Below are 144179 nucleotides of genomic sequence, written 5' to 3' on the forward strand. Positions count from 1 at the left end.
ATCCGATGATCCGATGAGATTCGAGGTGTTGACTTGAAATCACTGTATGTAGAACAGATACTCGAGGACTGAGCTATTCGTCGGTATCTGGATCCACTAGTTCGAACGTACCAGACCTGCTGATTTGAGGCATAGAACGGTTCAAGGAGGCAGGGCCTGTGAACCATGTAGTGTCCTTAAGATGACTTGGTGCAACGGATCTAGTCACATGATCTGTAGGATTGTGGTGAGTAGGTACGTAGTGCCACTGATTAGGCCAGGTGGATCGGCTTATCCTTAGTACCCGGTTGCTGACATAGATATATAAGCATTGCGTTTCATTGCAGATATATCCCAGTACCACCTTGCTATCAGTGTAGAACTCTGCATCTTTGATCTCTAGATTCATCCCATCTGAGATGAGCTCGGCTAACTCTACTGCGAGGAGAGCAACAGAGTTCGAATCTGGGTATCGTGTGTTCATGGAGTGGTGCCAGTTTAGTACGGCTCATCACAAATCCGATATGGCATTGTTCATTCTCGTCTATGGTTTTGGGGTACGCTACTGCTGCGATCGCTTGACTGATGCATGACAGAAGATACAAAGCTTTTGTGTTTTGACTTCTGTGGATGGCACAGGAGCATACGGTCGTTTCATACGAAGGTCAGTCAAGGCTTCGAGAGACTTCCTCCACTCTGCCCACAGGTCAGCCTTTTCTGCCGGAAGTGGATCGTCCCAATCAGATGTGTCTTGGGTGAAGTCCCTTAGCATCATTTTTCCTTGGATGGTTACTCCAAAGATGGGCAAGTACCAACACTCCTCTGAGTGCAGAAGTGCAGGTGCGATCTCTGCGTGGTTCCCCATGAAAGTAATGTTCCTTCGTCTCAGGTGACTTCTGAAACTTGTGTATGAGGGAGATGAATCAGTTGTAGACCAGTTCCCCTGTTGTTGGGTAGGCATTTTCTCTGAGGTCGAAATGGTAATGGTGCGACCAAACTGTTTGACTTGTCCTTGACAATTTGACTATCCATGATGTCCAAGAACATCCTGTCTTCTATAGACATCGCTACATTGTCATCTTCCTTAGTCCTGTGGAAGACTGTACATCCTATGTGGTCTTGTTCACCTTCACAGGCATGGTCTTCATTGGTAAGAACTGAGAAAGGGCAAGGTAGGGAAGTGCTGTTTGGTAATTCCTTTACCAGTAGACTATTGTGACATGACTGGAAGAGAGACGGACGTCCATTTTCAAGCATGCTGGTAAGCATACTGTTGACTGAGGCCGGCTTGTGTGCTCCTCCTAGACAGACGTCTCCTATAATGACCCATCCAAGGTCGAACCTCTGTGCGTATGGAGCATTCCGGGAGCCGTTGATATATTCTCTAGTCTTGTGGGCTCGTAGTATATCTCTTACCAGGAGTAAAGCTATTGGGGCTTCTGGGTCCAACTCGGGTATCAGGTGGACTATACCCTTCAGGTCGGGGTGATGTGCTGCCACATCCATTGATGGTATCTCCGACCTGTTGTCGGGAATCTGGTTGCACTCCAGGATGGTTGGTAGTGATAGGCAGGTCTGGCCATCTATGGACTCCACCTTGTATCCAGTTGCTTTCCTCCCCGCCGTCTCAACGGTACCTGAACACGTCCTCAAGGAGTAGGGAGAACCGGGGCCTACAATGCAGAAGTTGTCAAAGAAGATGGACTAGGCTAGAGACCTGTTACTTTGGTCATCCAGGATTGCATATATCTTGAACGCTTTGTCCCTGCGGCCTGCTGGACAAGGCAGATTTTTTAACAGGATCTTCCTCCTGTGAGTCCCTTACAGATCTCCGTACATTGAGAGGTGACCACGGGGGTGTCTTCTTCAGTGTTATTTTGATTCCCATCATGCTTCTCTGCTTGCGACAATGCTCATGGAGTTGGTCCAAGGTGTAAGGCTGTGTTGTGATCCATTCTGCTGCATTCTGCACATTTCACGCTAGCTTTACAGTTCCTGGCGAGATGAGATGTTGTGGCACAGCACTTGAAACAGATGTTGTTTTCCTTGAGGAAACCTTTGTGATCCTCCAGAGACTTCTCCCTGAAGACTCTGCATTTCAGTAGAGGATGTGGTTACCTGTATAGAGGACACTGCTTACTGACATCTTGAGATTTTTTCTCTTCTGGAGGGTGCTTACTTGTATTGTGAGGAGGACCTGTGTAAACAATATTAGTTTTGTGGACTGCCACAGGTGTCTTACTGGGTTTGACACTGGGGGCAGTGGAACATGACAGAGTGAAGTCAAAACTAGGGTCATTTCTGATCCAAGCTTGTTGGTGACAAATTCCACAAATACAGTAAAAGGAGGGAATGGTAAGTTATGAGTTTGCTTATACCGTGAACCATGTGTAACCATCTTTCTTGCAAGTTGTAAGGGAGTTTCTGTACTATCGGATTGACACCCCTAGCAGTGTCTAAGAATGCCAATCCAGGCAAGTGACCTTCCTTCTGGGCAACCTGTAACTCAATTCTCTAAGCTTCTGATAACCTTTAGGCCCTATCTTAGGGAAATCATCAATTCTTTTGTATAAAGCATTCTCTATGACTTCTATGGACCCATAGCATTCATCAAGTCTTTCCCACACTTTACGTAGACCTATGTGTGGATACTTTATATTAATGTCTCTTAGTCTTTTGGCATGCTCGACTGACTCACTTCCAAGCCACTTTACCAGGAGACCTACCGTATTTTTCGCTTTGTAAGACGCACTTTATTTTCCCCAAATTTGGGGGGGAAATGGGGGTGCATCTTACAAAGGATATACCGTTACAGGCTGGGATGAGGGGTGTCCGCCGCCGCAGTTGTCCGCCACCGCGGTTGTCCGCCACCGCCCGCCACTGTGGTTGTCCGCTGCCGCCCGCCACCGCTGCCGCAGTTGTCCGCTTCTGCCCAGGGTGATGCTGGAGGCTCCGGTGCTGCGGGGGGCTCTGGCGACATTTTGTGAAAGGCCAGAGCCCCCCGGCAGTTCGTCCATGCTTTCCTGTGTGATGGACTCTGGGAAAATGGCCGCCGGAATCTCGGGAGTTGAGATTTCAGCCTCTGAGATCTATCTCTCGAGATCTTGGTCCCAAGATCTCCATCTGCACATGCGCCGCCTCCCAGCAGCCATTTTCCCAAAGTCCACCGCACAGGAAAGCATGGACGAACTGCCGGGGGCTCTGGCCTTTCACAAAATGTCGGCAGAGCCCCCCCCCCCGCAGCACTGGAGACACTCCCGGAGCACTGGAGACACCCCTGCACCACTGGAGACACCCCTGCAGCACAGGAGCACCCCTGCAGCACAGGAGCCCCCCTGCAGCACAGGAGCCCCCCCACAGCACCAGAGACACCCCCCCCCCCCCAGCACCGGAGACACCCCGGCAGCACCGGAGACCCCCTGCAGCACAGGAGTCCCCCTGCAGCACAGGAGCCCCCCTGCAGACCCCCTCATCCCAGCCTGCAGCAATGTTCCACACCTGCCTCCAGCAACGACCCTGGGACCCTGATCCACCACAGCCACAACCCCTGGCAAGCAATAAGATGCATGGATTATAAGAAGCCCCACAAATTTATTAAAAATAAGTTTTTTTTTCCTATTTTTCTTCTCAAAATTTGGGGTGCGTCTTATAATCCGGTGCGTCTTATAATCCGGAGTGTCTTACAAAGCGAGAAATACGGTAATTCCTCACTACTAGAATGGTCCAGTCCCTGAATGGCGTTCTGGAACGAGGCACGCCATGATCTATAGTTTTCGGCTTTATCATTGAACTTTACAAGTCCTTTAGTAACAAGTTCTTGGCGGGCAAAGAACTTTAATAAATAACATATCCATTTGTGAAAGATATCACAAAGGAAAAACGAAGTGAAGAGAAGGGGATAGTGATAAAAAATATTATATTTTATTAACAATGGTTAAAACAGTACACCAATGTACATATGACGGTGGGGTAAAAAAAGGCGGGGGGGGGGGATTTTGCCACCAGACAAAAATAGGGGGAGACGAACCTGCTACATACCACCAGGGGTCTTAATGTGATGCATTAAAACCCAAAATATCACATGTGGTGTGATTTTTATGGTGACACAATTATATGTACAAGGCAGCACAGGAAGGCACACAATACTAATATAAATGTCCCCTGGAAATAAATCAGAGTATTGCCAATATAAAAGAGTATCCTGTAAAGAGATATTTACTGACACGGCGAGTCTATGTATATATCCAGCGGTGCAAAAAAAATATATTGCTAACAAACTGGAAAGTGACTCCCCAGAACGGTCAGAGAAGGGAAGATTCCTAACAAGAGTGAAGGAAAGACTCATTCAAAATGGCAAGATAGGTAAATTACCTGAGGTGTAGATGTAAATGCAAAGGTGCCTAACGCAGATGGTGGAGAGCAGGTGCGGATCCCCGGCGCCCGACAAGCGCTGTTTCGCCGTAGCTTCTTCCAGTGGGGGCGAGGACAAGTTAGGAAGGTATTGAGGGTGTTTAAATAGAGGACGCGGTGTGATGCCGGTTCCGGGGGTGTCACAGGAAGCCTCGTGGCTGCGCGCGCTGAAGCGCCGTCCCACCTTCCTAAGGGGACTTCCGGGATTGCGCACCATGACACGCAGTGGAACGCACTGCGGTCACGTGGGTCAGCGCCTCCCGGAAGTCAGAGGTAGGATACGGACACTGCGCGTGTGCAGTATAACCTCTGGACAGACGGAACACGGCACAAAAGAACAGAGATGGAACAGAGATGGAGCAGGCTCACTGGGGTAAATGGGAAAGGATAAATACGTCAGCGATCACTAAATAGAAATACGGGGAGTGGGAAAGGGGGGAAAAATAAAACCTCCGCATGAGGTGGGCACCACAAAAAAAGGGGGAAAATATAATACATAGGTGAGGGGAATGGTGAAATAAATAAGGTAACGTGAAGTCAATACAAATAATGGGGACAATATGATAATATAGGAACACGGTGGCACTATATGATGATGAGAGATAAAAAAATGATAATAATAATTCAATAGATATGTAAATGTAAGTGACGAAATATCTATATAATTATTAGAGAGTAATTAATGTATTGTAAAATAATAATATAAGGGTGAGTGGCCTAATGGAAAAATGGGGGTATCCTTCATATTCAATAATGAATAATTAATAATATATGAAAGAGGGAGTGACGGGGTAAATAAAGGATAAATGTGTAATTGATGCCTCAACGGGAGAATGTACCGTGCTGTGCTAGGATGGCGATAAATGAAGGGTGTGTGATGAATGCATAATGTGGGGAATGTGATAGCCGTGTCAGCAGGATTAGAAGAGATTGTTCCCAATGGATGAAGAGTATTAATATTGATAAGTGAACTAGAACATGTGAGAAGGTAAAAAATGAATATAAACATATGAGTATAGCACCAGACAGTGCTAGGGTGCTAATACCTATCATAATCTTTTGCCAATGTCAATAAAGGTTAATAAGGGACTCAAAGGGAGACCCCCAGGGGAAACAAACAATACATATGTACTCTTACTAAAATAACATATGAAAAGTAACCATATAGTTCGTGAAAGTTCATGGATAAAGATGTGATCTTCCAACTGTTCCCGTATTATTACAGGACATACAGTGCGCCGAAGAACCAAACAACGCCTGCCGGGAATCCAGAATGACCACGAGGAAGGAAGATGGAAGCAAGGGACACGACAACCGGAAACTGCATCACACGGGTAAGTGAATCTAAAAGTAAATACAATAATTATTATATGTACAAAAGGTGAATTAAGAGCAGGAAATAAATATGGGAGTTAAAAACACAAGAAAAAAACACCTTTAAAACTGGTCCCAAAAATTCTTTAACCCCTTTACCCCCAAGGGTGGTTTGCACATTATGGACCGGGCCAATTTTTACAATTCTGACCACTGTCCCTTTATGAGGTTATAACTCTGGAACGCTTCAACGGATCCCGGTGATTCTGACAATGTTTTCTCGTGACATATTGTACTTCATGATAGTGGTAAAAAATTTTTGACATTACTTGCGTTTATTTGTGAAAAAAACGGAAACATGGCGAAAATTTTGAAAATTTCGCAATTTTCCAACTTTGAATTTTTATGCAATTAAATCACAGAGATATGTCACACAAAATACTTAATAAGTAACATTTCCCACATGTCTACTTTACATCAGCACAATTTTGGAACCAAAATTTTTTTGGGGTAGGGAGTTATAAAGGTGAAAATTTGACCAGCAATTTCTCATTTTTACAACACCATTTTATTTTAGGGACCACATCTCATTTGAAGTCATTTTGAGGGGTCTATATGATAGAAAATACCCAAGTGTGACACCATTCTAAAAGCTGCACCCCTCAAGGTTCTCAAAACCACATTCAAGAAGTTTATTAACCCTTCAGGTGTTTCACAGGAATATTTGGAATGTTTAAATGAAAATGAACATTTAACTTTTTTTCACAAAAATTTACTTCAGCTCCAATTTGTTTTATTTTACCAAGGGTAACAGGAGAAAATGGACCACAAACCTTGTTGTACAATTTGTCCTGAGTACGCCGATACCCCATAAGTGGAGGTAAACCACTGTTTGGGCGCATGACAGAGCTTGGAAGCGAAGGAGCGCCATTTGACTTTTTAATGCAAAATTGACTGGAATTGAGATGGGACGCCATGTTGCGTTTGGAGAGCCACTGATGTGCCTAAACATTGAAACTCCCCACAAGTGACACCATTTTGGAAAGTAGACCCCCTAAGGAACTTATCTAGAGGTGTGGTGAGCACTTTGACCCACCAAGAGCTTCACAGAAGTTTATAATGCAGAACCGTAAAAATAAAAAATAATTTTTGTGAAAAAAAAAAATGATCTTTTCGCCCCAATTTTTTATTTTTCCAATGGTAAGAGAAGAAATTGGAACCAAAAAGTTGTTGTACAATTTGTCCTGAGTACGCTGATACCCCATATGTGGGGGTAAACCACTGTTTGGGCGCATGGGAGAGCTCGGAAGGGAAGGAGCACCGTTTGACTTTTCAATGCAAAATTCACAGGAATTGAGATGAGACGCCATGTTGCGTTTGCAGAGCCACTGATGTGCCTAAACATTGAAACCCCCCACAAGTGACACCATTGTGGAAAGTAGACCCCCTAAGGAACTTATCTAGATGTGTGGTGAGCACTTTGACCCACCAAGAGCTTCACAGAAGTTTATAATGCAGAGCCGTAAAAATAAAACAAAAATTTTTTCCCACAAATATTATTTTTTAGCCCCCAGTTTTGTATTTTCTCGAGGGTAACAGGAGAAATTGGACCCCAAAATTTGTTGTCCAATTTGTCCTGAGTGCGCTGATGCCCCATATGTGGGGAGGAACCACCATTTGGGCGCATGGGAGGGCTCGGAAGGGAAGGAGCGCCATTTGGAATGCAGACTTAGATGGAATGGTCTGCAGGCGTCACATTGCGTTTGCAGAGCCCCTAATGTACCTAAACAGTAGAAACCCCCCACAAGTGACCCCATATTGGAAACTAGACCCCCCCACGAACTTATCTAGATGTGTTGTGAGAACTTTGAGCCCCCAAGTGTTTCACTACAGTTTATAACGCAGAGCCATGAAAATTAAAAAATCTTTTTTTTCCCACAAAACTTATTTTTTAGCCCCCAGTTTTGTATTTTCCCAAGGGTAACAGGAGAAATTGGACCCCAAAAGTTGTTGTCCAATTTGTCCTGAGTACGCTGATACCCCATATGTTGGGGTAAACTCCTGTTTGGGCACACGGGAGAGCTCGGAAGGGAAGGAGCACTGTTTTACTTTTTCAACGCAGAATTGGCTGGAATTGAGATCGGACGCCATGTCGCGTTTGGAGAGCCCCTGATGTGTCTAAACAGTGGAAACACCCAATTATAACTGAAACCATAATCCAAACACACCCCTAACCCTAATCCCAACCCTATTCCCAACCGCAAATGGTAGCCTTAACCCTAACTGTAGCCTTAACCCTAACTGTAGCCTTAACCCTAACTGTAGCCTGGAAATAAATACATTTTTTAAATTTTTTTTAATTTTTTTTAATTTTCCCTAACTAAGGGGGTAATGAAGGGGGGTTTGATTTACTTTTATAGCGGGTTTTTTAGCGGATTTTTATGATTGGCAGCCGTCACTCACTGAAAGACGCTTTTTATTGCAAAAAATATTTTTTGCGTTACCACATTTTGAGAGCTATAATTTTTCCATATTTGAATCCACAGTCATGTGAGGTCTTGTTTTTTGCGGGACGAGTTGACGTTTTTATTGGTAACACTTTCGGGCACATGACATTTTTTGATCGCTTTTTATTCCGATTTTTGTGAGGCAGAATTAGCAAAAACCAGCTATTCATGAATTTCTTTTGGGGGAGGCGTTTATACCGTTCCGCGTTTGGTAAAATTGATAAAGTAGTTTTATTCTTCGGGTCAGTACGATTACAGAGATACCTCATTTATATCTTTTTTTAATGTTTTGGCGCTTTTATACAATAAAAACTTTTATAGAAAAAATAATTAATTTTGCATCGCTTTATTCTGAGGACTATAACTTTTTTATTTTTTTGCTGATGTTGCTGTATGGCGGCTTGTTTTTTTGAGGGACAAGATGACGCTTTCAGTGGTACCATGGTTATTTATATCTGTCTTTTTGATCGCGTGTTATTCCACTTTTTGTTCGGCGGTATGATAATAAAGCATTGTTTTTTGCCTCGTTTTTTTTTTTTTTCTTACGGTGTTTACTGAAGGGGTTAACTAGTGGGCCAGTTTTATAGGTCGGGTCGTTACGGACGCGGCGATACTAAATATGTGTACTTTTATTGTTTTGTTTTATTTAGATAAAGAAATGTATTTATGGGAATAATTTTTTTTTTTTTTTTCATTATTTAGGATTTTTTTTTTTTTTTTACACACTTGTAAAAAATTTTTTTTACTTTGTCCCACTCTGACAGATCACCGATCTGTCAAACAGCGCTGCAGCGTTACCAAGTGCCTGCTCTGAGCAGGCACTTGGTAAGCCACCTCCCTCCCTGCAGGACCCGGATCCGCGGCCATCTTGGATCCGGGACTTGCTGCAGGGAGGAGGTAAGAGACCCCTGGAGCAACGCGATCACATCGCGTTGCTGCGGGGGTCTCAGGGAAGCCCGCAGGGAGCCCCCTCCCTGCGCGATGCTTCCCTGCACCGCCGGCACATCGCGATCATGTTTGATCGCGGTGTGACGGGGGTTAATGTGCCGGGGGCGGTCCGTGACCGCTCCTGGCACATAGTGCCGGATGTCAGCTGCAATAAGCAGCTGACACTCGGCCGCGCTCCCCCCGTGAGCGCGGCCGATCGCATATGACGTACTATTCCGTCCTTGGGAAGTAAAGCCCACCCCACATGGACGGAATAGTACGTCTAATGGCAGAAAGGGGTTAAAGGGAGTAGTTACAAGAATGAATTAAAGCCAAAGCTTTCGTTGAGGCCACGTGGGGTGATTGTACCTGTTAAGGAATGGCGGAATGCACCAAGTATAGATGATATGAAACTAGGTGCGTTCGCAGTCTGAGGTCCACCGTGCAGGTAAAAACCCTGCTGCTAGTACGACGGACTATATGACGGTACTATAAGTATACACGCACGGGTTAACTTCACCCTGCGTGAAGGAAGCGATCCTGTTGAGTCACAGGACCGCGGTACCGCACATAGAGCGCGAGCAAGAAGTCAGCGAACACAACCCCAACACAGGATTGAAGTCCGATTAGACCACTTGCTGGCACAACACCGCAACTGGGTGTGTAAGGAAACTATTAAAAATAGTATATAAAGGCACGAGAGTGCATGCAGTGCCGCACTGACGGACGCCACTAACCACCCAGGCTTGGGTAAGGAAAGCGCAGAGGAAGCGCACGGCGCCGTACAGGCGGTCACAGCAACTAGACGCTGTTATGTGTGTAACGTGCTGTTGGATAAGTCGGGCGCTAGATAGCAAACATACACCTTCCGCGAACAGACATCCAATAGGGAGGGTATTTTAAAGAGCGACTTTCACTCACAACACACACACATTATCAAGACAATACTAGCGCATGGCTGTGCGGTCATGCGCAGTTTATATAGTTGCAGCACAGGAAGCTGGTACCGAAGTTTTGCCCTTTCAGGACCTTCCTGGAGGACCAATGGAATGTGATGCAGTACCTGAGCATGTGACCCTTGATCTCCAACGGGAGATCTTGCCCTGGGCATGCTCAGTGTGTGAAAATAACGACTTAGTCCCAGAGAAGCCTGCTCGCCGCAGATCAGTGCAGGGTACAACAGGAGAGCCAGAAAAGGCAGTAGTAACCCTCTGCACAGAATCAGTCCCAGCAAGACGCTGGGAGCAACGCCTCCGCTGAGCAGACCCCACTGCGGCCGATGCAGAATGGGAGACCGCAGCAGACACGGATCGAGATTCCTCCTGTGCAGCAGAGGAAACTCGACTCCTAACAGTACCAAGTCGATAGATCCATTTACTCTCGAGTTGTGCCAGGGACTTGGCCAAATCACCTCCACGTGCCCCCAAGTTAACCTGATCAATGGCCTTGAAAAGGAGTCCTTTGGGATTACAGTTTGATTTTAAAATGGAGTGGCAATGTCTTTAATAGTGAAAGGTCATGGATTGTTTCAGCTTTTTCGATGTCTCTAATGTGTTCACGTACTCTAAGTTTTACTTCACGGGTGGTCATGCCAATATAGATTAAGCCACAGGGGCATGTCGCATGGTATATAACTCCCTGTGAGGAGATTGTAAGATGTTTGCAAATATCTAAATTCTTAGTTCCCTCCGCATTAGTAAAGCCAAAGGCTTTTTTCATGTTAAGGCATGCTTTGCACATCCCGCAGGGGAAAAACCCTTGTTGTAATGGTTTTTTGATTGGTTCTGGTTTGGGGTCGTAATGGCTGTGCACCAATAGGTCCCGTAAATTCCTACTTCTTCTTGCTACCATTGATGGGCCAGATAGAAGAATCTTTTTTGTAGGATGGGATCAGTCATCAAGATATTCCAATGCTTTTTAAAGATTAGTTTAATTTCGTTCCACCAATTGTTGTACGTGGTGATAAATCTTACTTGGTCACGGTTTTCTTTTAGCTTATGCTGGTTAGAGTATAGAAGCCTGTCTCTGGAGGTATTTTTGGCCCTTCTATAGCGTTTGCGAATGTTTCTTTTGCTGTACCCTTGGTGTAAAAACCTATTGGTGAGGTCGGCGGCCTGTTTCTCGAAATCTGTATCCTCAGAACAGATACGCCTTGCCCTTAAGAATTGTCCCACGGGTATTCCCTTGATGATTGTTGGTAAGTGGGAAGAGGTAGCATGGAGGAGGGAGTTGGTCGCTGTAGGTTTCCTGTAGAGGTCAGTACAGACCATACCATTAGATACCTCAATTTTTATGTCTAGGAATTCCAAGTCTAATCCCGATTTGTAATTTAAAAAAATATTACGGTTGTTGTTATTCAATTTAGACATTAATTTGTGCAAATCCTGAGATGTTCCCTCCCAAATGAACCATACATGGTCGATGTATCTCATCCACCCTTGGACTTTCTGTATTTCTGGAGTTGTCACCCTGGAAAATTTCCCGCTCCCAAGCCCCCAGAAAAAGGTTGGCATATGAGGGGGCACATGAGGCCCCCATAGCGGTGCATTGGGTCTGCAAATAAGTGTGTTTGTTAAACGTAAAGATGTTGTGCGTTAAAACGAATTCCAAAAGGGTCAGGATTAAGGGGATTATAGTTTTGTCTAGGTCACTGCTCTGAAGATACCACTCAACTGCTTCAAGGCCGTCCGTATGCATAATGGAAGTGTATAGGGCCTCACATCGGCAGTAACCATCAGCATGTTGTTATCCAGAGACAGGTTGTTAAGTCTCTGGAGAGCCAATGTGGGGTCCTGAATGTACGATGGTAGGGATGGTACCAGTGGTTTGAGGAAAAAATCGACAAAGTCCGAAATCACTTCACATAGGCCTCCATTCCAGGAAATGATAGGCCTTCCAGGGGGATCAGAGGGATCCTTATGCAATTTGGGAATAAGATATAGGGTTGGAAGCTTGGGATGTAATTTTTGAATGGTTTCAACCATTTTTTTGGTAACAATCCCTTGTTCAAAGGCTTTTTCAATAATTATGAGCTCTGCCTGGTATTTCTGAAGGGGGTTATATGTCAATTTTTGGTAACAATGTGGTGCGTTGAGCAATTTGTCAGCTTGTTTTTCGTACATACTTACTGGCCATATCACTAAGTTACCCCCTTTATCAGCAGGTTTAAAAACCACGTCCTGTAAGGACTGTAGATGGACCAGGGCCTGTTTTTCTTCTTTATTCAGATTTTAAGACCAGACTGGTTTTTCAGATAGAGCTTCAATTTCAGCCGTAAGGACTCTCGTGAATACATCGATGGCTGGACAGATGTTGATAGGAGGGAATTTTCTGGATTTATTTAATAAATTATGAGTGAATTGGCTTACCTGGGCAGATGCATTCTCCTCTAAGAGCTCTTCAAGGTTTCTTAGCATTTCCCTTTCTTCCACTGTGGAAAGGTTATCATGGGCATCATTTTTTAAATGGAATTTTTTGAGAATGAGTTTCCTGGAGAACAGGTGTAAATCTCTGACAGCCGTGAAGGTATCCAACCGACACGTAGGTGAAAAAGTCAGGCCTCTCTCCAGGAGTCTCACCTCAGCCATAGATAATTGGTGTTTGGACAGATTAATTACCTTCAATTGGTCTCCTTGGGTCCGGAGGGCCTTAGCTCTTGTGAAGATATCGGGTAATCGTTTGTTGGTTCTGGAGGTTTCACCTGCCACATTTTCCCCATCACTCTGTGAGGTATTTATATCAGAGGTGGATATAGCCGAACTTGCCGAGGGACTCCTATGGTGGCTCGGCCTAGTTGTTTTTTTATCATTTCGTTTGTTCCTGCCGGGATGGTTGGCTTTTTTATTTTGGCACCGGTATATTTTGTCTGTATCATAGTCATTTAGGTCCCTCTGAAAATTTTCGGATTTTATTTTGGCAGACTTCTTTTTCCCATCTATCTACGTCTTTATTAATTTCAGTCATGATCTGATCAAAATTCTCCACTGGGAGGTCCTTCATTAAGCGTTGTTCACAATCTTCAATTTCAGAGTCAAGGCACGTTAAAGACATAGTATTTTTGTCAATAATGATCTGGATAAACTCCAGAGAGCATGTGGTGGCTGTAGAGAGCCATCGCTTAGTAAGCACATCATCTTCCAGCTCGAAGGATGGATACAATTGGACTCTCAATCCCCTGGGGATGATTTGTTTGTCCATATAGTTTTCCAAGGCTGACCGATTCCACCACGTCCGTGTTTTTTTTGTATAAGGCACTCCTATATTGTTTGATCAGGTCCTTGTTAACAGTAACTACATCCTCATTTGTCTTGGTGGCCCCCTGTCTAAATAAATCGGATGCCTTAGCTTGCCAGGTTTTTTCCCTGGCTTTAAAGTCCATTCTGTGGAGAAGAAAGCGGACAATCTGTCTATGAAATACAGAGACAATTATGATTCCCATAGTCCAAACTCAGACAGGCTGAAGTCACTTCAAACATTCAATAAATAACATATCCATTTGTGAAAAATATCACAAAGGAAAAACGAAGTGAAGAGAAGGGGATGGTGATTAAAAAAGTATTATATCTTATTAACAATGGTTAAAACAGTACACCAATGTACATACGACGGTGGGGTAAAAAAAGACGGGGGGGGGGGGGTTTTGGATTTTGCCACCAGATAAAAATAGGGGGAGACGAACCTGCTACATACCACCAGGGGTCTTAATGTGATGCATTAAAACCCAAAATATCACATGTGATGTGATTTTTATGGTGACACAATTATATGTACAAGGCAGCACAGGAAGGCACACAATACTAATATAAATGTCCCCTGGAAATAAATCAGAGTATTGCCAATATAAAAGAGTATCCTGTAAAGAGATATTTACCGACACGGCGAGTCTATGTATATATCCAGCGGTGCAAAAAATATATATTGCTAACAAACTGGAAAGTGACTCCCCAGAACGGTCAGAGAAGGGAAGATTCCTAACAAGAGTGAAGGAAAGACTCATTCAAAATGGCAAGATAGGTAAATTACCTGAGGTGTAGATGTAAATGCTAAGGTGCCTAACGCAGATGGTGGAGAGCAGGTGCAAAGTCCATGGTGGCTTGGTCAGTGCTGGTACGAGTCAGTGTGTTAGTCATGTCTAGTGTGTGGTGTACGACTATACCTGTGTGACTCTCCTGGCTTCGGATAGTCTGCATTTAGGAAATGTTATTTTCTAAATATTTTGTACAGCATGACTAAGGCCTCTTTCACACTTCCATCTGCTGGCGGGCGTCGTAATGCGTTGCTGTGACGTATCGACGGATGTCGTGCAAATAGTGAAAAACGTGTGTAACGCATCCAGTGTTTTGACGGATGCGTTACACACGTTGTTGCGTGATTTTCAATGGAGAAATTTCCGGGACGAGAGAGAGAGAGAGACTGACTTTTCCCTGGGTTGGAATATGCTTCCAGGCATGCTCAGAAGTAAAAACTGCATCCGTCACAGGATTCCTACGTTTCACAGTGTGCACAGGATCCAGGGTCCATAGGCTCCCATTCTGTGGAACGACGTATGCTACAGGAGGCGTCGGGGAACGTTTTTCCGCTGCACACACAAAACGTTTCATGGAATATTTTTTGGGAAAAGACGGGCCGTCAAATTCTGCAGGATCCAGTGCACGAAGGACGAAACGTGTGGCCATCCGTCACGATACGTCGCTAATACAAGTCTATGAGAAAATGCAGGATCCTGCAAATTTTTTTGCAGGATCCTGTTTTCTCAAAAAACGATATATCTCAACGGGACTACAAAGACGGAAGTGTGAAAGAGGCCTAACTGGTTTAAGGATAGAAAGATTGAAAGTTTAAACATTGCACTTTTTTCCCACTTTGGGCCAAAATTCTGATATTTTCACAAATAAATGCAAAACATATAGACCTAAATTTACCACTAGCAGTCTTTGAATCAGTTGGATCAGTTGAAGTTTTCCAGAGTTATTACCACATAAAGTGACACTGGTCAGATTATAAAAATTTCGTCTGATCATTAAGGTAAAATTGGCTCAGTCACTAAGGGGTTCATTTAAATATATGTGACTAACAATTTTTCACGCTATTGCACGCATAATTACATTTACCATTTCTTTCTACCCTGGCAGGAGTAGATCAATGCAATAAATACTTGGCACTCAGGAGATGATAGAAAGTGAACAATTCGTTTATTGGGTGCATCCACAGTTTAAACGTTTTCGGTCTATTAAACAGACCTTCATCAGAAAATAGGTGCTGGATTACTGAAATATATATGTAAAAAGTACAAAGACATAATGTTAAGCACGGTAACATGAAGCACAGTCTTTACACAAGCAGAACACATTATAATGGAGATGAATAATCACATCATAGGAACAAAGATACACAACGACTGTGGCGGACCGGACGAATCCGACCTGGTGTCCCGTGGGTCGTGAGCTTCGTTACACAAGATGCTGTGGACTGTGAACGTGTATAGGAGAAGAATAAGATTAGATGATGACCTCAAGTCCCATTAAAGAAACAACCAAGTGGGCTATGAATCTAGCCACCCCACTGAAAAACTGGAGGATACTGTAAATAACGTGACTGCCCAATATGCGGGATCTGAGAGGTGCCTATAACATAGAAACAAAGGTTAAGAGCGCATAACAAGAACAAGTGAAACCACATAAGCATGCCACATAGCAGGGATCATCTAGGATAACTAGATGTGAAGCCCGGGTGGGCATGCTACATATAGAGACTAGTCCAGATGTGACCACCAGAAATCTAAACGACCAAGAAACCCACCTACAGGCCGAGAATACTGCCCGTAACTATGGGAAAACAGATAAGGCGAAGAAAAAATAAGCAAGGGGAAAAGGAAGACAAACGGAGCCAAATGTAAACCCCCCTAAAAGATACCTGGAAGCCACGAGTAGAGTGGGCCCACAGGGGTGCCACTTATAGGGCAAGTCCAGGAGAACTGGGCGCCTGAATAAAAAAGTAGAAACTAGGTGAGACCCATGAAGAGGGGCCTGGGGTAGAAGAGTACATGCTAGAACTGCGGTGGTTACCTAGGAGAGACTGGAGCTGCAGGAGTAGAGCGCTATAAGGAGGCGAGACACTCGCAAGGGAAGTAGCGCTGGAGAGACATAAAGCAGAGACAACGTCTAGAATGGCAAGAGGGATTAGGATGAGAACGTCGCAGGAGAAGGGGCGATACTCTACCTGAGGACTCCAGAGAGACAGGCACCGGACCGCTGTGGTAGTGTCACTCCTGTGGAATGCTGACCAGCGGCGGCACTTCCGGGTTTAAGTGCCCGCCGCCATACGGTCAGCTGACATGTCGCGTCACCCGGTCACCTGACCGCCGTGATCGCGCATGCGTGGAGAAGGCTAGGCGAGGACTAGGGGGGAGGACCGAGGGGAGGCGGCGCCTACGTAGTAGAGAGAAGGGTTGGCCGACGGGCCAGAAGGCCGTGTTCGGCCAAAAGAGATCGCGCATGCGTAAAGGGAGGGACAGGGATGTTTGCACAGGGAGAAGAGGCCAACGGAGCCTGTACCTCCGAGAGGGAATAAAGTGGCGGATACCGGCTAGGCTATCTGGTCGTTAAAAAGTATAAGGGAAGTATAAGCTGACAGCAGCACCACGATGTGGAGTCAGAAAGAGAGACATAAAGGTTTATTAGAAGGTGGTCACATTGGAACGTTATGTAGAGAAGAGACTAACACTCTACATAGGGATAATGTTGTGAATACTGTACCATGTGAGGGAAGGACGGTGCTCAACACGTGGGGTGTGACTAGCGATTCTGAAATGAAAGGGACAAAAGACAGTTAAAAACAGGACATGATAAAAGGTCAGTATGCAATGCAAACATAATAAAACCGTACACAGTATTTTACAAAAAAGCTGATACATCATAGTCCCTGTTCAATCCCCTAGGTTCTAGGGTTTGTAGCGTATATATCCAATATGCCTCCCTCTTCTGAAGCATTTTGGTGCGGTTTTGACCCCTTCTGGGGATATCAACCTGTTCAAGAACCTGGAACCGGAGTTGGGCGATATTGTGATTTTTTTTCAGAAAAATGGAAAGGAAGGGGGAGGTGTGCCTTATTGCATCGGATCGTGGACTTATGTTGGGCCACCCTATCCCTTACCGCTTGCGTGGTTTCCCCTATATAGGCCAAGCCACAAGGGCATTTGATAATATAGACCACAAAAGTCGATTCGCAGGTATAGAAGCCCTTGATGGGAATGGCCTTACCAGTTTGTGGGTGAAAGACCGACGGGCCCTTTTGCACATTGCTGCACTGTAAGCAGTTAAGGCAGGGGAATGTGCCCCGTTTCTGAGTGTGGAGAAAAACCTGTTTAGGAAGCAGAGTGCTCGGGCCAATATCGGCCTTTACTAATCTATCCTTGAGATTCCTAGCACGCTTAAAGCATGACAAAAAGGGCAATCTGAACTCTGCAATGTTGGGGTAGCTTTTTGACAGAATATTCCAGTGCCTACGTATGGTCGACTGTACTAGGCCAGAGAAGGGATGGAAAGTGGTGACAAATGGGATTCTTTTAGAGATATCTCTAGTTTTACTACTAGACATGTTGCGTTTAGCCTCTGACAGTATCCCCTTGGGGTATCCCCTATCGGTGAATTTGTGTTCCATCTCGATGAGTCTGGTTTGTTTAAGATTTTCATCAGAGACTATCCTGTCGACCCTATGGAATTGCGATTTAGGGATAGAGTTCTTAATGGAAGGTGGGTGGCAGCTGGTGAAGAGCAGGAGGCCATTGCGATCTGTCGGTTTTGTGTATAAGTCGATAGCCAAATGATCCCCCCTTTTTTCCTTGTAGACCAGAGTGTCCAAGAAGCTAATCCTGTGTGTGTCATGTTGTATCGAGAATTTTAATTCAGGCCAGATACCATTGATATGTTGATCAAAGGACAGGAGCGACTCAATTGGGCCATCCCAGATACAGAATATATCGTCGATATATCTCCGCCATACTCTACAGTGACTCATAAAAAGAGGGTGATCATATACAAAATCCTGTTCAAAAATAGCCATATATGCTACAGCGTAAGGAGGCGCTACATTGGCGCCCATTGCGGTGCCTTGTTGTTGGGCATAGAAGGTGTCCTGGAACAAGAAATAATTCTCTTTGAGTACCAGACCCAAAAGATCGGCACATAGGTGACGGATTTTAATATCTATTTTATTGTCATGTAAGAGTCTGTCGGAAGCTGCTAAACCTTTCTCGTGGACTATTGATGTATAGAGGCTGTTGACATCCCAGGTTATCAGGAGGGAAGAGGGGGATATGGGGCCCAAAGATTTAATCTTTCACCCACAAACTGGTAAGGCCATTCCCATCAAGGGCTTCTATACCTGCGAATCGACTTTTGTGGTCTATATTATCAAATGCCCTTGTGGCTTGGCCTATATAGGGGAAACCACGCAAGCGGTAAGGGATAGGGTGGCCCAACATAAGTCCACGATCCGATGCAATAAGGCACACCTCCCCCTTCCTTTCCATTTTTCTGAAAAAAATCACAATATCGCCCAACTCCGGTTCCAGGTTCTTGAACAGGTTGATATCCCCAGAAGGGGTCAAAACCGCACCAAAATGCTTCAGAAGAGGGAGGCATATTGGATATATACGCTACAAACCCTAGAACCTAGGGGATTGAACAGGGACTATGATGTATCAGCTTTTTTGTAAAATACTGTGTACGGTTTTATTATGTTTGCATTGCATACTGACCTTTTATCATGTCCTGTTTTTAACTGTCTTTTGTCCCTTCATTTCAGAATCGCTAGTCACACCCCACGTGTTGAGCACTGTCCTTCCCTCACATGGTACAGTATTCACAACATTATCCCTATGTAGAGTGTTAGTCTCTTCTCTACATAACGTTCCAATGTGACCACCTTCTAATAAACCTTTATGTCTCTCTTTCTGACTCCACATCGTGGTGCTGCTGTCAGCTTATACTTCCCTTATACTTTTTAACGACCAGATGGCCTAGCTGGTATCCGCCACTTTATTCCCTCTCGGAGGTACAGGCTCCGTTGGCCTCTTCTCCCTGTGCAAACATCCCTGTCCCTCCCTTTATGCATGCGCGATCTCTTTTGGCCGAACACGGCCTTCTGGCCCGTCGGCCAACCCTTCTCTCTACTACGTAGGCGCCGCCTCCCCTCGGCCCTCCCCCCTAGTCCTCGCCTAGCCTTCTCCACGCATGCGCGATCACGGCGGTCAGGTGACCGGGTGACGCGACATGTCAGCTGACCGTATGGCGGCGGGCACTTAAACCCGGAAGTGCCGCCGCTGGTCAGCATTCCACAGGAGTGACGCTACCACAGCGGTCCGGTGCCTGTCTCTCTGGAGTCCTCAGGTAGAGTATCGCCCCTTCTCCTGCGACGTTCTCATCCTAATCCCTCTTGCCATTCTAGACGTTGTCTCTGCTTTATGTCTCTCCAGCGCTACTTCCCTTGCGAGTGTCTCGCCTCCTTATAGCGCTCTACTCCTGCAGCTCCAGTCTCTCCTAGGTAACCACCGCAGTTCTAGCATGTACTCTTCTACCCCAGGCCCCTCTTCATGGGTCTCACCTAGTTTTTTCTTTTTTATTCAGGCGCCCAGTTCTCCTGGACTTGCCCTATAAGTGGCACCCCTGTGGGCCCACTCTACTCGTGGCTTCCAGGTATCTTTTAGGGGGGTTTACATTTGGCTCCGTTTGTCTTCCTTTTTCCCTTGCTTATTTTTTCTTCGCCTTATCTGTTTTCCCATAGTTACGGGCAGTATTCTCGGCCTGTAGGTGGGTTTCTTGGTCGTTTAGATTTCTGGTGGTCACATCTGGACTAGTCTCTATATGTAGCATGCCCACCCGGGCTTCACATCTAGTTATCCTAGATGATCCCTGCTATGTGGCATGCTTATGTGGTTTCACTTGTTCTTGTTATGCGCTCTTAACCTTTGTTTCTATGTTATAGGCACCTCTCAGATCCCGCATATTGGGCAGTCACGTTATTTACAGTATCCTCCAGTTTTTCAGTGGGGTGGCTAGATTCATAGCCCACTTGGTTGTTTCTTTAATGGGACTTGAGGTCATCATCTAATCTTATTCTTCTCCTATACACGTTCACAGTCCACAGCATCTTGTGTAACGAAGCTCACGACCCACGGGACACCAGGTCGGATTCGTCCGGTCCGCCACAGTCGTTGTGTATCTTTGTTCCTATGATGTGATTATTCATCTCCATTATAATGTGTTCTGCTTGTGTAAAGACTGTGCATCATGTTACCGTGCTTAACATTATGTCTTTGTACTTTTTACATATATATTTCAGTAATCCAGCACCTATTTTCTGATGAAGGTCTGTTTAATAGACCGAAAACGTTTAAACTGTGGATGCACCCAATAAACGAATTGTTCACTTTCTATCATCTCCTGAGTGCCAAGTATTTATTGCATTGATTTGACGGGTTGGAAACCCAACTTGTGCACCTCCTAGAAGCCAAGAGTGCCGTGCCCTATATTATTACTGGCAGGAGTAGATGTTAGAGGAGGGAATGATATCAATAAGGGACATTCAGTAGAATGCCCAGGACAGCAGGGTCGAGACCAAAATCCAGGACCTCCCTGCTGTACCCAGGATGATTGGTACCTGTAGATTTATTTTTTGTTCATTCCGCTATAGTTGTAGCTGAAACAACTTTTTCATTTTTTACATACCGTATATACTCGAGTATAAGCCGAGATTTTCAGCCCAAATTTTTGGGCTGAAAGTGCCCCTCTCGGCTTATACTCGAGTCATGGTCGGCGGCAGGGTCGGTGGGTGAGGGGGAGAGAGGACTGTCACATACTCACCTGCTCCTGGCGCTGTCCCCTGCCTGTCCCATGGTCTTTGGGTGCCGCAGCTCTTCCTCTGTTCAGCGGTCACGTGGTACTGCTCATTAAAGTAATGAATATTGACTCCACTCCCATAGGGGTGGAGCTGCATATTCATTCCTGTAATAAGTGGTACCAGTGACCGCTGACAGAGAAAGAAGCTGCAGTGCCCGGAGACCATCTGTCCAGGAGAAGGAGCCAGGGACCACGCCGGAGCAGGTGAGTGTTTCATATTTACCTGTCTGCGTTCCACCCGCCGGGCGCCGCTCCGTCTTCCCGTCCTCTTACTGTGACTGTTCAGGTCAGAGGGCGCGATGACGTATTAGTATGCGCGCCGCCCTCTGCCTGAACAGTCACTGCGGAGAGACGGGACGCTGAGGAGCAGCCGACAGCGATGAGAGGTGAGTATGTCATTTTTACATAGAGCATTATATAGAGTATAGAGCCTTATATGTGGCACAGCTTTATATGGAGCATCTATGGGGCCATAATGAACTGTATGCAGCATTATATGTGGCACAGATTTATATGGAGCATCTATGGGGCAATAATGAACAGTATGGAGCATTATATGGGGCGTATTTGTATATGGAGCATCTTATGGGGCCATAAAGAACTGCATGGAGCATTATATGGGGCATATTTTAATATGGAGCATCTTATGGGGCCATAATGAACTGTATGGAGCATTATATGGGGCTCCTGATTCAACATGGATATTCAAAAACACTTAACCTACTGATGTCTCAATTAATTTTACTCTTATTGGTATCTATTTTTATTTTTGGCATTTACCGGTAGCTGCTGCATTTTCCACCCTAGGCTTATACTCGAGTCAATAAGTTTTCCCAGTTTTTTGTTACAAAATTAAGGGGGTCGACTTATACTCGGGTCGGCTTATACTCGAGTATATACGGTAAGCTTCACTATGTGAAATCTTGCTTTTTTGCAAGACGAGCAGTAGTTATTTTTTAATTGCCATTTTGACAAACACATCAATAAGGCCTGTCAGGGAGAAGACGGGAGAGATCACGTAGATCCCACCACTGCCACCAATTTGTCTGGAATAACAGCAGGAGGAATTGCGCAGATCCCACAGCTGACACCAATTTGTCAGGGAGAACACCGGAGAGATCACGCAGTTCCACAGCTGTCGCTGATTTGTCAGGGGATGCAACTCTGCAGCCTTCAATCATCAAGACAATTATGAAATTGACTGACAAATGATAGTCAAGACCGTTGCCGTTTCCCCTACTAAGTCAGTTATTGGGCAACTCACAGTGAACGTACACCATGGTTCCAAAGTTTAGGGTCACCCAGACAATTTTGTGTTTTCCATGAAAACTCATACTTTTATTAATCAAATGAGTTGCCAAATGAATTGAAAATCTACTCCAGACATTGACAAGGTTCGAATAAAAGATTTTTATTTGAAATAATAATTTTCTCCTTCAAACTTTGCTTTCGTCAAAGAATGTTCCCTTTGCAGCAATTACAGCATTGCAGACCTTTGGCATTCTAGCAGTTAATTTGCTGAGGTAATCTGGAGAAATTTCACCCCATGCTTCCAGTAACCCCTCCCACAAGTTGGTTTGGCTTGATGGGCACCTTTTGGGTACCATACGGTCAAGTTGCTCCCACAACAGCTCAATGGGGTTGAGATCTGGTGACTGCGCTGGCCACTCCATTACAGATAGAATACCAGCTGCCTGCTTCTTCCCCAAATAGTTCTTGCATAATTTGGAGGTGTGCTTTGAGTTATTGTCCTGTTGTAGGATGAAATTGGCTCCAATCAAGCGCTGTCCACAGGGTATGGCATGGCGCTGCAAAATGGAGTGATAGCCTTCCTTATTCAAAATCCCTTTTCATATTGTACAAATCTCCCATTTTACCAGCACCAAAGCAAAACCAGACCATCACATTACCTCCACCATGCTTGACAGATGGCGTCAGACACTCTTCCAGCATCTTTTCAGTTGTTCTACGTCTCACAAATGTTCTTCTGTGCGATCCAAACACCTCAAACTTGGATTCGTCTGTCCACAACACTTTCTTCCAATCTTACTCTGTCCAATGTCTGTGTTCTTTTTCCCATATTAATCTTTTCCTTTTATTAGCCAGTCTCAGATATGACTATTTCTTTGCCACTCTGCCCTGAAGGCCAGCATACCGGAGTCGCCTATTCAGTGTAGATGTTGACACTGGCGTTTTGCGTGTACTATTTAATGAAGGTGCTAGGCTTGAGCGAAACGGATAGGACAAATTCAAAAGTCGCCGACTTTTGTCAAAGTCGGGTTTCATGAAACCCGATCCTAGTGTGCGATCGGCCATGCGGTTGGCGATCTTCGCGCCAAAGTTGCGTTTCGTATGACGCGTTTGGCGCCATTTTTTCAGCCAATGAAGGAGCGTGGGCAGAGTGATGACATAGGTCTTAGGGGCGTGGACGCCTATCGCCATCTTGTCGCTTGTGCGCTGTAGCGATTTGCAATGTGTAACACCAGCTTTTCTGTTCAGGGACAGAAGAGAGAGAGAGAGAGAGAGAAAAAAAAAAGATAGATTTCCCATTGACTTTGCATTGGGTTTGATGTTTCGGTCGATCCCCGACTTTTCGCCATAATTGGCCAATTTCACTCGACTCGACTTTTGAGATAGTCGGGTTTCGCGAAACCCGACTCGACCCTAAAAAAGTAAAAGTCGCTCAACCCTAGAAGGTGCCAGTTGAGGACCTGTGAGGCATCGATTTATCAAACTACAGACTCTAACGTATTTGTCTTGTTGCTCAGTTGTGCAGCGGGGCCTCCCACTTCTCTTTCTACTCTGGTTAGAGCCTGTTTGTGCTGTCCTCTGAAGGGAGTAGTACACACCATTGTAGGAAATCTTCAGTTTCTTTGCAATTTCTCGCATGGAATAGCCTTCATTTCTAAGAACAAGAATAGACTGTCGAGTTTCACATGAAAGTTCTTTTTTCTGGCCATTTTAATGCAACCAACAAACGTAATGCTCCAGTTTCTCAACTAGCTCAATGGAAGGTCAGGTTTATAGGTCCTCTAATCAGCCAAACTGTTTTCAGCTGTGCTAACATACTTGCACAAGGGTTTTCAAGGATATTCTAACCATCCATTAGCCTTCTTACACAGTTAGCAAACACAAAGTATCATAAAAACACTGGAGCGATGGTTGTTGGAAATCGCCTCTATACACCTATGAAGACATTGCATTACAAACCTAATGTTTGCAGCTAGAATAGTAATTTATCACATTAACAATGTATAGAGTGTATTTCTGAATCATTTAATGTTAGCTTCATTGGAAAAAACTGTGCTTTTCTTTCACAAACAAGGAAATTTCTAAGTGACCCTAAACTTTGGAACAGTAGAGTACGGTATATAAACCTCTGATTAAAAATATATGGAATATACAAATATAACAGTACAGTCACTGTCAACTCCATAATAACAAAAGAAACTTCCAGCTGCCACCACCAATAATTTATATAGGTCAATTGAACACCGACTAAAGGCAGCTTATGGCTTCAGCAGTGCGATTTACAGAGCCAGAGGAACTAAGCTATTGAATTTTGTATAATCATTCTGGAAAGGTAGGCAGTGTTCATAAAATTATACAAAAATGATACAAAATGGGAACAAAACAGTATAGTATATACAGTACAGACTAAAAGTTTGGACACACCTTCTCATTTAAAGATTTTTCTGTATTTTCATAACTATGAAAATTGTAAATTCACACTGAAGGCATCAAAACTATGAATTAACACATGTGGAATTATATACTTAATAAAAAAGTGTGAAACAACTGAAATTATGTCTTATATTCTAGGTTCTTCAAAGTAGCCAACTTTTGCTTTGATGACTGCTTTGCACACTCTTAGCATTCTCTTGATGAGCTTCAAGAGGTAGTCACCGGGAATGGTTTTCACTTCACAGGTGTGCCCTGTTAAGTTTAATAAGTGGGATTTCTTGAGACAGAAGGTAGGGGTGAGGCGGCGGCTCTGGTGGTGGTGAGGCGGCAGCTCTGGCGGTGGTGAGGCGGCGGCTCTGGCGGTGGTGAGGCGGCAGCTCTGGCGGTGGTGAGGCGGCGGCTCTGGCGGTGGTGAGGCGGCGGCTCTGGCGGTGGTGAGGCGGCGGCTCTGGCGGTGGTGAGGCGGCGTCTCGGTTATTGTTGGCTGTAGGCTTTCCTGAAGAGATGGGTTTTCAGGTTCCGTCTGAAGGATCCGAGAGTGGTGGATAATCGGACGTGTTGAGGCATGGAATTCCAGAGGATGGGGGAAATAGGTCTGTTTAGCAGAGGTGAGGGCTGATTTGAAGTCAAGTGTAGCTTGTTTAAAAGCAGTGAAGTCGTCTGGCAGGCGTGTTTTCTTCCAACGCCGCTCCGCGACCCTGGATGCTTGTCGAAGTTTTTTTGCGAGATTGTTATGCCAGGGTTGCCTATTAGTTTGTCGCACTTCGCCATGCGTGAGAGGGGTGACTGAGTCTATGGCTGATGTGAGGGTGGAGTTATAGAAAGCGGTGGCACTGTCCGTGTCGTGGAGTGAAGATATGGAGGACAGGGGTAGGAGAGAGTCTGAGAGTCTGTGAATGTCTAGGTTTGCAAGGATTCTGCGAGGATGTGGTAATGGTTGGACCTGGGGGGGAAGGTGAGGAGGACAAGGATGAGAAGGTGAGTAGATGGTGGTCAGATAGGGGGAAGGAAGAGGTTGTGAGATTAGTTAAGGAACAGTGGCGGGTGAAGATGAGGTCTAGTGTATGTCCGTCTGTGTGGGTGGCTGTGGAGGACCACTAGGTGAGTCCAAAGGATGAAGTAAGGGCCAGTAGTTTGGAGGCTGCTGGCTGGTGGGTGTCAGTATGGATATTAAAGTCACCCATGATGATGGTGGGGATGTCGGCAGAGAGAAAGTGAAGGAGCCAGGTGGAGAATTGGTCGATGAAGGCAGTGGCTGAGCCCGGTGGTCGGTATATGACAGCCATTTGGAGATTGGAGGGAGAGGAGATACGGACAGAGTGAACCTCGAAAGAAGGGAGGATAAGGGAGGGTGGGGGTTGGATAGGGTTGAAGGAGCAGTTTTTAGAAAGGATACCCACTCCTCCACCATGTCTGTTGCCAGAGCAAGGAGTGTGGGTAAATTGGAGGCCACCATAACTCAGTGCTGCAGGCGAGGCCGTGTCAGGGGGCGTCAGCCAGGTCTCGGTGAGGGCCAGGAGGGAAAGGTTGTGGGAAGTGAAGAGATCATGGACCATGTGGAGCTTGTTGCAGACAGAGCGGGCATTCCAAAGTGCCCCAGAGATGGGAAGCAGGGTGGTGGGGTTCAGTGGCACAGGTTTTAAGTGTGACAGGTTGCGATAGTTTCTCATAGTGTGAGAAGGATAGGATGAGGATTAGTAATGTATGAGGCGTGGGGGCAGGATTGTGGGATGTGTCGCCAGCAGTGAGACTAAGCAGAGAAAGGGAAGCAGGTGGTGAAGGAGAGTGATGATTAGTGGAGCAAAACGGTGGTGAAAATGTCAGCATGGATAAAGAGCAGGGGAGGAAAAGAAAGGCAAGTAAATTTAAAAGATAGTGATTAGTCTTACCGCCTGGCCGATTTCTGGACTTTCTGCTATATTTCTGATGACACTTAAAAGATGTCACTTCAAATGATGTCACATCTGACCGAGGCCATATCTGACCAGTACCATGCAACTTATACCATTTGAAGAGTCCATGAAATGAAGCCAGGTGAGAGGAACAGGGAGGAGAAAGGCGGTGGCGGACAGTTCACAGCAGGGAGTAATTCACAGATTGCAGTTAATAGTACAATTGATTATCATCAAGGTTGGTGAAGTATAGGATAAGATGGGAAAGAAAGAGCTAGTTGTGAGGAACATGTGCATATCAATATGCATTCAGCAAGCATGAAGTATGATACATGGAATTAACCCCTTTCTGACATCGGACGTACTATCCCGTCGAGGTGGGGTGGGCCCCTATGACCACCGACGGGATAGTACGTCCAGCGCGATCGGCGGCGCTCACGGGGGGAGCGCGGCCGGGTGTCAGCTGCCTATCGCAGCAGACATCCGGCACTATGTGCCAGGAGCGGTCACGGACCGCCCCCGGCACATTAACCCCCGGCACACTGCGATCAAACATGATTGCTATGTGCCGGCGGTGCAGGGAAGCATCGCGCAGGGAGGGGGCTCCCTGCGGGCTTCCCTGAGCCCCCCGCAGCAACGCGATGTGATCGCGTTGCTGCGAGGGTCTGCATACCTCTCTCCCTGCTCCAGGCCCGGATCCAAGATGGCCGTGGCATCCAGGTCCTGCAGGGAGGGAGGTGGCTTCACAGAGCCTGCTCAGAGCAGGCACTGTGAAGCCTGCAGCACTGTAAGTCAGATCGGTGATCTGACAGAGTGCTGTGCAAACTGTCAGATCACCGATCTGTGATGTCCCCACCTGGGACAAAGTAAAAAAGTAAAAAAAATTTTTTCCAAACGTGTAAAAAAAAAATAAAAAAATTCCTAAATAATGAAAAAGAAAAAAAAATATTATTCCCATAAATACATTTCTTTATCTAAATTAAAAAAAACAATAAAAGTACATATATTTAGTATCGCCGCGTCCGTAACGGCCCGACCTATAAAACTGGCCCACTAGTTAACCCCTTCAGTAAACACCGTAAGGAAAAAAAAAAAAAAGAGGCAAAAAAAAAACGCTTTATTATCATACCGCCGAACAAAAAGTGGAATAACACACGATCAAAAAGACAGATATAAATAACCATGATACCGCTGAAAACGACATCTTGTCCCGCAAAAAATGAGCCATTATACAGCATCATCAGCAAAAAAATAAAAAAGTTATAGTCCTGAGAATAAAGCGATGCAAAAATAATTATTTTTTTCTATAAAATAGTTTTTATCGTATAAAAGCGCCAAAACATAAAAAATGATATAAATGAGGTGTCGCTGTAATCGTACTGACCCGAAGAATAAAACTGCTTTATCAATTTTACCAAACGCGGAACGGTATAAACGCCTCCCCCAAAAGAAATTCAAGAACAGCTGGTTTTTGGTCATTCTGCCTCACAAAAATCGGAATAAAAAGCGATCAAAAAATGTCACGCGCCCGAAAATGTTACCAATAAAAACGTCAACTCGTCCTGCAAAAAACAAGACCTCACTTGACTCTGTGGACCAAAATATGGAAAAATTATAGCTCTCAAAATGTGGTAACGCAAAAAATATTTTTTGCAATAAAAAGCGTCTTTCAGTGTGTGACGGCTGCCAATCATAAAAATCCGCTAAAAAACCCGCTATAAAAGTAAATCAAACCCCCCTTCATCACCCCCTTAGTTAGGGAAAAATTAAAAAATGTATTTATTTCCATTTTCCCATTAGGGTTAGGGCTAGGGTTAGGGTTAGGGTTAGGGCTAGGGTTAGGGCTAGCGTTAGGGTTAAGGCTAGGGTTGGGGCTAGGGTTAGGGCTAGGGTTAGGGCTAGGGTTAGGGCTAGGGCTACAGTTTGGGTTGGGGCTAAAGTTACAGTTAGGGTTTAGATTACATTTACAGTTGGGAATAGGGTTGGGATTAGGGTTAGGGGTGTGTCAGGGTTAGAGGTGTGGTTAGGGTTACTGTTGGGATTAAGGTTAGGGGTGTGTTTGGATTAGGGTTTCAGTTATAATTGGTGGGTTTCCACTGTTTAGGCACATCAGGGGCTCTCCAAACACGACATGGCGTCCGATCTCAATTCCAGCCAATTCTGCATTGAAAAAGTAAAACAGTGCTTCTTCCCTTCCGAGCTCTCCCATGCGCCCAAACAGGGGTTTACCCCAACATATGGGGTATCAGCGTACTCAGGACAAATAGGACAACAACTTTTGGTGTCCAATTTCTTCTCTTACCCTTGGGAAAATAAAAAATTGGGGGCAAAAAGATAATTTTTGTGAAAAAATATGATTTTTTATTTTTACGGTTCTACATTATAAACTTCTGTGAAGCACTTGGTGGGTCAAAGTGCTCACCACACCTCTAGATAAGTTCCTTAAGGGGTCTACTTTCCAAAATGGTGTCACTTGTGGGGGGTTTCAATGTTTAGGCACATCAGAGGCTCTCCAAACGAAACATGGCGTCCTATCTCAATTCCAGTCAATTTTGCATTGAAAAGTCAAATGGCGCTCCTTCGCTTCCGAGCTCTGCCATGCGCCCAAACAGTGGTTTACCCCCACATGTGGAGTATCGGCGTACTCAGGACAAATTGTACAACAATGTTTGGGGTTCATTTTCTCCTGTTACCCTTGGTAAAATAAAACAAATTGGCGCTGAATTAAATTTTTTGTGAAAAAAAGTTAAATGTTCATTTTTATTTAAACATTCAAAAAATTCCTGTGAAGCACCAAAGGGTTAATAAACTTCTTGAATATGGTTTTGAACACCTTGAGGGGTGTAGTTTTTAGAATGGTGTCACACTTGGGTATTTTCTATCATATAGACCCCTCAAAATGACTTCAAATGAGATGTGGTCCCTAAAAAAAAATGGTGCTGTAGAAATGAGAAATTGCTGGTCAACTTCTAACCCTTATAACTCCCTAACAAAAAAAAATTTTGGTTCCAAAATTGTGCTGATGTAAAGTAGACATGTGGGAAAGGTTACTTATTAAGTATTTTGTGTGACATATCTCTGTGATTTAATTGCATAAAAATTCAAATTTGGAAAATTGCGAAATTTTCATAATTTTCGCCAAATTTCCATTTTTTCACAAATAAACGCAGGTACTATCAAATAATTTTTACCATTGTCATGAAGTACAATATGTCACGAGAAAACAATGTCAGAATCACTGGGTTCCGTTGAAGCGTTCCAGAGTTATAACCTCATAAAGGGACAGTGGTCAGAATTGTAAAAATTGGCCCGGTCATTAACGTGCAAACCACCCTTGGATAAAGGGGTTAAAGTCAGGGAAAAAGCAGCAACATACCAGCAGTTAAAAGAGGGATAGAAGCACATGGGATTCAAGGGGTGCAGTGGCTAGTTCAGATTAGGAGACAGTTCGCACATACAGTACAGACCAAAAGTTTGGACACACCTCATTTAAAGATTTTTCTGTATTTTCATGACTATGAAAATTGAAAATTCACACTGAAGGCATCAAAACTATGAATTAACACATGTGGAATAATATACTTAACAAAAAAGTGTGAAACAACTGAAATTATGTCTTTTTTTCTAGGTTCTTCAAAGTAGCCACCTTTTGCTTTGATGACTGCTTGGCACACTCTTGGCATTTTCTTGATGAGCTTCAAGAGGTAGTCACCAGGAATGGTTTTCACTTCACAGGTGTGCCCTGTCAGGTTTAATAAGTGGGATTTCTTGCTTTATAAATGGAGTTGGGACCATCACTTGTGGTGAGCAGAAGTCTGGTGGATACACAGCTGATAGTCCTTCTGAATAGACTGTTAGAATTTGTATTATGGCAAGAAAAAAGCAGCTAAGTAAAGAAAAACAAGTGGCCATCATTACTTTAAGAAATGAAGGTCAGTCAGTCCAAAAATTGGGAAAACTTTGAAAATGTCCCCAAGTGCAGTTGCAAAAACCATCAAGCGCTACAAAGAACCTGGCTCACATGAGGACCGCCCCAGGAAAGGAAGACCAAGAGTCACCTCTGCTTCTGAGAATAAGTTCATCCGATTCACCAGCCTCAGAAATTGCAGGTTAACAGCAGCTCAGATTAGAGACCAGGTCAATGCCACACAGAGTTCTAGCAGCAGACACATCTCTACAACAACTGTTAAGGGAACACTTTGTGCAGCAGGCCTTAATGGTAAAATAGCAGTGGTTTCCTAGCTGCTAAGGACAGGCAACAAGCAGAAGAGACTTTTTTTGGGCTAAAGAACACAAGGAATGGACGATAGACCAGTGGAAATCTGTGTATTGGTCTGATGAGTCCAAATTTGATATTTTTAGTTCCAACCACCGTATATTTGTGCAACGCAGAAAAGGTGAAGAGATGGACTCTACATGCCTGGTTCCCACTGTGAAGCATGGAGGAGGAGGTGTGATGGTGTGGGGGGGCTTTGCTGGTGACACTGTTGGGGATTTATTCAAAATTGAAGGCATACTGAACCAGCATGGCTACCACAGCATCTTGCAGCGGCATGCTATTCCATCCGGTTTACGTTTAGTTGGACCATCATTTATTTTTCAACAGAACAATGACCCCAAACACACCTCTAGGCTGTGTAAGGGCTATTTGACCAAGAAGGAGAGTGATGGGGTGCTATGCCAGATGACCTGATGGTTTGGGGTGAGCTGGACCGCAGAGTGAAGGCAAAAGGGCCAACAAGTGCTGGGCATCTCTGGGAACTCCTTCAAGATTGTTGGAGGACCATTTCTGGTGACTACCTCTTGAAGCTCATCAAGAGAATGCCAAGAGTGTGCAAAGCAGTCATCAAAGCAAAAGGTAGCTACTTTGAAGAACCTAGAATATAAGACATATTTTCAGTTGTTTCACACTTTTTTGTTAAGTATATAATTCCACATGTGTTAATTCATAGTTTTGATGCCTTCAGTGTGAATTTACAATTTTCATAGTTATGAAAATACAGAAAAATCTTTAAATGAGAAGGTATGTCCAAACTTTTAGTCTGTACTGTACCTGAGAATGAAAGGAGATGGATCAGGGCATGACAGCATGAAGAATAATATACCATGGGTTATCTTTCTGCTATTTTTCCGATGACACTTAAAAGATGTCACTTCAAATGATGTCACATGTGACCGAGGCTATATCTGACCAGTACCATGCAACTTATACAGGAATATGTCGGTTATTTGCTGATAATATGATTAATATGCTTAACTATATTTTTAAAAGTGCATTAAAAATGAAATTCTTGTAATTATTTTTCATTATTTTTTAGCAATTTTATAGGAAGAAAAAAAACTTTGACTTTCATTTCACTGTAAAGCTACTGTACATAGAAATGTATTTGGTATATGGAGGTGTAGCTGTGTGTATCAGTAGAATCTGCCTGTAGAAGATGGGCCTATAAACTACACATTCAAGTACAGAAAACTGTGCTGTATTTGTCATTGCAGCCTGTGGCTCTTATTAAGTCTTGCTGCTTCCTCTAATGGTGCAGGTTGGGTGTATGAATTCCAGGAAGACCAGACTTCAAGAAAAGAGAATAATGAGTTAATTAAATGAATGCAAATACATGTGTACAGAGCACAGAGAAGCCGGGTCCTCCCCCTAAGGATAACCTATTTATCAGTAACAGATGAATCTGACAGGTGACAAGACATCACAAACTTCTCTATAAGGCAGCAGACCAGACATCGCAGACTTCACTGCACGGCAGGAGACGATACACCGCACAGTGAGTAAAAGTAATGACACAGCCCTGGGCAACAAAGACAGCTCCCCTAAATTGAGACTGTCCTACTGGTGTTGAGCGCACTCCATACAGCTTAGTGTTATACAGCTTGCAACTGAGAGTGATTGCTGTGATCAGAGTTAACTCTGCTCACAACAGCTTAATCTTAGACGCCGCTGTATCGTGCCCCAATATTGTTATGTAGGTGGCTTTCAATTATATCAGAGCTGTTCGCTGCCTCTCTATGTTTGCATTATATTAATGTCTGCCATTGCCGATAATGCACATAAGCATGACACAGTAGATAATAGAAATGATTCCTATCTGCACAGTGCCGTATGCATGTTCTGCATTGAGGTTATAGTTAAGAGTTAAAGGGGTTATCCAGGACTTTTTTTTTCTATGGGGCTGAGAACTTATCGGTAGTTGCGGGAACTGACTATACAGCTGTGTGATGGTCTCTCCCAGCTCACAGCGGTCGCAGAACGTTTTGTGCCTTATAATTATATGGGCTCACATCCCCTCCACCCCATCTCATTCCACTGGGCTATGCTGCCCTCATGCTTCCATCTGCAACATGTGTGACTGTAAGTCCCAGGCTTTCCTCAGAACGATCATTATGATCTGTATCTGAGCGGCTGCTGTGTATAGGAATCAGACCGCGCTGTGATATAGGATTGCTGTTACGGAAAACTAAATGTTATTGTTGCTGCGCAATAATGACATCCCACCCTGTGTCCACTCCTGAGGGTCCCATTATATAGTGGGTGCCCAATTGCTGGCCTTTGTTTTATTGTTTGTGGACACAGGAGAATGATTCATTGGGGATGCCCATGAACTAAGAGATTGTAGAGAAAAGATGCAGACCATTTTTAGACTGTGCCCAGATATTTATCCAGATACATACAGCTCTGGCAAAAATTAACATATCACTGCAAAATGTCTGATTTTTCTCTTTATAGGTATATTTTTCAGTAAAATGTAAATTGTTCTTTTATTCTATAAACTTCTGACTAGGGTTGAGCGACCTTGACTTTTTTAGAGTCGAGTCGGGTTTCGCGAAACCCGACTATCTCAAAAGTCGAGTCGAGTGGAATCGGCCGATTATCACGAAAAGTCGGGGATCGACCGAAACACGAAACCCAATGCAAGTCAATGGGGGAGCATAGTCTGCAGTGAGTGGAGGCCAGGAAAACACCTACAGTGCCCATTTAAATGGCAAAAAACATACATTCTTGTTACTGAAGCTTGTCAATCTAAATTTACCTTATAATAATAGTAAGGCATTGGTAATTGGGGGTCATTTGGCTAAAGTTGTGGGGGGTAGGGCTGGTTCAAGTATTTAGTGGGCCAAGGAAATCTGGACCACGTCACGGCAGTGGAGCAGGGAGAGGTAAGTATTTCAACTTTGCAAGTGCTGTGATCCTGAGCAAGCAGGGGGGGCCCACTCGTTGGCACTGGCACAGGGCCCCTCAAAGTACGGCGGTGTGTTTGCACGGCGGGGGCGCCTCCCACCGGCAGCGACACTTTGCGTACTATGAGGGGCCCTGTGCCAGTGACGTCACCAACGAGTATTCCTCCCCCCACCTGATGAAGGAACCTGCACCTTCATCTGCACCTTCCTCTTTGTCCCCATGTAAGGTGGTATGGTATGCAGGAAGGGGAACCTGACTTTCAGCAGGGTCACAATCTTGCAGTGTAGCGTGCACGGGGAATGTTGCGTTATGGGTCAATGTACCAGCAGACTCATCTATCACTGGCTGGGCAATGGGCAGGATGAGGAGGAAACACAGATATAGGCCCAAAGAATAAAGTGGGCTAAATGCAGTTCAAAATTGGTAACAGGACTAACCAGGGGGCATTGCTTTGTTCAGTGGAGGACAACTGTAATGAGAGGGTGACACAGAGAGTAGGCCCAAATCAGTAAGTAGTCTAAATGCAGTTCAAAATTGGCAACCGTAGTAAACAGGCGGCACAGCTTTGTTCACTGGAGGAGAACAGCAAGAAGCGGCAGACACCGATAGAAGGCCCCAACCCAACTAGTAGGCCCACTGCAGTTTTAAAATTCCGATAGGCTGAAAGCCAGATAATTGTAGGTCATTTTTTGTAAAGAGGACAGCTGTATTGAGTGGCGCAGCCAGATACTACAAGTAGGCCTTACACCACAAAGTTGGCTCGACGCAGGTTTAAAAAAGGTTACATGGGTACACGGTCTGCATTGGTGTGCTCAGTGGAGGACAATTGGAAGGAGGGACCGCAGAAAGACTTAGTAGGCGTAAAATAACAAAATAGGCTCTATGCAGCTTCGATTATGTGGCAACCTGGAGAACACCTTGGAGCGGCAGACACCGTCTCTACGACCCAGACCCAACTTGTAGGCCTAATGAAGTGTTGTTTCAACAACTACTTAACACGAGCATAAATAAAACACTAAGGTGGAACAATATGAGGTCACTAACATCATAGTTTAACCCAAATAGGGTATATTTAATCCAGAGAAAAATGGGACCAGAAGAAGGACCATAGCGGACCACTGCACTCAAATAGACATAAACCAACAGAGAAAAAGAAGAACCAGCATATAGTCCGGGTATAAGTGTAGAAAGAGCTTTATTAATAATAATACCAGGTTAAAAAACGACAGGGGGAAATAATCCCCGTGCTATACTCAGCACGCACCTACACGAACAGGGGACATGTGCCTACAATACAAATACATCCACATTGAAACCGAGACAGATGTCACAGAACAATCAGAAGATTGTGCAGGCGAATAAAGTGTAACTACATAGATTGGACACACAGGTCCAAATCTATATATATAATTGCCTAAGGGTTTTTCCGTCTGTCTTTCTGTCTGTCTGTCCTGGAAACCCCGCCTCACTGATTGGTCGAGGCCGCCAGACCTCGATCAATCAGCAATGGGCACAGCGACGATGTCATAAAGGACGTAGAAATCTCACGTTTCTGATTCAGCGACGGGCACAGTATCGACGTAGATGTCATAATGGTTGCCATGGCGACGAATATTCTAGAATACCCGATGCATGAGAATCGGGCCACAATCTAGTAAGTATATAAGGGGTGAGGTGCCAGTCTACGCAGTGATTGTCTTCCACACTGACCGGTATGTATATCAGCGATACCTATTGTGTATGTGTTTTTATATATACTTATTTGGACCTGTGTGTCCAATCTATGTAGTTACACTTTATTCACCTGCACAATCTTCTGATTGTTCTGTGACATCTGTCTCGGTTTCAATGTGGATGTATTTGTATTGTAGGCACCTGTCCCCTGTTCGTGTAGGTGCGTGCTGAGTATAGCACGGGGATTATTTCCCCCTGTCGTTTTTTAACCTGGTATTATTATTAATAAAGCTCTTTCTACACTTATACCCGGACTATATGCTGCTTCTTCTTTTTCTCTGTTGGTTTATGTCTTAACACGAGCATGAAGATTGAAGCTATGGAGAGGCAACCTGGAGAACACCTTGAAGCGGCAGACACCGTTAGTAGGCCCTACCGAAGTAGTAGCCCCAATGCAGTTTTCAAATTCCTATAGGCTGAAAACCAGACTATTGACGCTCAGCTTTTTTCAGAGGAGGACAGCTGTATTGAGTGGCGCAGACAGACACAGGTAGTAGGCCTTAAACACAAAATTTGTCTCAATGCAGTTTAAAAAAGGTTACAGGGGTACACAGGCAGCATTGGTCTGTTAAGTGGAGGATAATTTCAATTATGGACCGCAGACAGACTTAGTACGCCTACAATTAAAAAAAGGATGCTCTATGCAATTTAAAATAGGTTCCAGGGGTACACGGACAGCATTGGTCTGGTCAGTGGAGGACTATTGGAAGGAGGGACCGCAGACAGGCTTAGTAGGCCTAACATAACAAAAGTGGGCTGTAGGCACTTTAAAATAGCTTCCAGGGGTACACGGGCAGCAGTGGTGTGGTCAGTGGAGGACTAGTGGAAGGAGGGACCGCAGACAGGCTTAGTAGGCCGAACATAACAAAAGTAGGCTGTAGGCACTTTAAAATAGGTTCCAGGGGTACACAGGCAGCAGTGGTCTGGTCAGTGGAGGACTATGGGAAGGAGGGACCGCAGACAGGCTTAGTAGGCCTAACATAACAAAAGTAGGCTGTAGGCACTTTAAAATAGGTTCCAGGGATACACGGGCAGCAGTGGTCTGGTCAGTGAAGGACAATTTCTATAATGGACCGCAGACAGGCTTAGTAGGCCTAACATAACAAAAGTAGGCTGTAGGCACTTTAAAATAGGTTCCAGGGGTACACGGGCAGCAGTGGTCTGGTCAGTGGAGGACTAGTGGAAGGAGGGACCGCAGACAGGCTTAGTAGGCCTAACATATGTCTTGTACCTTCGACCACTGCACACCTGTCAACTCCATGTCTGCCATCCTACTGCCTGCCCGTGTATGTGTATCCTCCCACAAAAACATAACAGCACGCCTCTGTTTGCACAGTCTCTAAAGCATGTGCAGTGTTGAGTTCCACCTTGTTGCAACGTCAATGATTAGGTGATGCTGGGGAAGGTTCAAAGACCGCTGATAGGTCTGCATACGGCTGGAGTGTACGGGCGAACGGCGGATATGCGAGCAAAGTCCGCGCACTTTGAGGAGCAGGTCGGATAACCCCGGATAACTTTTCAGGAAGCACTGCACCACCAGGTTTAAGGTGTGAGCCAGGCAAGGAATGTGTTTCAGTTGGGAAAGGGAGATGGCAGCCATGAAATTCCTTCCGTTATCACTCACTACCTTGCCTGCCTCAAGATCTACAGTGCCCAGCCACGACTGCGTTTCTTTCTGCAAGAACTCGGACAGAACTTCCGCGGTGTCTGTTGTCGCCCAAACACTTCATAGCCAATACAGCCTGCTGACGCTTGCCAGTAGCTGCTCCATAATGGGACACCTGGTGTGCAACAGTGGCAGCTGCGGATGGAGTGGTTGTGCGACTGCGGTCTGTGGACGAGATCTCGCTTCTGCAGGAGTACGAGGAGGAGGAGGGGGTGCAAACGGCTACAGCCAACTGTTTCCTAGACCGTGGGCTAGGCAGAACTGTCCCAAAATTGCTGTCCCCTGTGGACCCTGCATCCACCACGTTCACCCAGTGTGCCGTGATGGACACGTAACGTCCCTGGCCATACCTACTGGTCCATGCATCTGTTGTCAGGTGCACCTTTGTACTCACAGATTGCCTGAGTGCATGGACGAAGCGCTCTTTAACATGCTGGTGGAGGGCTGGGATGGCTTTTCTGGAAAAAAAGTGTCGACTGGGTAGCTCGTAGCGTAGTACTGCGTAGTCCATCAGGGCTTTGAAAGCTTCGCTTTCAACTAACCGGTAGGGCATCATCTCTAACGAGATTAGTCTAGCTATGTGGGCGTTCAAACCCTGTATACGCGGATGCGAGGCTAAGTACTTCCTTTTTCTAACGACAGTCTCATGTAGGGTGAGCTGGACTGGAGAGCTGGAGATCGTGGAACTAGCGGGGGTGCCGGTGGACATGGCAGACTGAGAGATGGTTGGAGATGGTATTCTTGCCGGTGCCCTACATGCAGTGTTTCCAACTACGAAACTGGTGATTCCCTGACTGCTTTGGCCTGGCAACAAAACCTGCACAGATACTGCAGGTGGTGCGGAAAATGGTGGCCTTACAGTGACGGAAGGGATGTAGCGTTGCTGACTAGCTTCATTGGCCGAGGGTGCTACAACCTTAAGGGACGTTTGGTAGTTAGTCCAGGCTTGCAAATGCATGGTGGTTAAATGTCTATGCATGCAACTTGTATTGAGACTTTTCAGATTCTGACCTCTGCTTAAGGTAGTTGAACATATTTGACAGATGACTTTGCTCTGATCAATTGGATGTTGTTTAAAAAAAATGCCAGACTGCACTCTTTCTAGCATCGGATACCTTTTCAGGCATTGCAGACTGAGCTTTAACCGGATGGCCACGCTGTCCTCCAACAGGTTTTGGCTTTGCCATGCGTTTTGGGCCAGATATGGGCCCGGCAGATGGAACCTGTTGCGATGTTGATGCCTGCTGCGGCCCCTCCTCCTCTGCTTCAGAACTACTGCCGCCTGCACCCTGTTCCCCCAATGGCTGCCAATCGGGGTCAACAACTGGGTCATCTATGACCTCCTCTTCTATCTCGTGTGCAACTTCGTCTGAGTCACCGTGTAAGCTGGTGGTATAGCGTTTGTGACGGGGCACCATAGTCTCATCAGGGTCTGATTCTGGATCAGTACACTGCGAGGGCAATGTTGTGGTCTGAGTCAAAGGAACAGCATAGTAGTCTGGCTGTGGCTGTGCATCTGTGCACTCCATGTCCGATTCAACTTGTAATGGGCATGGCCTGTTAACTGTTTCACTTTCTAACCCAGGAATGGTATGTGTAAAGAGCTCCATGGAGTAACCCATTGTGTCGCCTGATGCATCCTTCTGTTGTTGTTTTGGCTGAAGAGGACAAGGAAGCGACTTGTCCCTGACCGTGAACATCCACTAACGACGCGCTGCTTTTACATTTACCAGTTTCAGAAGAGGAGGCAAAAGAGCTAGAGGCTGAGTCAGCAAGGAAAGCCAAAACTTGCTCTTGCTGCTCCGGCTTTAAAAGCGGTTTTCCTACTCCCAGAAAAGGGAGCGTTCGAGGCCTTGTGTAGCCAGACGACGAACCTGGCTCCACAGCTCGAGACTTAGGTGCTATATTGTTTTTCCCACGACCACCTGATGCTCCACCACCACTACCATCATTACCAGCTGGCAATGAACGCCCACGGCCACGACCTTTTCCACCAGACTTCCTCATTGTTTTAAAAACGCAAACAAAGTAACGGTATTTGTTACTGTTAAACAACTTACAAGGTGAACTCAAACTTCTGTAGGATTTAGATATCCCTTTATAGGTGGGTGAGACTGCAAGGAAAATCAGGCACAATGTTACAGACTCGGTTTTCTGTGGCACAAAATGAGAGAGATGCCACACACGCAGGACTGTCACTCAAGCACAAATGCCAATATTAATCTCCTACTATTTATTTTTTTTTCAGGGAGAATTTAAAAACCAAAATAAAAAAAACCAGGCACTAGGCTTTCTGTGGCCCACAATTTGAGAGAGATGGCACACAGCACTGGCACAGAAGCACAAAGGCCAATATTAATCTCTCACTATTTTTTTTTTTTTTTTTTTCAGGGAGAATTTAAAAACCAAAATTAAAAAAAACCAGGCACTAGGCTTTCTGTGGCCCACAATTTGAGAGAGATGGCACACAGGACTGGCACAGAAGCACAAAGGCCAATATTAATCTCCAAACAGCAAAAGCACAAAAAGAGGATTCAGAGATCCTCCAAAAATTAGAAAAAACAGCAAAAACACGGCAGAGGTTCTTACCTGCCTAGGCCTCCAAACAAATGCACTAACAGGATGCAGTGGACCCATGTGGTAAAATAGAAACACAGGTGCAGCATAACCGATGACGCAGCCACTCACCAGCTACCAAACTAATGGAGGGGGTGGCTGCTTGGCACATTGCCGCACATAAAAACTTGTATGTGGCGCTGTTCACACAATGGAGATGCACAGCATCCAGGCAAGCCTAGTAGTGACACCCTTCTATTAGATCAGGCGGGCCTGCCCAGCGCTATCCAAATGCACCCCATGTGCACAGACACCACAGTTTACAAGCAGAAAATGAGCCCAACTGCACCCCAAAAATGCAAAAAACACATAAAAAAATATTATGTGAGGTATTGGTTTATATTCTGGCCAAAATACGCAAGCTCATAACCCACGTCAAGGGTCCTCACGCTTATGAGTCCTATCTCTAAACAGCAAAAGCACAAAAAGAGGATTCAGAGATCCTCCAAAAATTAGAAAAACAGCAAAAACACGGCAGAGGTTCTTACCTCACATAATAATTTTTTATGTGTTTTTTTTTGCATTTTTTTTTTTGCAGACACGGAAGGTAAGTATGTAGTGTTTGATTTTTTTATGTTTACGCTGGTAACCAGGGTAAACATCGGGTTACTAAGCGCGGCCCTGCGCTTAGTAACCCGATGTTTACCCTGGTTACCAGGGGACTTCGGGATCGTTGGTCGCTGGAGAGCGGTCTGTGTGACAGCTCTCCAGCGACCACACAGCGACGGTGCAGCGATCGACATTGTTGTCGTATCGCTGCAGCGTCGTTTCAGTGTGACGGTACCCTTAGTGTACAGTATATTATAGCTTGATAGGATAAAGATTAGGGTGGTGAATGGATTAGTGGTGTGCCTCTCCTTGCCCTGCTTCATTTGAAATTGTCTGTCTGCAACCACCACAAAGGGTAGCTATCATAAATGATGTATAGCTATAGAAAAGGACTGGCTAAGGTATTAAAATGAGCAGCTAGTCGGCCTCTTTCACATATAACACTGATCACGTACTGACACAAACAGCTATTTCTTGTGCAGGAAGTGGAGCTACTGGGACCCAGGACATACGCCAATATCTTCAGATCAGAGGACTCACATTGGAGGCCAACTCTAACCCAACAGCCAGCTTGATACAGTCATACAGCCCTTTGAAAAGATTATTTTTCTGGCTGCTGTAGAAGCACATGGCATCATTGCTATGTAGTGTGACATGTTGTGGGTTGATAATAGGGTTGCTCTGTTGTTAAAGGGAAGTTACCGCGTTTGTAGATCATTAATTAATCAATGTAATGTAGCATAACATGCTGTTATAACCCAGATTTGAATGCATGTAAAACAGATTTTGTGTGATATATGAGTAGAAAGAAGGAACTGGGGGCTGACATCTTGGTTTTGCAGCAGTAGCAGGGCACTATCAGTGTCAGATTACGGCACCCCATGGACATAGGGGATAATAGACGGCTCGGACCCTATCTGTAACATTGCAGCAGCATTAGCAGTGAGCTGGGCACGCCTCTGTAGGCTGCACAACTCACTGCTGTAGGTGTGACTAGCTGCCATTTTATTATAGTCCAGTGCTATCTGTTGAGCTCCACTTGCTCTCTATCGCAGGACAGTAGTGATGTGACGTTCATGAACGAGCCGACTCAAAGAGCCGGCTCTTCACTGTGAACGATATGAGCCGAGCCGGCACCTATCAGTGAGCCGCTTGTTATCTAGTGGCTCTCTGCTCTCCTCCCTTCCCTCAGCCTGGTGGTGGAGGGGGAGGAGAGGAGCCAGGAGAGACTGTGTGCTGGAGGGGGAGAGAGGAAAGCTGCTGCTGACAGTCCTGTAGGAGAGGAGTCGGCAGCAGCACAGTGTTATCTCATTCACCCGGCCAATACAGAAGCAGGATGTAAATGAAGGCAGAACATGTGACCACAGAGCAGCCAGTCACAGCTCAAGTTTCACTTGTCCTCATGCACTGTCTTCTTACATCTTTGGCTACTTTCACACTAGCGTTAACTGCAATCCATCACAATGCGTCATTTTGCAGAAAAAACGCATCCTGCAAAAGTGTTCGCAGGATGCGTTTTTTCTCCATTGACTAACATTACGCGACGGATTGCAACCGTCGCGCGACGGTTGCGCCATGTTGTGGCGGACAGTCGGCCGCAAAAAACGTTCCATGTAATGTTTTTTGCAGCCGACGGATCGTCTTTCCGACCGCGCATGCGCGGCCAGAACTCCGCCCCCACCTCCCCGCACCTCACAATGGGGCAGCGGATGCGCTGAAAAGCAGCATCCGCTGCATCCGTTGTGCAGCAGAGACAATGCTAGCGTCGGTAACCTCGGCCCGACGCACTGCGACGGGTCGAGCCCGACGCTAGTGTGAAAGAAGCCTTTATTGGCATCCTGCCCTGTGTTCAGTAGCAACATCAGTCCCTTCAGAGAGAATTTTCTCCAAAACGGGGCACACAACCACAGAGAGAAGAAACCGGATCAGCCCGTCCAAACTGAGGCACTTAGTGTTTCTTAATGCCAATTTGTCCTAATGACCTTCTAAAAATGTTTCACTGTTAAGTTATACTGCTGTTTTGCACATTTTTTGCATTTGTTTGATGTTCTTATAATGAAAAATAATATAAACAATATTAATCTGTTAACTAGAAGGTTTTGTGTCATTATTTTGGTGAGATTACTGAAGAGCCGATTCAAGAGCCGAAAGAGCCGGCTCTTCTTGCTGAGCCGAGCCGAAAGAGCCGATTCCCAAAAAAAACCCCGAAGTCCCATCACTACAGGACAGAAGCACTGACTGCTCCTCTGTACTCCAGGCACTGCACGTTCTGGGCACATCTTCTGCTCTCACACTCTGCCCTGTGTGCTTCCCTCTGCTCTGTCTCCGCCTCCCCACTTGCACACAGTCCCAGTGATCTCAGGTAAACTGCACTCTCCTCCTGTGTCGCTCTCCCTCTCTGTGCGGTGTGGGGGGGTCTCTGTGCAGCGTGGGGGGGTCCCTGTGCGGCATGGGGGGGTCTCTGTGTGGTGTGGGGGGTCCCTGTGGCGTGGGGGGTCTCTGCGGCGTGGGGGGGGGGGTCTCTGTGCAGCGTGGGGGATCTCTGCAGCGTGGGGGGGTCTCTGTGTGGCGTCGGGGGTCTCTGTGCAGCGTGGGGGGTCTCTGTGCGGCGTGGGGGATCTGTGCGGTGTGCGGGGGGTCTCTGTGGCGTGGGGGGGTCTCTGTGGCGTGGGGGTTCTCTGTGCGGCGTGGGGGGGTCTCTGTGCGGCGTGTGGGGGTCTCTGTGCGGCGTGGGGGGTCTCTGTGCGCCTTTTTTTCCGCCGGATCCGTTTTTTCCACAAGTTCCTTTTTTTTTCTGCCAGATCTGTTTTTTCCCGCCAGATCCGTTTTTTTCCACAAGTTCCTTTTTTTTTTCTGCCAGATCAGTTTTTTTTTCGCCGGATCCGTTATTTTCTCATTGAGTTGTATTGGCGCCGGATGGCCACACGTTTCATCCGTTTTTTGCAGGATCCGTCAAAACAGCTGTTTCCGCCGGACGGAAAACACGTACAGAGGAACGGTTGAATCGCGATTTCACCCGCCGCTATTGTGGGCACATGTCAGTCATGTTTTTTTTTATTGACAGATCGGGCGATTCTGAACGTGGCGATACTAAATATGTGTAGGTTTGATTTTTTTTTTATTGTTTTATTTTTGATGGGGCAAAAGGGGGGTGATTTAAACTTTTTTTTTTTTTTTTTTCATATTTTTAAAAACATTTTTTTTACATTTGCCATGCTTCAATAGCCTCCATGGGAAACTAGAAGCTGGCACAACTCGATCGGCTCAGCTACATAGCAGCGATCATCAGATTGCTGCTCCGTAGCTGAATTACAGGCTTGCTATGAGTGCCGACCACAGGGTGGCACTCACAGCAGGCCGGCATCAGTAACTATAAAGGTCTCAAGGACCTCTATGGTTACCATCCTGACGCATCGCCAACCTCTGATCATGTGACGGGGGTGGACGATGCACTCATTTCTGGCCGCGCGGCTGGAAGCGGTAGTTAAATGCCGCTGTCAGCATTTGACAGCGGCATTTAACAGGTTAATAGCGGCGGGTGAATTGCAATTTCACCTGCCGCTATTGCGCGCACATGTCAGCTGTACAAAACAGCCGACATGTCGTGACTTTGATGTGGGCTCAGCGTCGGAGCCCACATCAAAGCAGGAGACACGACATGCGCAGAACATGTTGCGTTTTTTACTGCGATGCGTTTTTTCCCCAGAAAAAAACGCAACATATGCACAAAAATTGCGGAATGCATTATAAATGATGGGACGCATATGTATGCATTTTTAAATTGTTTTTATCGCATTTTTATAGTGAACAAACGCAAAAAAATGTGAAAAATCCTGAACGTGTGCACACAGCCTCAATGTGTATCTCCCCATCACACTCCTTATGTGTCTCACTCATCATACTTCACGTCTTTCTCTCCCATCAGTCACTCTTAGGCCGGGGACACACACAACGTATAAAAAAACGGTCCGTTTTTGACAGACGAGAATTGCACAAATGTTACCAAAACAGTGATCCGTGTGCAGTGCTAGGATGCGATTTTCTCGCATCCAATGATCCGTTTGGCGTCCGTGTGACATCCGTATGGTGAGATTTTCTCACACACTTGCAAAATGAGCAAATAATGGCTGAGCCTTTCCTGTCACCTGCCCAATGCCTGAGAATTTCTCGCAAATCACACTGATGGTCCGTGTGCTGTGCTATTTTTTTCTCACCCCCATAGACTTTCATTGGCGATTCTCGGCCGAGATACGCTGACAATCGCAGCATGCTGCGATTTCACTCGGATCCTGAATACGGCCGAGAAAATATCGGATGATGGGAGCTGCCCCATAGATTAACATTGGGACAAGCGCTATGCGATTTTTTTTTTTTTTTTTATCGCATTGCACTCGTCCGTATGGCGGTCTAGTGTGACCCCGGCCTTAGCCATACAATGCATCTCTCCCCTCCCTCCATAATGCCTGGCTATTCACTGCAGAGCTGGAGCTCCTTCTTATCTTCTTGAGGGATGAGTCCCAGACAGCTCCTAATGCTGCTCCATGCACACCACATGTCTTCACTCTTCTTGGGTCCAGATTCTGCTGAGCCCACTGTGTTCTGCTCCTCTGTAAACACGCTGTGCCTCTGATGCAGTAACTGCTGGTGATGGCAGATCACAGGGCAGTCACACACAAAATGGCGCTGCCCTGTGATGCTGCTCTTCATTCTTACTGTTGGGGCAGTAACTGCTGACATCACCATTTCCCTCCCCTTTTGGGTGGTCTAATATCCCTGGGGCAGAGCTGCTAAATCTTAATATAGCTGCTTGAGGTCTAAAACGGAAAATGCTCCCCCTAGTGGTAAATATGTATATTTGTAACATAGTTAGTAAGGCCGAAAAAAGACATTTGTCCATCCAGTTCAGCCTATATTCCATCATAATAAATCCCCAGATCTACGTCCTTCTACAGAACCTAATAATTGTATGATACAATATTGTTCTGCTCCAGGAAGACATCCAGGCCTCTCTTGAACCCCTCGACTGAGTTCGCCATCATAGTAACATAGTTAATTATATTTGTAGAAAAATATATAATATTTTTCATATAGAAATGTTTGCAAACAGTGCAAACATTGCATTAATACATTTTAATTACTATTTTAAGCTTAATTTCACAAAAAAACAAAATACAACAAAACTGGTGGCACCTTCCTTTTAAGGCTCCTATTATGTACAGTATGTATAGTATGGCAGGTTGTGCAGTTTCCGGGACACCTAATGCTGGTGCCACCCCGTGGTGCAGGCGTAAATCTTAGAGGACTCCTGTACATGGTGCAGTCTTCTCGTGACAACTTTATTTTTACAATAGTTTTTTTTATTCCACGTCAACAACCCTTTTTTATTGTTTTCTGCTAAATTGCACACAAAGGATCCCTCCCCCTAAGTTTCCCTTTGTTTTACACACCTTAATAAGCATAATACATTGGGTGCCAGTGAAAAGATTGAATGGCCATCTGTACTTTTATTTGGGGAGAACGCCACTTGGTTTTTGGTTGACAGTATGAAGTGTTGCACGTGAAAACTCGATGAGAATAAATTCTTGCCTTAAAGTCTGTAATTTTAATTTTGTCTTCTTGATACTTGTCTCCCATTTAAGACTCCTTGATCTTCAGATATGGTTGGCTTAACAGTCTCTCCTGAGATCTCCTTGGTGGATGAACCAGTCAAGATCCAAGCTTGGGGCCTTCCTCCCGACCAGGTAATCACTCTAGCAGCATGGCTGAAGGATGAGAAAGGGCAAATATTTCACTCCAGGGCTTTCTACAAGACAGACATGGAAGGGAAGGTGGATTTGGAGAAAACTCCGGCCACTGGTGGAGACTTCCATGGAGTGTGTCCTATGGGCTTATTCTGGGCTCTTAAACCAAAAATCCCATTTATAAAACTGAACAAACGTGATGTTGTGGGAAGTCCTTTCTTGGTTCATATCGACCTATATTCCTCGTTGGAGTTCAATGTTCCTGATGATTGTCCTGCTGCCACCAAGGTCATTGAAAGATGGTACGCCGCTCCCGGAGTCCAGAGAATATCAATAAGAGAAGGACGGATACGAGGAGCACTTTTTCTGCCACCTGGTAAGTAATAATGTGCAAATACACATACCAGTCAGTATATAAATAATTCTTAGAAAGGAGATGCATGATTACTACATGATGTACTAGTAACCAGTGTACAATATAACATGCACTATATAGGACTTATTTAAGTGGTTGGATCGCGAGACAATACATTTGTCCGGGGCTTACAGCAACACATTTGGGCCACATACAGGAATAAAAATTACATATCTTGAAAGGGCTGCCCAAGCCCTACTTCCAGATGCTGCAGTATTAGAAAACTGCATACAAATGACCTGATAGATTCCGTTTAAAGTGACGGAGCCAAATTTTTAAAATCTGACCAGTGTCACTTTATGTGGCAATATCTCTGGAACGCTTCAACAAATCCCAGTGACTTTGAGATTGTTTTTTTCGTGACACATTATACTATATGATGATGATAAATTTAGGTCGATATGTTTTGTGTTTATTTATAAAAAAAAATATCAGAAATTTGTGAAAAAAATGTAAAAAAAATTAGCAATTTTCAAACTTTGAATATCCCTTTAATCCAGATAGTCATGCTAGAGTAAAACATTAATAAATAACATTTCCCACATGTCGGCTTTACATCAGCATCATTTGTAAAATGTTCTTTTATTCTGTTAGCATTTTAGGAGGTTTAAAAATGTAGCATTCATTTTTTACTTTTTCAAGGAAGTTTACAAAATGTATTTTTTAGGGACCTATCCAGGTTTGAAGTGCCTTTTAAGAGTCCCATATATTGGGAAACCCCCAAAGTGATACCATTTTAAAAACAGCACCCCCCTGACATATTGAAAACTGCAGTCAGGTAGTTTATTAACCCTTCAGGTGCTTTTCAGGAATTAATGCAAAGTGGCATGATAGGAATGAAAATGTGTATTTTTGCCACCTAAATGCCGCTAACTTCTGAACAGATTACTACAGCCGTCAGGACCACACAATCATGATCTGAGGGCACCAATTGGGAAAAAGAGAAACCCCCCACACTCTGTTAACCATTTATATGATGTAGTCACTATTGACAGCAGCATCTAAGGGGTTAAACAGATATGGACGGTGCCAACACTGATCGTGGCTGATGCAAGAAGTTGTCTGCTATAGAATACAGAAGGCAGCTGCTGGATTGTCACCTGTATGGGGAGGCTATTCTTATATCTCAGGTCAGTTAAAAGACATATTGGCGGTTAATAAGGGGTTAAGTGAATACGGCTTGCTCCAGTTGGCCAGGAAAAAAATGGGAGGCAGCCGTACACCAGTTCTCGAGATTGCATGGGAACACAGACCCTGTTGAACGTACACTGGTGGCATAGCCTCTTGATATGTAGATACTTTAAAACATGGGAAACATCATTTAAATGAATGATGATGATGATGCTGTGACTTTTCAAGCCAAGAAGTTCCACAAAGACCTGTAGTGCCCATCTCCAACGTCTTCACCTCCTGGTTAAGAGATCACAAGCTTCTCGAATCTTCACCTCCATGCATGACCTCCTACTCTGCACAACCTGACCAGAATTTCACTGCCCGTATAGGAAAAGTGCTGCTCTGCCCAATCTTCTCTCAAGCTTTACCCCTCTCTTCTGTCTCTTCTGACATGTTTTCTGTTAAATGAAGGGTCCCAGCAGGGAGTATCTCTATACAGTATGGAAGCAGCAGCATTTCCAACTCCCTTCTTCCACTATGTAGTGAGAGTGATCACCTGAAAATCCTGCTAATGTATTAAGCACACCACTGCCTGTCACCTCTGTGGATTACAACAAAAATAAACCTCCAAGCATGTGTAAGTCGTGTACCGGTGGGTGTTCTTTAGGATACAGCGGAGTCAGGGGCGAGAAAAAACAACTCATACACAATCCGCTCTCTGTAACTATTTTACTTACTTATGAGGGTAATTTCACCAGACAGACAATTATATAGTAGATTAAGGGTCACTTCCATCTGTCTGTCCTGGAAATCCTGCGTCGCCGACTGGTCGCGGCCGCCCGGCCGCGACCAATCAGTAACGAGCACAGTCCGGCCGAGAATTAGTCCCTCCCTACTCACAAGCCATCACAGCCCGCTCCATACTCCCCTCCAGTCAGCGCTCACACAGGGTTAATGGCAGCGTTAACGGACCGCGTTATGCCGTGGTGTAGTGCAGTCCGTTAATGCTGCTATTAACCCTGTGTGACCAACTTTTTACTATTGATGCTGCCTATGCAGCATCAATAGTAAAAAGATCTAATGTTAAAAATAATTAAAAAAAATAAAAAATGGTTATATACTCACTGTCCCTTGGCCCCCTGGATCCAGAACAGGCCTTTCCCGCTCCTCATGATGCTCCGGTGACCACTCCGTGCATTGCGATCTCGCGAGACCGCTACGTCATCATCTCGCGAGACCGCTACGTCATCATCTCGCGAGACCGCAATGCACTCTTGGGACCGGAGCATCGCGAGGAGCATCGGTAAACGCCTCGGCTGGATCCGGGGGCCGAAGGAAGGTGAGTATATAACTATTTTTTATTTTAATTCTTTTTTTTAACAGGGATATGGTGCCCACATTGCTATATACTACGTGGGCTGTGCAATATATTCCGTGGGCTGTGCAATATATTCCGTGGGCTGTGCAATATAATACGTGGGCTGTGCAATATACTACGTGGCTGTGCTATATACTATGTGGCTGTGCTATATACTATGTGGGCTGTGTTAAACACTAAATGGGCTGTGTTATACACTACGTGGGCTGTGTTATACACTATGTGGGCTGTGTTATATACTACGTGGCTGTGCTATATACTACGTGGCCGGCCGCAAACAATCAGACAGGCGCAGTCCGGTCGTGAATTGCCGCGGGATTTGAACCACGCTTCGCTAATTGGTCGCACACGGCCGGCCGAATCCTGTGTATTCAATGTATTATTCGAAAATCTGCAGAAATAAACTACATACATATTCTAGAATACCTGATGCATTAGAATCGGGCTACCATCTAGTAGAAAACATTTAAAAAATACATTATACAGACATTTAGCCAGAAGCATGAAACCCCTGTGCTATACAGCATGGCACTCAAACAATCTGTATCTACTTTATTTTCTAAATATCTACTTACTAACGTGCCGATCTAAATTGGTAGACCGTTACCTGTTTACACCCTTGTGACTGGATCAATTATATGGGTGTAATGTATGGGCTCGCCTGCGATTCAGCACAGGAGTTTACAATCTTACAATCATTCACTTCTATTCCCCAATCAAATATCCCTCTCCCATCCCTATGTGACCTCAGTGAACTCAGAAGAATAGTCCGTTCACAATTATATTAAAAACTAGATAAGTGGCCCGATTCTAACGCATCGGGTATTCTAGAATATGCATGTCCACGTAGTATATTGCCCAGCTACGTAGTATATTGCCCAGCTACGTAGTATATTGCCCAGCCACGTAGTATATTGCCCAGCCACGTAGTATATTGCCCAGCCACGTAGTATATTGCCCAGTCACGTAGTATATTGCACAGCAACGTAGTATACAGCACAGAGCCACGTAGTATACAGCACAGACACGTAGTATATTGCCCAGTCACGTAGTATATTGCCCAGTCACGTAGTATATTGCCCAGCGACGTAGTATACAGCACAGAGCCACGTAGAATATTGCCCAGTCACGTAGTATATAACAGTGAACACGTAATATCTAGCACAGCCCACGGAGTATATCACACAGCCCACATAGCATATAACACTGCCTATGTAGTATACAGCACAGAGCCACGCAGTATCTAACACAGCCCACGTAGTATACAGCAGTGTGGGCACCATATCCCTGTTAAAAAAATAATTAAAATAAAAAATAGTTATATACTCACCCCGGAATCCACCGAAGCACCGGCGATAGGCGCGCGGCTACCACCATCTTCCGTTCCCAGGATGCATTGCGAAATTACCCAGATTACTTAGCGGTCTCGCGAGACGGCTAAGTCTTCTGGGTAATTTCGCAATGCATCGCTGGGAATGGAAGATGGCGGCAGGCGCGAGCGGCTCGGCGGACTACGGAGGGCGAGTATAGCAGGTTTTTTGTTTTTTTATTACTTTTAACATTACATTTTTTTACTATTGATGCCGCATAGGCAGCATTAATAGTAAAAAGTTGGGGACACACAGGGTTAATAGCAGCGAAAACGGAGTGCGTTACCGCCGGCGTTACCCCTGTGTGAGCGGTGACCGGAGGGGAGTATGCTGGCCCTGAGCAGTGATTGCGGGGAGTAAGGAGCAGCCATTTTCTTCCGGACTGTGCCTGGCGCTGATTGGTCGTGGCTGTTTTTCCTCGACCAATCAGCGACTTGGATTTCCATGACAGACAGAGGCCGCGACCAATGAATATCCGTGACAGACAGACAGACGGAAGTGACCCTTCGACAATTATATAGTAGATATCCCAAAATTAACCATCTGTATCAGCGAATTAGCCGTGAACAAAGTCCACAGAAGTAGAACACCTGCCCCATATTATAATGTTCCACAGAATCTGTATGTCCTGAAACAAAAGGAAGTTCAAGTTTGGTGTAGAATCCGTTGCATGCTGTGTTGGCATCTAGGTGTAGGTTAGGATTCTCGGTTGTGAAATAAACAGGAAACGTGGCAACAATTCTGAAAGTTCTGGATGCTGATTTTGGCAATAAACGTGGCCTGAACAGCCAGTATGACTAACAATCTAACAACAGGCTCTATCTCAGCCTAAATGTCATGATCCAGGCCATGGTTCCTGTCTTGTTTTTCTCTCCCGTCTGGTCGTGCGGGGGCTAACCTACTCTGCCTTGTTTTGGGTTCTGTGGGGCTATTTCAGTCTGCTGTGGCGTGCAGACCAATGTCGATGATAAGTCATGCTCCCAGGCAAGAGCAACTGACCCCTTGATACCGTGTTTTGTCCTCTGCCTGTTTACCCTGCTCCTGTGACTTCCTTTTCCCGCCACCCCGCTTGTCTTTGTGTTCGCTCCCTGTGCTTGGACCTCTTGGTATGATACCCAGCTTGTCTTCTGACCTGTTTGACTGTCTCACGTCTCGTTTATTTCTGCTCCCATCTGGCTCCGACTTCTGGCTTGTATTTGACCATGTGTATTGCTGTGACCTCTGGTACTTTTTTTCCTGACTGTTTCTGACTCGGCTCGTCTGACCACTCTCTCGGCACTTGGTGGCTCCTGTGCTGCTTCTCAGTGGTGCTACGCTGTGTGTGCAACCTCTCTTCCCTCACCAGCATCCCCTGGTGGAGGTTGCACTATACTGCGCTGCAACAGCATTACACTACAGTCTTTTTTTTTCATCAGAATGTAGTGTGGTGCATGCACGATTACTTACTGTGACTGAGCAGTGGGCTTTACTGACCTGGGTCTACTCCAAACAATTGGTGTATACGGATGGATGTGATGTCCCTCCAACAGGTGAGTTGTACCGTTGATGCTTGTGGTTTAACTCCTCAGCAGTGTCCAACACCTCTCGCACTAGATCCTGGCCTTTTTCATCCCTTTTCTGGCAGAAATCTCCTCACATGTGGACAGGTTATGGTCATTGATAAGTTCTGCTCCAATCTGACGCTGCTCTGGTTTCTGTGAGGTGCTTCCATGAGAGGATGTTGTTGGATTCCTCTCCAGCACATCCTCTCCCTGTTCTCATTAACCGCAGACTGCCCTTAAGATGGTCGCACTTCCTGTTCCTGTGTTTCACATCAGTCACATTGTAGTCCCACCTCTGACATTTTATAAGCATATCACAGTCTTTCAGTAATGCTTAGGCAACAGCAACATCTTTTGACCAAACAACATTACTGCAGAAACGCAAATCTATTTACAACAGGTACAGTGTTACGGAAACAGGAACACATGGGCTACTTGCACAGTGAACAAGTCTGTAGGATCATGTTCACACACCACCAAGAAACCTGAAGACACAAAAGAGAATAGTAAAACCAAAAACACTCAGTTTGAAAAAAATGTTGCAGTAATCCGCAAGTGCTAGTAAAAGATGTAAAAAACAGGGTATTTGGTTGATACGTTTTTTGCAAAAAATGTATACTAAGCTGCTCTACCAATCTTCACGGTATACCCTTATCAGAGCAGTCCTAACTAATGTATGCAATCCCTATCTGATGTATTTAAAAACCTGATCATCTGTATATAACCTGTGTGAACAGGGTTCAGAGAGGAAAAATCCATGTGTGCATACAGGGTAGAACAGCTTTTGTGCAGATAGCCCAAGAGGAGTGGTGGGACTCCCCAGTCTTGTAGACACAAGAGAACAATTATGGAAACAGGAACACATGGGCTACTTGCACAGTGAACAAGTCTGTAGGATCATGTTCACACACCACCAAGAAACCTGAAGACACAAAAGAGAATAGTAAAACCAAAAACACTCAGTTTGTTTGAAAAAAATGTTGCAGTAATCCGCAAGTGCTAGTAAAAGATGTAAAAAACAGGGCATTTGGTTGATACGTTTTTAAATACATCATATAGGGATTGCATACATTAGTTACGACTGCTCTGATAAGGGTATACCGTGAAGTTTGGTAGAGCAGCTTAGTATACATTTTTTGCAAAAAACGTATCAACCAAATACCCTGTTTTTTACATCTTTTACTAGCACTTGCGGATTACTGCAACATTTTTTTCAAACTGAGTGTTTTTGGTTTTACTATTCTCTTTTGTGTCTTCAGGTACAGTGTTACATTGTGTGTACCTGTATCTACACCAATCATACTGCTCTGGTGAGCTGACACACATGCACCCCACCTAATACATTTTTGAATAGGTAAAAAAGTGAAACTCCTTTTTTCTGGGCTTCAGTATTGTAGAATCCATTTTTTCCATTTTGTCTTCTCTCTAGGTGAAGGACCCTTTGTTGGAATTATTGACATGTTTGGAGGTGTTGGTGGCCTACTAGAGTTTCGCAGTAGCCTCCTGGCCAGCCGTGGGTTCGCCACTCTTGCACTGGCTTATTTTTATTATGATGATTTACCTTTGTTCCTCGGTGAAGTGGATTTAAAATATTTTGAAGAAGCCGCTCAGTTTCTATGTAATCATCCAAAAGTAAGTTAGAATTTTTTATAGAAACATGTCAGTGAGTCTTACGTTTTATGGATTCCTTCAAAGACTTGACATGTCATTAAAGGGTTGTTTCCATAATATCACTTGTACAGTAGATCAGCGGCTTACAATCCTAAATACAAAATCCTAAATACAATTAATTACTAAAAAAAAGCCCACCGATCCAGATATCACTGATTGAAAACCTGCATTTCAGAGGCTTTTGTACTCTTGGTTGTCTATGGATAAGTCCTGCAGTTCATCAATGAAATGTTGCACATGCTCAGTATACACCTGCTATTCTTCTATAGTAGATAGACTTTTCTTAATTTCCAGTGACATGCCACGTGTGCGATTACACCATCCTCCGCACTGCAAACCTGTTGCTGTCGAAGGGAGTGCAGCTATCCTTCTCTCTGGATGAACACTAGTTGTGTGATAGATACAGCAGAGCAGAAGTACCAGACACTGGATGCCTCCTACCAAAACTACAAATGAAATGCAGCGGGGCCATTATGTATAGAAGGGGTGTAAAACTCATTTTCACCAAGAGCCACATAAGAATTATAGCTAGCCTTCATAAAGCAACTGGAACACTGGTGGCTGTGGACCAATTGTGCCATGGGCTGGAATTACCTTGGAGAAGCATGACTTAGTGGCTACCTGGTCTTCAATAGCTCCTCTGATGGTGAGGATAGGCTTAGACCGCAGGATAGCCACCAAGTGTTACTGCGGGGCAGTGTCCAGACCTGCAGTAGCTGACCCATGTGTTAGAGCAGGTATGCGAGGTACAGAGGAATGAGACAAAAGCGTAGTCAGACAATCGGGGGTCAGGGCAGGCAGCACAAGTTCAGGATAGAAAGCTGAGGTCAGGAGCGGGGAGAGCAAACAGTACGAGAACACAAGCCTGGTCAGTAATGGGAGAAATAAGCAATAGAACACCTTGACAGGAACTAGACGCAAACAGCATACTGGACCCTAAGCCCTGGCAAAGGTGTGGAAGGAAGCAGTGCCTGATATAGAACCTGCTGGATGGTGATTAGCTGGAGAATCCAAACCCTGCAGGACACAGCGGAGTTAAATTCTGCAGATTCTGGCTGTTGCCCTCCTATAGCCATTTGAAATCAGAATACAGATGCAGCAGTGCTGAGGAGTGCTGCAAGAGACAAACTCAGCAAGTCAGGCTGACATGACGAGAAGCAGCACCATGACCATGGGGAGTAAGGTGGCGCTGAGGAGGCATGTTAATTACGGCTATTACAGTCACTTGTAATTGTAAGTGCTCATACAGATGTCTGTGCCACTTGGTACGAGCACAAACTGCAATGCATGGACTGGCCAGGGACTAGTAAAGAGCTGCCCCTGGATAATAGGCAAAGAGAATTGTTTTTTGGCAGCTGGGCTAAGAGCGCTTTCATTGGGTAGCGGGGTTAAGAGAGCTGTCTTTGGGTACTAGGGCTAAAAGTGCTGTCCCTGGGTAGTATGGCTATGAAAGCTGCCCCTGAGTAGTAGGTCTACATGCGCTGCCCCTGGGTAGTAGGGCTGGCAGACCTGCCCCTGGGTAGTAGGGCTGGCAGACCTGCCCCTGGGTAGTAGGGCTGGCAGACCTGCCCCTGGGTAGTAGGGATAGCAGACCTGCCCCTGGGTAGTAGGGCTGGCAGACCTGCCCCTGGGTAGTAGGGATAGCAGACCTGCCCCTGGGTAGTAGGGCTAAGAGAGCTGTCCCTATGTAGGATCCTGCTATTCATGTTCTGAAACTTCTGAATCAGGTGTATCTTCATGTCTCTCCAGAAGTGAAGGGAACGGTATTTCTGGCCCATGAGGAACAGGGCGGATCGTGAGATCCGTTTACATAATTTCCTTTTTATTTTTAAGGTTGAATCCCTCCATGTTGCTTGTACAAAAGTAGCAGTCATCACTATGATTTTGCAGATCCCTTCAGATCATAGGCACATCAAAACAAAAGCTCTCCTTCCCTTTAGACCACTGTCGTACTTGTACACAAACAGATCACACTGTATGTGGAGCCCGTGACTTGTCCTGATCATCTAGTTTTACACCAAAGTCCGCATAATACACTTTTCTGTTTCACGTTGTTAGAAACAGAAGCTTAATCCACCACAAGGACAAAATACCGAGAGGAGTCTTGGTAAGCGCACCACCACACTCTTATGAACTCTGTCTAAAAGAAAATCTGCCTTTGCTCCCCATAGAAACCAATCACAGCACAGCTTTCAGTTCTTATACTGATGAGGTAAAATGAAAGCTGTGCTCTAACTGGTTGCTGTGGACATCACCACACTGTTATGAATTGTGACACAAAAAATCTGCCTATAGTGCCCGTAACAACCAATCACAGCGCAGCTTTCATTTGTTATACTACTGAGGTAACATAAAAGGTAAGCTATGATTGGATGTTATAGACACCACCACTCTCTTTGGATGCTGGGTAGTGATGAGTGAGCATTAAAATGCTCGAGTGTTCGTTGCTCGGGTCAAGCAGATTGGAATACTCGGGTACTCGACCCGAGCAAAGAGCCCAATGTAAGTTTATGGGAAAACCAAGTATTTTTACAGCAATCCCCCCCGGGAAAAACATTTGAAAATGATGGAAACACTGCTCAAATGACACGGGAACATCATGAGGATCGCCCCTGGAAGCATTCCTGACTCCTAGGTCATAGCTGTAAACAATGATGTCAGAGTTTCACGCCATTTTTACAGGTGCACCAAAAAGCATACAAAAACGTAACCAAAATGGATTTTGCTGGGAAATATTATTATTATTATTATTATTATTATTATTATTTACTTATTTATATAGCACCATTAATTCCATGGTGCTGTACATGAGAAGGGGTTACATCAAAATACAATTATCACTTACACACATTCATTCCAGGCTAATGACTTGTATATAAGGCAAAATAATTTACCCCAGACCCAAGTGTTCCTCCACCACTTGGGCTATGTTCACACGCAGCGTTTTTCAACTTTAACATTCCTTTCAACCAATACAAAATGCATTCACTGGGAAATGTCATTGTAACATTTAAAAACCCTAGCTGGGCATGTGGTGTGTGACACATAAGGAGGCACATCTTGTTTCATTTCTGAAAGGGGGACTCTTAAAGTCACACAGCCTATTTTTAGAGGGGCATCAGGCGGCATTAATATTCTTAAAGGGCCATTATTAAACAGTGGGTCTCCTATGCTGTTATTGCCTATGAAGTGAGTGGATGGGCTGCCAACAATAACAATGCACCCCAATACCCCTTTCACGAGAGGTACAGGAGGGCTTCCTGAAAAAATGTTGCATTGAATTCAAGGCCTGCCTTGCTATCGAGTCACATGCACCCCAATAAGCCTTTGAACCCAGGTACTGGATGGCCACAGGAAAATCCACTTCACATTCTTCAGTTGGTCCTGCCATACTGTTTCCTTATGCACTGAATGCAAGGGCCTCCTTGACCCAAATTTGCACGCACCCCAATCCCCCCTCGGAAGAAACAGAGGAGGGCCTCATAACAAACTGTCCCATTACAAAGAAGAGGGTATCCTAGACTCGTAATGCCAATACACGAAGTGCATGGGCTGACAAACACATGAAATCGTGAACCCTGGAGATCTAGTGGTGGAAAATGATGAGAGGTGGAGGAAGGCCTCAATAAAAACTAGGCCCAATTTAAAGGAGCGGGTCTCCTAGACTTCTAATGCCCATACACTTTGTGTATGGGCTGAAAAACATTTCCCCATGGGGGTTACATTTTTTTAAAATATACTATAACATGGGCTTCATAGACACTCTTGCCAAAAAATTGACTGTAGCGGCACAGAAGACGTTAAGCTTGGTGATCTAGTGATGGAGAATGAGGAGACATTGCTGAAGACCTCATTAAAAACTAGGCCCAATGTAAAGGAGTGTGTCTCCTAGACTTGTAATGCCCATGCATGCAGTGCATGGGCTGACAAACATTTTCCCAAGGGGGATACATTTTTTAAAAATATACTATGGGCATTATAGACACCCTTGCCAAAAAATGGACTGCCTGTAGTGACACAGGAGATGTTACGCCTGGTGATCTAGTGGTGGAGAATGAGGAGACATAAAGATATATCCTAATGAAATCAAACAAATAAATAAAAAATGTGAATCCACCGATGAAAGTAAATAACAAAAGGGAGGGGCGAACACAGGTTCATAGATTTGTAGCCAGAATGTGTCCAACGAGATATGTTTGTCCCTAGCAACAGCTCAGAGACAGGGCTATAAAAAAAAAAATAATATAAGTCTTTGAATAATTTTATATTGTAGAGGTATACACTACCTCATTAGAGGACTGTACAGAGATAGGGTAAATGGAAAATATAAGAATAAATGGGAATAATAGACGTACATCCTTTATTTATGACATGACGTTTCCAATTAGTAATGGGCATCATAAAAACACCCTTGCACAAAAAAAAGTGTGACTTTGGCATCACGGAATCCGTTCACCCTGGTTTTCTACTCGTTTTTGATGATGAGGATGAGGATAAGGAGGGGGATAACAACAAACAGCAAATCTGGAAGCGTTTACCCATGTGTGGTTGTGAAGAGGTGCATGAGAATACACCTCCCCAAAAAAGAGAATGTATTAGAGGTTATGTTTCGCTGCTTTCACTTGGTAGTGTACAGAAGTCTTGCCCAATCCAGCCCTTGTTCATTTTTATAAGAGTCAGCCTGTCAGCATCTTTAGTTGACAGGCAGATGCGCTTATCTGTTATAATTCCACCAGCGGCACTAAAAACCCGCTCTGACAGAACGCTAGCAGCAGGGCAGGCCAGGACCTCCAAGGCATAGAGAGCCAGTTCATGCCACGTGTCCAGCTTGGATACACAATAATTAAAAGGCACAGAGGAATCCTAGACAATGTTTGTACGATCTGCAAGGTACTCCCTCAGCATCTTCCCAAACATTGCACTTCTTGTGACAGCACACCTTGTCTGTGCAGGCACAATGGAAGGATCTGAGAAAATTGTCCCAGAACTTTGCCATTGTTCCCCTGCCTGAGCTGGATTGTACTTCTGTCTCTCTTACTTGGACTCCTTGGTTGTACAACAAACTCTGACGTTTGCTGCCAGTGTTCTCACATGGGAATTTTCTAATTAAATCCACTACAAGGGCCCTCTGGTACTGCAACATTTTAGTACACCTCTCTGCCTCTGGCAGAAGAGATTGAAAGTTCTCCTTGTAGCATGGGTCTAGAAGTCTCACCAACCAGCAATGAGTGTCATGAAAAAATGTTATAATGCGAAGGTCATGTGAAACGCAGCGCAACATAAAGTCAGCCATGCATGCCAGACTGTTAACAGGCAAGACTTTCATGTCCTCACCAATAGGACGACTGACCATCCTGTCCTCGTCCTCCTCATTATCCTCCTCCTCCCTGTCCTCAGGTTATCCCCGCTGAACAGACGGTATAAAAGCTGTGCTTGTAGCGCATGAAAGTAGCTCCTGTTCTTCCTCCTCCTTCTGATTGCCTACCAATCCACATTGGGAAGACATGAGGCTGAGCTGAGTGTAATCCCCCTGTATGGTTCCTTGATTCATGTCCTCGTGCTCTGCCTGCAATGCATCCTCTTTAATTGTGAGCAGAGGGGTTTTCAGAATGCTGAGAAGCGGGATGGTGGTGCTAATTATGGCGTTATCGCCGCTTACCATCTTGGTGCAGTCCTCAAAGTTTTGGAGGATGGTACATATGTCTGACATCCATGTCCACTCCTGAGGTCTTATGTGTGCAGTCTGAACTGAATATCGATGGCCTTGTTGATGTTGGTGGTCAACAACTGCCTCTTCTGCTCACAAATCCTTTCCAACATATGCAGAGCAGAGTTCTAGCGCGTGAGGACATCACACACCAGTCGGTGAGCCGGAAGCTGCAAATGCTGCTGAAGCACGGCAAGAACGGCTGAAGCTGTAGCTAACTTTCTAAAATGGACAGACAGATGGCGTACTTTCACTAGCAGATCCGGCAGCTCCGGGTAGCTTTTCAGAAAGCGTTGAACCACGAGGTTAAGCACATGGGCCAAGCAAGGTACATGTGTGAGCTCACCTTGCCTCAGAGCTGCCACCACGTTCCGGCCATTGTCACACACGACCATGCCTGGCTCTAGCTTCAGCGGTGTCATCCAAATATCTGACTGCTCTTTCAGCGCTGTACACAACTTTTCTGCATTGTGCGGTTTGTCACCTATGCAAATTAGCTTCATCACAGCCTGTTGCCACTTGGCTGAGGGAGTGCTGCAGTGCTTCCAGCTTCTAACTGATGTGTTGATTTCAGAGATGGAGGCTGAAGAGGAGGAGGAGGTGCAGGAGCTGTACACTGTGGGGGCAATCCTGATTGACGTTGGGCCTGCAATCCTCGGTGTGGGGAGGATGTGTTCCATCCCAAGGTTCGACTGGGTCCTGGCTTCCACTATGTTACTTACTTACTTACTTACTAACTATGTTACTATGTTAACCCAGTGTGCCGTCAGTGAGATGTATCGTCTCTGGCCACAAGCACTTGTCCAAGTGTCTGTGGTTAGGTGGACTTTCTCAGTAACAGCATTGTTGAGAGCACATTGGGAGAAATAGTGGCAACTGGGGACCGAGTACCTTGGGATGGCCACCACCATCAGGTTGCGGAAAGCTTCCGTCTCAACGAGCATAAAATGCAACATTTCAAGTGCAAGCAGAAGAGAAATGTTAGAATTTAGGACTGTGGCCTGTGGGGCGTTGGCTGGGTATTTCCACTTGTGTTTCAATGACTGGGGTATAGACAACTGAAGGCAATGCTGGGACAAGGACGTGGATGGGCTTGATGATGGTGCTGCTTGACTGTGGGCAACAACAGGTGCAGGGCTAGAGGCATCTTCACATGCACGGTGGACTGTGGATTGGCTTGTACACAAAACAGTGGAAGAAGCAGTAGTGTCACCTGCAGACAGTGTTCATGGAGCCTGGAGTTCGGCCTACAAAGTCGGGTGCTTTGCTGCCATGTGCCTGATCATGCTGGTGGTGGTCGGGCTGGTAGTTTTGCCACCCCTGGTGATGTGGGCATGGCAGGTGCTGCAAATGGCCTGTTTGGGGTTATCGGCAGAGTCTTTACAAGTAACCAGACTCGGGAAGATCTAACAGTTAGAATAGCAACTTCCCTCATGTTGGTGATACGGGGAACGGATGCACGCCTTCTATCTGTGGCCACCACACTGCTTCTTCCTGCCTGTTGAGGTGATATGCCTCATTCCCCATGTGTGCTGCTGTCCTCGCTCTGCATGTCCTCCTGCCTGGTTGGGTCAGTCACTATGTCATCCACCACCTCGTCTTCCACATCCGCACCCTGCTCCTCCTGACTTTCTGGAAATTGTCTCATCATCGTCCACCTCTTGTGACACTTTCTCACCATCGCCTTTGTGTGACCATGGCTGGTCAAAGTGGGTCGCCCCCCAAGGGCAGTGGGGTACTCGGTACCAGGTCCTGCGTTTCACAGGGGGATGTCATGGTGGCTGACCCAGTCCGTGGCCCTGCAACGTTCGTCTAAAAGGGAAAGGTCTTTAAGGGGATAAAGTTTATGTTTGTGACGCCACCTGCAGCATTTGGTCAGGGTGACCGACGCTGCTTTAAGGGGTCCTCTGGGGTGATGTTATGGCCGCTAGATGGTATACCTTCCCACAGTTGAAGTATATCCCCCAGGGCTTCCCAGTATGTAGATGGTAGAATAGTGAGAGGTGCAGAGAAGAATGAGGACACAGGTTTGCAGTCTCTTTACTTTTTTTTACTGTTGGTTTCAGCAGCCACAGTCCAGGGCACCAGATCACAGGGCAGGTAGAGTCGGGCCGTTTGGAGGCAAGTCCAGAGTCCCCTTATCCAGGTGGAAATCAATATCCTTCCCTTGTGCTGTAGTGGTGTAGTTCCTTACTCCTCTCCTTCCTTTCCCTTTGTCTCTCTGACAGGAACTGAACTCCTTTTCCCTCCAGATCAGGATGTTTTATAGGGGAGTTCACCTTAAACAGGCTTAGAGCTCCCCCTTCTGGTCTGGAGTGTGAACATGTTGCATGCATTGTGTTACCTGATAAAGAGATCTCCTTCATTGCCTCCAAACGTAATATCTCTCTCCCCGTGAGGAAAGCGACATTACTGTGACGACCAGGACCCTGGGGCACCACAAAAGCTTTGGGCATCTCTGCATGCGATCTCATCTGGCCCCACTTCAAGTTGACCGGCTGAGAATCCAGAATCTTGAAAGAGAAAACTGAACAGCTCTTCGGAGTGTCCAAGTGTGCGATCAGTTATCTCAGGGCACTCGGCATTGTGGGAGGAAGGAGGATCAGGGTGAGGAATATCCAGGCCACACTCACGGCTACTGAGACTTGACCATGTGGAAGACATGGTGGTGGTGGTGGTGGTTAGTAAGTGACTGGAAGCATTATCCGCTATCCAACCAACAACCGTTTCACACTGCTCTGGCTTCAATAGTAGTATGTAGATAGACACAATAAATCAACCAAAGGATTATTCTTCACTGGCATTGAAAAGGTCCATCAAAATCCAAGAGGGGGGACTTTATCAGTAAGATGTCTAGAGCGGAAACGCAGTGGATTTTTACCCTAGACAGCGTGGCCCCAGGTGGTTTGAATCAGGAATTAGAACTATTTGCTTTCCAGTAGTATTTTAACTGGTTATTTAACATTATATTTAAACACACTATGCGTGGGGGGGTTTGTAGTGGCCAACTAGTTTAGCACTGTTTTTATATTTGACGCACAATATGTATATTAGGCTTGATTCTTTTATCATGAGCCCTATTCAACTAGGCGGGTAGGGGTTTATAATAGCAATCGGACCCCAGCGGTGACAGGGTGAACACAGGATCCAACCAACCCCAACCCCCCAGTTTCCCTCCCCTTTTTTCCAGGGGACGAAGCATTTCCGTGCGAAACGCACATCGGGTGTGGTGGGTCCCCAGGAGTGCTCCTTGGTAACTATACCTTAATATTGGTTCTCTCATACACTTGTATTTTTATACTGCCTCTATTTTTGTGCTTAACTGTACATGGTCACACAGTTGTCAGACATAGTACTTTTGTGAGTTTATATATATGCACTGTTTGGAGTTACTACCAGGGTTACCCACCTTGTGTTACCAATAATAAATAGCAAGAAACTCTTGCTTTTTGGCTAGTACATATATATTTTATTATTATTTATATTAATCTTTTCCTCATGTCCATCCTGACATACAACAGCCAATAGAGGGTGATATAGACATTGGTTGGAATGTTCGGGGATAATAGGATGGGTGGGACGCAGATACGGCTGCATATAGGACAGGGGGGTCAGGGATAACGGTAACCCTGACGAAGAAGAGCTTAGCCTCTTCGAAACGCGTTGGTTAGTCTTCCTTCCCCCTCTTTTTGAGCCGTTCGGTGATCCATACTGATAGTGATGTCACTAGTAGGAGGAGCCTACCAGCCATCTTTTTTCATTCCTCGTGGTTCCCAGGAAGCGCTACCGGCCGGAGCGCCCCTGGTCCCATAGTGCGCTCGACTATCCGGCACAGCCAGTGCCGCAACCCCGGACAACCACACCAATAAACCCCCAGGAGAACGCTGCACATGGTGCTTCATCGCTTAACATAGAAAGGACCGCAACCCCGATACCTGCAGTTAGGGTTGAGCGAAATGGGTCGGCCATTTTCAGAAGTCGCCGACTTTTGGCAAAGTCGGGTTTCATGACACCCGACCCGACCCCTGTGTGGGGTCGGCCATGAGGTCGGCGATCTTCTGAATCTGGTATCGGAATTCCGATCCCGAGTTCCGATATGTTTGCAATATCGGAAATCGGTATTGGAATCCATATTTAAGTGTAAAATAAAGAATTAAAATAAAAAATATTGCTATACTCACCCTCGGACGCGCCCTGGTACTAACCGGCAACCTTCCTTCCTTTATATATACTCACCCTCGGACGCGCCCTGCTTCTTTCCGGCAGCCTTCCTTCCTAAGAATCAGCGCTTGAAGGACCTTCGGTGACGTCGCGGCTTGTGATTGGTCGCGCGAGCGGTCACATGGGCGGTCGCGCGACCAATCACAAGCCGCGACGTCATCTAAGGCCCTTCACGTGCTGATTCTAAGGAAGGAAGGCTGCTGGTTAGTACCAGGGCGCGTCCGAGGGTGAGTGTAGCAATATTTTTTATTTTAATTCTTTATTTTACACTTAAATATGGATCCCAGGGCCTGAAGGAGAGTTTCCTCTCCTTCAGACCCTGGGAACCATTGGAAACCCAATGCACTGCATTGGGTTTCGTGTTTCGGCCGACCCCGACTTTTTTATAGGATTGGCCGATTTCACTCGACCCGACTTTTGAAAAAGTCGGGTTTCGTGAAACCCGACCCGATCCTATAAAATTAAGTCACTCAACCCTACCTGCAGTCTGTAGTCAGCACGCAGCAGCACTTCATACACCTAGGTAAGCTTATTGCCTCAGTTCTCTTTGGCGACAGGATTGCAAGGTTATGTTGTGGGCAGGTCGCCAAGTGATTGTATTGCTACTGCTGTTCTCCTTGGTGGAATAGTATTGTTGTTTTTGCCTGGGGCACCTTATCTTTGGATTACTCTGTTACTATTATTGTTTCTCCTCAAGCGTGGTTTCTACCCCATTTAAAAAATTTTTGGCTTTCTGGTGAATGTAAAAAAAAAGTAGAACAAGGCTAGCACACAGAATTATGCTACGTTTGACTGCGAAAATACGATTTTTCAAACACAGATACACCAGGACTCAGCCTGACAGACTGTATAAATTGTTTTTTGGGGAATTTAAGTAAAAAACAAAAAAGTAGAACAAGGCTAGCACACAGAATTATGCTACGCATGCCTGCGGAAATACAATTTTTCAAACACAGAAACACCAGGACTCAGCCTGACAGACTATAAATTATTTTTTGTTTTTTGGTGAATTTAAGAAAAATAGCACAGGGTCAAAACACCCAAGATTTTCTCTTCTTCAAATGGCTAACAGCACAGAGAAAAAAATTATAAAAAATAACTTTTATTATTATATTTAAAAACTACCTTCAAAAAACTGTGTCCAAGTGCAAAACTCACAAACACTTAACTACACGTGTCCAAACGGACCAAACAACATAGGGATCCAAATATTAATTACAAAAAGACCCTATATGATATAACGGAGACCAGTTCCAATTTCGATCCACATTGAGATTGGATATCAAATCCTATGCATTTATAGACTATGAAAAATGTAATTGAGATCTCAGTGTCATGTACGACATTTGATTCACAAAAATCACAGTCTCTATGTGGACTAGCTTGTTTGGGTGGGTCCACAGATACCCATACTATTTTGCAAAGCAAGTAAGTTGGAAAGATCTCACCCGTCAGCAGATCTGGTGCCGACCATTCGTTCTTCCCCTCCGAGTAACCGCTCTGCAAGCTTACAAGGGCAGTCCACAGCTGACCCTTTTATCAAAATCCCAGGGACGTACAGGGATGTTTAGGGCTATTGATAAAAGGGTCAGCTGTGGACTGCCCTTGTAAGGGCGGGAGCAATTTGGGGTCAGTGCCGCAATAGCCTCTACAGGGCATAATAGGGCAAGACTACCCCATCTCTCCCAGCTTGCAGAGCGGTTACTCGGAGGGGAAGAACGAATGGTCGGCACCAGAGCTGCTGATGGGTGAGATCTTTCCAACTTACTTGCATTGCAAAATAGTATGGGTATCTGTGGACCCACCCAAACAAGCTAGTCCACATAGAGACTGTGATTTTTGTGAATCAAATGTCGTACATGACACTGAGATCTCAATTACATTTTTCATAGTCTATAAATGCATAGGATTTGATATCCAATCTCAATGTGGATCGAAATTGGAACTGGTCTCTGTTATATCATATAGGGTCTTTTTGTAATTAATATTTGGATCCCTATGTTGTTTGGTCCGTTTGACACGTGTAGTTAAGTTTTTGTGAGTTTTGCACTTGGACACAGTTTTTAGAAGGTAGTTTTTAAATATAAGTTATTTTTTATAATGAATTTAAGAAGAAAAAAGTTGAACAAGGCTAGCACACAGAATTATGCTACATATGCCTGCGGAAATTCGATTTTTCAAACGCAGGAACACTAGGCCTCAGCCTGACAACAGACTCTATTATTTTTTTTTTTGCTGTTTGGTGAATTAAAAAAAAAAAAAGAGAGAACAAGGCTAGCACACAGAACTTTGCTACTTATGCCTGCAAAACTATGATTTTTAAAGAGATACACCAGGCCTCAGTCTGACATAACAGACTGTATGCAATTTTTTTGTTTTTTTGGTGAATTTTTGAAAAAAAGAAAACTGCAGCTATGTATATAGTAAATAAGCAGCAGGAGACAGTTACGGAGCTTTGGGAGGTATGCAGTGGCAGCTATATACTCACATACAGTGCCTGCAGACCTTGCACTGATGTGGATATGTGCACATAGACTCCCCTGCCTACCTAGCGCTGAAATCTCAGGACCCCCGAATTAGCCCTAAAAAGGACTGTTGGTTTCTCAGGAGTTGTGGACTGAACAGTTGCAGACCTACATTAACTATTACAAGGACGATTCTGACCCTATCTCAGCAGCAGCTCTCCAAGCGGCGAGCAGGGCAGCGCTGGGTCTCTTATAAACCTGATGATGCTGTGCGGCCAGCCAATCACTGTAATACCACAACAAAGATGGCTGCAGCATTACAGCGAATGGCTGACAATCCCTGAGCATAGTGATACTCGGGGGAGTACCGAATAGTGGCGCGCACGTTCACTCATCACTAATGCTGGGTTAAGAAAAATTTCTCTTCCCAGAGCAGCCAATCACAGCACAGCCTCCATTAATTTCTAACAATCTAATGACCCTAAAATCATCCAACAAAGGTCATGCAAAGGGTTCAAGTATGGTGCAAGGAAAAGCTTATGGAGTCAGTGTATGTGAAAAAATTGTACGCGATGGAATTTTTTCATTTATTTTGCTGAGATCCGCAATCAAAAGTATATAAAAATCGCATCTTACTTTTCAAACAATTTTGCCCCTGCAGACCTGTTATCCAAAGGTATTATGGCTACTTTATATGGGTTTTAAGACTATAAGAAAAACAAAATTAAATTCTTGGATAACCCCTTTTAAAATTTTCTCTGAATGGTTGTATTAAAAAATACAGTGATCACAAAGTATTTCCTTCTGTGATCTCCAGCTGTGATCTGTGAGGTAAACCTGACCCTTAGGCCATGTTCACACGATCCTTTTTTTCATGCGGAATTGCCGCGATTTTCCCGCTGCGGGTCCGCAGCTGTTTTCCATGCAGGGTACATTACATTGTACCTTATGGAAAACAGGAACTGCTGTGCCCACAATGCGGAAAATAAAAAAAAAAGCCGCGCTGAATAGCTGCGGGAAAAAAGAAGTACCATGTCACTTCTTTTTTTCGGAGCCGCAGCGGTTCTGCACCCATTGACCTCCATTGTGAGGTCAAACCTGCAGTAAAACCTGCAGATGAAAAAAATATCTGCGGATTTTACTGCGGTTTGTGGTGCAGAACCGCTGCAGCAGGAAGTGCGGGGAAGCGAGCGGAAGTGCGTGGGCGGAGTGTGGCTGCCCCCCCGTGCTCCGATCCCGCCCCCCCGTGCTCCAATCCCACCGCCCTGTGCTCCGATGCCCCCCCCAGTGCTCCAATGCCCCCCCGTGCCCTAATCTCCCCCCTTATACATACCCGGCGTCCCGGTGTCCGTCCGGCTGTCTTCTCCCTGGGCGCCGCCATCTTGCAAAATGGCGGGCGCATGCGCAGTGCGCCCGCCGAATCGGCCGACAGATTCGTTCCAAAGTGCATTTTGATCACTGAGATATAACCTATCTCAGTGATCAAAATAAAAAAATAGTAAATGACACCCCCCCCCCCCTTTGTCACCCCCATAGGTAGGGACAGTAAAAAAATTAAGAATTATTTTTTTTTTTTCCCACTAAGGTTAGAATAGGGTTAGGGGTAGGGTATTTTCAGCCATTTTAACCCTAAAAAACTTCATAGAAAACACACAGACTCTGCATAGAAAACTGCATAAAAAAGGATCAAAAAACGCATCAAAAAAGGTCAAAAAAAGGACCTGCGTTTTCTGCCAAGAGCTGCAGTTTTTTAAAAAACAGTCCTGAAAAAAAAAGATGGAAATCAGGAACGTGTGAACATACCCTAAGTGTTGAATTTATCTTCAGCGCCACCACAGGAAGAAATTTTGCATTTCACTACACCTATCAACAGCAATAGGGCTTGTGTGTGAAATGCAGGACAGGACTGTTGCATAGTTTGGTCGGAGAAGAAACTTGTAAGAGTAGATTATATGGGGTAATTCAAGTTTTACCTACACATAACATGAGGTACATGCATCAGCTTCTTAATACAGCATAACAAGAATTCTGAAGGATCATTTACCAGAGAGAAAGTGAAACCAAAGTACAAGTGTACATTCAACTAAGCATACAGTATAACAGTAACAGCATCGCCATCTACTGTCAGAGAAGTGTAAACTCCTCTTGCACACAAATAAGTCTGTATCTGTTACATATCTGCCAACGAGGACTGCACCTCCATTCTCCTCCACTCTTTACTCTAGCCAAAAGATGAGTATTTTAAGCAAAGGACCCATCCCTCAAAATTTCTCAAATTGAACAATTGAACAACCCCTTTAAATTCTAGTGTTGAAGGAGTTGTCCTGTTGAGATTACTAGGACACATGGACATCATATATGGGGACCTCTGTCTAGCGTTCGCTGTCATAGTCCAGGTTGGCCAGCGTATTACCTGGTCAACCATTTATTTGAATGGTCGGCTAAACCTCATATTACTGCCGTAAAGCAGTGGCAGTATTAATGACCAGAAAACCGATAAAAGATTGAATTTGCTCCATTAACTGTTCACAATATTATTAACCTATAGATTTATGAATCAATGTGACAATACATTTTTACTTTTTAGGTGTCAGGTGATGGAGTTGGAGTGGTCGGTATATGTAAAGGAGCTGAGATAGCTTTGGCTATGGCGTCCTTCCTGCCTCAGGTCGCTGCTACAGTATGCATCAGTGGAACCAATGCCGTGAATGGCAACAATCTAGTTTATGGTGATCACTTTATAAAACCCATACCCTACAAAATGGAAAAACTTCTGAGCACAGACTTTTGGTCTTACAATTTTACCAATGTAGTAGACGATCCAAGAAAACCAGAATTCCAGGACTCTGTAATTCCCCTGGAGAAAGCCAGAGGCCCCATTCTCTTTTTGGTGGGAAACAAAGACGAGCATTTGGATGGTTTGTTGTTTGCTACAGAAGCAAAATCCCGTGCGGAAAAATATGGCAAGAAGGATGTGTATGTGCAGTGTTATCCAGGAGCAGGACATCTTCTAGAGCCTCCGGGTTCCCCTTTATGTCCCTTATCAAAGGGTCATTACTTTCCGCTTGCTTTGACTTGGGGTGGAGAACTTCAGCCACATTGTAGAGCACAAGAAACTAGTTGGAAAGAGATGCAAGAATTTCTCCAAAAAAATATTAGGTGCTCTCGAAGGAATAAATTATGAACTCTTCTATTTGTTGGGTGATCTATATACCATCCCACATCCTATGCATAAACCTGAAAATAACGACTATTGCAGCTTCCATTATCTGGATGGGTTGGCCACATGTAAATGTCTATATGTAAAGGGAATCAGTCAGCTGATTCATGCTGCATAAACCAAAGGTTGCATGTTTCAGAACCTGGCTGAACAAATGCAGCCAAGTATGCTTTTTTTTCTGCAACGCTCAATAAAACATCATTTAAATATCCGGGACCACAGGAGAGATGTCACTAGTCTAGTGCTGCCCATGGCTGGCTTCTCTCTGCACCACTCCATGTGATTAACACAGGTCTCTCCTTATGTGTACATTGGGAGAGACCTGTTAATTCAGTCAAGCAGTTCGAGGAGAACCTGGCCAGGGTGGTGCTGGACTGGTTTAGTCTCTGCCTATGATTACCGTGAAATGCTAAAAACATTCCTGGCTTTCATTCCTGCTAATTGTGATTTGGACAGCATGTATCAGCTGACAGTTTCCCTTTATGGATATGGAAATTATATAATTATTTGGACATATCGCTGTCATACAGGAGAGGGTCCTCCACCCAAGACCATGGAGATATGATAACAACAAGCATCGGCTCTCGATCTGTTGGTTTCAGCCATCCATTTATTACATAAAAAGCCATTTATCTGAATGCCCACCATGTACTACAGCAGTGATTGCTCGATTTGCTTCTTTGTCAGGTGTCTCCGGAGTGTAATCCATAATAATTAGCCAATTGTTGTGCAAGTTTCCATATTAAAATGATTTTCTGTGATGAGACATCTTCAACCTCTGGAGGTTCTGAAGCACAATGCAAGTTTTGAAATAAAATTCCCACCTATCAGGGTCTTCTTTTTGTGGCCTCCTCATTAACCATGCTCCAGGTGTGACTTTTCTAAAGATGTATAACTTGACTGAAACTTTGTAATTTGACTTTTATCAACTCAATGTTCTATTATATTCCTTCTTTAAAGTAAATTGCATATAAAGCTTACATAAAAACTTTTATTGTCCAGCTGCAATTTATTACATTATACATTTATTAAAGGGGTTGTTCACTTCTTATTTGCTCTGTTGGGTGCTTTGAAGGTTAAAGAGAACACGTCTTCTTACTTAGATGCCACAATCAAAGCAGAGTCCCTGTTCAAAGAATATCTTTCACTCTCGTTGGCTATTAGATACTCATTGGGACAACACTATCAGGATCCTGTCAGCTCCGGCGAACTGCCACGGCTGAGCACGGTGACTCACCCACCCTGCGGGAGAACCCGGGGTCAGATGCCACAGGGAAAGCTCAGGCAGATGGGACCTGAGTAGCATGATGAGAGGGGACGCTGAGGATAGCAGGAAGCAGAAGGACCTGCAATTATTGACCTCAGGGGGCGGGGCTTAGCATCCTGCTGCTGGAGATGAGTGCAGGATGTCATACACGGAGAGGGCGGCGCGGTACAGGAGGGGCGAGCAGAGAATAGTCAGAAAGGAGGCAAGGAGTAATACACGGAGATAGCAGCGCAGTACAGGAGGGACAGGCAGAATTCTTAACGGGGACAGAACCAGATCAATACCAGACAAGCATAAAGTAGCACAAGGCACAGGCACAACAGGGTCACACACACTCGTCCAAGGGTCAAGGTATAAGCGATGAGGAATAACCCAATAATGAGGCTATAAGAAGCCTCCCAAAATCCCAGAGTGAGGCGTTCCTGATTAACCTCTGAACCTAATCGCATAAACTAAGCAGATCATGACAGTACCCCCCTCTCAACGGGGGACCTCCGGACCTCCAGGTTACCAAGGATACCGGGCATGGAATGCATGATTCAGACGGTCAGCGTGTACCGATCTGGCTGGTACCCATGACCGATCTTCCGGACCATACCCCCTCCAATGTACCAAATACTGCATAGACCCCTGAACCCACCTGGGATCCGCCACCTGGAATCCACTATATGTTGTACCTCAAACTCCATATGTCCCTCAACCAAGACTGGAAGAGAAGCAGCTTCAGTATCCTCCCTCACCGCCCCCAAGGGTTTAAGTAAAGACCTATGAAAAACATTATGAAGTTTAAAGGAGGGAGGAAGATGGAGGTGATAGGTTACCAGGTTCACTACTTCGATGACCACATAGGGGCCAATAAATTTAGGCTCCAGTTTGGCGGAAGGCAACTGAAGATTTATATTTCGTGTGGACAGCCACACCTTATCCCCACAAAGCAGCTTCTGAGCAGAGTCCCTTTTCCTATCCGCAAAATGTTTATATTTCTAGTAACAAGAAAAAAATCGAAACCGTGCTTGAGGGAATGAAAGCTCTAGAACAAGTGTGCACAAATAACATGTACATATAATGGGGATCACCCTTTAGAAATCCAGTGGGAGAATCCCCAAGCAATAAATACCTGAAAAGGGGGGGGGAATAGATGATAGACTAAAGAGCCCACGTTGGGTTAACGGTAAAGTACCTGTTGCAACCTGTGAATAATACAAGATTTTAATCAAAGTAACGTAGCTGGTAGTGTGCAAGGCCCGCAATGTATAAATGCAGACCTAGTGTGCAGGTTCCTGCAGGCTGCACAAGCGTGACTGTAAGACAAAGTAACGTGCCTGTAGCCGATACCGTGCCTGTTGCACACTGTGAACCATACCAGATAATTGCCAAGCAACGTAACTGGTGGTGTACGGGGCCCACAGTGGAAAAGGCTGACCCGGTATGTGGGCTCCTGCAGGCTGCAAAGACAGAGTCAATAAAGTGTCCCCATAAAACAGTATATGGCGTGTGTGCACGAAATAGCTAATACATAGGCACAGACTCACCAGGAGGCAGGTGTGGCGCCAGCACAGATGGATTTGCTCGTCCGGTGCTGCGGAGGGGCGTCCGGCGTGTGGGTACCGGATGGGAGCGCGGGCAGGTAAGAATAGAACGGCCGCAGCTGTGTACTGCGGCCGTTAAAGGCCTCCAAAAGACACTTGCCACTGCTTCCCATGATGCGGCCATACCAGGGTGTGCACTCAACTTCGACTCATGGAACGCCCACAGGAGTTTGTTGTGCAAATGCTGCAGGACAAACAATTTGTCCACAGGTTTGGAGCTTGGAGCCAAAAATTGAACCCCCACAATCTCTCGCTCCAATTCCAACGACACCTCGTCAACCACAAGACTGGGTTGAAGAATGAGGGATGGCGGATCGGGGGCAGATAACGGCTCTTTACTACACGATAAGGCATCAGCCTTTATGTTCTTGGACCCTGGCCGAAAGGTAATGGAAAACTGAAATCGGGAAAAAAAATGTGACCAGCGACCTTGCCTGGGAGTGTTTTAGCAGATTTGATGTACTCTAAATTTTCATGGTCAGTGATAACCGTAAAAAGGTGAGCCGTTTTGAGGACTGGCAGAACGCACCGAGTTAATATGGATGTTATAATTGGTGCGTTCGCAGCCTGGGGTCCACCATGCAGGAGACAACTTGCTGCTAGAAAATGACGGCACTATATGGCGGTATAAGTGAACTCCGTTACTTCACTGAGTCACACAGACAGAAAGAACACACTGTGCCCTGTTAGCGTTACAGGGGAACACAGCTAACTGCTGAGCTGATAGCAGTCAGTGGTCACGCACACAGAGAAGAACACAAAAAAAACCCAGGAAGTGCCGGTATTCTAGGGGCTTATTTCAGCCGGGTCCCTGAATACAATCATACAGGCGCGACCACAATTAGCAAGCTCATAACATAAAGTGATACTAGCGCATGGCTGTGCGGCCATGCAAACCCTTTATAGTTGCAGCAGCTTCAGGACCTTCCTAGAGGACCAATGGAAGATGTTACAATACCAGAGCAACTTCAGGAGCTTCCTAGAGGACCAATGGGAGCTGCAGCAGTACCTGAGCATGTGACCCCTGAACTCCAATGAGAGGTCTTACCTTGGGCATGCTCAGAAGGGAAAAAGCAGGACTTAGTCCCAGAGACGTCTGCTTGCCGCTGACTAGTACTGGCGACAATGGCTGAGCCTGGGAAAGCCACAGAAACTATCCGCACAGTATCAGGCTGAGCCAGACGCTGGGACCGATGTCTGCTGAGCAGGCTCCACTGTGGCTGGAGAGGAATGGGAGACCGCAGAGGAGATGGCTTGAGATTCCCCCTGTGCAGAGGCGGGAACTCGACCCCTAACATTACCCTCCTCTCCTAAGGCCCCCCTCCTTGGGCCTTGCTATGCTCGAAGGCAGCAATGAGCAGCGGAAATTTAACATTCTCAACAGGCTCCCAGGACCTGTCCTCTGGGCCATAACCCTTCCAGTCCACTAAATAAAACTTTTTCTCACGTACCACCTTGCACCCCAAGATAGCGCTCACCTCGTAATCATCTGAAGACGAACCCGATGTCCCGGCAGATGACTGGGAAAACCGGGACATGTGTACGGGTTTTAAGAGGGACACATGAAAGGTGTCGGTGATACCTAGGCGTGGAGGAAGAGCCAGATGGTAGACCACAGGGTTAACCAGCTCGGCGACCTTTAAAGGTCCCAAGTAGCGAGGACCAAACTTAGTTAACTCAACTCACAGCCTGATGTTACGGGCAGAGAGCCACACTAAGTCGCCGGGAGCAAAGGTCGGAGTGGGGCGCCGATGTGCATAGGCGGAGGACCTCATGCTCTCCTTGGAGGCCCGAATGGCATCCTGAATGCGGTCCCAAATGCCCCGTGCCTCCACAGCCCAGTCTGCCATCTTGGAGTTGGTGGAAGACATGGGCATAGGCACAGGAACCCGCGGATGCTGACCATAATTAAAAAGGAATGGAGTCTGACCAATGGATTCGGCTACGGAGTAATTAAGCGCAAACTCCGCCCACAGTAGCAAGGATGTCCAGTCATCCTGCCCAGCAGAAACAAAATGTCGCTAAATTGTGACCAAGGTCTAATTGGTCCTGTCTACCAATCCATTAGTCTCGGGATGATATGCTGAAGAGAGATTTAACTCAATGCTGAGTAAACGACAAAGCTCTCTCCAGAACTGAGATGCAAACTGGGGACCCCGGTCACTGACAACTTTGTCCGGCATACCGTGTAGGCGGAAAACGTGTCTTATAAACAATGCTGCCAAGGCCCGTGCAGAAGGTAACCATGGAAGCAGCACCAGGTGCACCATTTTAGAAAAATGGTCGGTGATTACCCAAATGATGGTGCAACCACGAGACTTGGGTAAACCCACCACAAGGTCCATCCTGACCATCTCCCAGGGGCTGTCAGCCACCAGCAGGGGATAGAGTAGCCCAGACGGCCATTGTCGAGATTTATTTTTGGCGCAGGAGACACACGCCCGAACATAGTCTCTGACGTCATGAGCCATATGCGGCCACGAGTACGTCCACGACAACAGCTCAGATGTCCTCTTGGTCCCAAAATGTCCACCCACCCTGAATGAATGAGCCCAAGAGAGAACCTCCAGTAGCAAATTAGTAGGTGCAAACGTCTTGCCCGGAGGCACCGATTCTAGCGAAAAAGGAGCCACGGTTCTCAGGCTCTCAGAAGGAACTGAGCTGAGGCTCCTCTTCCTCCTCCACAGAAGACACAATGGAGCGAGAGAGAGCGTCAGCACGAATGTTCTTCTCCCCTGAGAGATAATGGAGGGTAAAATGGAACCGGTAGAAGACTAAGGACCATCTGGCTTGGCGAGAATTTAGCCGCTGAGCTGTTTGTAGGTACACCAAATTTTTGTGGTCGGTGAAGACTTGGAAGGGAAAGCGAGCCCCTTTCAGAAGGTGTCTCCACTCAGAGAAAGCCAACTTCATAGCTAGCAACTCCCTGTCCCCAATGGAATAATTCCTCTCTGTTGGTGTGAAGGTCTTGGAAAAGAAGAAGCAGGGATACTTCCGACCTTGAGCATCCTTTTGGAAAAGGACTGCCCAGCACCAACAGATGAGGCATCCACCTCCATTATGAATGGCTTATCTACATCGGGGCGATGTAGGATGGGAGCGCTAGCAAAATGAAATTTTATAAAGAGGAAGGCCTTGTAGACTTCCTCCAACCACAACTTGGGATTTGCTCCCTTCTTGGTGAGGGCAACCAAGGGAGCTACCAAAGTCGAGAAATGCGGAATGAACTGACGGTAATAATTAATGAACCCCATAAAACGCTGCACCGCTTTGAGAGAATGAGGTTCCTGCCAGTCCATCCCAGCCTGTAGTTTGGCAGGATCCATAGCCAATCTCTGGGCTGAGATGATATAGCCAAGGAAAGGCAAGGACTCCTGCTCAAACAGACATTTCTCCAACTTGGCATAAAGAGAATTTGCCTGTAAGAGGTCGAAGACCTTGCAAACCTCTCTCCGGTGGGAGTCAATATCTGGAGAGTAGATGAGTATATCATCCAGATAGACTACGACTGAGGTGGAGATCATATCCCAGAAGATGTCATTCACAAAGTCTTGCAAAGCGGCTGGGGCATTACAGAGCACAAAGGGCATCACCAGATATTCATAATGCCCATCCCTGGTATTAAAAGCCTTCTTCCATTCGTTCCCCTCACGGATGCGAATCAGGTTATTATCACCCCGCATGTCTAATTTGGCAAGTACCCTTGTGTTGTGAATTCTGTGGCTGAGTTCACTTCTGTGGTCACAAGTGGTATTGCAGTCTCTGGGCTTCCTCCCTCAGGTGTTTTGGTGAGCTCGTTGGCTGCCTTGCTATTTAGCTCCACCTGAGTCTGTCTTCCTTGCTCCTTGTCAATGTTCCAGTGTTGGATCTGAGCTACTGCATCTTTCCTTGGGCCTGCTGCTCTGCTAGATAAGTGCTTCTAGTTTGTTTTCTGTTTTTTCTGTCCAGCTTGCTATTAACTTTTGCTGGAAGCTCTGAGAAGCAGAGGGGTGCACCGCCGTGCTGTTAGTTCGGCACGGTGGGTCTTTTTGCCCCTTTGCGTGGTTTTCGTTTTAGGGTTTTTTGTAGACTGCATAGTTCTCTTTGCTATCCTCGCTCTGTCTAGAATATCGGGCCTCACTTTGCTGAATCTATTTCATTCCTACGTTTGTCTTTTCATCTTGCTAACAGTCATTATATGTGGGGGGCTGCCTATTCCTTTGGGGTATTTCTCTGAGGTAAGTCAGGCTTGTATTTCTATCTTCAGGCTAGTCAGCTCCTCAGGCAGTGCCGAGTTGCATAGGTAGTGATAGGCGCAATCCACTGCTGCTTATAGTTGTGTGAGGATAGATCAGGTACTGCAGTCTACAGAGATTCCACGTCTCAGAGCTCGTCCTATTGTTTTTGGTTATTGCCAGATCTCTGTATGTGCGCTGATTACTGCACGCTGTGTTGCCTGATTGCCAGCCATAACACCCTTGCTCCCCATAGCCTATCGAAGAGCTCAGATATCAGGAGCAACAGGCACTTATTCTTACAGGTGATGGCATTAAGACCCCTGTAATCTATGCATGGATGTAGTTCTCCATTCTTCTTCTGTACGAAGAAGAACCCCGCCCCTGCAGGTGACACTGACTTCCTAATGAACCCCCTTGCCAAATTCTCCTGGAAGTATTGGGACATAGCCTCCATCTCCGGGAGAGAGAGAGAGGGGGGATAGACCCGTCCCTGAGGAGGTTCAGCTCCAGGCATGAGGTCAATAGGACAGTCATATGGGCGGTGAGGTAGAAGGGACTCTGCAGCCTTCTTGGAGAACACGTCTGCATAGGACCAATAGCACTTGGGTAGGGAAGTAAGATCTGCGGTTATCTCTGTAGTGGAAACCTGAACTGACTCCCTCACACATCTACCCTTACAAGATTCACTCCAACCCAAAATTCTCCATGAGGACCACTCTATAAGAGGAGAGTGAAAACGTAACCAGGGCATCCCAAGAAGAATCTCATCCATCCCCTTGGGAAGGACAAGCAGGGAGATAATCTCCTGATGGGAATGAGATATAGATAATAAGAAAGGGGAGTGTTGACCCATTTACCACTCGAATAGTCAATGGCCTGGCGAGCATCACCAGGGGTATGGCGCGGCCGTTGAGCGAAGGCAGAGGACATAAAATTCCCCTCCGCCCCAGAGTCCACACAAAGATCAACTGTGAGAGTGGAAGAGCCTAAAGTGATTGTCCCTTTGAAGGACAACTTGGAGGAAATGCCGCTGTGTCTAGTGAACCTTTGGCATAATGTCCTAACTGTTAGCAAATATTACACGGGTACTCGAGCGGCCCGGTGCTTAGGTCTCACTCGAGAAACCTCCATGGCCTCATGGGCGTCGGACGCCTGAACAGGAGATTCCAGAGAGCTGGTGAAGGTAGGAGCCAACTGGAACCTCTGCCTACACTGGGTCCACTCTAACCTCCGCTCGATAAAACGGAGGTCGATGCAGGTAGCGACAGTAATGAGCTCCTCCAGTGTCGCAGGAATCTCCCTGATGGCCAAGGTGTCCTTCACATGGTCTGTCAGTCCTTTCCAGAACACCGGAATAAGGACTTTATCCAGACACTCCAGCTCTGATGCCAGAGTCCGGAATTGGACGGCGAACTGGCTGATCATTGACGAATAGTGTTGAGCATTCCGATACCGCAAGTATCGGGTATCGGCCGATATTTGCGGTATCGGAATTCCGATACCTATTTCCGATATTTCCCGCATATCGGATACCGGAATCGGAAGTTCCCAGAAATCAAACTGCACGCAGCTGCCAATGAGGAATGAATGGAAGTGTGGGCACATCCTGTTTAGCATGGTGGGCATGTAACTACTGGCAAGGCTGTGATTGGCTGCTGAAATGATGTCATGATGCACTATAAAAGACGCTTGCCGCCATTTTGCGCTCACTCTGCTGTGATTTCAGTTAGGGACAGGACGCAGTGTTCTAACTGAGGGCCAGTTGAGACAGCGAATTGCTTCATTGTGCTTTTCCCAGCCTAATTTAGTAACCGCTGTGTTCACTGTTCACCTTGCTCTTGCCTTGCAGCACTGTTTTAACAGCGTTCTGCAAGGTCTCTCGTGTGTGTGTGTGTGTGTGTGTGTGTGTGTGTGTGTGTGTGTGTGTGTGTGTGCAGCTCACTCTGTAGTCTGTGTGCAGCCATAGCCGGTTGTATTCAGCTCAGGGGGGGTTCACACTGCCTCATACAGTTCTATCCATTGTCCATTTTTGCTCATTGTGCAGCCTGCTGCACATTTTTTCTCAAATTTCCTATTAGTGGCTTTCCACCCGTCTCCAGCTAAATTGTGGAAAAACACTACATAGGATAACCTAGAGGAGTGTTTTTGGGCCTTGCAGCGCCGTTTACGGCTTTCTGCACGGTCTCCGTGTGAGTGAAACTCGCTCTGTAGCCCGATCTGCCCCCCAAAAAAGTAAAGTTCACCAAACACCACTTAAGACTTGTGTAGGCCACATTTTATCATTAATAAAGTCTAGTCCACACTTTAGAAAATTAGTGTTTCTTACACCTGTTAGGAGGAGCATTTCAGGAATAAGCACACTAAGGCCTTAATACTTTTCTGCTTATCTTTATCTGTGAACCAAGATGAAGAGGGCAGGGAGTAAGGCACGTGGGCGTGGGCGCGGAGCAGGGAGAGGAGCAGGGAGAGGACGTGGTGATTCTGTGCCTGCTGCGGGCACCGGTGACTCATCATCACCCAGTTTCAGCAGGGAACAGTCCTTTATGCGCAGCTTTGTCGGAGAGCGCCGTGCACCGCTGCTGCGTGAAGATCAAATTGAAGCCGTTGTCGGATGGATGGCAGCTAACGCATCGGCATCGACTTCAATTAGTGCCACATCCTCTCAGGCACAAACCACTGGAGACCAGCCATCTGTCTCTTCACCACCTGCCAAATTGGCCAGGCAGTCAGAGAGCCCAGGACAGGAGCCGTCTCTACTTCTGTTCTCTGAATCTCTTGGCTTGGAAACAGGGGGCCAGCCAAGCAGCATTGGAGAAATGGAAGAAGAGGCAGCGTGCAGTGATGCCCAACAGCTTTGTCTCTCTGACTCTGAAGAGGCGAGTGGGCCAGTGCCTCCGGTGACCACAGCACAGTACGCATCTGATGATGAAACTCAGGTGCCGCTTTTTGGTGTGTACTGTGCTGCCGAGACTACCCAGGAGGAGCAGTTGGTGGCAGAGGGTAGTGGAGATGATGAGGTCCTTGACCCATCGTGGCGTGAGGAAGAGGAAGGTGGTGGGAGCAGCTGTGAGGAAGAGATTCCCCGAACGGGCCAAAGAGGGAGAGGGAGGGGGAAGACTGCGGAGCCTGTAGCCTCCACTTTGGCACCCGTTAGGAGCCTGTCTCTTCCAAAAGCCAAAAAGGGCGCTCCCAAGACTTGCAGTGCCTGGTCCTTTTTTGACACAGTTGCAGATGACATTTGTTTTGTCAAATGCAAGCTGTGTCATCAGAAAGTCAAAACAGGGAAAAGTGTCAGCAACCTCAATACCACAAATATGTGGAAACGTGCGGACCAGGCACGCGGTGGAGTTACAAAAACACACTGAAGACCTAGGCCAACCAACAGCGGCAGCTACCACCTCTTCAGCTCATGTTGCCTCTTCCTCCAGCTCACACACAGCTGGTTCGGCTTCCTCCCAGGATCGCCATGGAAGAACCTCTGGCACTGTTGTCCAGAGACCTAGTGTAATTCCACCCACAGCACCACGTTCCCAGTCATCCTCACACTCCCAGCCCAGTCTACAGCCATCGGTATTACAGGCATGGGAGAAAAGGCGGGCATTCTCGGCAAATCACCCCCGAGCACAGGCTCTGAATGCAGGCATTGCCAAACTTCTGTCGCTGGAAATGCTCTCATTCAGGCTGGTGGAGACTGACAGCTTCCGTGACTTGATGGCATTGACAGTCCCACAGTACAAGGTGCCCAGCCGCTTTTACTTCAGCAGGCAAGCCATCCCTGCCCTGCACAAGCATGTGGAGGGACACATAAAACACGCGCTACTGACCGCCGTCAGTAGCAAGGTCCACCTCACCACCGATGCGTGGACCAGTCAACATGGACAGGGGCGATACCTTTCCCTCACTGCCCATTGGGTTAATGTTGTTGAGCCAGGAACAGATCGTGCGAGTGGTGCAGGACGTGTCCTGCCCACTCCAAGGATTGCAGGAATCCAGTCTGTACGCATTGACTCCTCCTCATACACAAGTTCCTCAGAATCATCGCTGCAGGAGCCGTCACAGTCCACCTCCACATGGACCCGTGAACGTTTACCTGTTACGACCGACATGAGCACAGCCATGGCGAAACGTCAACAGGCCGTCTTGAAATTAGTTTCTTTGGGGAATCGAAGCCACACAGCGCAGGAGCTCTGGAATGCCATCAAGCAGGAGAGCGATGTGTGGTTTGTGCCAGCGAATCTCCAGCCAGGCATGGTAGTGTGTGACAATGGCCGAAATCTGGTGGCAGCTTTGGCCCTTGGCAACCTCACTCACATCCCATGTCTGGCACATGTGCTCAATTTGGTTGTGCAGAGTTTTCTGAGGGACTATCCGGATCTTGATGCACTGCTGCACAAGGCCCGCCTAGAGTGTGCTCACTTGCGGCGTTCCAGCTTGGCAAGATCCCGCATTGCTGCTCTGCAGCGCCGATTCCGCCTTCCGGAACATCGCATCATATGTGACCTACCTACCAGGTGGAATTCCACGTTACATATGTTGGAGCGGTTGTGTGAGCAACAGCAAGCAGTAATGGAGTACCAGCTGCATCAGGCGCAAAGAAGTCGCAGTCAGCGCCGATCAGACTTCACAACCACAGAGTGGGCCACTATGAAGGACGTCAGCATGACTGTCCCCCTTATCTGCCTGCTTCAACAAACACTGCAAGCATTAAGGGATGATGTTGCGGAAGAGGTGGAGGATGAGGAGTCACCTTTTCCATCAGCTTCTGGACAGTCAGTGCCACATGGTTCCTCACAAAGGGGTAGGCAGGGGACACTTTGTAAGGAGGATGAGGAGGAGTCAATGGAGGAGGATGAGCTCCGTCCAGAGGAGGGAGTTACACAATTGTCCAGTGGTCAGTGTGTACAGCGAGGGTGGGGTGATGAAGAGCGGGCAGAGATCATGTCTCAAGCAGGGGACAGCATTTCTGGGCCAGTTGGCAGTCTGCAGCACAAGCTTGATTTCATGCTGCAGTGCCTGAGAAACGACCGCCGCATCGACCACATTCTCAACATGCCTGATTATTGGGTGTTCACCCTCCTCGATCCTCGCTACCGGGACAACGTCCAAAACCTCATCCCAGCGTTGACCCGGGAGCGTAAAATGTGGGAGTACCACGACACACTGGTGAATTCCATCATCTTCTCCAGTCCAACTGAGAGGAGTGCTGCTAGTGCTTTACAAAGCAGCTCAGTGCGTCGAGGCAGTGGAGGAGGCTCTGCACAAAGAGGGAGCAGATGCAGTGCCTCTGCCCAAGGCAAGACCAGTATGGCACAACTGTGGCAAACTTTTGTGTGCCCGCCCCAAATGTCTACACCATCACCGGCGGCTCCAGTCAGCAGGAGGCAACGGTTCCGTCAGATGGTGACAGACTACATGTCTTGCCCACTTACTGTACTCCCAGACGGCTCTTCCCCTTTCAAGTTTTGGGTCTCTAAGCTGGATACATGGCCAGAGCTCAGCCAGTATGCATTGGAGGTGCTGGCTTGCCCTGCGGCTAGTGTCTTATCGGAACGTGTCTTTAGTGCCGCAGGTGGTGTACTAACAGACCGTCGCATGCGACTATCCTCCGATAACGTTGACCGGCTTACTTTTCTGAAAATGAACCAGGCCTGGATCTCGCAGGAATTTGCCACTCATCTGCCTGATTAAGTAAATGGGTGTCATCCAGGTCTCCTGATGTGTTCATCTTTCTACCACCTGAACTGCAATTCCTGGGCTCCAACACCGCCAGTTGCGGCTCAGAAGTGCAGGCTGCACAGTCAAAACATATGACCCAGTGTTATTGGGTTTCAGTAACGTTAGCTGATCCCCAGCTGCGTAGCCGGCAATGTGTCCTGCGACCACCACGCTGGCACAACAACCTAAATGTAAGGGAACCTGTCCCCCTCCCCCGGCGTTTGTTACTGAAAGAGCCATCTTGTGCAGCAGTAATGCTGCACAAGGAAAAGGTAGCTCTTTTAGTTTAGCTCCTTGCACACGCAGAACTTAACACTTATAAAATGTGTTCACTGATACCACTATACCGTCCCGGAGGTGGGACTTTCCTTCGTAATGTGACGCAGCACATCCGTCATTCCTACCCCCTTGGTGCCGTGCGCTGCCTCCTCAGCGTTGTTTTAAGCTGTCACGGACCCTGCGATGTTCTTTTATCCCTTGGCCATGCCCAATTTGCGCTGCCTGTCTTCTGACATAATTTGGTGTCAGGCTGGCTGCGCCTGTGCGGCCGCGCTGCCCGAGATCCCGCCTCGCAGTGTCTTCTGATTTAATCACACTGCGGGCCTGGGGTCCATGGGCATGCGCAGTGCATATCTTCCCCTCAGGCTCTCGCTCATCTCCCTCCGCCTTCTTCAGACTGTGCGCCGTCAGCTGATCCCTATTAGCATGCCATGGCAGTGACGTCGCACAGTCTGAAGAAGAGGGAAGGAGGGGAGTGAGAGGCGAGGATATGCACTGCGCATGCCCATGGATCCAAGGCCCGCAGTGGGATTACATTAGACGACACTGCGAGGTGGGATCTCGGGCAGCGTGGACGCACAGGCACTGACAGCCTGACACCTAAATGATGACAGAAGACGGGCACCGCTAAGTGTGCATGGCCAAGGGATAACATAACAGCGCAGGCTCCGTGACAGCTTAAAACAACGCTGATGAGGTGGCGCACGGCACCAAGGGGATAGGAATGACAGTTGTGCTGCATCCCATTACGAAGGAAATTCCCACCTCCGGGACGATTTTACGGTATCAGGGGACACATTTTATAAGTGTTTACTTCTGTGTTTGCAAGGAGCATAATTAAAAGAGCAACCTTTTCCTTTTGCATCCTTAGTGCTGCACAAGTTGGCTCTTTCAGCTACAAACGCCTTGGGGGGGGGGGGGGGAGTTAAAGGTTCCCTTTCAACTTGCTCCAATCAGGCTTCGGCCTACACTCTGTTCCTCTGCTACTCGTGCTGTCCCTGGGCTCTAACACCACCCGTTGGTGCCTGGAAGAGCTGTCCGCACAGTCAACAGTCGCTCCTCTGTTATTGGGGTTCAGTAACGTCAGCTGATCCCCAGCTGTGTGTGCGGCAATACCTCCAATCTGCTCCTCCTGCTGTCCCTGGGCTCTAACACTGCCAGTTGGTGCCTGGAAGCGCTGTCTGCACAGTCAACAGTCGCTCCTCTGTTATTGGGGTTCAGTAACGTCAGCTGATCCCCAGCTGTGTGTGCGGCAATACCTCCAATCTGCTCCTCCTGCTGTCCCTGGGCTCTAACACCGCCAGTTGGTGCCTGGAAGTGCTGTCTGCACAGTCAACAGTCGCTCCTCTGTTATTGGGGTTCAGTAACGTCAGCTGATCCCCAGCTGTGTGTGCGGCAATACATCCAATCTGCTCCTCCTGCTGTCCCTGGGCTCTAACACCGCCAGTTGGTGCCTGGAAGTGCTGTCTGCACAGTCAACAGTCGCTCCTCTGTTATTGGGTTTCAATAACGTCAGCTGATCCCCAGCTGTGTATCTGGCAACGTGTCATGCGACCGCCACGCTGGCACAACTACAATGTAAGGGAACCTGTCCCCCTTCCCCCTAGGCGTTTGTTACTGAAAGAGCCACCTTGTGCAGCACTAATACTGCACAAGGAAAAGGTGGCTCTTTAAATTATGCTCCTTGGAAACGCTGAACTACACACTCATGTAATGTGTCCCCTCACACCGTCAAACCGTCCCGGAGGTGGGACTTTCCTTTGTAATGTGACGCAGCACAGCTGTCATTCCTACCCACTTGGCTCCGTGCGCCGCTTCCTTAGCGTTGTTTGATTCTGTCACGGACCCTGCACTGTTATGTTATCCCTTGGCCATGCACAGTTTGCGCTGCCCGCCCTCTGACATCATTTGTTGTCGGCCTGGCTGCGCCTGTGCGTCCACGCTGCCCGAAATCCCACCTCGCAGTGTCGTCTAATGTGATCCCACAGTGGGCCTGGGATCCATGGCCATGCGCAGTGCATATACTAGCCTCTCACTCCCCTTCTTCCCGCTTCTTCAGACTAGGTGGCGTCAGCTGATCCCTAATAGCTTGTCAGAAGACGAAATGATGTCAGAAGACGGGCACAGCTAAGTGTGCATGGCCAAGGGATAACATTACAACGCGGGCTCCGTGACAGAATCAAACAACGTTGAGGAGGTGGCGCACGGCACCAAGGGGGTTGGAATGACGGCTGTGCTGTGTCACATTACAAAGGAAAGTCCCACCTCCGGGACGGTTTAACGGTGTGAGGGGACACATTATATGAGTGTGTAGTTCAGCGTTTGCAAGGAGCATAATTTAAAGAGCCACCTTTTTCCATTTGCAGTATTACTGCTGTACAAGATGAATCTTTCAGCAACAAATGCCTGGGGGGGGGGTGTTAAAGGTTCCCTTTCAACTTGCTCCAGTGCAGGCTTCGGCCTACACTCTGCTCCTACTGTAGACCCTGGGCTCTAACACCGCCAGTTGTTGCCCGGAAGTGCTAGCTGCACAGAGAAAAACACCCACCAATGTGTCAGTGGGGTTCAGCAATGCCAGCTGTTCCTCTGCTGTGTAGCCGGCAACGTGTCCAGCACAAGCCACGCTGGCACAATAACAGACATTTTCCTGCCTCCAGTGCAGGCTTCGGCCTACACTTTGCTCCTTTTTGATTCCCTGGGTTTTAACACTGTCAGTTGTCACCTGGAAGTGTTGTCTACACAGAAAAAACACTCGCTGATGTGTCAGTGGGGTTCCGCAACGCCAGCTGTTCCCCTGCTGTGTAGCCGGCAACGTGTCCTGCAAACGCCACGCAGACACAACAGACCTAAAGCTGCCACTAGTGCAGGCTTCGGCCTACACTCTGCTCCTCTCCTCCTCCTGCTGCACCTGGGCTCTAACACCGCCAGTTGGTGCCCGGAAGTGCTAGCTGCACAGAGAAAAACCCGCCAATGTGTCAGTGGGGTTCAGCAACGCCAGCTGTTCCCCTGCTGTGTAGCCGGCAACGTGTCCTGCAAACGCCATGCAGGCACCTGAACTGAAATTAAAGGGAACCTGCCCCCCCCCAGGTGTTTCTATGTATAACAGCCACCTTGTACAGCAGTAATGCTGCATTTGTACAAGGTGGCTCACTTTTTCTCCTTGCCCACGTGGAACGCAACAATTACAAAATGTGTCTCATTACAGACCATTACATTGTCCCTGAGGTGTGACTTTCCTTTTTAATGACACGCAGCACCCCCCATGGTAGCGCTGCCCGTCTTCTGACATCATTGGTTGGCTGGCTGTGCCTGTGCGTCCGCCCTGCCCGACACAACGACCCTCGTTGTCTGATATATTTTGACTGCGAGGGTGTGATTGATGGGCATGTGCAGTGCATATATTCGCCTATCTTCACTCATCTCCTTCCGCCTTCTTCAGACTGTGCGGCCTCATGGCTGCAGCATGCGATAAGGGATCAGCTGAGGCCGCCCAGTCTGAAGCAGGTGTAAGGACATATTTACTGCGCAAGGCCACGAATCCCAGCCCTGCAGTGTGACTTTATGAAAAGACACTGCGGGTCTGGGATTCATGGCCATCGCTACCCGCACCGGCCGACATGAAATGAGGTGAGAAGACAGGCAGCGCCCACAGCGCATGGCCAAGGGATAACACAAGAGCGCAGACTCCTGTGCAGCAAATAACAACGCTCAGGAGGCTGCGCCCAGCACCAAGGCGTTATTTTGGACACCTGTGCTGTGTCTCCTTGAAAAGACAAGTCACGCCTCCACTACAGTTTGACTGTATAATGGGCTAAATTGTGTACGTGTTTCATTCAGCGTGTGCAAGGAGCAAAGTTGATAGAGCAACCTTTTACTTGTGCTGTATTAATGCTGCACAAGGTGTGGCTCTTGTACTTTGTAACACCTGAGGTTAAAGGTTACCTTTGAAATTGGTTCAATTAGGCTTCGGCCCACACTATCCTCCTCCTGCTGCCCCTGGGCTCTAACACCGCCAGTTGGTGCCCGGAAGTGCTAGCTGCACAGAGAAAAACACCCGCCAATGTGTCAGTGGAGTTCAGCAATGCCAGCTGTTCCCTGCTGTGTAGCCGGCAACGTGTCCAGCACAAGCCACGCTGGCACAACAGACCAAAAGCTGCCACCAGTGCAGGCTTCGGCCTACACTCTGATCCTCTTTGATTCCCTGGGTTTCAACACTGTCAGTTGTCACCTGGTTGTGTTGTCTACACAGAAAAAACACTCGCTGATGTGTCAGTGGGGTTCCGCAACGTCAGCTGTTCCCCTGCTGTGTAGTCGGCAATGTGTCCTGCACAAGCCACGCTGGCACAACACACCTAAAGCTGCCACCAGTACAGGCATCGGCCTACACTCTGCTCCTCTCCTCCTCCTGCTGACCCTGGGCTCTAACACCGCCAGTTGTTGCCCGGAAGTGCTAGATGCACAGAGAAAAACACCTGCCAAAGTGTCAGTGGGGTTCAGCAACGCCAGCTGTTCCCCTGCTGTGTAGCCGGCAACATGTCCTGCAAATGCCACGCAGGCACCTGAACTGAAATTAAAGGGAACCTGCCCCCCCCAGGTGTTTCTATGTAGAACAGCCACCTTGTACAGCAGTAATGCTGCATTTGTACAAGGTGGCTCACTTTTCCTCCTTGCCCATGTGGAACTCAACACGTACAAAATGTGTCTCATTAGAGACCATTACACTGTCCCTGAGGTGTGACTTTCCTTTTTAATGACACGCAGCACCCCACTTGGTAGCGCTGCCCGTCTTCTGACATCATTGGTTGGCTGGCTGTGCCTGTGCGTCCGCCCTGCCCGACACAACGACCCTCGTTGTCTGATATATTTTGACTGCGAGGGTGTGATTGATGGGCATGTGCAGTGCATATGTTCGCCTGTCTTCACTCATCTCCTTCCGCCTTCTTCTGACTGTGCGGCCTCATGGCCGCGGCATGCGATAAGGGATCAGCTGAGGCCGCCCAGTCTGAAGCAGGTGTAAGGACATGAGTGAGCGGCGAACATATTTACTGCGCAAGGCCACGAATCCCAGCCCTGCAGTGTGACTTTATGAAAAGACACTGCGGGTCTGGGATTCCTGGCCATCGCTAACCGCAGCGGCCGACATGAAATGAGGTGAGAAGACAGGCAGCGCTCACAGCGCATAGCCAAGGGAAAACACAATAGCGCTGACTCCTGTACAGCAAATAACAATGCCTAATAGTCTGCGCCCAGCACCTAGGTGTAAATTTTGACACCTGTGCTGCGTCTCCTTAAAAAGGCAAGTCACGCCTCCACTACAGTTTGACTGTATAATGGGCTAAATTGTGTACGTGTTTCATTCAGCGTGTGCAAGGAGCAAAGTTTATAGAGCAACCTTTTACTTGTGCAGCATTAATGTTGCACAAGGTGTGGCTCTTGTGCTTTGTAACACCTGAGGGGGGGGGGGTTAAAGGTTACCTTTGAAATTGGTTCAATTAGGCTTCAGCCTACACTATCCTCCCCCTGCTGACCCTGGGCTCCAACACCGCCAGTTGGTGCCCGGAAGTGCTGGCTGCACAGAGAAAAACACCTGCCATTGTGTCAGTGGGGTTCAGCAACGCCAGCTGTTCCCCTGCTGTGTAGCCGGCAACGTGTCCTGCAAATGCAACGCAGACACAAAACTGCCTCCAGTGCAGGCTTTGGCCTACACTCTGCTCCCCCTGCTTATCCTTTGCTCCAACACCGCTAGTTGTGGCTCTAGGAAGACAATCTTGAAAAGGTCCAAATCCGGGTTCCAGTACCGTCAGCTGGTTCCGGGCAGAGCCTTTGGCTTAGGTGCCTCCTTCTGGGTATCCGAGTTCCGCCAACGTCAGGCGGTCCTTGGTAGTGCTTTTAAGCACGGGTACCTACAGCTTAGTAACCGTGTTCCAGCACCGTCAGCTGGTCCTCAGTGCCATTGGTTCTTGCACACTTGGGCAACGCATCCGGGTTCCAGTACCGTCAGCTGGTTCTCGGCAGTGTCTTTGTCACGGGTACTCCCTCGTGCCCAGCCTGGGTCCAGCACCGTCAGCTGGTTCCGGGTAGTGTCAAGGTCACTTAGACGCCAATACGTTGTCCCGTCGAGTTGCGGTCGGGTTAGCCAACTCCATGGTGCCTCCAGTTTAGGAGCTTCCTATGTGGGCTGCGGGAATTGGCAATCAAGGCTGGTTCTGTAGTGCCCGTAGGCCAAGCTCCCCCTGTAGGACTGTTGGTGTTCGGTAACTGCGGCAGCCTCGCGGCCTAGCTGTTCTCTCCTCTCCTGTGAACCTTCTGGTCCACATCCTGGTTCCAGCACCGTCAGCTGGTTCCGGGCAGAGCCTATGGCTTAGGTGCCTCCTTCTGGGTATCCGAGTTCCGCCAACGCCACGCGGTCCTTGGTAGTGCTTTTAAGCGCGGGTACCTACAGCTTTGTAACCATGTTCCAGCACCGTCAGCTGGTCCTCGGTGCCATTGGCTCTTGCACACTTGGGCAACGCATCCGGGTTCCAGTACCGTCAGCTGGTTCTCGGCAGTGTCTTTGTCACGGGTACTCCCTCGTGCCCAGCCTGGGTCCAGCACCATCAGCTGGTTCCGGGTAGTGTCAAGGTCACTTAGACGCCAATACGTTGTCCCGTCGTGTTGCGGTCGGGTTAGCCAACTCCATGGTGCCTCCAGTTTAGGAGCTTCCTATGTGGGCTGCGGGAATTGGCAATCAAGGCTGGTTCTGTAGTGCCAGTAGGCCAAGCTCCCCTTGTAGGACTGTTGGGGTTCGGTAACTGCGGCAGCCTCGCGGCCTAGCTGTTCTCTCCTCTCCTGTGGACCTTCTGGTCCACTTCCTGGTTCCAGCACCGTCAGCTGGTTCTGGGCAGAGCCTTTGGCTTAGGTGCCTCCTTCTGGGTATCCAAGTTCCGCCAACGCCAGGCGGTCCTTGGTAGTGCTTTTAAGCGCGGGTACCTACAGCTTTGTAACCGTGTTCCAGCACCGTCAGCTGGTCCTCGGTGCCATTGGCTCTTGCACACTTGGGAAACACATCCGGGTTCCAGTACCGTCAGCTGGTTCTCGGCATTGTCTTTGTCACGGGTACTCCCTCGTGCCCAGCCTGGGTCCAGCACCGTCAGCTGGTTCCGGGTAGTGTCAAGGTCACTTAGACGCCAATACGTTGTCCCGTCGTGTTGCGGTCGGGTTAGCCAACTCCATGGTGCCTCCAGTTTAGGAGCTTCCTATGTGGGCTGCGGGAATTGGCAATCAAGGCTGGTTCTGTAGTGCCAGTAGGCCAAGCTCCCCCTGTAGGACTGTTGGTGTTCGGTAACTGCGGCAGTCTCGCGGCCTAGCTGTTCTCTCCTCTCCTGTGGACCTTCTGGTCCACATCCTGGTTCCAGCACCGTCAGCTGGTTCCGGGCAGAGCCTTTGGCTTAGGTGCCTCCTTCCGGGTATCCGAGTTCCGCCAACGCCAGGCGGTCCTTGGTAGTGCTTTTAAGCACGGGTACCTCCTGCTTTGTAACCGTGTTCCAGCACCGTCAGCTGGTCCTCGGTCGTGCCATTGGCTCTTGCACAGTTGGCCAACGCATCCGGGTTCCAGTACCGTCAGCTGGTTCTCGGCAGTGTCTTTTGCTCTTGTACCTTCTGCTCCTCATCCTGGTTCCAGTAACGTCAGCTGGTTCCGGGCAGAGCCTTTGGCTTAGGTGACTCCTTCTGGGTATCCAAGTTCCACCAGCGTCAGGTGGTCCTTGGTAGTGCTTTCAGGCACAGGCACCTCCTGCTTAGTAATGTCAGCTGGTCCTCGGTAGTTCCATTGACTCTTGGACCTTCGGCTACACATCCGGGTTCCAGTACCGTCAGCTGGTTCTCGGCAGTGTCTTTTGCTCTTGTACCTTCTGCTCCCCATCCTGGTTCCAGTAACGTCAGCTGGTTCCGGGCAGAGCCTTTGGCTTAGGTGACTCCTTCTGGGTATCCAAGTTCCGCCAACGTCAGGCGGTCCTTGGTAGTGCTTTTTAGCACGGGTACCTCCTGCTTAGTAACCGGGTTCCAGTAACGTCAGCTGGTCCTCGGTAGTTCCATTGGCTCTTGGACCTTCGGGTAGCCATCCGAGTTCCAGTTCCATCAGCTGGTTCTCGGCATTTTCTCAGCCTTCTTGTACCTTCTGCTACATTTCCGAGTTCAAGACCCTAAAGACGACGACCCAGAAGACCACCTCTAAGATGACGACGACACCAGAGACGACAACCACTGAGATGACGACGACCCTGGAGACGACGACCCTGAAGACCACCCCGATGACGAGGACGACGACGACGACGGCGGAGATGACGACCCTGGAGACGACGACCCTGGAGACGACGACATGGAAGACCGAGAAGCAGAAGAACAAGAGGCTGCAGAACAAAGAGCAGAAGAACATTAAAGGGACACTGTCACCTGAATTTGGTGAATGTAATAAAAAAAAATAGGTAGAAGATGAAGAAGATGAATAAGGTGAAGAAGAAGTTGATGTCAAAGATGCTGATGATGATGAAGATGAAAGTGTGGGAAAAGTAAAAAAAAAAGGCGAAGGGCGTGGAATACTGAAACATCAATATCTGACAAAATAAAAAAAATCTTAACATAGTCAATATCTTTGTAACTCCGAACGTCTTAAAAAAAAATTAAAATTCCTGCTATTCTATTTGATTGGGCTAAACCTCTATGCCTTTAATGTCTCCGCCACCTCCTCAAATACATCCTGCATTATTCTTAGTTGTTTTCCTTCATGTAGAATGAACCTACAACGAAAGAAAGGGTTTATTTTAATTCCGATATTTTGGTCCCATTGACTTGCATTGGGATCGGGTATCGGTATCGGCGATATCCGATATTTTTTGAATATCGGCCGATCCAATCCGATACCGATACTTTCCGATATCGGAAGGTATCGCTCAACACTATTGACGAACCCTGTGTAATTGCCAACAGTTGGAGCGCCGTATCGTGGGTGACGCGAGGTCCTAAAAAGACCTGTTTCAAAGTGTCAAGAAACAAGAAGCACTCTGCACCACACGATCATCACGCTCCTACAGCAGCGCAGCCCATTCCAACGCCCTGCCCAACAAAAGGGATATGATAAATCCCACCTTAGCCCGTTCCGTAAGAAAACGGGCAGCCAGAAGCTCAAGATGTATGGTGCACTGGCTCAGGAATCCTCGATGGAACAGGTACAATGCAAATGACCCACAGAGGAGTGGTGGACTCCCCAGTCTTGTAGAAACAAGAGAACAATTATACAACCAAAAACACATGGGCTACTTGCACAGTGAACAAGTCTGTAGAAACCTGTTCACACCACCAAAGAACTTGAAGACACAAAAGCGCCCAGAGAGGTGAAAAAATACTCTGTTGTAAAAAAAGTCACAGTAAATAAGCAAGTGCTAGTCAAAAAATGAAAAAATACAGGGTATTTAGTTAATACGTTTTTTTGCAAAAAAAGTATGTTAAGCTGCTCCACCAATCACCAAGGTATACCCATAATAGAGCAGTCCTGTCTAATGTATATAATCCCTATCTGATGTATTTAAAAACATGATCATCTGTAAAGTACCTGTATGAACAGGGTTCAGAGAGAAACTATCCATGCAGAGCTTGCAAGATGGAACAGCTATAATGCAAATGACCCACAGAGGAGTGGTACTCGAACGGCCCGGTACTTAGGTCCCACTCGAGAAACCTCCATGGCCTTATGGGCGTCGGACGCCTGAATAGGAGATTCCAGAGAGCTGGTGAAGGTAGGAGCCAACTGGAACCTCTGCCTACACTGGGTCCGCTCTAACCTCCACTCGTTAAAACGGAGGTCGATGCGGGTAGCGACAGTAATGAGCTCCTCCAGTGTCGCAGGAATCTCCCTGATGGCCAAGGCGTCCTTCACATGGTCTGTCAGTCCTTTCCAGAACACCGGAATAAGGACTTTATCCAGACACTCCAGCTCTGATGCCAGAGTCCTGAATTGGACGGCGAACTGGCTGATCATTGACGAACCCTGTGTAATTGCCAACAGTTGGAGCGCCGTATCGTGGGTGACGCGAGGTCCTAAAAAGACCTGTTTCAAAGTGTCCAGAAACAAGAAGCACTCTGCACCACACGATCATCATGCTCCCACAGCGGCGTAGCCCATTCCAACGCCCTGCCCGACAAAAGGGATATGATAAATCCCACCTTAGCACGTTCCGTAAGAAAACGTGCAGCCAGAAGCTCAAGATGTATGGTGCACTGGCTCAGGAATCCTCGATATAGCTTACTGTCACCAGAAAACTTGTCCAGTAGCGGGAGATGGGATAAAGTCGGAGCAGGGGTGGCAGAGGACAAATTGGCTGCAGCTACACTAGCAGCCTGAACAGAGACTGCGGTAACATCCACAGCTGAGGTTGTGCGCTCAAGAGCCGCCAACCTACCCTCCAGCTGCTGGATGTACTGCTGTAGAAGCTGATCGTCCGCCATTTTCTAGCCAGACCCTGGCGCTAGTATTATGTGAGGACTGGCGGAATGCACCGAGTTAATATGGATGTTATAATTGTTGCATTCGCAGCCTGGGGTCCACCGTGCAGGAGACAACCTGCTGCTAGAAAATGATGGCACTATATGGCGGAATAAGTGAACTCAGTTACATCACTGAGTCACACAGAAAAGAACATGCTGTGCCCTGTTAGCCTTACAGGGGAACTCAGCTAACTGCTGAGCTGATGGCAGTCAGTGGTCACGCACACAGAGAAGCACACAAAAACTCCTCACCGGAGGTGCCGATATTCTAGGGGCTTATTTCAGCCGGGTCCCTGAATACAAGCATAAAAACTCCTCATCGGAGGTAACGGTATTCTAGGGGCTTATTTCAGCCGGGTCCCTGAATACAATCATAAAGGCGCGACCACAATTAGCAAGCTCATAACATCAAGTGATACTAGCGCATGGACGTGCGGCCATGCAAACCTTTTATAGCTGCAGCAGCTTCAGGACCTTCCTAGAGGACCAATGGAAGATGCTACAATACCAGAACAACGTCAGGACCTTCCTAGAGGACCAATGGGAGCTGCAGTAGTACCTGAGAATGTGAACCCTGACCTCCAATGAGAGGTCTTACCTTGGGCATGCTCAGAAGGGAAAAAGCAGGACTTAGTCCCAGAGACGTCTGCTCGCCGCTGACCAGTACTGTCTACAATGGCTGAGCCTGGGAAAGCAGCATAAACCATCCACACAGTATCAGGCTGAGCCAGATGCTGGGACTGACGTCTCTGCTGAGCAGGCTCCACTGTGGCTGGAGAGGAATGGGAGACTGCAGAGGAGATGGCTCGAGATTCCTCCTGTGCAGAGGCGGGAACTTGACCCCTAACAGCCCCCACCCTCCAAAAAGTGCCTCCATTCCTTGAACGCCAATTTAATATCCAGAAGCTCTCTGTTGCCTACGTCATAATTTTTCTCCGCCTGAGAAAATTTATTTGAAAAATAGACACAGGCCCTGAGATTAGTCAGAGAAGCTGGTCCTTGTGACCAAACTGCCCCCACCCCCTCCTTGGAAGTATCCACCTCGACCACAAATGGTTTGGAAGGATCCAGTTGGACCAGGATAGGAGATGAAAAACAGTTTTTTAGCATTAGAAAGAATTGTTTAGCTAACGAGGGCCAGTTTCTGACATCTGTCCCTTTACAAGTGAGGTCCGTGAGAGGCTTAGTCACCTGTGAAAAACCTTTAATAAACTTGCGATAATAATTTGCGAGTCCCAAGAAGCGCTGGGGTCCCCTAAAGTCCCGGAGCTGGACCCACTCCACAATAGCTTGCACTTTCTTGGGATCCATGCGAAACCCCTGAGATGAAATTATCAGAGCTAGAAATGACAATTCCTGAACAAAAAATGAACATTTCTCGATTTTGACGAACAATTGTTTTTCTCTTTGCCTCTGAAGCACTTTTTTAATATGCATCAAATGGGAAACTCTGTCAACAGAATATATCAGGATATCATCTAGGTATTTCACTACAAAATGGCTGATGAGATTCGAAATTACTACATTGATAACATTTTGAAACACTGCGGGTGCGTTGGTGAGCCCAAATGGCATTACTAGATTCTCAAATAACCCCTCAGACATAAGGAAAGCCGTTTTCCACTCATCCTCTTCTCGTATTCTTATTAAATTGTAACCCCCTCTCAGATCCAGTTTAGAAAACCACTTGGAGCCAGAGAGTTGATTATAGAGATGAGGAATCAACGGTAGGGAATATGTCTTCCTGACAGTAATTTTATTTAGTTCTCGAAAGTCGAGGCAGGGACGTAGGCCGCCATTTTTTTTCTTAACAACGAAAAACCCCGCTGCTACCGGGGAAATTGAGGGTCGTTTGTGTAGTCCAGTCAAAATATGGTTTGAGCCAGAACAAATTCCAAGAAAGCGGTTTTTTTTATTACTATTATATGTGGGGAACAACATATTAAAAGTTTTCCAAAAATTGATCACCACAAAGGTCCTAACTATGACGTCATAAGACGATGACAGCCATTGCACTAAAAATAACGAATATTTCCCTACTTCAAAGCAGCCCCCCGAAGAAGCCTACGCGAAACGCGCGTAGGGGCTGGCGCTGCCATCTATACACCACGACTAACATGGGTGAGGTCCAGTCCTATATACTGCTGTAGGTTACACTGTTCATAGGGATTGTCTATGTACTTTTACATACAGAAGGACTTGGTTAGTGAACTTGTGACCTCTGGTCGTATACTCCGGGTGTGTAATTTGGTGCCTGTTACCTATGTCCGTTAATCACAATATTACCCAATTATGATTACGAGTTTTCTATATGTCATTTGACTATTTTATTGTTATGAGTACAAATAAATGATGGATTTTATACACCTTTAAATGGCAGTTTGGTGACTCCTTCTCTGATTATATATACCTAGTTCAAAGCTGTAGCTTTAGGTTACAGAAGAGTTTGCATTTTGTATTCTATATATTTTCATATAACAATTTTTATACAAAGTTTTATACTAACTACATGGACAGGCGAGGTCATGACGTCATCAATGACGTCATGACATATATGTACATTTCTAGAAATTATAGAATTAATACACAGTGCATTTTAAGATAAGTGTGAATAAGCGTGTCAGGTCAATAGTCACTATTTTCATCATCAGACACTGCTTCCTCACTCATATTGTCACAATGCCCTTTTTGACATGGTCCGCATACCCGTGAACAGGTAAGTCCGTGTCTTTTGCAAGTGCACCGAAGTGTACTACAACCACGAGAACAATTGCAGTGAATTATTTTCAGAAGTGTTTCTGGCGTGGGTGAAGTATCCATCATCACTGGAACTAGACTGTTGTTCTGCAATTCCCATCCCCATTCAGTAGTGTCCATGGCCTCACCATTGTCCATTCAAAGCATCACTTGGAGGTAACTCTGAAGGGCATGATACTTCGTTGCAGAGGAGGTCGGTGGCAGTCGTTCAGGTGTAACTAAGATTTTGGCTGAACCAACTTTTTTCAGAGAGTAGAATACCACATTGCAGACAGATTGTCTCCAGGTTGCCCCCGAAAAATGCCACCATCGCTTTACACCCAGCGTCTTCAATCTCAGCTCTGTTTTTGTTAGGTGTGGAAAAGATTTTAGCACAGCTATTTAAGATCAAGTCTCCCTTCAAAACCTTGTGTAGACTGAGTTTTTTTCCAATTCCAAAAACCGCGGAAGTTGTATCGCAACCCGTGAATGCATGAAGGAACAGAAGACTGTTGCAGACATGGTTTCCCAAGAATTTTTTCATAACCTTATTGCCGTTTACTGTTGCAGGAGTCCTTTATCCGAGTAGAAATAAAACTTGTTGCCATCGCTGGTTGACGCGTGATGAAGTAACAACACCAAAAGATCTGTATCTTCGCCAATGAGACTAGTACTTTTGTTGGATGACATTGACACTGCTGCCTTAACAATCTCCACCTCTGCATCCCCCTCTGATTGTATTACGTGGCAACCTCTGTCATTCATGCGCTGTGAAACGAGATTGATAAGAGACAAATTTTGTTTCTTCAGCAATGTTCAGTTTGTTACTTGTTCATTTTTTGCGCCGTCGCTGTTGGGTAATGTCCTTAGTGTTTGGTCCTCTAATGTAACCATCAAATACTATCGTAGCCTTACCATAGTGCTTTAGTGTGAAAGATGCATAGTCTTCAGCAATTGAACAATATGTCTTTCCTTCTGACCACTTCAGTCGATGGAGAAGAGAATCTCCATCCAGAACATAATGTTCCACTTCTGGTACATCCTTAAGTACTGCGTCATCTGAACTCTGTTCTTTTATAGCAGCCATCAGTTATGCTTTGTTTGGTTTGCGGAACAGATGTTTTGCCTCAAAGAGGGATGGTGGGTATGGTGAAAGTTCATAGGCCATCCCCTCATCAAAGGAAAGATCAGCAGTTTGAGACACCACAAGAAACCTTTGGAACAAAAGAGCGGGGTCTATTGTTTTGTCCTTAGCAACGTCAATAGCCTCACTGGATGCCAGGGTCTTGGCTTTCATTGACCGCTTGAACTTAACTGAAAAGAGTGATTGACCCTCCATTGTTGCCACTATTTCTCTGCCAATGGTGAACAGGTTATGGACATTTACATCCTTATTTGCATTGACAACGGTGATAATGTTGCGAAGAGACACTTCATCAGAGAAAGGTGAAAAGGTCTTGAGTTTAATTGCAATTTTCTCCAGGTCTTCACAATCTTTTCTCGTCCTTCACGTTCTTGCCTCCTTGCGTTGTTCACTGGTGACAAAGCTCTGGCAAGTGAAACCCTGCAATTTTCTCCATGTCTTCACAATCTTTTCTCGTCCTTCACGTTCTTGCCTCCTTGCGTTGTTCACTGGTGACAAAGCTCTGGCAAGTGAAACCCTGCATTGCATCACTGTAGGAAGAGGACACTGGCACAGACAGAGTCCACAAGGCCCTCTGATGTTCGGACATTCCACATCCTTTGATGAGTCCTCCTGCAGTTTTTAGGGAGCGCATCAGAGCTTGCTCGATGACTAGGTCACAACCCAGGCTTGCCCAGTACTGATCAGTCCGCCTTACAACATGCAAGCCATTCATAAATCTATGGAAGACTGATGGCTAGTGTTGAGCGATACCTTCCAATATCCAGAAGTATCAGTATCGGATTGGATCGGCCGATATTCAAAAAATATCGGATATCGCCGATATCCGATACCAATGCAAGTCAATGGGACAAAAATATCGGAATTAAAATAAACCCTTTCCTTCCTTGTAGTTTAATTCTACATGAAGGAAAACAACTAAGAATAATGTAGGATGTATTGGCATAGAGGTTTAGGCCAATCAAATGGAATAGCAAGAATTAATATTTTTTTAAGACGTTCGGAGCTACAAAGATATTGACTATGTTAAGATTTTTTATATTTTGTCAGATATTTATGTTTCACTACTTCCATGCTCTTCACCTTCTTTTTTACTTCTCCCACACTTTCTTCTTCATCATCCTCAGCAGCAGCATCTTTTTCATCAACTTCTCCTTCACCTTATTCATCTTCTTCTTCTTCACCTTCTACTTATTATTCTTTTTTTTTACATTCTCCATATTCTTTTTATTCAACTATTATTCTTCTTCATATTCAACTTCTTCATCTTCTTCATATTCTTCTTCTTCATCATATCTTATTTGTGACAGGCCTTCCTGTAGTTGTTATCTATAAAAGTTTGAAGATTACACCTTCCGCTCTGCCTGTCACAAAAGATTTACAACAGGATTTGTCCGCGTTCAGTTTGGCCTGCAGCAGCAGGTTTTATCCAGGGGCACCACGAGGAGGAATGGGCTCACCCCCATACACTGCTTAGTCTTCTTCTGCTTATAAATTAGATAATATCTTTTGCTCTGATTTTTAGTCTTATGCTTAATGTTCTTCTGCTTTTTGTTCTGCAGCTTCTTGTTCTTCTGCTTCTCGGTCTTCAGGGTCGTCGTCTCCAGGGTCGTCTTCTCTGGGGTCGTCGTCTTCTTTGGGGTGGTTTTCAGGGTCGTCGTCTCCAGGGTCGTCGTCTCAGGGGTCGTCGTCTCCGGGGTTGTCGTCGTCTTTGGGGTGGTCTTCAGGGTTGTTGTCTTTATGGTCTTGAACTTGGAAATGTAGCAGAAAGTACAAGAAGGCTGAGGAACTGCCAAGAACCAGCTGACGGTACTGGAACCCAGATAACTACCCGAAGGTACAAGAGCCAATGGAACTACCGAGGACCAGCTGACGGTACTGGAACCCGGTTACTAAGCAGGAGGTACCCGTGCCAGAAAGCACTACCAAGGACCACCAGACGTTGGTGGAACTCGGATACCCAGAAGTAGGCACCTAAACCAAAAGCTCTGCCTGGAACCAGCTGACGGTACTGGAACCAGGATGGGGAGCAGAAGGTACAAGAGCAAAAGACACTGCCGAGAACAAGCTGACGGTACTGGAACCCGGATGGGTAGCTAAAGGTACAAGAGCCAATGTAACTACCAAGGACCAGCTGATGGTACTGGAACCCGGTTACTAAGCAGGATGTACCCGTGCCAAAAAGCACTACCAATGACCACCAGTCGTTGGTGGAACTCAGATACCCAGAAGGAGGCACCTAAGCCAAAGGTTCTGCCTGGACCAGCTGATGGTACTGGAACCAGGGGGACCTATTCAAGATTGTCTTCCTAAGAACCAGCTAATGGTACTGGAACTCAGATAAGCAGCAGAAGGTCCACAGGAAAAAAAAATTGCCAGGCCACGAGCCAGCCGGAGTTACCGAAAACCTACAGTCCAACCGGGGGGAGCTTGCCCTATTGGCACTACGGAACCAGCCTTGATTGTCAGTTCCTGCAGCCTACATAGGAAGCACCTAAACTGCAGGCACCATAGAGTCGGCTATCCCGACCGCAACACGACAGGACAACGTATTGGAAGTGACCTTGACACTACCCAGAAACAGCTGGCGTGCTGGAACCAGGCTGGCAGGAGGGAGTACCCGTGCCAAAGACACTTCTGAGCAGCAACTGGTGGTGTTGGAGCCCAGGGATTACATGAGAAACAGAGTGTAGGCTGAGGCCTAATTGGAGCAAGTTGAAAGAGAAACACGAAATTTTTTCATATTTCTAGTGCAGTAATGCAGTTCAAATTTCGTGTTTTCAAGTTTGCATGTTTTAGCGCTGCAGTGTGCTGCCTTATTTACTTAGCTATATACGAGTTGGCGACTCTAGGTTCAGCACCTGTTCACACTGAGTCTATGTTTGGATGTGCAGGTCAGGTTTTTGAAATGTATTCTCTAGCCTTCTGATCATGCACTCCACCTCCTAGCTTCAGGTGTTTTAATTACAGCAGTTCCAATACCCCTCCACAGAGAGAGAGAATTTTAGTCCCAGAAGAGATTTCACATGCACCCATTCAGATGGAGACGTTTATTCTCGGCGAGGTAGGCAAGCGTAGGACCTGGTATAGGAGAGATGCCGTAAAGAGGCTACCAGGTACACATAAAATTGGCCATTTTTATGCGCTAAAAGCTCTCATTTTTCATATTTCTAGTGCAGTAATGCAGTTCAAATTTTGTGTTTTCAAGTTTGCATGTTTTAGCGCTGCAGTGTGCTGCCTTATTTACTTAGCTATATACGAGTTGGCGACTCTAGGTTCAGCACCTGTTCACACTGAGTCTATGTTTGGATGTGCAGGTCAGGTTTTTGAAAAATATTTCCTTCTAAATGAGACGCAGCACAGCCATTGTTCATGCCCCCTTGGCGCAGCCTCCTCAGCATTATTTGAATCTGTCCCGGAGCCTGCGCTGTTATTTTCAACCTTGGGCATGCGCAGTTAGTGCTGCCCGTCTTCTGACATCATTTGGCGTCAGGCTGACTGCGTTTGTACGGCCGCCCAGCCCGAAATCCCGCTCTGCAGTGCCTTCTGATTTATTCACACTGCAGGGCTGGGATTCATGGGCATGCGCAGTGCATATCTTCGCCTCTCACTCATCTCCTTCTGCCTTCTTCAGACTATGCCACGTCAGCTGATCCCTAATTGCATGCCACGGCCGTGACACGACACAGTCTGAAGAAGGTGGAAGGAGATTAGTGAGAGGTGAAGATATGCACTGCGCATGCCCATGAATCCCAGCCCCGCAGTGTGAATAAATCAGAAGACACTGGGGAGCTGGGATTCATGGCCTTGCGCAGTGCATATCTTCACCTCTCACTCATCTCCTTCTGCTTCTCCAGACTGTGCTGCGTCAGCTGATCCCTAATCGCATGCCACGGCCGTGACATGGCACAGTCTGAAGAAGGCGGAAGGAGATGAGTGAGAGGCGAAGATATGCACTGCGCATGTCCATGAATCCCAGCCCCGCAGTGTGAATAAATCAGTAGACACTGTGGGGCTGGGATTCATGGCCTTGCGCAGTGCATATTTTCGCCTCTCACTCATCTCCTTCCGTCTTCTTCAGACTGTGCGGCGTCAGCTGATCCCTAATCACATGCCACGGCCGTGACGCGGCACAGTCAGAAGAAGGCGGAAGGAGATGAGGGAGAGGCGAAGATATGCACTGCGCATGCCCATGAATCCCAGCCCCGCGGTGTGAAAAAATCAGAAGACACTGTGGGGCGGTGTCAGATGTCAGAAGACGGGCAGCACTAACTGCGCATGCCTAAGGTTGAAAATAACAGCACAGGCTCCGGGACAGATTCAAACAACGCTGAGAAGGCTGCGCCCGGCGCCAAGGGGGTATGAATGACGGCTGTGCTGCGTCTCATTATGAAGGAAAGTCCCACCTCCGGGATGGTTTCACGGTATGAGGGAGCAAATTTTATAAGTGTTTAGTTCAGCGTGTGCAAGGAGAATAACTAAAAGAGCCACCTTGTCCAAATACAGCATTAGTGCTGCACAAGGTGGCACTTTCAGTTACAAATGCCTGGGGGGGACAGGTTCCCTTTAATTTCTGTAGTAGTGTGAGTGTGGAGGGAGCAGGAGAAATTGCCGTATACACAGCTGGGGATCAGCTGACGTCACTGAACCCCAATAACAGAGGAGCAACTGTTGACTGTGCAGACAGTACTTCCGGGCAGCAACTGGCGGTGTTGGAGCCCAGGGTCAATGCAAGAAACTAAGTGAAGAACTTGCTGCACATACAGTAGGGGAACAGCTGGCATTACTGAACCCCAATAACAGAGGAGCAAGTGTTGACTGTGCAGACAGCACTTCCGGGCAGCAACTGGTAGTGTTGTAACCCAGGGTCAATGCAAGAAACCGACTGGAGAACTTGCCGCACACACAGCAGGGGAGCAGCTGGCGTTACTGAACCCCAATAACACAGGAGCGAGTGTTTTTCTCTGTGCAGATGGCACTTCTGAGCAGCAACTGGCGGTGTTGGAGCCCAGGGTCAATCAGGGTGTAGGCCGAGGCCTAATTGGAGCGAGTTTAATATCTGAAGTAGTGTGAGTGTGGCGATAGCAAGAGCAATTGCCGGATACACAGCAGGGGAGCAGCTGATATTACTGAACCCCACTAACACAGGAGCGAGATAGACTCTGACGGCTCCTGCAGTGCTGATTCAGATGAACTGGAGTATGAGGAGGAGGCAATGTGTACAGACTGGATTCCTGCCATCCTTGGAGTTGGCAGCGCCACTCGCAATATCTCTACCCGGCTCCACAACATTGACCCAATGGGCAGTGAGGGAAAGATATCGTCCCTGTCCATGGTGACTGGTCCGCGCATCGGTGGTGAGGTGGACCTTGCTACTGATGGTGTTTAGAAGCGCATGTTTAATGTTTCCCTCCACATGCTTTTGCAGGGCAGGGACGGCTTGCTTGCTGAAATAAAAGCGGCTGGGCACGTTGTATTGTGGGACTGCCAATGCCATCAAGTTACGGAAGGTGTCAGTCTCCACCAGACTGAATGACAGCATTTCAAGGGACAGTAGTTTTGCAATGCCAGCATTCAGAGCCTGTGCTCGGTGGTGGTTTGCTGAGAAAGGGCGCCTTTTCTCCCATGCCTGTGCTACTGATGGCTGTAGCCTGGGCTGGGAGTGTGAGGATGACTGGGAACATGGTGCTGTGGGTGGAATTACACTGGGTCTCTGGACAACAGTGCCAGAGGTTCTTCCATGGCGATCCTGTGAGGAAGCCGAACCAGCTGTGTGTGAGCTGGAGGAAGAGGCTACAACACGAGCTGAAGAGGTGGTAGGTGCCGCTGTTGGTTGGCCTAGGTCTTCAGTGTGTTTTTGTAACTACACCACGTGCTTGGTCCGCACATGTTTCCACATATTTGTGGTATTGAGGTTGCTGACACTTTTCCCTCTTTTGACTTTCTGATGACACAGCTTGCATTTGACAAAGCAAATGTCATCTGCAACTGTGTCAAAAAAGGACAGGCACTGCAAGTCTTGGGAGCACCCGTTTTGGCTTTTGGCAGAGGCACGCTCCTAATGGGTGCCGAAATGGAGGCTACAGGCAACGCAGTCTTCCCCCTCCCTCTCCTTCTTTGGGCCGTTCGGGGAATCTCTTCCTCAGAGCTGCTCCCACCACCTTCCTGTATCTCACGCCATGATGGGTCAAGGACCTCATCATCTACACTACCCTCTTCCATCAACTGCTTCTCCTGGGTAGTCTCGGCAGCACAGTATGCACCAGAAAGTGGCACCTGAGTCTCATCATCAAATGCGTACTGAGGTGTGCTGACCGGAGGCACTGGCCCACCCACCTCTTCAGATTCAGAGAAACAAAGCTGTTGGGCATCACTGCATACTGCCTCTTCTTCCATTTCTCGAATGCTGCTTGGCTGGCCCCCTCTTTCCAAGCCAAGAGATTCAGAGAACAGAAGTAGAGATGGCTCCTGTCCTGGGCTCTCTGACTGCCTGGGCAATTTGGCAGGTGGTGAAGAGACAGATGGGTGCTCTTCAGTGCTCTGTGCCTGAGAGGATGTGGCACTAATTGAAGTCGATGCGATAGCTGCCATCCATCCGACAACGGCTTTGTTCGTCCCGCAGCAGCAGGGTACTGCAAGCTCCTACAAAGCTGCGCATGAAGGACTGTTCCCTGCTAAAACTGGGGGATGATGAGTCACCGGTGCCTGTAGCAGGCGCAGAATCCCCACGTCCTCTCCCTGCTCCACCTCCACACCCTTACTCCCTGCCTTCTTTGACTTGGTAGACTGATAATGATAGACATCAAAGTACTTAGGGCTTAGTGTGCTTATTCCTGAACAGCTGCTAACAGGTATAAGAAACACTAATTTTATAAAGTGTGGACTAGACTTTAATGTGAGCTAATGTGGCCTACACAAGTGTAAAGTGGAGTGTTTGGTGAACTTTATTAACTTTTTGTTTTTTTCGCAGAACAGACTACAGAGTGAGCTACAGTCACACAGAGACCGTGCAGACAGCCGTGAACGGCGCTGCAAGGCCAAAAAAAGCTCCTCTATGTAATCCTATATAGAGTTTTTCCACAATCTAGCAGGATACGGATGGAAAGCCACTAATAGGAAAATTTGAAAAAATGTGCAGCAGGCAGCAGTAATTTAAAAAAGGACAATGGAACAGTATGAGGCAGTGACGCACGCTGAGCTGACTACAACCAGCTGTGGCTGCAGAACAGACTACAGAGTGAGCTGCACTCACACACACACACAGAGACCTTGCAGACAGCTGTGAACAGCGCTTTAAGGCAAAAACAAGGTTCTCACACAGCAGTTACTAAATTAGCCTGGATAAAGCACAATGAAGCAAATCGCTATCTCAAAACTGGCCCTAAGTCAGAACACAGTGTCCTGTCCCTAACTGAATTCACAGCAGAGTGAACCCAAAATGGCGGTGGCGACTTTTATAGTGCATCATGACATCATTTCAGCAGCCAATCACAGCCATGCCAGTAGTTACATGCCTAACATGCAGAACAGGATGTGCCCACACTTCTAATGATCCCTCATTGGCTGAATTAAATGAAACAAGCTCTTTGCATTATGGGAACTTCCGATTCTGGTATCCGATATACTGAAAGTATTGGAACTCGGTATCGGAATTCCGATACCGCAAATATCGGCTGATACCTGATACTTGCGGTATCGGAATGTTCAACACTACTGATGGCATATCATCTTCCAGAGTGGTCATAGACTGGAGGTAAAGGTAGGCAGCCTTCACATAGTTCCCATGCCCAGCAGCTGCAAGAATGGGCAAACATTCGGCTACAGCATGAAGGGGCATCAGCTAGGATCCTGTACGATCGACCTCGATAAGCTCCCTTGCAATTCCAACCATCTGTTGGTAATTCAGCCATAGTTTACTGGTGCGAGAGTGAGCAGATAATCCATTTCTTGTGGTCGACAAGAGGTGGACTGTCACTATGTCACGATTCACACCGTGACCGTCACCCCCACGTCACGGATCGGGGTGACTTTAGGCCAACAGACGACTATCACATGTGCAGTGGGCTTATCTTAGGTATCCCTCCCACTGCTACAATGTGATGAAAAACCACACACAAGGCTATTTACCTCTTAGTTTACAGCAGGGGCTTATTTTAGGTATCCCACTGCTCTTCAATATACCACGAACTGCAGGGATTTATGTATATCCCGCTTTACAGTTCAGCTTGAAAACTTGCAGCTCTCTGGCGCCCCCCCCCCTCACTCTCAGGTCAGACAAGGTACTGCACCTAGGGTAATTAGTCGCCAGAAAGACTGCCTGCTATGTACTGGCTATTGGGCACGCTGCAGCGAGGCGATATAAATACTCCCACTCAGGCAGGAACAATAATTATCAACGCCGCAGTCGATACAATGACTCCAAAAGGCACAGCACACGGTATGCTGCCACCAGCTTCGATTAAACGGGTCCGAAGCTAACCCAAAACAGTAGCGTAATTCCCTTCAGAAGACTTAGGGTACGTTTTAGAGCAGGAAGACCGAAAGCTAGTAATTTATATATTTTAGTCCAAAAGAAGGCAGTGTTTATAAAAAGGCATATAAAGATGTTACAATATGAGACAATTGAAAATATGTACAAGGTAATTATAAAAATAACATGGATTAAAGAAGAAAGGTAAAACTCACATGTTTTCAGATCATGTCAGGCAAAACCATGCTGACAGGCAGACCCCAAATGTCCCAGTGCATCAGGAGGTCTGGGTAGGAACAGCCCCTCAGGTAAGATTCAGACTAAGACTGAGTTAAGATTTTTAAACCCCAGCCTCGTGACCTCACAAAAGGGCTGGTTAATGATATTCACTGAGGTCAGAGGTATTTACGTTCTCAGACCCTGGAGACAAAGAAATTCCTGACTGAGAAGGAAGGGACCACAGGTGGCTTTGCAGGATTGGTCACCTGCAGTTTAAAGCCACACCCTGCTCACACACAAGCTTCAGGTTACCCAGTGTCTGTCATAGGGCTGGTTTGTTGTATTCAGGGGGGGAAGAGAGGGGTTTTTTTACAGCTGCCATTTGCTAACAGAACCATGGTCAGCAGTGCAAAAATCCCTCAGCTAAACACAGAGTGAAGGGGGGTCAACGCCCACCCTATGGTGCTAACAGGCAGAGAAACTAAAACTTATATTATACATTTTCCTCACACCTCCCCTTTTGGTCTGTGCTAGGGAGGCAGAACCCCACGGTATGCCTCCATGCGCACCTCAGCAGGTTCACCCAGGTGGGCCAACCCATCAACATTGCCATGCTCTGGCTTCATGGTGCCCCTGCCTATCCGGTGCCCCAGGTAGTGGACCTCACTCATGCCCATCTGGCACTTTCCCGGCTTGATAGTCAGTCCAGCTCGGTGAATTCGCCTGAGCACCTCCTCAAGATGCTGCAGGTGTTCCTCCCAGGAGTAACTGAAGATGGCAATGTCATTCAAGTATGCCACGGCATACTTCTCCAGTCCCTGAAGCAGGAGGTTGACCATCCGCTGGAAAGTGGCAAGGGCATTCTTCATGCCGAAGGGCATGACCGTGGACTCATACAGTCTAAAGGGTGTGATAAAGGGAGTCTTCTCCTGCACCTCGGGGCTCAGGGGAATCTGCCAGTATCCTCGACTCAGAACCATTATTGTCAGGTATTTTCCGCCAGCTAACCTCTCAAGCAGCTCTTCGATGCGCGGCATTGGGTGCACGTCAGAGGCTGTGATGGCGTTGAGCCCACTGTAGTCCATGCAGAACTGGGTGGTCCAGTCCTTCTTTAGCACAAGAACTACAGGTGAGGCCCACGCACTCTTTGACCATCGAATCACCTCTAGCTGTAACCTCTGATCGATCTCCTGGCACATAACCTGCTGCACCTGGTCGGAGATTCGATAAGGTGTTCGCCGTAGTGGGGCATGATTCCCGGTGTCCACCTCATGGACTGCCAACTCAGTCTTTCCAGGTCAGTTGGAGAACACGGCCCGGAAGGGTTCCACCTTGGTCCGCAACTGCGACCTCTGTTGTTCGGTTAGTGAGGCGCTTACCTCCACATCCTCGATGGACCCACCGGCCTTGACTTGGGCCAGCATGTCCAGGAGGGTGTTTTCCTCCCTGTCTTCGGGTAAGCTGCAGACCGGTAGGATGAAAGGTTCACGTTCGTGATGAGCCTTCATCATGTTGACGTGAAAGGCCTTTCGCCTACCCCGAGCGTGGTCAAGTGTGACCACGTAAGTGACTGGGTTGAGCTGTTGGTGGACAACGTACGGGCCCTCCCAGGCTGCCTGAAGCTTATCCGTTGGCATGGGGACCAGCACCCACACCTTTTGACCCACGTGGTAGGTCCGCTCCCGGGCGTTCTGGTCGTACCAGTGCTTCTGGTCAGCCTGAGCCTGCGTCATGTTGTCATGCACCAACTGCGTCAAGGTCTGCATCTTGTCACGGAAGCGCATGACATACTCCACTATAGACACTTCAGAAGGGTTCGGCTCCTCTTCCCAGGATTCTCTTACCAACCCAAGGGGTCCCCGGACTCGCCTGCCGTAAAGGAGCCCGAAGGGGGAGAACCCCGTCGAGGCCTGCGGAACCTCTCGGTAAGCGAATAGTAGGTGGGGGAGGTACCGCTCCCAGTCGCGCCCTTGGGTCTCAACCAGCATGCGTAGCATCTGTTTGAGGGTACCATTGAAGCGTTCACACAAGCCATTGGTCTGTGGGTGATATGCACTCAATACCAGGTGCTTCACCTGCATTCTCTTACAGAGAGCCTTCATTAGGTGAGACATGAATTGGGTCCCTTGATCAGTAAGCATCTCCCTGGGAAATCCTACACGTGAAAAGATGGCCAACTGGGCATCCACCACCTTATCTGCCCTAGTTGATGACAGAGCTACTGCCTCTGGGTACCAGGTAGCGTAGTCTACCATAATAAGGATGTATTGCTTTCCAGAGTTGCTAGGGACGGCCAGCGGGCCCACAATGTCCACCGCGATCCTCTGGAAAGGCTCCTCTATCACTGGCAAAGGGATCAGGCGAGCCTTAAGAGTTGGCCCCGCCTTCGCCATTCTTTGACAGGTGATACAGGAGCGGCAGTAGTTTGACACATCTGTCCCCATCTTAGGCCAATAGAAGTGTTGAGACAGCTGGGCCTTAGTTTTGCTGATCCCCAAGTGTCCAGCTAGCAGGATCTCATGGGCAATCCGTAACAACTCACCCTGGAATTGCTGTGGGACTGTCTCCCGGTATAACCTTCCTCGTTCCCAGAACACCCTCTCCTTACCAGTCACGGAGGTGGGCGTCTCGGCGAGGTGTCTCAAACTCTCTAGGCTCGCATCTGTGCGCAGAGCGGCCTGAAACTCCTGGCTAGGGGAAGCCAGAAGCGATGTCAGGGTCCCTTCCCCACGGGAACCCTCTTGGACCTGCTCTGGGTCCACCTCTGGTTCAGTCACAGCGATGACTGGGGAGGGTCCGGAAGGCAGACAGTTATCTGCGGTCTGGGCACTGACTGTGGGTGACAGCCGCTACGTAGGCTGTCTCCCCGGGGATTTCTACAGACCCATCAGCCGGCGCTGCTATGGGCTCTATCTCCCCATCCACCCCCAAAACTTCAGGGGCAGTGCTACTTATGGGCCAGTTACCTTCCTCAGTGGCACTGGTCAATTTCATGGCATCACCTTTCTCACGGTTCCCATGTATCTCCCCATTTCCTGTAGCACCGACACTTGCCCCTGGTAGGGGTTCCTCCGCCGTCTCTCAGCCGCAGCCACAGAGTGATGTGGCTGAGCACGTCTGTACCTATGGACACATTAACCTTTGCAGAAAAATGGTTATCAGGTTCAGTTGGCACAGGTACAACATTTTCACCATCAATCCTAGGGAAGAAATGGTTATTAGATGCATCATTACAAGATAAAGCATGGTCAGGTAGCACATGCGATTTCCCATCATCATCATCATCAGGGTTAACGTTACCCTCATTAGCAGATTGGGGAGGGGTGTCAGGGACGTGGTATGCAACCATCCTCCCCAAATCAGTCCCCAACAAAACATCAGTGGGCACATTTTCAGACAGCCCCACTTCCTTCACCCCGCTCCCGGAACCCCAATCAATTTAAACCCGGGCCATTGGTAATGGACATCTGATGCCAGTGACAGTTAGGGTTTTCCCCGGAATGATTTCTTCAGGGGCTGCCAGTTTGGGTCGGATGAGGGTACGTTCAGCCCCGGTGTCCTTGAGGCCTGTAGCAACATGGCCTCAGACAGTGACGTGCTGTACGTTGTCACACACCCTCCCAGCCACACCACCCACCAAAAGAACTGCTGCATTAGGCCCTGGGGCCTTGGATGGGGGGTTCCTCTGCTTGTCTGCTTGCAGAAGAAACACTGGGGAGGTTTGGTGGTAGGTCTGGTGCTGTTGGCCACGGGGACAGGACCTCTGGTGTGTTGGCTGGCAGGGGTACTGGCGTTGGTTGCAGGCTTACCCCCTCTCCAGTTGGTGGTGACTGGCTTCCACACTTCCGATCTACGGTTGGCCTCATAGGCATCGGCAATATGCGCTGCTTTCGTCATGTCTTTGGGTTCTCTGTCCATCACGAACTGTCGCACCTCAGCTGGGCAAAAGATGTAAGAACTGGTCTTTGATCATCAGGTCTCTCAGCTGCTCAAAGGTGGTCACTGACAGTCCTTGGATCCACTGGTTGAAGTAGGTCCTGAGTCCATGCACCACATTGCCGTAGCTGTCATGTGGGCCACGTTGGAGGTTCCGGAACTTTCTACGGTAAACCTCAGGTGTAAGCTGGTACTTTGCTTCCCTTTGTTCTTGAGGGAGGGCAGCAAGTGCCTCCAGAGCTTTGCCTCTCAGCCCTGGGGTCAGTTATCATGCCCATTCATCTGTAGACAGCTATTACTGTCTGCAGGCTTTCTCAAATGCCCGCAGAAAAGTGTCCAAGTCTCCGTCCTTTTCCATAACAGGAAAGTGATCAGGCTGGGGCTTCGGTATCTGAGCACTGCTGGGCTCATGGCTGGACTGGGACGACCACTGCATATGCAGTCGGGCTAACTGCAGCTGGTACTCCCGCTCTGCTTGCCGCTCGGCCCGGGCCTCGGCCTCCTTCCGGTATTGCTGAATCAGCTGCCGACGTCCCTCATGGTCATCAGTGGGGAATTCTTCAAAGGCCGCCAGCAGGTGGGGGTCCAATTCGCCCTGATTGCTAGTAGGGCCGGCAATCAGTGGTTGGACCTCTACTGCAGCACCATGTTCGCTTGTGCTGGCTTCTGTGGCCACTGGGCTCTGAGAGCGGTCTAGAGCGGCTTCCCATTGCACCAGATCTGAGACCAGTTGGGCTTTGTTTTTGCCTGCAATGTCAATGTGCTGTGACCTGCATAAGGCAATACGGGTGTCTTTGGTCTGCTGCTTATAAAAGGTTTCTCCCAGCACAACCATGGTTGCCAAATAAAAGATAGGACAGAAAAATTAAGAGGAAGGGAAGGGATAATTACCAGTACACACAATTGTCTCAGGACTACTAAACACTGAGTTTGTTCTCCAAACTTATTAGCGCAGAGTTCTCGCAAGAACTTTGCATGTTTTTAGTGAGAGGAATGATCACTCAAACCAAATCACTAATGCTCTAAGATCCCACCGCCTTGCCACCAATTTGTCACGATTCACACTGTGACCGCCACCCCCACGTCACGGGTCGGGGTGACTTTAGGCCAACAGACGGCTATCACATGTGCAGGGGGGCTTATCTTAGTTATCCCTCCACTCTACAATGTGATGAAAAAACACACACAAGGCTATTGACCTCTTAGTTTACAGCAGGGGCTTTTTTTAGGTATCCCACTGCTCTTCAATATACCACAAACTACAGGGATTTATGTATATCCCGCTTACAGTTCCACTTGAACCTTGCAGCTCTCTGGCGCCCCCCTTACTCTCAGGTCAGATTAGGTACTGCACCTAGGGTAATTAGTCGCCAGAAAGGCTGCCTGCTATGTACTGGCTATTGGGCACGCTGCAACGAGGCGATATAACTACTCCCGCTCAGGCAGGAGCAATAATTATCAATGCCGTAGTCGCTACAACGACTCCCAAAGGCACAGAACACCAGCTTCGATTAAACGGGTCCGAAGCTAACCCAAAACAGTAGCCTAATTCCCTTCAGAAGACTTAGGGTACGTTTTAGAACAGGAAGAATGAAACTAGTATTAAATATTTTACTCCATAAAATTAGGCAGTGTTTTATCAAAAAAAGGTATAAAAGATGTTACAATATGAGACAATTGAAAATACGTACAAAGTAATTATAAAATAAAGGGATTAAATGAGAATTAACACTTACATGTGTTCAGGTCATTTCAGGCAAAACCAGGCTAGTGGGCGGAGCTCCCATGTCCCAATGCCTCAGGACTGGCAGTGAGGGCTCCTCAAGTCAAACTCAGACTCTCTCAGACTCTCTCCAGACTCTGAAGGCTGGGTAAAGTGGAGTCCAATGAAAGGTGATGCGAGTCTGTCAAGGTTTAGTGACGCCACCTGTGGTATTCGGTCAGTGTGACCGACGCTGCTCGGGTTCCACTGGGGTGATGTGATGGCAGCTAGATGGTAAACCTTCCCACAGGTGAAGTATGTCCCCAGGGCTTCCCAGTAAGGTGGATGGTGCTGGTGTGAGGTGCAGACAATAACGAGGACACAGGGTTGCAGTCTCTTTACCTCTTTACTAGGGTTGAGCGACTTTTAGTTTTTTAGGGTCGAGTCGGGTTTCGCGAAACCCGACTATCTCAAAAGTCGAGTCGAGTGGAATCGGCCGATTATCGCGAAAAGTCGGGGATCGACCGAAACACGAAACCCAATGCAAGTTAATGGGGGAGCATAGTCGGCAGTGAGTGGAGGCCAGGAAAACATGTACAGTGCCCATTTTAATGGCAAAAACATACATTCTTGTTACTGAAGCTTGTCAATCTTAATTTACCTTATAATAATAGTAAGGCATTGGAAATTGGTGGTCATTTGGCTAAAGTTGTGGGGGGTAGGGCTGGTTCAAGTATTTAGTGGGCCCAGGAAATCTGGACCACGTCATGGCAGTGGAGCCGGGAGAGGTAAGTATTTCAACTTTGCAAGTGCTGTGATCCTGAGCAAGCAGGGGGGGCCCACTCGTTGGCATTGGCACTGGCACAGGGCCCCCCAAAGTACGGCGGTGTGTTTGCACGGCGGGGGCGCCTCCCACCGACAGCGACACTTTTGCGTACTTTGAGGGGCCTTGTGCCAGTGATGTCACCAACGAGTATTCCTCCCCCCACCTGATGAAGGAACCTGCACTTTCATCTGCACATTCCTCTTTGTCCCTGTGTAAGGTGGTATGGTATGCGGGAATGGGAACCTGACTTTCAGCAGGGTCACAATCTTGCTGTGTAGCGTGCACGGGGAATGTTGCGTTATGGGTCAATGTACCAGCAGACTCATCTATCACTGGCTGGGCAATGGGCAGGATGAGGAGGAAACACAGATATAGGCCCAAAGAATAAAGTGGGCTAAATGCAGTTCAAAATTGGTAACAGGACTAACCAGGGGGCATTGCTTTGTTCAGTGGAGGACAACTGTAATGAGAGGCTGACACAGAGAGTAGGCCCAAATCAGTAAGTAGTCTAAATGCAGTTTAAAATTGGCAACAGTAGTAAACAGGTGGCACAGCTTTGTTCAGTGGAGGAGAACAGCAAGGAGCGGCAGACACTGTTAGTAGGCCCCAACCCAACTAGTAGGCCAAATGCAGTTGTTCCATTTAACAACTATTTAACAAGAGCCTGAAAATAGAAGCTCAGGAAAGGCAACCAGGAGAACACCTTTGAGCGGCAGACACTGTTAGTAGGACCCAACCAAACTAGTAGGCCCACTGCAGTTTTAAAATTCCGATAGGCTGAAAACCTGATAATTGCAGGTCATTTTTTTAAAGAGGACAGCTGTATTGAATGGCGCAGCCAGACACTGCAAGTAGGCCTTACACCACAAAGTTGGCTCGACGCAGGTTTAAAAAAGGTTACATGGGTACATGGTCTGCATTGGTGTGCTCAGTGGAGGACAATTGGAAGGAGGGACCGCAGAAAGACTTAGTAGGCCTAAAATAACAAAATAGGCTCTATGCAGCTTCGATTATGTGGCAACCTGGAGAACACCTTGGAGCGGCAGACACCGTCTCTACAACCCAGACCCAACTTGTACGCCTAATGCAGTGTTGTTTCAACAACTACTTAACGAGAGCTAGAAGATAGAAGCTATGGAGAGGCAACCTGGAGAACACCTTGGAGCGGCAAACACCGTCTCTACAACCCAGACCCAACTTGTAGGCCTAATGCAGTGTTGTTTCAACAACTACTTAACGAGAGCTAGAAGATAGAAGCTATGGAGAGGCAACCTAGAGAACACCTTGGAGCGGCAGACACCGTCTCTACAACCCAGACCCAACTTGTAGGCCTAATGCAGTGTTGTTTCAACAACTACTTAACGAGAGCTAGAAGATAGAAGCTATGGAGAGGCAACCTGGAGAACACCTTGGAGCGGCAGACACCGTCTCTACAACCCAGACCCAACTTGTAGGCCTAATGCAGTGTTGTTTCAACAACTACTTAACGAGAGCTAGAAGATAGAAGCTGTGGAGAGGCAACCTGGAGAACACCTTGGAGCGGCAGACACCATCTCTACAACCCAGACCCAACTTGTAGGCCTAATGCAGTGTTGTTTCAACAACTACTTAACGAAAGCTAGAAGATAGAAGCTATGGAGAGGCAACCTGGAGAACACCTTGGAGTGGCAGACACCGTCTCTACAACCCAGACCCAACTTGTAGGCCTAATGCAGTGTTGTTTCAACAACTACTTAACGAGAGCTAGAAGATAGAAGCTATGGAGAGGCAACCTAGAGAACACCTTGGAGCGGCAGACACCGTCTCTACAACCCAGACCCAACTTGTAGGCCTAATGCAGTGTTGTTTCAACAACTACTTAAGAGCTTCAAGATAGAAGCGAGGGAGAGGCAACAGAGAGAACACATTGGAGCGGAAGACTCAGTTTGTAGACCACGACGAAACTTGTGGCCCCAATGCAGTTTTATAATTCTGACAAGCTGAAAATCCGCCTTTTTTTTTTTAGAGGAGGACAGCTGTATTAAGTGGTGCAGAAAGACACTGCTAGTAGGCCTTACACCACAAAGTAGGGTCACTGCAGGATGACAAAAAGTTACAGGGGTACACGGTCGGCATTGGTGTGCTCAGCGGAGGACAAATGGAAGGAGGGACCGCAGACAGACTTAGTAGGACTAAAATAAAAAAAATTAGGCTCAAAGCTGTTTGAATTATCTTGCAGAGGTATACAGGCAGCATTGGTGTGGTCAGCGGAGGACAATTGGAAGGAGGGACCGCAGACACTTAGTAGGCCTAAAATAAAAAAATTAGGCTCAAAGCAGTTTGAATTATCTTGCAGAGGTACACAGGCAGCATTGGTGTGGTCAGCGGTGGACAATTGGAAGGAGGGACCGCAGACACTTAGTAGGCCTAAAATAAAAAAATTAGGCTCAAAGCAGTTTGAATTATCTTGCAGAGGTACACAGGCAGCATTGGTGTGGTCAGTGGTGGACAATTGGAAGGAGGGACCGAAGACACTTAGTAGGCCTAAAATAAAAAAATTAGGGTCAAAGCAGTTTGAATTATCTTGCAGAGGTACACAGGCAGCATTGGTGTGGTCAGCGGTGGACAATTGGAAGGAAGGACCGCAGACACTTAGTAAGCCTAAAATAAAAAAAATTAGGCTCAAAGCAGTTTGAATTATCTTGCAGAGGTACACAGGCAGCATTGGTGTGGTCAGCGGTGGACAATTGGAAGGAGGGACCGCAGACACTTAGTAGGCCTACAATAAAAAAAATTAGGCTCAAAGCAGTTTGAATTATCTTGCAGAGGTACACAGGCAGCATTGGTGTGGTCAGCGGTGGACAATTGGAAAGAGGGACCGCAGACACTTAGTAGGCTGTTATGACCTGGTGGTCAGGACAATAATGGACCTGATGGTTAAGAGCACACGAAATGACCTGATAGTTACTGATAATAAGGACGAGCTCTGGGACGTGGGAACTCTGCTGACCGCAATCCCTAAACCTATCAATCACACTAGAAATAGCCGTGGATTGCGCCTAACGCTCCCTATGCAACTCGGCACAGCCTAAGAAACTAGCTAGCCCTGAAGATAGAAAAATAAAGCCTACCCTGCCTCAGAGAAATTCCCCAAAGGAAAAGGCAGCCCCCCACATATAATGACTATGAGTAAAGATGAAAATACAAACACAGAGATGAAATAGATTTAGCAAAGTGAGGCCCGACTTACTGAACAGACCGAGGATAGGAAAGGTTACTTTATGGTCAGCACAAAAACCTACAAAAAGACCATGCAGAGGGCGCAAAAAGACCCTCCGCACCGACTGACGGTGCGGAGGCGCTCCCTCTGCGTCCCAGAGCTTCCAGCAAGCAAGACAACAAATTAAATAGCAAGCTGGACAGAAAAATAGCAAACCAAAGAAATACAAGCTGGAACTTAGCTTCTGATGGGAAGACAGGTCACAAGAACGATCCAGGAGTGAACAGACCAATACTGGAACATTGACAGGTGGCATGGAGCAAAGATCTAAGTGGAGTTAAATAGAGCAGCAGCTAACGAATTAACCTAGTCACCTTTGAAACTCAGAAACACCCACCAGAGGAAGTCCATGGACAGAACCAGCCGAAGTACCATTCATGACCACAAGAGGGAGCCCGACAACAGAATTCACAACAGTACCCCCCCTTGAGGAGGGGTCAGCGAACCCTCACCAGAGCCCCCAGGCCGACCAGGATGAGCCAAATGAAAGGCACGAACCAGATCGGCAGCATGAACATCAGAGGCAAAAACCCAGGAATTATCTTCCTGACCATAACCCTTCCACTTGACCAGGTACTGGAGTTTCCGTCTCGAAACACGAGAATCCAAAATCTTCTCCACCACATACTCCAACTCCCCCTCAACTAACACCGGGGCAGGAGGATCAACGGATGGAACCACAGGCGCCACGTATCTCCGCAATAACGACCTATGGAACACATTATGGATGGCAAAAGAAGCAGGAAGGGCCAAACGAAATGACACAGGATTGATAACCTAAGAAATCTTATACGGACCAATGAAACGAGGCTTAAACTTAGGAGAGGAAACCTTCATAGGAACATAACGAGATGACAACCAAACCAAATCCCCAACACGAAGTCAGGGACCCACACAGCGCCGGCGGTTAGCGAAACGTTGAGCCTTCTCCTGGGACAATGTCAAATTGTCCACCACATGAGTCCAAATCTGCTGCAACCTATCCACCACAGTATCTACACCAGGACAGTCTGAAGACTCAACCTGCCCTGAAGAGAAACGAGGATGGAAACCAGAATTGCAGAAAAACGGCGAAACCAAAGTAGCCGAGCTGGCCCGATTATTAAGGGCGAACTCAGCCAACGGCAAAAAGGACACCCAATCATCCTGATCAGCAGAAACAAAGCATCTCAGATATGTTTCCAAAGTTTGATTAGTTCGTTCGGTTTGGCCATTTGTCTGAGGATGGAAAGCCGAGGAAAAAGACAAATCAATGCCCATCCTAGCACAAAAGGATCGCCAAAACCTTGAAACAAACTGGGAACCTCTGTCAGAAACGATGTTCTCCGGGATACCATGTCAACGAACCACATGCTGGAAAAATAATGGCACCAAATCAGAGGAGGAAGGCAATTTAGACAAAGGTACCAAATGGACCATCTTAGAAAAGCGATCACAAGCCACCCAAATGACCGACATCTTTTGAGAGACGGGGAGATCCGAAATAAAATCCATAGAAATATGCGTCCAGGGCCTCTTCGGGACCGGCAAGGGCAAAAGCAACCCACTGGCACGAGAACAGCAGGGCTTAGCCCAAGCACAAGTCCCACAGGACTGCACAAAAGAACGCACATCCCGCGACAAAGACGGCCACCAGAAGGATCTAGCCACCAAATCACTGGTACCAAAGATTCCAGGATGCCCAGCCAACACTGAACAATGAATCTCAGAGATAACTCTACTAGTCCATCTATCAGGGACAAACAGTTTCTCCGCTGGGCAACGGTCAGGTCTATCAGCCTGAAATTTTTGCAGCACCCGCCGCAAATCAGGGGAGATGGCAGACAAAATTACCCCCTCTTTGAGAATACCCGCCGGCTCAGGAACACCCGGAGAGTCAGGCACAAAACTCCTTGACAGGGCATCAGCCTTCACATTCTTAGAGCCCGGAAGGTACGAAACCACAAAATCAAAACGGGAGAAAAATAATGACCATCGAGCCTGTCTCGGATTCAACCGTTTGGCAGACTCAAGATAAGTCAAATTCTTGTGATCTGTCAAGACCACCACGCGATGCTTGGCTCCTTCCAGCCAATGACGCCACTCCTCGAATGCCCACTTCATGGCCAACAATTCACGATTACCAACATCATAGTTACGCTCAGCAGGCGAAAACTTTCTATAAAAGAAAGCACATGGCTTCATCACCGAGCCCTCAGAACTTCTTTGCGACAAAACAGCCCCTGCTCCAATCTCAGAAGCATCAACCTCAACCTGAAACGGAAGCGAAACATCTGGCTGGCACAACATAGGGGCAGAAGAAAAACGACGCTTCAACTCCTGCAAAGCCTCTACAGCCGCAGAAGACCAATTGACCACATCAGCACCCTTCTTGGTCAAATCAGTCAACGGTTTAGCAACAGTAGAAAAATTAGCGATGAAGCGCCGATAAAAATTTGCAAAGCCCAGGAACTTTTGTAGGCTCTTCACAGATGTCGGCTGAGTCCAATCGTAAATGGCCTGGACTTTAACAGGGTCCATCTCGATAGTAGAAGGGGAAAAAATGAACCCCAAAAATGAAACCTTCTGAACTCCAAAGAGACACTTTGACCCCTTCACAAACAAGGAATTCGCACAAAGGACCTGGAACACCATTCTGACCTGCTTCACATGAGACTCCCAATCATCCGAAAAGACCAAAATATCATCCAAATACACAATCAGGAATTTATCCAGGTACTCTCGGAAGATGTCATGCATAAAGGACTGAAATACTGATGGAGCATTGGAAAGCCCGAATGGCATAACCAGGTACTCAAAATGGCCCTCGGGCGTATTAAATGCTGTTTTAAATTCATCGCCTTGTTTAATACGCACAAGATTATACGCCCCTCGAAGATCTATCTTGGTGAACCAACTAGCCCCTTTAATACGAGCAAACAAATTAGACAGCAACGGCAAAGGATACTGAAATTTGACTGTAATTTTATTAAGAAGGCGGTAATCAATACAAGGTCTCAAAGAACCATCGTTCTTGGCCACAAAAAAGAACCCTGCTCCTAACGGTGATGACGACGGGCGAATATGGCCTTTCTCCAAGGATTCCTTTATATAACTCCGCATAGCGGCGTGTTCTGGCACAGATAAATTGAACAATCGGCCCTTAGGAAACTTACTACCAGGAATCAAATTAATTGCACAATCGCAATCCCTATGAGGAGGTAGGGCACTGGATTTGGGCTCATCAAATACATCCTGATAGTAACATAGTAACATAGTAACATAGTTAGTAAGGCCGAAAAAAGACATTTGTCCATCCAGTTCAGCCTATATTCCATCATAATAAATACCCAGATCTACGTCCTTCTACAGAACCTAATAATTGTATGATACAATATTGTTCTGCTCCAGGAAGACATCCAGGCCTCTCTTGAACCCCTCGACTGAGTTCGCCATCACCACCTCCTCAGGCAAGCAATTCCAGATTCTCACTGCCCTAACAGTAAAGAATCCTCTTCTCTGTTGGTGGAAAAACCTTCTCTCCTCCAGACGCAAAGAATGCCCCCTTGTGCCCGTCACCTTCCTTGGTATAAACAGATCCTCAGCGAGATATTTGTATTGTCCCCTTATATACTTATACATGGTTATTAGATCGCCCCTCAGTCGTCTTTTTTCTAGACTAAATAATCCTAATTTCGCTAATCTATCTGGGTATTGTAGTTCTCCCATCCCCTTTATTAATTTTGTTGCCCTCCTTTGTACTCTCTCTAGTTCCATTATATCCTTCCTGAGCACCGGTGCCCAAAACTGGACACAGTACTCCATGTGCGGTCTAACTAGGGATTTGTACAGAGGCAGTATAATGCTCTCATCATGTGTATCCAGACCTCTTTTAATGCACCCCATGATCCTGTTTGCCTTGGCAGCTGCTGCCTGGCACTGGCTGCTCCAGGTAAGTTTATCATTAACTAGGATCCCCAAGTCCTTCTCCCTGTCAGATTTACCCAGTGGTTTCCCGTTCAGTGTGTAATGGTGATATTGATTCCCTCTTCCCATGTGTATAACCTTACATTTATCATTGTTAAACCTCATCTGCCACCTTTCAGCCCAAGTTTCCAACTTATCCAGATCCATCTGTAGCAGAATACTATCTTCTCTTGTATTAACTGCTTTACATAGTTTTGTATCATCTGCAAATATCGATATTTTACTGTGTAAACCTTCTACCAGATCATTAATGAATATGTTGAAGAGAACAGGTCCCAATACTGACCCCTGCGGTACCCCACTAGTCACAGCGACCCAGTTAGAGACTATACCATTTATAACCACCCTCTGCTTTCTATCACTTAGCCAGTTACTAACCCATTTACACACATTTTCCCCCAGACCAAGCATTCTCATTTTGTGTACCAACCTCTTGTGCGGCACGGTATCAAACGCTTTGGAAAAATCGAGATATACCACGTCCAATGACTCACCATGGTCCAGTCTATAGCTTACCTCTTCATAAAAACTGATTAGATTGGTTTGACAGGAGCGATTTCTCATAAACCCATGCTGATATGGAGTTAAACAGTTATTCTCATTGAGATAATCCAGAATAACATCCCTCAGAAACCCTTCAAATATTTTACCAACAATAGAGGTTAGACTTACTGGCCTATAATTTCCAGGTTCACTTTTAGAGCCCTTTTTGAATATTGGCACCACATTTGCTATGCGCCAGTCCTGCGGAACAGACCCTGTCGCTATAGAGTCATTAAAAATAAGAAATAATGGTTTATCTATTACATTACTTAGTTCTCTTAGTACTCGTGGGTGTATGCCATCCGGACCCGGAGATTTATCTATTTTAATCTTATTTAGCCGGTTTCGCACCTCTTCTTGGGTTAGATTGGTGACCCTTAATATAGGGTTTTCATTGTTTCTTGGGATTTCACCTAGCATTTCATTTTCCACCGTGAATACCGTGGAGAAGAAGGTGTTTAATATGTTAGCTTTTTCCTCGTCATCTACAACCATTCTTTCCTCACTATTTTTTAAGGGGCCTACATTTTCAGTTTTTATTCTTTTACTATTGATATAGTTGAAGAACAGTTTGGGATTAGTTTTACTCTCCTTAGCAATGTGCTTCTCTGTTTCCTTTTTGGCAGCTTTAATTAGTTTTTTAGATAAAGTATTTTTCTCCCTATAGTTTTTTAGAGCTTCAATGGTGCCATCCTGCTTTAGTAGTGCAAATGCTTTCTTTTTACTGTTAATTGCCTGTCTTACTTCTTTGTTTAGCCACATTGGGTTTTTCCTATTTCTAGTCCTTTTATTCCCACAAGGTATAAACCGCTTACACTGCCTATTTAGGATGTTCTTAAACATTTCCCATTTATTATCTGTATTCTCATTTCTGAGGATATTGTCCCAGTCTACCAGATTAAGGGCATCTCTAAGCTGTTCAAACTTTGCCTTCCTAAAGTTCAATGTTTTTGTGACTCCCTGACAAGTCCCCCTAGTGAAAGACAGGTGAAACTGCACAATATTGTGGTCGCTATTTCCTAGATGCCCGACCACCTGCAGATTTGTTATTCTGTCAGGTCTGTTAGATAGTATTAGTATTTGATAGTATTAGATAATCCGACAAAAACTCTGGAACTTCAGAAGGAGTGGAAGACGAAATAGACAAAAATGGAACATCACCATGTACCCCCTGGCAACCCCAGCTGGACACAGACATAGATTTCCAGTCCAATACTGGATTATGAACCTGTAGCCATGGCAACCCCAAAACGACCACATCATGCAGATTATGCAACACCAGAAAGCGGATATCCTCCTGATGTGCAGGAGCCATGCACATGGTCAATTGGGTCCAATACTGAGGCTTATTCTTGGCCAAAGGCGTAGCATCAATTCCTCTCAATGGAATAGGATACTGCAAGGGCTCCAAGAAAAAACCACAGCGCCTAGCATACTCCAAGTCCATCAAATTCAGGGCAGCGCCTGAATCCACAAATGCCATAACAGAATAGGATGACAAAGAGCAAATCAGAGTTACAGACAATAGAAATTTAGACTGTACCGTACCAATGGTGGCAGACCTAGCGAACCGCTTAGTGCGCTTAGGACAATCGGAGATAGCATGAGTGGAATCACCACAGTAAAAACATAGCCCATTCTGACGTCTGTGTTCTTGCCGTTCAGCTCTGGTCAAAGTCCTATCACATTGCATAGGCTCAGGCCCATGCTCAGATAGTACCGCCAAATGGTGCACAGCTTTACGCTCACGCAAGCGTCGATCGATCTGAATGGCCAAGGACATAGACTCATTCAGACCAGCAGGCATGGGAAACCCCACCATGACATCCTTAAGGGCTTCAGAGAGACCCTTTCGGAAGATTGCTGCCAGGGCACATTCATTCCACTGAGTGAGCACAGACCACTTTCTAAACTTCTGACAATATATCTCCGCTTCATCCTGACCCTGACACAGAGCCAGCAAGATTTTCTCTGCCTAATCCACTGAATTAGGTTCGTCATAAAGCAATCCAAGCGCCAGGAAAATGCCCAGTCTTGAGGGTCACCACGTAACAAAGAAATAATGATCTTTACTTGTTGAACAGGGTCACCTGAGGAGCGAGGTTTCAAGGCAAGAAACAATTTACAATTATTTTTGAAATTCAAGAACTTAGATCTATCACCAAAAAACAAATCAGGAATTGGAATCCTAGGCTCTGACATCGGATTCTGAACCACAAAATCTTGAATGTTTTGTATCCTTGTAGTAAGATTATCCATCCAAGAGGACAGACCTTGAATGTCCATGTTTACACCAGTGTCCTGAACCACCCAGAGGTAAAGGGGAAAATAGAGACAAAACACACTGCAAAGAAAAAAAAATGGTCTCAGAACTTCTCTTATCCCTCTATTGAGATCAGTGTTGAGCGATACCTTCCGATATCGGAAAGTATCGGTATCGGATTGGATCGGCCGATATTCAAAAAATATCGGATATCGCCGATACCGATACCCGATCCCAATGCAAGTCAATGGGACCAAAATATCGGAATCAAAATAAACCCTTTCTTGCCTTGTAGGTTCATTCTACATGAAGGAAAACAACTAAGAATAATGCCGGATGTATTTGGGGAGGTGGCGGAGACATTAAAGTCATAGAGGTTTATCCCAATCAAATAGAATAGCATGTTTTTTTTTTTTTTTAAGACGTTCGGAGTGACAAAGATATTGACTATGTAAATTTTTTTTTTTATTTTGTCAGATATTGATGTTTCACTATTCCACGCCCTTCCCCTTCTTTTTTTTCTTTTTTTTTTTTTCTTTTCCCACACTTTCATCTTCATCATCATCAGCATCTTTGACATCAACTTCTTCTTCACCTTATTCATCTTCTTCTTCATCCTTTACCTTTTTTTTTTTTTTTATTACATTCACCATATTCATTTTATTCAACTATTATTATTCTTCCTATTCTACATATTCTTTTTATTCCACTGTTATTATTCTTCCTATTCTACTTCTTCATCATATTCTCATTTGTGACAGGCATTCCCGTAGTTGTTATCTATAAAAGTTGGAAGATTACACCTTCCGTTCTGCCAGTCACAAAAGTTACATTTGTCCGCGTTCAGTTTGGCCTGCAGCATCAGGCTTTATCCAGGGGCACCACGAGGAGGAACGGACTCACCCCCATACACTGCTTAGTCTTCTTCTGCATATAATTTAGATAATATCTTTTGCTCTGATATTAAAGGGAACCTGTCACCCCGTTTTTTGAGATTGAGCTATAAATACTGTTAAATAGGGCCTGCGCTGTGTGTTCCTATAGTGTATGTAGTGTACCCCGATTCCCTATGTATGCTGAGAAATAACTTACCAAAGTCGCCGTTTTCGCCTGTCAATCAGGCTGGTCAGGTCGGGAGGGCGTGGTGACATCGCTGGTTCTTCCTCAGCTTTACGTTGGTGGCGTAGTGGTGAAGACACAGCGCGCGATCTGCGCTGTAATCCCTTTCGTCGGTGGGGGCGGCCATCTTCCTGGGGCCGCGCGTGCGCAGATCGAGTGCTCTGCTGCACGGGGCTTCAGGAAAATGGCCGCGGGATGCCGCGCGTGCGCATTAGAGATCGCGGCGGCCATTTTCCCAAAGCCGAGTTTGCATCTCGGCTTTGGGAAAATGGCCGCCGCGATCTCTAATGCGCACGCGCGGCATCCCGCGGCCATTTTCCTGAAGCCCCGTGCAGCAGAGCACTCGATCTGCGCACGCGCGGCCCCAGGAAGATGGCCGCCCCCACCGATGCAAGGGATTACAGTGCAGATCGCGCGCTGCTTGTTCACCACTACGCCACTACGCCACCAACGTAAAGCTGAGGAAGAACCACCGATGTCACCACGCCCTCCCGACCTGACCAGCCTGATTGACAGGCGAAAACGGCGACTTTGGTAAGTTATTTCTCAGCATACATGGGGAATCGGGGTACACTACATACACTATAGGAACACACAGCGCAGGCCCTATTTAACAGTATTTATAGCTCAATCTCAAAAAACGGGGTGACAGGTTCCCTTTAAGTCTTATGCTTAATGTTCTTCTGCTCTTTGTTCTGCAGCCTCTTGTTCTTCTGCTTCTCAGTCTTCCATGTCGTCGTCTCCAGGGTCGTCGTCTCCAGTGTCGTCATCTCCGCCGTCGTCGTCTCAGCCGTCGTCGTCTCCGCCGTCGTCGTCTCCGCCGTCGTCGTCTCCGCCGTCGTCGTCGTCATCGGGGTGGTCTTCCGGGTCGTCGTCGTCGTCATCGGGGTGGTCTTCCGGGTCATCGACTTTAGGGTCTTCAACTTGGAAATGTAGCAGAAGGTACAAGAAGGCTGAGAAAATGCCAAGAACCAGCTGATGGAACTGGAACTCGGATGGCTACCCAAAGGTTCAAGAGCATATGGAACTACCGAGGACCAGCTGACGTTACTGGAACCCGGTTACTAAGCAGGAGGTACCCGTGCTAAAAAGCACTACCAAGGACCGCCTGACGTTGGCGGAACTCGGATACCCAGAAGGAGGCACCTAAGCCAAAGGCTCTGCCCGGAACCAGCTGACGGTACTGGAACCAGGATGGGGAGCAGAAGGTACAAGAGCAAAAGACACTGCCGAGAACCAGCTGACGGTACTGGAACCCGGATGGGTAGCCGAAGGTCCAAGAGCCAATGGAACTACCGAGGACCAGCTGACGTTACTGGAACCCGGTTACTAAGCAGGAGGTACCCGTGCCTGAAAGCACTACCAAGGACCACCTGACGTTGGTGGAACTTGGATACCCAGAAGGAGGCACCTAAGCCAAAGGCTCTGCCCGGAACCAGCTGACGGATGGAACCAGGATGGGGAGCAGAAGGTACAAGAGCAAAAGACACTGCCGAGAACCAGCTGACGGTGCTGGAACCAGGTGGTGGACCCGAAGGCCCACAGGAGAGGAGAGAACAGCTAGGCCGCGAGGCAGCCGCAGTTACCGAACCCCAACAGTCCTTCAGGGGGAGCTGGGTCTACTGGCACTACAGAACCAGCCTTGACTACCAGTTCACGCAGCCCACATAGGAAACTCCTAAACTGGAGGCACCCTAGAGTTGGCTAACCCGACTGCACCACGACGGGGCAAGCATAGGCGTCTCAGTGAGCTTGACACAACCCGGAAACAGCTGACGGTGCTGAGACCAGGCTTGGCACGAGGGAGTACCTGTGTCAAGAACACTGCCGAGAACCAGCTGGCGGTGCTGGAACCCAGATGCGTTGCCCCAGTGTGCAAGAGCCAATGGCACGACCGAGGACCAGCTGGCGGTGCTGGAACCCGGTTACTAAGCTGTAGGTGCCCGCGCTTAAAAGCACTACCAAGGACCGCCTGGCGTTGGCAGAACTCGGATACCCAGGAGGAAGCACCTAAGCCAAAGGCTCGGCCCGGAACCAGCTGACGGTGCTGGAACCAGGTGGTGGACCCGAAGGCCCACAGGAGAGGAGAGAACAGCTAGGCCGCGAGGCAGCCGCAGTTACCGAACCCCAACAGTCCTTCAGGGGGAGCTGGGCCTACTGGCACTACAGAACCAGCCTTGACTACCAGTTCACACAGCCCACATAGGAAGCTCCTAAACTGGAGGCACCCTGGAATTGGCTAACCCGACTGCACCACGACGGGGCAAGCATAGGCGTCTCAGTGAGCTTGACACAACCCGGAAACAGCTGACGGTGCTGAGACCAGGCTTGGCACGAGGGAGTACCTGTGTCAAGAACACTGCCGAGAACCAGCTGGCGGTGCTGGAACCCAGATGCGTTGCCCCAGTGTGCAAGAGCCAATGGCACGACCGAGGACCAGCTGGCGGTGCTGGAACCCGGTTACTAAGCTGTAGGTGCCCGCGCTTAAAAGCACTACCAAGGACCGCCTGGCGTTGGCGGAACTCGGATACCCAGGAGGAGGCACCTAAGCCAAAGGCTCGGCCCGGAACCAGCTGACGGTGCTGGAACCAGGTGGTGGACCCGAAGGCCCACAGGAGAGGAGAGAAAAGCTAGGCCGCGAGGCAGCCGCAGTTACCGAACCCCAACAGTCCTACAGGGGGAGCTGGGCCTACTGGCACTACAGAACCAGCCTTGACTACCAGTTCACGCAGCCCACATAGGAAGCTCCTAAACTGGAGGCACCCTGGAGTTGGCTAACCCGACTGCACCACGACGGGGCAAGCATAGGCGTCTCAGTGAGCTTGACACAACCCGGAAACAGCTGACGGTGCTGAGACCAGGCTTGGCACGAGGGAGTACCTGTGTCAAGAACACTGCCGAGAACCAGCTGGCGTTGCTGGAACCCAGATGCGTTGCCCCAGTGTGCAAGAGCCAATGGCACGACCGAGGACCAGCTGGCGGTGCTGGAACCCGGTTACTAAGCTGTAGGTGCCCGCGCTTAAAAGCACTACCAAGGACCGCCTGGCGTTGGCGGAACTCGGATACCCAGGAGGAGGCACCTAAGCCAAAGGCTCGGCCCGGAACCTGCTGACGGTGCTGGAACCAGGTGGTGGACCCGAAGGCCCACAGGAGAGGAGAGAACAGCTAGGCCGCGAGGCAGCCGCAGTTACCGAACCCCAACAGTCCTACAGGGGGAGCTGGGCCTACTGGCACTACAGAACCAGCCTTGACTACCAGTTCACGCAGCCCACATAGGAAGCTCCTAAACTGGAGGCACCCTGGAGTTGGCTAACCCGACTGCACCACGACGGGGCAAGCATAGGCGTCTCAGTGAGCTTGACACAACCCGGAAACAGCTGACGGTGCTGATACCAGGCTTGGCACGAGGGAGTACCTGTGTCAAGAACACTGCCGAGAACCAGCTGGCGGTGCTGGAACCCAGATGCGTTGCCCCAGTGTGCAAGAGCCAATGGCACGACCGAGGACCAGCTGGCGGTGCTGGAACCCGGTTACTAAGCTGTAGGTGCCCGCGCTTAAAAGCACTACCAAGGACCGCCTGGCGTTGGCGGAACTCGGATACCCAGGAGGAGGCACCTAAGCCAAAGGCTCGGCCCGGAACCTGCTGACGGTGCTGGAACCAGGTGGTGGACCCGAAGGCCCACAGGAGAGGAGAGAACAGCTAGGCCGCGAGGCAGCCGCAGTTACCGAACCCCAACAGTCCTACAGGGGGAGCTGGGCCTACTGGCACTACAGAACCAGCCTTGACTACCAGTTCACGCAGCCCACATAGGAAGCTCCTAAACTGGAGGCACCCTGGAGTTGGCTAACCCGACCGCAACACGACGAGGCAAGCATAGGCGTCTCAGCGAGTTTGACACAACCCGTAAACAGCTGACGGTGCTGAAACCAGGTTTGGCACGAGGGAGTAGATGTGACAAAAACACTGCCGAGAACCAGCTGGCGGTGCTGGAACCCAGATGCGTTGCCTATTAAAGATTGTCTTCCTAGAGCCCCAACTAGCGGTGCTGGAGCAAAGGGTAAGCAGGGGGAGCAGAGTGTAGGCCGAAGCCTGCACTGGTGGCAGCTTTTGGTCGGTTGTGCCAGCGTGGCTTGTGCTGGACACGATGCCGGCTACACAGCAGGGGAACAGCTGGCGGTGCTGAACCCCACTAACACATTGGCTGGTGTTTTTCTCTGTGCAGCTAGCACTTCCAGGCTACAACTGGCGGTGTTATAGCCAAGGGTCAGCAGGAGGAGGAGAGGAGCAGAGTGTAGGCCGAAGCCTAGTTGAACCAATTTCAAAGGTAACCTTTAACCCCCCCTCGGGTGTTGCAAGGTACAAGAGCCACACCTTGAACTGCATTAATGATGCACAAGTCAAAGGTTGCTCTCTTAATTTTGCTCCCTGCACACGCTGAATAAAACGCGTACACTATTTAGCCCATTATACTGTCAAACAGTAGTGGAGGCGTGACTTGTCTTTTTAAGGAGACGCAGCACAGGTGTACAAATTTACACCTAGGTGCTGGGCGCAGATTCCTTACCGTTGTTATTTGCAGTACAGGAAACTGCGCTCTTGTGTTATCCCTTGGCAATACTCTGTTAGTGCAGGCCATCTCATGACCTCATTTCATGTTGGCCGGTGCGGTTAACGATGGACATGAATCCCAGACCCACAGTGCCTTTTCCTAAAGTCACACTGCGGTGCTGGGATTCGTGGCCTTGTGCAGTAAATATGTTCGCCGCTCACACATGTCCTTACACCTGCTTCAGACTGGGCGGCCTCAGCTGATCCCTTATTGCCTGCCGCGGCCATGAGTCCGCACAGTCTGAAGAAGGCGGAAGGAGGGGAGTGAAGACAGGCGAACATATGCACTGCTCGTGCCCATCAATCACACACTTGCAGTCAAAATATATGAGACAACGAGGGGCGTTGTGTCGGGCAGGGCGGACGCACAGGCACAGCCAGCCAACCAATGATGTCAGAAGACGGGCAGCGCTAACAATGGGGGTGCTGCGTGTCATTAGAAAGGAAAGTCACACCTCAGGGACAGTGGAATGGTCTCTAATGAGACACATTTTGTACGTGTTGAGTTCCACGTGGGCAAGGAGAAAAAAGTCAGCCACCTTGTACAAATGCAGCAGTACTGCTGTACAAGGTGGCTGTTATACATAGAAACACCTGGGGGTGGGGGGCAGGCTCCCTTCAATTTCAGTTCATGTGCCTGCGTGGCGTTTGCAGGACACGTTGCCGGCTACACAGCAGGGGAACAGCTGGCGGTGCTGAACCCCACTAACACATTGGCTGGTGTTTTTCTCTGTGCAGCTCGCAGTTCCGGGCAAAAACTAGCGTTGTTTGAGCCCAGGGTCAGCAGGAGGAGGAGAGGAGCAGAGTGTAGGCCGAAGCCTGCACTGGTGGCAGCTTTTGGTCGGTTGTGCCAGCGTGGCTTGTGCTGGACACGATGCCGGCTACACAGCAGGGGAACAGCTGGCGGTGCTGAACCCCACTAACACATTGGCTGGTGTTTTTCTCTGTGCAGCTAGCACTTCCAGGCTACAACTGGCGGTGTTATAGCCCAGGGTCAGCAGGAGGAGGAGAGGAGCAGAGTGTAGGCCGAAGCCTAGTTGAACCAATTTCAAAGGTAACCTTTAACCCCCCCTCGGGTGTTGCAAGGTACAAGAGCCACACCTTGAACTGCATTAATGATGCACAAGTCAAAGGTTGCTCTCTTAATTTTGCTCCTTGCACACGCTGAATAAAACACGTACACTATTTAGCCCATTATACTGTCAAACAGTAGTGGAGGCGTGACTTGTCTTTTTAAGGAGACGCAGCACAGGTGTACAAATTTACACCTAGGTGCTGGGCGCAGATTCCTTACCGTTGTTATTTGCAGTACAGGAAACTGCGCTCTTGTGTTATCCCTTGGCAATACTCTGTTAGTGCAGGCCGTCTCATGACCTCATTTCATGTTGGCCGGTGCGGTTAACGATGGACATGAATCCCAGACCCACAGTGCCTTTTCCTAAAGTCACACTGCGGTGCTGGGATTCGTGGCCTTGTGCAGTAAATATGTTCGCCGCTCACACATGTCCTTACACCTGCTTCAGACTGGGCGGCCTCAGCTGATCCCTTATCGCATGCCGCTGCCATGAGGCCGCACAGTCAGAAGAAGGCGGAAGGAGGGGAGTGAAGACAGGGGAACATATGCACTGCTCGTGCCCATCAATCACACCCTCGCAGTCAAAATATATGAGACAACGAGGGGCGTTGTGACGGGCAGGGCGGACGCACAGGCACAGCCAGCCAACCAATGATGTCAGAAGACGGGCAGCGCTAACAATGGGGGTGCTGCGTGTCATTAGAAAGGAAAGTCACACCTCAGGGACAGTGGAATGGTCTCTAATGAGACACATTTTGTACGTGTTGAGTTCCACGTGGGCAAGGAGAAAAAAGTCAGCCACCTTGTACAAATGCAGCAGTACTGCTGTACAAGGTGGCTGTTATACATAGAAACACCTGGGGGTGGGGGGCAGGCTCCCTTCAATTTCAGTTCATGTGCCTGCGTGGCGTTTGCAGGACACGTTGCCGGCTACACAGCAGGGGAACAGCTGGTGGTGCTGAACCCCACTAACACATTGGCTGGTGTTTTTCTCTGTGCAGCTAGCAGTTCCGGGCAAAAACTAGCGTTGTTTGAGCCCAGGGTCAGCAGGAGGAGGAGAGGAGCAGAGTGTAGGCCGAAGCCTGCACTGGTGGCAGCTTTTGGTCGGTTGTGCCAGCGTGGCTTGTGCTGGACACGATGCCGGCTACACAGCAGGGGAACAGCTGGCGGTGCTGAACCCCACTAACACATTGGCTGGTGTTTTTCTCTGTGCAGCTAGCACTTCCAGGCTACAACTGGCGGTGTTATAGCCCAGGGTCAGCAGGAGGAGGAGAGGAGCAGAGTGTAGGCCGAAGCCTAGTTGAACCAATTTCAAAGGTAACCTTTAACCCCCCCTCGGGTGTTGCAAGGTACAAGAGCCACACCTTGAACTGCATTAATGATTCCCAATTTAAAGGTTGCTCTCTTAATTTTGCTCCTTGCACACGCTGAATAAAACACGTACACTATTTAGCCCATTATACTGTCAAACAGTAGTGGAGGCGTGACTTGTCTTTTTAAGGAGACGCAGCACAGGTGTACAAATTTACACCTAGGTGCTGGGCGCAGATTCCTTACCGTTGTTATTTGCAGTACAGGATACTGCGCTCTTGTGTTATCCCTTGGCAATACTCTGTTAGTGCAGGCCGTCTCATGACCTCATTTCATGTTGGCCGGTGCGGTTAACGATGGACATGAATCCCAGACCCACAGTGCCTTTTCCTAAAGTCACACTGCGGTGCTGGGATTCGTGGCCTTGTGCAGTAAATATGTTCGCCGCTCACACATGTCCTTACACCTGCTTCAGACTGGGCGGCCTCAGCTGATCCCTTATCGCATGCCGCGGCCATGAGGCCGCACAGTCAGAAGAAGGCGGAAGGAGGGGAGTGAAGACAGGGGAACATATGCACTGCTCGTGCCCATCAATCACACCCTCGCAGTCAAAATATATGAGACAACGAGGGGCGTTGTGTCGGGCAGGGCGGACGCACAGGCACAGCCAGCCAACCAATGATGTCAGAAGACGGGCAGCGCTAACAATGTGGGTGCTGCGTGTCATTAGAAAGGAAAGTCACACCTCAGGGACAGTGGAATGGTCTCTAATGAGACACATTTTGTACGTGTTGAGTTCCACGTGGGCAAGGAGAAAAAAGTCAGCCACCTTGTACAAATGCAGCAGTACTGCTGTACAAGGTGGCTGTTATACATAGAAACACCTGGGGGTGGGGGGCAGGCTCCCTTCAATTTCAGTTCATGTGCCTGCGTGGCGTTTGCAGGACACGTTGCCGGCTACACAGCAGTGGAACAGCTGGTGGTGCTGAACCCCACTAACACATTGGCTGGTGTTTTTCTCTGTGCAGCTAGCAGTTCCGGGCAAAAACTAGCGTTGTTTGAGCCCAGGGTCAGCAGGAGGAGGAGAGGAGCAGAGTGTAGGCCGAAGCCTGCACTGGTGGCAGCTTTTGGTCAGTTGTGCCAGCGTGGCTTGTGCTGGACACGATGCCGGCTACACAGCAGGGGAACAGCTGGCGGTGCTGAACCCCACTAACACATTGACTGGTGTTTTTCTCTGTGCAGCTAGCAGTTCCAGGCAAAAACTAGCGGTGTTTGAGCCCAGGGTCAGCAGGAGAGGAGCAGAGTGTAGGCCGAAGCCTGCACTGGTGGCAGCTTTTGGTCAGTTGTGCCAGCGTGGCTTGTGCTGGACACGATGCCGACTACACAGCAGGGGAACAGCTGGCGGTGCTGAACCCCACTAACACATTGACTGGTGTTTTTCTCTGTGCAGCTAGCAGTTCCGGGCAAAAACTAGCGGTGTTTGAGCCCAGGGTCAGCAGGAGAGGAGCAGAGTGTAGGCCGAAGCCTAGTTGAACCAATTTCAAAGGTTACCTTTAACCCCCCCTCAGGTGTTGCAAGGTACAAGAGCCACACCTTGTGCAGCATTAATGCTGCACAAGTAAAAGGTTGCTCTATTTAATTTGCTGCTTGCACACGCTGAATAAAACACGTACACTATTTAGCCCACTATACTGTCAAACAGTAGTGGAGGCGTGACTTGTCTTTTTAAGGAGATGCCGCACAGGTGTCAAAATTTACACCTAGCTGCTGGGCGCAGATTCCTGAGCGTTGTTATTTGCTGTACAGGAGTCTGCGCTATTGTGATCCCTTGGCCATGCGCTGTGAGCGCTTCCTGTCTTCTGACCTCATTTCATGTCGGCCGTTGCGGTTAGCGATGGTCATGAATCCCAGACCCACAGTGTGTTTTCAAAAAATCACACTGCTTGGCTGGGATTCGTGGCCTTGTACAGTAAATAGGTTTGCCGCTCACACATGTCCTTACACCTGCTTCAGACTGGGCGGCCTCAGCTGATCCTTATCGCCTACCACGGCCAGGAGGTCGCACAGTCTGAAGAAGGCGGAAGGAGATGAGTTAAGACAAGCGAACATATGCACTGCTCGTGCCCATAAACCACACCCTCACTGACAAAATAAATATGACAACGAGGGGCGTTGTTTCTAGCAGGGCGGATGCACAGGCGCAGCCAGCTAACCATGATGACAAAAGACGGGAAACGCTACCAAGGGGGGTGCTGCGTATCATTAGAAAGGAAAGTCACACCTCAGGGACAGTGGAATGGTCTCAATGAGACACATTTTGTACGTGTTGAGTTCAACGTGGGCAAGGAGAAAAAGTCAGCCACCTTGTACAAATGCAGCAGTACTGCTGTACTAGGTGGCTGTTATACATAGAAACACCTGGGGGGGTGGGGCCAGGTTCCCTTTAATTTCAGTTCATGTGCCTGCGTGGCGTTTGCAGGTCACGTTGCCGGCTACACAGCAGGGGAACAGCTGGCGGTGCTGAACCCCACTAACACATTGGCTGGTGTTTTTCTCTGTGCAGCTAGCACTTCCGGGCAAAAACTAGCGGTGTTTGAGCCCAGGGTCAGCAGGAGGAGGAGAGGAGCAGAGTGTAGGCCGAAGCCTGCACTGGTGGCAGCTTTTGTTCTGTTGTGCCAGCGTGGCTTGTGCTGGACACGTTGCCGACTACACAGCAGGGGAACAGCTGGCGGTGCTGAACCCCACTGACACATCACCTAGTGTTTTTTCTGTGTAGACAACACTTCCAGGTGGCAACTGACAGTGTTGAAGCCCAGGGAATCAAAGAGGAGCAGAGTGTAGGCCGAAGCCTGCAGTGGAGCAAGTTGAAAGGGAACCTTTAACCCCCCCCCCCAGGCATTTGTTGCTGAAAGAGCCATCTTGTACAGCAGTAATACTGCACATGGAAAATGATGGCTCCGAAAATTATGCTCCTTGCAAACGCTGAAGTACACACTCATATAATGTGTCCCCTCACACCGTCAAACCATCCCGGAAGTGGGACTTTCCTTTGTAATGTGACACAGCACAGCCGTCATTCCAACCCCCTTGGTGCCGGGCGCCACCTCCTCAACGTTGTTTGGTTCTGTCACGGAGCCCGCGCTGTAATGTTATCCCTTGGCCATGCACAGTTAGCGGTGGCCGTCTTCTGACATCATGTAGGTGTCAGGCTGGCAGTGCCTGTGCGTCCAAGCTGCCCGAGATCCAACCTTGCAGTGTCATCTAATGTAGTCCCACTGCGGGCCAGGGATCCATGGGCATGCGCAGTGCATATCATCGCCTCTCACTCACCTCCTTCCTGCTTCTTCAGACTGTGCGGCGTCACGGCCGTGGCATGCTATTAGGGATCAGCTGACGCCGCCTAGTCTGAAGAAGCGTGAAGAAGGGGAGTGAGAGGCTAGTAGATGCACTGCGCATGGCCATGGATACCAGGCCCACTGTGGGATCACATTAGACGACACTGCGAGGTGTGATTTCGGGCAGCGTGGACGCACAGGCGCAGCCAGGACGACAACAAATGATGTCAGAGGACGGGCAGCGCAAACTGTGCATGGCCAAGGGATAACATAACAGCGCAGGGTCCATGACGGAATCAAACAACGCTAAGGAGGCAGCGCACGGTGCCAAGGGGGTAGCAATGACGGCTGTGCTGCGTCACATTACAAAGGAAAGTCCCACCTCCGGGACGGTTGGACGGTGTGAGGGGACACATTACATGAGTGTGTAGTTCAGTGTTTGCAAGGAGCATAATTTCAAGAGCGACCTTTCCCTTGTGCAGTATTAGTGCTGCACATGGTGGCTCTTTCAGTAACAAACGCCTAGGGGGGGGGGACGGGACAGGTCCCCTTACATTTTAGTTGTGCCAGCGTGGCGGTCGCATGACACGTTGCCGGATACACAGCTGGGGATCAGCTGACGTTACTGAACCCCAATAACAGAGGAGCGACTGTTGACTGTGCACACAGCACTTCCAGGCACCAACTGGCGGTGTTAGAGCCCAGGGACAGCAGGAGGAGCAGATTGGAGGTATTGCCGCACACACAGCTGGGGATCAGCTGACGTTACTGAACCCCAATAACAGAGGAGCGACTGTTGACTGTGCACACAGCACTTCCAGGCACCAACTGGCGGTGTTAGAGCCCAGGGACAGCAGGAGGAGCAGATTGGAGGTATTGCCGCACACACAGCTGGGGATCAGCTGACGTTACTGAACCCCAATAACAGAGGAGCGACTGTTGACTGTGCAGACAGCACTTCCAGGCACCAACTGGCGGTGTTAGAGCCCAGGGACAGCAGGAGGAGCAGATTGGAGGTATTGCCGCACACACAGCTGGGGATCAGCTGACGTTACTGAACCTCAATAACAGAGGAGCGACTGCTGACTGTGCACACAGCACTTCCAGGCACCAACTGGCGGTGTTAGAGCCCAGGGACAGCAGGAGGAGCAGAGGAACAGAGTGTAGGCCGAAGCCTGATTGTAGCAAGTTGAAAGGGAACCTTTAACCCCCCCCTCAAGACGTTTGTAGCTGAAAGAGCCATCTTGTGCAGCACTAACGATGCAAAAGGAAAAGGTGGTTCTTTTAATTATGCTCCTTGCAAACACCGAAGTAAACACTAAAAATGTGTCCCCTTATACCGTTAAACCGTCCCGGAGGTGCAAATTTCCTTCGTAATGGGACACAGCACAGCTGACATTCCTATCCCCTTGGTGCCGTGCGCTGCCTCCTCAGCGTTGTTTTAAGCTGTCACGGAGCCTGCGCTGTTCTGTTAGCCCTTGGCCATGCCCAATTAGCGCTGCCTGTCTTCTGACATAATTTGGTGTCAGGCTGTCACTGCCTGTGCGTCCACGCTGCTCCAGATCCCACCTCGCAGTCTCGTCCAACGTAATCCCACTGCGGGCCTTGGAACCATGGACATGCACAGTGCATATCCTCGACTCTCACTCCCCTCCTTCCCTCTTCTTCAGACTGTGCGGTGTCACAGCCGTGGCATGCTATTAGGGATCAGCTGACGGCGCACAGTCAAAAGAAGGCGGAGGGAAATGAGCGAGAGCCCGAGGGGAAGATATGCACTGCGCATGCCCATGGATCCCAGGCCCGCAGTGTGACTCAATCAGAAGACACAGCGAGGCGGGATCTTGGGCAGCGCGGCCGCACAGGCGCAGCCAGCCTGACACCAAATTATGTCAGAAGACAGGCAGCGCAAATAGGGCATGCCCAAGCGATAACAAAACAGTGCAGGCTCCGTGACAGCTTAAAACAACGCTGAGGAGGCAGCGCATGGCACCAAGGGGGTAGGAATGACGGCTGTGCTGCGTCACATTGCGAAGGAAAGTCCCAGCTCCGGGACAGTATAACGGTATCAGTGAAAACATTTTATAAGTGTTAAGTTCTGCGTGTGCAAGGAGCTAAAAAAAAAGAGCTACCTTTTCCTTGTGCAGCATTACTGCTGCACAAGATGGCTCTTTCAGTAACAAACGACGGGGGGGGGGGGGGGGACAGGTTCCCTTACATTTAGGTTGTTGTGCCAGCGTAGCGGTCGCAGGACACATTGCCGGCTACACAGCTGGGGATCAGCTGACGTTACTGAAACCCAATAACACTGGGTCGTATGTTTTTACTGTGCAGCCTGCACTTCTGAGCCGCAACTGGCGGTGTTGGAGCCCAGGAATAGCAGTTCAGGTGGTAGAAAGATGAACACAGCAGCAGACCTGGATGACACCCAATTACTTAATCAGGCAGAGGAGTGGCAAATTCCTGCGAGATCCAGGCCTGGTTCATTTTCAGGAAAGTAAGCCGGTCAACGTTATCGCAGGATAGTCGCATGCGACAGTCTGTTAGTACACCACCTGCGGCACTAAAGACACGTTCCGATAAGACACTAGCCGCAGGGCAAGCCAGCACCTCCAATGCATACTGGCTTAGCTCTGGCCATGTATCCAGCTTAGAGACCCAAAACTTGAACGGGGAAGAGCCGCCTGGGAGTACAGTAAGAGGGCAAGCCATGTAGTCTGTCACCATCTGACGGAACCGTTGACTCCTGCTGACTGGAGCCGCCGGTGATGGTGTAGACATTTGGGGCGGGCACACAAAAGTGTGCCAGAGTTGTGCCATACTGGGCTTGCCTTGGGCAGAGGCACTGCTTCTGCTCCCTCTTTGGGCAGAGCCTCCCCCACTGCCTCGACGCACTGAGCTGCTTTGTAAAGCACTAGCAGCACTCCTCTCAGTTGGACAGGAGAAGATGATGGAATTCACCAGTGTGCCGTGGTACTCCCGCAATTTACGCTCCCGGGTCAACGCAGGGATGAGGTTTTGGACGTTGTCCCGGTAGCGAGGATCGAGGAGGGTGAACACCCAATGATCAGGCATGTTGAGAATGTGGTCGATGCGGCGGTCGTTTCTCAGGCACTGCAGCATGAAATCCACCATGTGCTGCAGAGTGCCAACTGGCCCAGAAACGCTGTCCCCTGCTTGAGACATGATCTCTGCCCGCTCGTCATCACCACACCCTCGCTGTACACACTGACCACTGGACAATTGTGTCGCTCCCTCCTCTGGACGGAGCTCTTCCTCCTCCATTGACTCCTCCTCATCCTCCTCACAAATTGGCCCCTGCGTACCCCTTTGTGAGGAACCACGTGGCGCTGACTCTCCAGAAGCTGATGGAAAAGGTGACTCCTCATCCTCCACCTCTTCCACAACATCATCCCTTAACCCTTGCAAAGTTTGCTGAAGCAGGCAGATAAGGGGGACAGTCATGCTGACTAGTGCATCATCTGCACTTGCCATCCGCGTGGAATAATCAAAAGGACGCAAAACCTGGCAGACGTCCTTCATAGTGGCCCACTCTGTGGTTGTGAAGTCTGATCGGCGCTGACTGCGACTTCTTTGCGCCTGATGCAGCTGGTACTCCATAACTGCTTGCTGCTGCTCACACAACCGCTCCAACATATGTAACGAGGAATTCCACCGGGTAGGTAGGTCACATATGATGCGGTGTTCCGGAAGGCGGAATCGGCGCTGCAGAGCAGCAATGCGGGATCTTGCCAAGCTGGAACGCCGCAAGTGAGCACACTCTAGGCGGACCTTGTGCAGCAGGGCATCAAGATCCGGATAGTCCCTCAGAAAACTCTGCACAACCAAATTGAGCACATGTGCCAGACATGGGATGTGAGTGAGGTTGCCAAGGGCCAAAGCTGCCACCAGATTTCGGCCATTGTCACACACTACCATGCCTGGCTGGAGATTCGCTGGCAGTAACCACACATCGCTCTCCTGCTTGATGGCATTCCAGAGCTCCTGCGCTGTGTGGCTTCGATGCCCCAATGAAACTAGTTTCAAGACGGCCTGCTGACGTTTGGCCACGGCTGTGCTCATGTCGGTCATAGGTAAACGTTCACGGGTCCATGTGGAGGTGGACTGTGACGGATCCTGCAGAGAGGAATCTGAGGAACTGGTGTAAGAGGAGGAGTCGATGCGTACAGACTGGATTCCTGCAATCCTTGGAGTGGGCAGGACACGTCCTGCGCCACTCGCACGATCTGTACCTGGCTCAACAACATTAACCCAATGGGCAGTGAGGGAAACATATCGCCCCTGTCCATGCTGACTGGTCCACGCATCGGTGGTGAGGTGGACCTTGCTACTGACGGCGTTCAGTAGCGCATGTTTTATGTTTGCCTCAACATGCCTGTGCAGGGCAGGGACAGCCTGCCTGCTGAAGTAAAAGCGGCTGGGCACCTTGTACTGTGGGACTGCCAATGCCATCAAGTCACGGAAGCTGTCAGTCTCCACCAGCCTGAACGAGAGCATTTCCAGGGACAACAGTTTGGCAATGCCTGCATTCAGAACCTGTGCTCGGGGGTGGTTGGCCGAGAATGCCCGCCTTTTCTCCCATGCCTGTACTACCGATGGCTGTAGAGTAGACTGGGAGTGTGAGGATGACTGGGAAGGTGGTGCTGTGGGTGGAATTACACTAGGTCTCTGGACAACAGTGGAGGAAGAGGCAACACGAGATGAAGAGGTGGTAGCTGCCGCTGTTGGTTGGCCTACGTCTTCACTGTGTTTCTGTAACTCCACCGCGTGCCTGTTCCGCACATGTTTCCACATATTTGTGGTATTGAGGTTGCTGACACTTTTACCTCTTTTTACTTTCTGATGACACAGCTTGCATTTGACAAAACATATGTCATCTGCAACTGTGTCAAAAAAGGACCAGGCACTGCAAGTCTTGGGAGCGCCCTTTTTGGCTTTGGAAAGAGACAGGCTCCTAACGGGTGCCAAAGTGGAGGCTACAGGCTCCGCAGTCTTCCCCCTCCCTCTCCCTCTTTGGCCCGTAAGGGGAAGCTCTTCCTCAGAGCTGCTCCCACCACCTTCCTGTTCCTCACGCCACGATGGGTCAAGGACCTCATCATCTCCACTACCCTCTGCCACCAACTGCTCCTCCTGGGTAGTCTCGGCAGCACAGTACGCATCAGAAAGCGGCACCTGAGTTTCATCATCAGATGCGTACTGCGCTGTGGTCACCGGAGGCACTGGCCCACCTGCCTCTTCAGAGTCAGAGAGAAAAAGCTGTTGGGCATCACTGCACACTGCCTCTTCTTCCATTTCTCCAATGCTGCTTGGCTGGCCCCCTGTTTCCAAGCCAAGAGATTCAGAGAACAGAAGTAGAGACAGCTCCTGTCCTGGGCTCTCTGACTGCCTGGCCAATTTGGCAGGTGGTGAAGAGACAGATGGCTGCTCTCCAGTGCTCTGTGCCTGAGAGGATGTGGCACTAACTGAAGTCGATGCCGAGGCGTTAGCTGCCATCCACCCGACAACGGCTTCAATTTGGTCTTCACGCAGCAGCGGTGCACGGCGCTCTCCGACAAAGCTGCGCATGAAGGACTGTTCCCTGCTGAAACTGAGTGACGACGAGTCACCGGCGCCCGCAGCAGGCACAGAATCACCACGTCCTCTCCCTGCTCCTCTCCCTGCTCCGCGCCCACGCCCACGTGCCTTACTCCCTGCCCTCTTCATCTTGGTTGACAGATAAAGATAAGCAGAAAAGTACTAAGGCCTTAGCGTGCTTATTCCTGATATGCTCCTCCTAACAGGTGTAAGAAACACTAATGTTGTAAAGTGTGGACTAAACTTTATTATTTTTCAAATGTGGCCTACACAAGTGTTAAGTTGTGTTTGGTGAACTTTACTTTTTTTTTGTGCAGATCGGGCTACAGAGCTAGTTTAAATCACACGGAGACCGTGCAGACAGCCGTAAACGGCGCTGCAAGGCCAAAAAACCCTCCTCTAGGTTATCCTATGTAGTGTTTTTCCACTATTTAGCTGGAGACGGGTGGAAAGACACTAATAGGAATTTTTTTTTTTTTAATTTTAAACAGGCTGCACTATTTGAAAAAAAGGAAATTGTTTTTCAAGGTATGAGGCAGTAACGCACCCTGAGCTGAATCCAACCGGCTATAGCTGCACACAGACTACAGGGCGAGCTGCGCTCACACAGAGACCGTGCAGACAGCCGTAAACGGCGCTGCAAGGCCCAATAAACCCCCTCTAGGTTATCCTATGTAGTGTTTTTCCACTATTTAGCTGGAGACGGGTGGAAAAACACTAATAGGGAATTTTTTTTTAAATTTTTAAACAGGCTGCACTATTTGAAAAAAAGGAAAATTTTTCTCAAGGTATGAGCCAGTAACGAACCCTGAGCTGAATCCAACCGGCTATGGCTGCACACAGACTACAGGGCGAGCTGGGCTCACACGGAGACCGTGCAGACAGCCGTAAACGGCGCTGCAAGGCCCAAAAACCCCCCTCTAGGTTATCCTATGTAGTGTTTTTCCACAATTTAGCTGGAGACGGGTGGAAAAACACTAATAGGGATTTTTTTTTAAAATTTTTAAACAGGCTGCACTATTTGAAAGAAAGGAAAATTTTTCTCAAGGTATGAGCCAGTAACGAACCCTGAGCTGAATCCAACCGGCTATGGCTGCACACAGACTACAGGGCGAGCTGGGCTCACACGGAGACCGTGCAGACAGCCGTAAACGGCGCTGCAAGGCCCAAAAACCCCCCTCTAGGTTATCCTATGTAGTGTTAGCTGGAGACGGGTGGAAGAACACTAATAGGAAATTTGAGAAAAAATGTGCAGCAGGCTGCACTATGAGCAAAAAAGGACAACTGTGTGAGGCAGTGTGAACCCCCCCTGAGCTGAATACAACCGGGTATATGGCTGCACACAGACTACAGAGTGAGCTGCACACACACACACACACACAGAGACCTTGCAGAACGCTGTTAAAACAGCGCTGCAAGGCAAGAGCAAGGTGAACAGTGAAGAACACACAGCGTTTTGCTAAATTAGCCTTTGGAAAGGAAAATAAAGCAATTAGCTAGCTCAACTGGCCCTCAGTTAGAACACAGCGTCCTGTCCCTAACTGAAATCACAGCAGAGTGAGCGCAAAATGGCGGCAGCGTTTTTTATAGTGCAGAGTGACATCATTTCAGCAGCCAATCACAGCCTTGCCAGTACTTACATGCCCACCATGCTAAACAGGATGTGCCCACACTTCCAATCATTCCTCATTGGCTGCTGCGTGCAGTTTGAATTCTGGGAACATCCGATTCCGGTATCCGATACGCGGGAAGTATCGGAATTCGGTATCGGAATTCCAATACCGCAAATATCGGCAGATACCCGATACTTGCGGTATCGGAATGCTCAACACTAATTGAGATACATTAGTACTTATGGCCACCTGTACTGTTATGACCTGGTGGTCAGGACAATAATGGACCTGATGGTTAAGAGCACACGGAATGACCTGATAGTTACTGATAATAAGGACGAGCTCTGGGACGTGGGAACTCTGCTGACCGCAATCCCTAAACCTATCAAACAAACTAGAAATAGCCGTGGATTGCGCCTAACTCTCCCTATGCAACTCGGCACAGCCTAAGAAACTAGCTAGCCCTGAAGATAGAAAAATAAAGCCTACCTTGCCTCAGAGAAATTCACCAAAGGAAAAGGCAGCCCCCAACATATAATGACTGTGAGTAAAGATGAAAATACAAACACAGAGATGAAATAGATTTAGCAAAGTGAGGCCCGACTTACTGAACAGACCGAGGATAGGAAAGGTTACTTTGCGGTCAGCACAAAAACCTACAAAAAGACCACGCAGAGGGCGCAAAAAGACCCTCCGCTCTGACTCACGGTGCGGAGGCGCTCCCTCTGCGTCCCAGAGCTTCCAGCAAGCAAGACAACAAATTAAATAGCAAGCTGGACAGAAAAATAGCAAACCAAAGAAATACAAGCTGGAACTTAGCTTCTGATGGGAAGACAGGTCACAAGAACGATCCAGGAGTGAACAGACCATTACTGGAACATTGACAGGTGGCATGGAGCAAAGATCTAAGTGGAGTTAAATAGAGCAGCAGCTAACAAATTAACCTAGTCACCTGTGAAACTCAGAAACACCCACCAGAGGAAGTCCATGGACAGAACCAGCCGAAGTACCATTCATGACCACAGGAGGGAGCCCGACAACAGAATTCACAACAGTAGGCCTAAAATAAAAAAAATTAGTCTCAAAGCTGTTTGAATTATCTTGCAGAGGTACACAGGCAGCATTGGTGTGGTCAGCGGAGGAGGATTGGAAGGAAGGACCGCAGACAGACTTAGTAGGCCTAAAATAAAAAAATTAGGCTCAAAGCTGTTTGAAATATCTTGCAGAGGTACACAGGCAGCATTGGTGTGGTCAGCGGTGGACAATTGGAAGGAGGGACCGCAGACACTTAGTAGGCCTAAAATAAAAAAATTAGGCTCAAAGCAGTTTCAATTATCTTCCAGGGGTACACAGACAGCATTGGTGTGGTCAGCGGAGGACGATTGGAAGGAGGGACCGCAGACAGACTTAGTAGGCCTAAAATAAAAAAAATAGGCTCAAAGCAGATTGAATTATCTTGCAGAGGTACACAGGCAGCATTGGTGTGGTCAGCGGTGGACAATTGGAAGGAGGGACCGCAGACAGACTTAGTAGGCCTAAAATAAAAAAATTAGTCTCAAAGCTGTTTGAATTATCTTGCAGAGGTACACAGGCAGCATTGGTGTGGTCAGCGGAGGAGGATTGGAAGGAAGGACCGCAGACAGACTTAGTAGGCCTAAAATAAAAAAATTAGGCTCAAAGCAGTTTGAATTATCTTGCAGAGGTACACAGGCAGCATTGGTGTGGTCAGCGGTGGACAATTTGAAGGAGGGACCGCAGACACTTAGTAGGCCTAAAATAAAAAAATTAGGCTCAAAGCTGTTTGAAATATCTTGCAGAGGTACACACGCAGCATTGGTGTGGTCAGCGGTGGACAATTGGAAGGAGGGACCGCAGACACTTAGTAGGCCTAAAATAAAAAAAATTAGGCTCAAAGCAGTTTCAATTGTCTTGCAGGGGTACACAGACAGCATTGGTGTGGTCAGCGGAGGACGATTGGAAGGAGGGACCGCAGACAGACTTAGTAGGCCTAAAATAAAAAAAATAGGCTCAAAGCAGTTTGAATTATCTTGCAGAGGTACACAGGCAGCATTGGTGTGGTCAGCGGTGGACAATTGGAAGGAGGGACCGCAGACAGACTTAGTAGGCCTAAAACAAAAAAAATTAGGCTCAAAACTGTTTGAATTATCTTGCAGAGGTACACAGGCAGCATTGGTGCGGTCAGCGGAGGAAGGAGTGTCTGACACAGTTAGTACTCCCAAAAAATAAATAGATGTTAATGTCTCGCAAAACAACAAAACCAAAAAACAAAAGGGTGGCATACTTAGGTACAGGGGTGGGCTCCTCTGCTGAGTTTGAAACATAGTAATTTGGCGCTAAGTATTTACTGGTGTCAATATAGGACACTAACCCTGACTATTTTAACTAGCATCATACATGTCAACAAATTGGTATTGTCAGTGCCAGGCATTGAAGGATGTCAGCGCATAGACTAAACATTGGTGGAGCTGTGAGAGATAATTTTGCAAGTGGTAGAGCACTGTTTGAGCTGGGGGGGGGAACTCTCTTGTGGCCGGCGGTACAGGCCCAGGGCCCCTCATGTTACAACGGTGGGTGCGCACCATCACCGCCAGAGACACTTTATTGTACTATGAGGGACCCAGTTGCAGTGCCATCGACCAAAAGCGGGCACACCCACCTCTTCAGACAAACGGCACTCTCACAGGTCCTTGCGCCAAGTGGCACGACCACGGCCCCGTGGCGGGAGTTAGCCCATTTAGAGAGGTGTAAACATGTTGTATGCTGGACAAACAGCTGCTGCAAATTAAGAGATTGGAACAGTCAGTAAGACGAGTCCACAAGCAAGACCTTTTTATAGGAAAGCTTGGTGTCAGCCAGGAAAGGTGGGGCAAAATAATTCGAAATCCATGAGTAGTTCATTTTAATGAAGGTTAGATCATCAACATTTTGGGTAGCCAGACGAGTCCTTTTTTCGGTCAATATTGAACCAGCAGCACTGAATACTCTTTCTGATAGCACACTAGCTGCTGGGCAAGCAAGCTCCTGCAATGCATATTCTGCCAATTCTGGCCAGGTGTCTATTTTGGATGCCCAGTAATCACATGGGAATGACGGTTGAGGGAGAACATCGATAAGGGATGAAAAATAGTTAGTAACCATGCTGGACAAATGTTGTCTCCTGTCACTCTGAATTGATGCTGCAGTACCTGTCCTGTCTGCGGTCATTGCGAAATCACTCCACAACCTGGTCAGAAAACCCCTCTGTCCAAGGCCACTTCTGATTTGTGCAACTCTAACACCTCTGCCCTGTTGCCCCCTGCAGCTCGTGTGAGAACCATCACCGGCGCTGTGTGCTGGGAATGCCTGAATCAAACGGTCTACAAGAGTTGCTTGTTTGGTTGCTAATATTTGTTCGAGGTTCTCATGTGGCATGATATTTTGCAATTTGCCTTTATAGCGAGGATCAAGGAGGCAGGCCAACCAGTAATCGTCATCGCTCATCATTTTAATAATGCGTGGGCCCCTTTTGAGGATACGTAAGGCATAATCCGCCATGTGGGCCAAAGTTTCAGTTGTCAAATCTGCGGTTGTGCTGAGTTGAGGGGCAGTTTCAGGCAAATCTACGTCACTTGTTTCCCTAAAAAAACCTGAACCCGGCCTTGCAACGCCA

General features: G+C 47.7%; 1 protein-coding gene across 4 annotated transcripts; it reads left to right on the forward strand.

Moving 5' to 3' along the window:
• The first annotated feature begins 5557 nt into the window (after nt 1-5557).
• LOC138661579 (acyl-coenzyme A amino acid N-acyltransferase 1-like) lies at nt 5558-70195 on the forward strand. Of its 4 annotated transcripts, XM_069746407.1 has the most exons (6): nt 5558-5723; nt 32151-32387; nt 42485-42726; nt 46004-46481; nt 53352-53554; nt 68574-70195. In XM_069746407.1, the coding sequence occupies exons 4-6, from the start codon at nt 46022-46024 to the stop codon at nt 69168-69170; spliced, it is 1260 nt and encodes a 419-aa protein (XP_069602508.1). In that variant the 5' UTR covers nt 5558-5723; nt 32151-32387; nt 42485-42726; nt 46004-46021; the 3' UTR covers nt 69171-70195. The 4 variants fall into 4 exon arrangements, with proteins under 4 accessions (XP_069602508.1, XP_069602501.1, XP_069602492.1 ...); XM_069746400.1 differs by lacking the exon at nt 42485-42726 and having other exon boundaries at nt 32107-32387; XM_069746391.1 differs by lacking the exon at nt 42485-42726.
• Nucleotides 70196-144179: the final 73984 nt, after the last annotated feature.

The sequence above is a fragment of the Ranitomeya imitator genome, chromosome 1 (genome assembly GCF_032444005.1).
Source record: "Ranitomeya imitator isolate aRanImi1 chromosome 1, aRanImi1.pri, whole genome shotgun sequence".
Lineage (NCBI taxonomy): Eukaryota > Metazoa > Chordata > Amphibia > Anura > Dendrobatidae > Ranitomeya > Ranitomeya imitator.

Excerpts from the sequence above, each read along its gene's own strand:
- LOC138661579 (XM_069746400.1), top strand. The coding sequence starts at position 46,022 with ATGGTTGGCTTAACAGTCTCTCCTGAGATCTCCTTGGTGGATGAACCA. Across the intron at positions 46,482-53,351 it reads AGCACTTTTTCTGCCACCTG|GTGAAGGACCCTTTGTTGGA; the intron begins GTAAGTAATAAT and ends TCTTCTCTCTAG. Across the intron at positions 53,555-68,573 it reads TTCTATGTAATCATCCAAAA|GTGTCAGGTGATGGAGTTGG; the intron begins GTAAGTTAGAAT and ends TTTACTTTTTAG.